General features: G+C 38.3%; 2 protein-coding genes across 3 annotated transcripts; both read right to left on the bottom strand.

Moving 5' to 3' along the window:
• Positions 1-56,335: 56,335 nt before the first annotated feature.
• On the bottom strand, positions 56,336-67,165 carry FAM124B (family with sequence similarity 124 member B). 2 transcript variants are annotated; one of them, XM_063306687.1, is made up of 3 exons: positions 66,988-67,165; positions 59,099-59,841; positions 56,336-57,845 (listed from the first exon to the last, which is right to left on the bottom strand). In XM_063306687.1, exons 1-3 carry the CDS (start codon positions 67,067-67,069, stop codon positions 57,177-57,179), a joined length of 1,494 nt encoding a protein of 497 aa, XP_063162757.1. In that variant the 5' UTR covers positions 67,070-67,165; the 3' UTR covers positions 56,336-57,176. The 2 variants fall into 2 exon arrangements, with proteins under 2 accessions (XP_063162757.1, XP_063162758.1); XM_063306688.1 differs by lacking the exon at positions 66,988-67,165 and adding an exon at positions 61,002-61,158.
• A 9,763-nt stretch (positions 67,166-76,928) lies between these two features.
• On the bottom strand, positions 76,929-140,689 carry CUL3 (cullin 3). The gene is made up of 16 exons (XM_063306685.1): positions 140,303-140,689; positions 115,550-115,747; positions 113,409-113,522; positions 111,389-111,549; positions 110,143-110,257; positions 109,542-109,770; positions 104,529-104,674; positions 102,259-102,435; positions 100,397-100,567; positions 98,737-98,844; positions 85,461-85,585; positions 84,853-84,949; positions 81,908-82,042; positions 80,405-80,591; positions 79,422-79,567; positions 76,929-78,149 (listed from the first exon to the last, which is right to left on the bottom strand). The coding sequence occupies exons 1-16, from the start codon at positions 140,366-140,368 to the stop codon at positions 78,018-78,020; spliced, it is 2,307 nt and encodes a 768-aa protein (XP_063162755.1). The 5' UTR covers positions 140,369-140,689; the 3' UTR covers positions 76,929-78,017.
• Between the last annotated feature and the right edge of the window lie 3,490 nt (positions 140,690-144,179).

Here is a 144,179-nt window from a genome sequence, read left to right as displayed (position 1 = left end):
ATCTGCCTGAGCCTTTTTTGGAAGACAGCCAGCTGTTTCGAGTCTTTTACCAGGTTCCTGCTAAGTTCACTGAAACTATAATTGATTACTTGCTCAAAAGTAGATCAATCTTTGGGTTCAAAATGTGGTCTCAGCACTGAAAGCTGCTCTAACTCAAGAGAACCCAAAAAAGGAAAACAGCCCACAGTCTGTGGGCTTTTCGTTTTGATTAAAAAACAGATAAACAGTAGTCTTTTTTCCCCCCCTATTGCTTCTAAAAGTTGCTAATAGTAGACAGAACTATACAGACTGATCCTTGCTTTGGTATTGTTATTGTAGTTTACCCCTTTGGCATCACAAAAACAGTGCTCAAAAGGGCATGCTAATATACATATGCTAATTTTTAAAAATTAAAATATAACTTATTGCTGTCCAGAGGCTGATTGTTGATGGGCAACTTTAGCACTCATATTTCTCTTCTTTTAGTTCTTTATCTTTAAGGCAGAACTGAACTAGACAGCTCTTCAAACAGATGATGCCTTCAAGCAGCAAGGTTATGATGCCTTCAAGCAACAAGGTCTGCTAATCCTTGAAAGAAAGTGCTCTGACAACTCTTTAAAAATACTATTGTGCTCTATAAAGTTGATTGCATTTCACTCCTTAGAAACAGCCACATTCAGCACAGAAGTAGGGAGGGAAATGGCAAATTCTGAAATGTAGTCAGGGGGATAAAAAGGATCACTAAGGGTTCCAGCAGCCTACCTGGTGTTGGAAAGATGATGAGATGATGATGATGATGATGATGATGATGATGCATGGTGCAGTACAATTGCATTTTTGTTCATGGACAGTGAAGTCATTGGTGGTTTACTATACAATGCACTCTGGAGAGAAAACCTACCATTGTGACTGCTTAGAAATGTCTAAATTCCTTCTAAAGTTACCTGAGTTTTTAGTAGTATATATATTTCTTAGTAGTAAACTTGTGGAATACATGTTGCTGGAAGCATGTGAAAGACAAATCTCTTTGCATAACCACATCAACGAATATAATAGAACAAAATAGGACAATAATTTTTAAAAGCAAGAGAACAGCACCTTTTCTTGCATACTCCTAACATATGTACTCAACATTGAGTCAATCTTACTTCTTTGTAATGTTGTGTAGGTGTGCAGGCTGAAGTATCTGACAGAAACTTTTAGGCTGCTGAAGCTCACTCACTTTCCTATTGATACTCGGTTAAAAGATATCTTTGGCATATTGCCACCCAGGACAACAGACAGACATTTCATTTATATTGGCCAGAATCATTTCTGTCCAAACCAGTTAAGAAAATACAACTAGAAACCTGAACTAGAACATTATTGGTTAGCTTCCCATGTCACATTAATCCTGAATTTAATTTCCTGGGACTTCCGGGAAAGAAATTGCAGATTGCAGATGGTTCCGTGAAAAGCAGAGCTGATGACTGTGGCGGAATAAAGAGCCAGTGAGTAGAGTGGCTCTTCAGTAACTCTCTGGACAAGGAGATGACTTGAGATCGCCCACAAGTGCTCCAGACAGTTGCTCCTCAGATTTAAAAATGACAGGCTAAAGAATGGCATGGGAAAAGATGTTACACTGGACATACAAAAAAAAAAACAACAACCCACCAGCAGATGTCTTAATAATTAAAAGGGATATACAAATAACAGACCAAGAGGGTGTCCTGGATAATTTTCCTATATTGGATTTACAAAAGAGGCTTGTTAAAGCTTTGAAGAATTTTGTAAGAAGGGACAAAGAAAAAATGAAATCAAGTTCTAGGACATTATTTGAAGATCAAGATTGTTAAAAGTAAAAGGAAGGAGTATAAAGTTGGTTTATTTGATCAAGGTTAAAATAGATATGTTATTTCTGGTAACCCTTAATGGACTTTTGCTGACATCAGGACTGAAACGATAGAGGCTTTAAGGATTTCTTTATAGATAAGAGATGGGGTATGGGAAGAAGAGGTCATTTGCTGTATTTTAAAAGAAGGTGATAAGTTACTAAAATTGTTTATACTTGTGGTGATGAAGGGGGAAGTCATTTCTTTATATATTTCTTTTTCTTTATTATTTTCTTATTTTTCTTTCTTTTCTTTTTTCTTTTTTCCTTTTCTGCACCTTCTATTTTTCTTTTTATTCTTTTATTCATTTAGTTTGTATTAGTTTGTATTGTTTTAATTTTTAATGAAATTACTAGAAAAAAAGAGGTTAGGATAAATAGTCCTTGGTCAGCTTCCTTTGCCACCTTGTGGGAGATGCCGTCTGATGCCATCTGGGTTTGGCACAGTCTTTTCTCCCGATCCGTGTTGCCAGAAGTGGACAGGATTCACACTTTTATTTTAAAACCATAGTTCTGCTTTAAGGCTAGAGGGGGACATGATGGAAGCCCAGGGATATAATCAAAAGGTAAGGTTCTTTTTTTATTATTATTATTTTATAATGTTGTGAAATATACATAATACATTATATTATTTCAATACAGTGGTATTTGTACAGTATTGATTAAAGATTATTAATACTCTAATGTTTACATCACTTAGACCATTGAAGATTTAAAAAAGAGAAGTGTTATATTAGTATTAACTATGATTTAAAATGTCAGTGTCAATAGGTATAAGATTATTTAGCTTTTTCATCCATAACTGAATATAACATTTAAAAAAATTATCCTGAATTTAATTTCCTAAATGAATTTGAATTTTCAGTTGCTACTTCCCTGCTCTGGAACAGCATTTCTCCTGAGATCTGTTCAGCTCCAACCTTGTTAGTTATTAGGAAGGCTGTGAAAATTCAGCTATTTCAATAGGCCTCACAGATGGATAGCTGTACTTACTTGCAGTAGGGTTGTATTTGTTAATATAATTGTTTATTTTATTTATTAATCAAATTTATATGGCCACCTATCTCATGAAAGAGATTCTGGGCAGCATACAACAATTCAGTAAAACAGTAAATATATAAATGATCATTACCTAAAAACCATTCTGTAATAATAATAATTAAAAAACATTAAAAACTAGAAAAGCAAAACTAAAACTGAAAAGGAAAATTATAGGTGAAGGGATGTTAATAATTGAGCCACCTCACTCTTTCGCCTGTCTCCTTGGGTCTGCAGGCCTTCTGGCATAATCAGGTCTTAAGGGACCTTCGAAAGCTCAGGAGTGATGAGGCCAGCCTCATCTCTGGGGGCAGAAGATTCCACAGGTGGGCACCACAGCAGAGAAGGTCCACTTCCTAGGGCCTGCCAAATGAAACTCTCTAGATGATGGAGCCCATAACATACTCACTCTGCTGGATCTGGTGGGAAGGGCAGATGAAATTGGGGAGAGGCAGTCCCTCAAATAACCCAGTCCCATGCCACGAAGGGCTCTAAAGGTCAACACCAGCATCTTGAATTGAACCTGGAAACAGCCTGGTAATCAATGCAGCTTGTGAAGCAGAGGTGTAACGTGTGTTCTCAAACATATTGTTTTGATCCTATGTATGAAAAGCTTGTGTAAGCTGCTCAGAGTCAATAAAGACTGAAGTAGCATATAAGACCTGGTTCTGCTGTCTCGCCTGGGGCGGGAAAGTGAATAACCATTCTTGGGGGTGGCTTGCACCCTAGAGTCCCTCCCACCAGCCTGGATTTTATACCTTTCTTGGATTCTATTTATTTACTGTATTTTATTATAACTGTTTTATGAGATTTTAATGTTTATATTTTGCGCTTGATTTTGTTGTAAACCGCCCAGAGTCCCTCTTTTGGGGGAGATGGGCAGTAGCTAAATTTGATCAATCAATCAATCAATCAATCAATCAATCAATCAATCAATATAAACAATCACTAACTAAAAGCCATTATATAATAATAACTATGTATTATAATTATTGTATGTATAAATATGTGTATGTGTGTGTATATATATGTGTATGTGTACACAAACATACAACACAAACACATAAGAGTGAAGTAAAGAATGATGCCAGGACCACAGCACCCTTCCCTAACTAGCACCCTTTTATATGTTGCTTCAATTCAACAGCATGTTTATGTTACGATGTCTGAGGATTTTTGGAGTCCAATATACATAACAACAGAACCAGGTACAGGAAACTGGCTGACAGTCCATCCAGAATCTTTTGTTTTTCAAGATATGTTACATACCACACAGACAGGGAAATCAAAAGGGATGGGCTGGTAGACATAAATGAATTTACATATCATCATATTTACTGTAGGAAGATAATGCTGCATTCATCCATGAATTCCCTGCCCTTTAATCATTGCTGCTTTATTTCCTGTCCACTGAATTTGTGGCAGCTGTAATTGTCAAATAATTATGCCCATCCACGGGTAAATTGAGAGAAAGCAAAAGCTGCTTGTGAGGAGAAAGCCTCGTCTTGTTCATGTTTGAATCAGTTTGCAAGTGAGAAGAGCTCATTTGTCACACTGTTCAGTAAAGCCTAGAACCCAAGACCAAAGTAACTATAGCTATATCATCTTCTCAGTGTGAATCTATAACTGAAATTATAAAATGGAAAAGCCATAAACCCACAGAACAAGAACTCTAATTTGAAATCAGAAAATTTATGTACAAATTCAGGAGTTTTGATTATTGTACAGTCTGATGCCACTATGTGTCATAAAGGCACAATATTACATGGTGTGTATTATACCCAATCCTCTGAACCAGGTTCTTTACACATAGTACATGACAGAAAATGTATATATTTAGAAGGTTGAAGGTTGATCTACCAAAAGACAAGGAAGGCTGGAGGGTAGAGAAATCTCTGATAGATACAGTAAAAATGGAGGCAATGACAGCCTTTATCCATTTAATGTTTATCTTTAGTTTTGTTTTGTTTGGAAATGGGAACTGGAGCAGAGACAAAAGTAGACACTGATTAAGGGGCTTCCTAGCCATGAGAAAGAGGGACAGGGTGTATAACTTTTTCAGCAGAGAGCGACACTTCATCTTTGACCATCATGTTGGGAGGCACATTCCAAAAAATGGGTAGGATCAGTACAAAAACAATATTTGATTTAATTATCTGTTAATTAATTAATTGTGCTTTATATGATTATGTTCCTTGTTTTAAACCATTCCCACCTTCTCTCATTTGAAGAAAAAAAAAAGCAGTTTAGGGACAACTTGTAGAAGAAAAAGTATGGGTGTTAGGAATTGCACCCATACTTTTTTATCCCAGGCTCCACAGACTGTTTCCCTCTGATTAGGAAAAGTTACAACTGAACTTGCCTAAGCTTGCTGTTTCCGGTCATGCTGGACAAGGACAAATACACAGGTGTTGATCTTACACATTTTCAACCTGATCCTCAGGCTGGCAAATCAATACATCAATCAGAAATACACATATTTTTGTTTCTGTGGAGTCCTTGGTGGTCTCTGAGCCTTGTTGTTTCCTTGCAGATGTTTCATTGCCAGACTAGGCAACATCTTCAGTGCAAAGAGGGAGTGGGCCTTGCTCTCAGTTTATATACTGTGGCTTGCCCTGCTTGTGTTGGTGGGGGTGTTGTTCTCTCCTTGGGAGTTCTTTGATTGGGCTGTTGTTTGCTGCTTGGTTGCTTGACTGAGTTAACAGTTCCTTGATTAGGGTGTATTTTGCTGTTTGATTGTTCATCTGGTGTTAATCCTAGTGTTAATCTTTGCATATCTGGGTGTTGATTGCTGGCGAGGACATGTTCTGGTCTTTTGGCTTTTCTATTGTCTCTTTTGAATGGTATGTAGATGTTGTTTACCTCTATGTGTCTGTTGATGGCTGCTTTGTCTGAGTGCCAGGCTTCCAGGAATTCTCTGGCGTTTTTGGACTTGGCTTGGTTTACGATGCTCACAGTTTCCCAGTTGAAAGTATGGTTAAGTCTGTCCATGTGTTGTGAGATTAAGGAGTTTTCATCGATTTTTGTTTCTTCTTTAATTAGAAATAATAAAGAAAAAAATGGTTGTATTCTTGGTATATTAGCAAGTTCTAAAACGCTAATTAAACTACTTAGTTACAACCACCTTTGCTCTCTGCTCTCTACCTTGAAGGTCCACAAGGCAAAAACTGTACCAGTGCTAACAAATGGTGCCAAACTGTGGGGCCTATCAAAGGCCTCCTTACTCGAACAAAATCAAGCACGTTTTTTAAGGACCATTCTGGGGACCAACAGGAATACACCTGCAGCAGCAGTAAGAGCTGAAACAGGCACCCATTCCATTTACAGTCTATCAGTAATCAACATCTTTAACTATTGGTGGAGGATTCACCCAATGGAACATGATAGACCACCAAAAATGAGCCTTGAACAACAGATGGGCACACCTCAACCCAACACATGGATCAATCAACTCCTCCAAACTATCGCATTCCTCGGCTTTTCATCACAATATTTACTTTCTGCCAGATAACAGGCCAAGGCAATATTCAAACAAAGAGTCTTGGATGTTATTGCCCAAACAGTCATTGAGTCACTTGCACACAATAGTCAAACGTCAAAATGGCTGGCCAAGAATAAACTGTCCTTTCAATTAGGAAAAATATCTGACAATGGGCCTGACTCAATACCATAGGATAGCTCTTACTAGAGCAAGATTTGAGCAGCTAGATTCTATGGTCAAATACGGACGATTCCACCAAGTGCCTTATCTTGAGAGGACATGTGTTTGTGGAGCATCCAAAGTAGAAGACATTGCACATGTCCTATTTAACTGCCACCTATATGCCCCAGCAAGAGCTCAGTACCTTCAGACATTAATTGATAGAACCACATACTGGGACCGTAACAAAAGACTATGTTACTTCCTCCAGGGCACAAATATATATGTGGTCAATAGAACTGTTAAGTTTATAGTTAGGCTGTCCAACTAAGAGCACAATTTATAGAACGCATTGGGGTGGCGTGTAAAGGTGATGAATTCATTTAAACTCACATTGTTTCTGTATTTTATTACTCATTTTATTATATCTTGCATTTTTATCTTACAATTTTATCTCTATTTTATCCTACTGTATTTTATCATATTTTATCTTACCATAATATATTTTATCTTACTGTACTGTATTTTATCTGTTTTATGGTATCATATCGTATATTTTATATCTTATAGTGACTGATGCCCAACTTCTTGATATGGTTGTTTGACTAATCAATAAAGTTATTCACTACTGGTATATCCATTATAGAGTGGAGCATAACCCTCTATTGAGTATAGAACAATTAATCTCTTGAATGGAACAGACCATCTTTCCCATTCTAATACCCCTAACAAGTGTAAGTTCTGGCTAAGTTAGTTTGGCAGCCTAGTACAACTTGAACTATGGTAACTTTTAAGTTGCTTGAATGGGCAGTTGAGACAAAAATACTACAAGGACAAGACAGAAAGAATGAATAGAACCAGTCTGGTCTAGTGGTTAAGGCATTGGGCTAGAAACCAGGAGACTGAGAGTTCTAGTCCTGCCTTAGGCATGAAAGCCGGCTGGGTGACCTTGGGCAGTCAGTCTCTCTCAGCCCAACTCACCTCACAGGGTTGTTGTTGTGGGGAAAATAGGAGAAGGAAGGAGTATTTGGTATGTTCGCCACCTTGAATTTTTTATATAAAACAATAATAATAAAGGTGGGATAGAAAATAAATAAAAAAAATAAATTTGCCATGATGGGAACTTTAATGATTAATACATGGAAACAGACTTACATCATCTGGATAGTCTAAGCTGTTAGAAATATTTCATTGAAACTTGCTCATTTCCCAGAGCCTACTTATGTTTAATAGCATAATGATGTGTATTCTGAACTGAAGTCACTTTGGATCAGTGGCTTCATTTCCAAATGAGCCAGAGAGCAGAAATCTTAGTAACAGGGGAAAAAAAAAAACTGAACTCATGTCTTTGAAAATATTAAGTGAAGCAATCCTGGAAGTGGAAATACAGGCAATTTTTTCCATTCTGACCTTTTTGACGTTTCTATGAGAACTTTTCTTTCTGAAGCACTCCTTGTTAACAAAACATTTCAACCACAGTGAGAACATTTTCCTTTGCTGAGTTTTGTTTAGGAGATTGTGTCATCTTGTTTATTTTTAAAAAATGGATGTAGTGTTAAAGGATATAGTGACCTTTATGGAGAACCCACCAAACTAAAAAAGGTCCCTTTTGCTGGGAAGTATATGGTAACAAGCAGAGTTACAATTAACACAGGCAAGTCTTCCTTTCACCACTTGGCACAGGCATTGCTAATTTTTGTGGAGCTTTTTGGCTGTTGCTTTTTAAACAGGAAATTTTCTCCCACTCTCATTTCTCTGGTATAGAGAGACACATTCAGCTAGCAGAGGTACAGCTGCAGAAAATGTACAGTTAGATCCCAATCAAACTATATGTGAACATGGAACAGGATTTTACCTACAACAATGCTATGCACCATTCAAGTATACTAGACAACAAGTCCCATCATCTTATGTTGGCTGGAGTTGATGGGAATAATACATTGGGGATTGAGTATAATGTATTCTACATTTTCTTCTTGCTGCATAATTCACTCTGCTTTCTCCATGTCATTCTGTTCTACAGTATGTCAGGAACAATTGAGTTTGATAATATGAAACAGATGCCATGCTCATACACTCTTTCTCTCTTCCAACATCTTGTTGTTTAGAATATTTAATTCTCCCAGGATCATTCCTTGGTTTCAGGATAGGCAACCTGTGGCCCTCCTGCTGAACATCAACTCCCAACAGGCCTAGATAGCATGGCCAATAGTGAGAAAAAATGAAGACTGGAGTTAGAAATGTTTGGAGGATTTTGGTTCTGTACTCTTGAATTGAACTGGTTTCATTTACATATCTTTCCCTCTGAGTCTTCTTCACTTATATATCTTGCCTTATTTAAATCCCCAAGTGTTGCTTGATCACAAGGCTGAAACTTTATTGGAATGACAAGAAATGAATCTTCAACCGATTTCATTTTCAGCTTTCATAAGAACATATTCACATAAGAATTCAACAAAACAGAAACATACTCTCACCTCCTGAGCTGGGCAGGCAATTTATATATTATTGGCCCTTAGTCAGTGCAGCTAACTTATTCATTTCAACTTATTTTATTCATTTCTCATATGTACAATGCCCTAGTCATTTAAGATATTCAAGAATTTGTTGCTTTATCAATTAATCTCTGTGTGTATTTTGTAGATATTTAAATAAGTTTTCTTTCCCTACTTACACAGTTTTCTTTATTAGTGTTAGCGGCTGAAGTGATTGTGAGACCACAACACTGCAATTAACAAAGGAAGCCACTTTTACTTTTAAGTAGCCATCTGCAAATAACAAATGTTATTGGTGAGATCATTAGAAAAATCATTGTTCTTATGCTTTCTACTGAAGATAATGTTTTTGCCAGGCTTGCAACTGTTTCTAAGGAGAAATCTGTTCATGCTGGTGCCTCCAAACACAATCTTAAGTAAGCATATGCTTGCACCTTCTCTCATCTTGTTTTGTCCTGTTTATTTCTATTATTTCATTTTATTTTGTCAACGGTGTAAAAAGCCACTGAGAGAGTCAAAAGGACCAAGTGGGGTGCACTATCCCCATCTAGGTCCCAACAAGATAATCCATTAGAGCAACCAACACTATCTCTGCTCCATCCCCAGGCCTGAACCAAGACTGAAAATGGTCCAGATAGTCTGGTACTCTGCACTTGGATTTCCACCAAGTACTCCCCAACCTTCTTTTGAAAGAGAGGTTTGGACACCAGGTGATAGTTGTCAAATACTGCTGACATACAGGCATATATACATAAAACGGACATTTGCCAATCAATTGTTTAGCAAGACTAGAAATAACAAGCAAGTCAAATGCAATTGATCAGGAGCACTTGTGCATTTAAAATTCTTTTTTTTTTTAATGTAAACACTGTGTCAGTGTTAAAGAATCCTCCTTTCAGAGAAGCAGCCTGATAAATATGCAGCAGGTCGGGGACAGTGACTGACTTTTACTAGCTAAATTTAAATATCTTGTGGTTTCAAGAAGATGCTAAAAGGCTCTAGCCATATAATCCACATCTTTCTAAATACAGGGAAGTAATTCTGTCCTTCATCCTAGATGGTTGGTCCTAAATGGTTGCTTTTGGAAACTACCCTGTATTTTTCTTCTCCTTGAATTTAACACATTTCCTCAACACACTGCAGGGTGACCTTTTTAGCAGAGAAGGGATTTAGTTATGGAAACATTCAAACATCTTTGACTGAAGCCTAATGTAGTTAAGGAAAGAAGGCAACCTCTTAAGTTCAGCTGCTAGAAGGATGCAGCAATGAAACAGGCAAAGTGAAGATGAAATCCCATCAGATTATTTAGTTAAAAAAAAACATTTTTACTTTCTCAGTAATGCTGAAACTGCTTCCATTTAGGGGGGGGAATGAAATGATGGTGAGAAATGTCATTAGCATTTTTCAAATTAAATTTGTTTAGGCTACTTTTAGAAAAATGTAGATACCTATAATACAACAGAAGATATTTTTTCCAACTCATTAGGTATCCCTGTTAATAACCTCAGCCTAGATGTTAGACTGGGGAAGGCAGTGGCAAACCACTCCGCTATAATCTGCCAAGAAAACACTGCGAAAGTGGCGTCCCCCCGAAGGGTCAGATATGACTCGGTGCTTGCACAGGGGACCTTCAGTTTTCACAGATGTTAGCTACCATTTTTGTTGATAGTATTACTCAGTTCATTCTCTCTTTTCTTTTGTCTGCTTTTTATCTCTTCCACTGTAGGTATAAAAATGGTAAGTCACTTGAGATAGAAACCTCATTTTTGTTCCTGAAGTACAATACATACTGTATGTACAATATATGCTGATGTTTTCATATTGCTTAGTATTTAGATTATTTCTATACTGTCTGTCATGTGATACAATGTTGGCAGCACACAAAACTGAAATTATATTTACATTCAGAATAAAATGATATAAAAATACATAAAATATAATAGTAAAACTATAATTTGACAGCACTAATATAGGCTTTCAAATGACAAATTAACTAAATTTTTAGTTTTTAGACTAAATTTAGACAAATTTTTCAGCATAAGTGATGAATGGCAATCTTATTATTTCCACTGTATGTGCAGATGCTAACCATCTTACGTGTACATTCACAATAGCAACAGCTATTTCAAAATGCAGTACTATAGAAGAACAACCATAGTTTGTTATGCAAAAATATAATGGTAGCTTAGTTTTCTGGAATTATATTGATGGTTCCACATTTGTTTCTGTGTTTTTAGTCAATAGATTTAATCCCTTTTAAAGGGATTTTGTGATAAGTTAAGAAATAGATCATTTAAAAAGTAGCAAGTAACACTGCAAATATATCATCCATGTGTGTAAGATATTCCAAGGATTGCATTGAAAATGAATGTTCAGTCACTTTTCTGCGTAATAGAGCTCTCCATCAAATGTTTTGAGCTGTATGTATTTCAAGACTATATGACACAGTTCAACTTTCTGGATACTTGATGTGATACATCCAGGCTGGATGTGAGCCTGAATTTGGCTGCAATGTCTGTCATCCCATTGATTGTGAGGGTTAATTCGGCTGATCTGGCAATATCAGAATATAAATATGAGCCCAGTTGCATCAATATTTCTTAGTACAGCATTTCTAAGAACAACCATTGTCACCAAAATGGACAAATCATTTTTCAGAAACATTAAATGCTGAGTACATACTGGAACAAAACAAAAACAACCAAAGACATATACACCCCCACAAACACATACTCACATCTTCATCATCAACTTATGTTAGCATGGCATTTTGAAAAAGGCATTACCATGGTTTCAAAATGAAAAGCTTTCTCAAGGCAGATGTTTGAACAAGTTACTTTTCTATGTTTCTATAATTTCTCCAGCTAATACCTAAGAACAATATGTATATACTATATTTCAAGTATTCCAAGCATGTTACTTATTTCAATAATAATTTACAGCATGAATTACGTAGGCTAGCATTAATTGAAAATGTGTGCTTACTGGCTGAATCTTAGAGAGCAGTGACTTGTTTACTGAATTTCTAAATGAGCTCAGTCTATTTGCCACTATATGACATTGCTTTCAACAGTCATTTTCTTTCCCTTCCTTGCCAGAAAAAGAGGAGGGGTTTTAATTACTGGGATAAGCATTCCAGCACATTAATTATAATTACATAAAGAGAGAGACCTCACTGCTTTTCTTAGACCTCAGTTAATGAGTCCTGAAATAGTTGGTAAATCCGAATTGCCCTCCACAATGGTTAGACCACCTTCTTGTCCTGCAAACTGCATATTTTGCAACATATGGAGGATTTCAGTTCAAGTCTTTAATATTTGTTTGTTTGTTTAATTTATATTACTGCCCAACTGACATGTGACTTGGGGTGGCATACACAAATAAAAGCAACACAAAATAACCAGAAAACATTAACAACAATAATAAAACATGTTGTACCCAAGGCAACTTCATCAACCAAAACCAATCCAAATCTCCTGACCCAGAGCCTGGGGTAAAAGCCAGGTCTTAAGAGCCTTCCAGAAGGCAGACAGGGTCAGGGTCATCCAAATCTTGGGGGCAGTGCTGCTCCATAGGACAGGCATGGCAACAGAAAGGACACTTCTCCTGGACCCCACTAGATAAAACTACTTGAGTGCCAGGTTGCAAAGCATTCCCCTCCACACCACTGGCAGATTTTATTGAATGAGCAGAAGTAATTGGAGATAGGCAATTCCCCCAATAATGAGGCCATGTGCCATGTAGGACAAACAGAACCTGGAAGCATCCTGGTAACTGGTACAATTTACAAAGTAGAAGTATTAAATGGTGCATTGAGGTGTGTCCATCATTACTCATGCCCCTGCTTTCTGGACCAGCTGAAGCTTGTGAGTGGTATTCAGGGGCAGTTCATGTATAGCACATTGCCATAATCCAGATCAGAAGTGAGTAAGGTATGAATGACTGTGAGTAGGCCTCCTGGTCCACAAACAGGAGCAGCTGGCATGCAAAATGGATTACTGCCAAGGCCATTTGAGCCAGGATTGTCCCCTGGTCTTCAAGCAGGACCCATGAGTCCAGGGTCTGCCTGGGGTAGTGCCGCCCCATTTAGAACCAAAGATGGAAATTCCCTGGATCTAGGTGGCCTCAAAATACTCCAGCTATGATAGTGATATGTATGATTTCATATACTTAAAAGAAGCTTAAGCCAACCCTTTTGTGTTCTGATCCTGTCACTCATTTTGCTGTTACAGTTCTCCCAAAATCTAGCCCAGACAGCACATCTAAGGAAGGCATCAGTTAAAGAATAGATATTAGTTCTCTTCTACAGGTGAATAATGCCTCGTTTTTAAATAAATTCATGCAATGCTTTCATGTCGTAAAGAAGGCTAAGGCTTACTTTATAACATTATTAACAAAGACTCGGTCAAAATAAGGTATATAATAAATCCACAAACGTATATTACGTTTTCAGCACTTTGCAAATGGCTTAGCCACAACACTTAAAATGAGTACTTTATGTATGGCCAGAGGCCAAAAAACCCTTTAGCACAGCATCTGCAGGGTGGAGTGGGGGGGGGGTGTCAGATTGACAAAAGCAATGTTGTAGCAGTGCAAAACAAACCTCACTCCTTTTCTATATACATCATGGTATTGCACACAAAAAAGGCCGAGCTTGTGGTGCATCAACCCAGCAATGCTTTTGTTATTCTCATGTCAGCAACAAGATCCTTTGGATGCCACTGACAACTACTGTATGTCAAGCAGAATGGTGAATCTAAATTCATTTCAAACCAGCTAGAGGGTAACATTGAGGCAACCTTGGTTGATCTTGAAAAACTAAGCAAGGTTGAACCAGGTTAATATTTGGAAGGGAGACCATCAGGAAACACCATGGAAGCTGGTTAGACTGAGAAGTTAAAAAAAACAATCCTTGAAAAAAGATACTGAAAACTCATGTCTATATTGTTGCTAAAAACCCTACATGAACATGTCTAAAAAGACACCAGAAATCAAGTTCAACTTGCAAGTTTTACTTTTAAAAAATCATCTGAAGCTGTCATTCGAAGTGTCACATTACAATTAATAGTCTTAATGAGAACTATAAAACTGGATGAAGGTTTGGACCTGTATGATCTAGTTCAACTCTGTGCTTAGGGCAGGAAATTGGGAGACATCCTCAGTAGCCTCATCTTGAAGATTAGGCTGCTACTCTAGTAAGAGGTTCCATTGCCAAATTGCTCTTGCTCTTTTTTCTACATTCAAACATAATTTTCTCCCTTGTATCTTAAATCCATGATAAATCCTGCACCTACATTTGAACTGATTTAGTTCTGGGGTTTCGGTGTGGCACCTGGAACATCTCCCTTGATGTCTATCAGTTCCCCTAACCTAGCTTACTTTTACATTTTTTACAAAATGTAGAAAGCTCCAAAACAAAATGTCAGGCTCCAAATATCTTCTCTATTTCCAAGAATGCCTTTGGACCAAGAATGCCATCTTATATTTTCTTAGAAAACAAAAACAATTGGCAGCTGCCCATCTGCCAAGGAAAAGAACACATGGAAACAGGAATAGTAAGGAATGCTGTGCAGAGGTGTAGAGCTAGAATGGTATCAGGCTGAATGGAGGCAAATTGGTTCTTTGAAATAAAGCTGATCTCATCTGCAGCCATTTGTGGGAGCACCAACAACATATTCTCAAAATTCCAAATGTGCACACCAGCACCCAAAGTTTGGGACCTCCTGGCCCATTTCCCCCCCTGCCTTTTCTCTATGATTTATGTTTGACCTTCAGTCTTTTCTTCTTTAGGAGATAGATAGATAGATAGATAGATAGATAGATAGATAGATAGATAGATAGATAGATCCTCAAAGACTTGTTTCCATACTCAAAATCATCTTTGCTGCTGACCTTCAAATCCTTTCCAGTTTGTCTGTTTAAATGCAATCTCCAGAACTGTCAGTATGCAGGAACAGGACATACAGTAATCTTGATGTTTCAAAGAGTAACACTCCCCCTCATTCCAATCTGTTATTATTCATTAGTAAAGCCTTGTAAAAGGGGCTCGTTGCAGTGGCTCCAAACGTTCTCACCATAGCTGTGATGGAGCATAAGCAGCAACTTACCTAATATAGTGCCAATTTCATCAGCATCTGTTATGGATGTGTATGTCATTGACATCAACTGCCATGACACCCAGTAGGATTGTGGCAGCTACTATGGTTCCTTTCCCCACCTTCTGCCATTGCAAGCTCTCTATACTTATGGATAGGACACAACTAGTATATCTCATGAATTAAATGGTTGCCTTCAGAATGAACCTGGATTCACTCATTGCACTAAAACATAAATATAGTTTGTTTAGTTTTGGCTTAGCATGTTATATGAACCCAGCCAACTGTAGCTTATTCAGTAAACGATGGTGTAAATCTAGCCTTAGTCATGATTAGAAGAGAGCCATGACTAACTTAAATCCTATTAATTTCATCAAGTTTACTCTAAGTATGACTAACCCAGTGACTGTTTATATCCACTCAAATAACTGGCTCTTCCTACCATTTTATTCACAAACGCAGAATATTCTTGAGAAAACTCATCAACATAAATAGACATTTATTCCCTGTGATGCACTTTCATTTTAAATCAAAAGCACTTTCACAGGAGGGCACCTTTATCAAATTCATGGAAATGTTTTCTGAGAAAGTTTGTTTCAGAAATATCGCTCTCATGATTTTTGCCCAAATTTTGCTGGCTGCAGAAATGCATGCTTACAGAGTACAATGAGAATTCAATTGCAACAAACGTAACGTGTCTGTTTTTACTGCTGTGGCTTGGAGTGAGGATTGCTTGACTATTTTTTTTTTTTGATGGGGGGAGTCAAAGAAGAAACCATGAGGTTCTAATTACAGCCAATAAATAATACATTACAGCACGTGTTGCTCTCTTTTCCTGGAACAAGACCTCAAAGGGAGGATATGACAAGTACAGATAGCAGTACTGAACTGAGTTAACTTACACAATTAGTTCTGGCATTCATTAAAAGAAACAACTAGATTTGAGAATAGTGAAAGCATTCATTGTAGCATGAAGGAATTCCTTGTCTTACAGGCCACAGAATGGCTCTTTGAGAATCCTTAGAAATCTCATCATAAAGCCACAGTAATGATTCTATAGTTAGGCATTCTTTAGCAAAACCATTTAAATTCTATTCCTTACAAAAATTGGTTGATTTGGGCTGCCAAAACAAAAATAGCATAGCTTCAGTGGGAAGCACAAGCTCTCACCATTTCAGGAAGGTCACATGAAAAACCACTGAACTGTGTAAAGTATGAAAAATTCTTTTAAAATTGCTTATTGGATGGGAAAGAGGAATATAGAGACCAAATGTTTCCTTAAAGCTGATATTTCTTCCATGGGAGTTAGAGATTTCCCAAACTGGTGTTCTCCAGGTATCTGGTGACAGGAACTCAGCTATGTTGTCTGGGGAGTTCTGGGAGTTGCCATCCCAGCCCATGTGGGGGAGTGGGATGCCAGATTAAAGTTTGCATTGGACATATAATTTTTACATGGATATAGCTGTAAGTCATTATCTTAATAAACTGTTGAACACCAGCACCCCAGACCTGCTCTGATCCCAGCTCCATTGAAATAATTCCCCTCCTTTCCATCAACTCTCTCATGCCTCATACATACCTGGGAACTACAGGAATATGTTGGCGAGAAAAGATCTGAGCAGATCCCGGTCAAGGTGCTTCAATTACCTTTTGTGTGTTGCCTTTCCCACCAGTTGCATGGAGAGGGAAAACACTGAATAAGGTAGGTTTAGTGAAGTAAATCTTGACATGTGGCAGCCAATGAGAAGAGGATGTAGTCTTTCAAGTATAATTTGTTAGGGATTATAAACCAATGGTAAAACAGCTGAAACAATGGTGGCTGGGCCAAAACCAAAACTGGATAAGGTAACCGTTATTTTTTTTAAAATCTCTCCCTTCCTCCCTCTCTCATTGTTTCCGTCTCTGCTTGCTGAACTGATTGTTCTGCTTGTAGAAGTAAGGTCACCAAAACTACATCAAGAATACTACATTTTTATGTTTTAAAAATTATACAAACTAATTTTAAAAGTACATATGCATAAAACAGCATTTAAAGATCACAGTCTCAGAATTGCTAAGTAAGGCAATAAACATAGGGGAAAAAATCTTGAACTTATGATATAAACACAACAAGACTGTTGACCATATTGCTTCTTCCTCAGCCTTTTCTCAAACAAGGAAGGGTAACCCTGTTTCTTTTCAAACCCTTCCCCATCAGTGCCACTGGGAAGCACGGGATAGGCTGCAAATGCTTTGCTCTAGGTCACATGATTGGGAAGGAGGGAGGCTTAGAATGGAACTGTCACCAACACACTCTTCAACTGCATAGCTGCCTCTCCTATATGGAAGTATTGGGGAAATTTTTCATACAGGCCATTTTCAAACTTGTTCTTTCTTTTGCCAGCTTCTCCCACAGCACCAAATTTGGACCCATTCTGTTCAGTTTTGAAAGTTATCCTACTGTACAAAGTCCTCAGCTCCTTTACATTTATTGATTTATTTGATTTTTATCCCTTTATTATTTTTATAAATAACTCAAGGCGCTGAACATACCTGATAGTTCTCCCTCCTCCTATTTTCCCCACAACAGAAACCCTGTGAGGTGAGTTGGGCTGAGAGAGAGTGACTGGTCCAAGGTCACCCAGCCGGCTTTCAAGCCTAGGCAGGACTAGAACTCACAGACTGCTGGTTTCTAGCCCACTAGACCAAACTGGCTCTCTACATATTACATATTTCCCCCCCCCCCAGCATTTTGTTGGGTTGGAAAGAATCAAAAGATAAAGCCAGTGTAGACAAGAACTATATATCAGCAATCCTCTGCTGCAAATCAGATTTATATGTCTTTTTCCAGTATTGTATACAAATTCTTTTATCTAATACTAATGTCTGCAAAATCCACAATTACTAATATTTTAATGGATTCCAAATATTGGGGCTGTAGCCATCCTCAACATGCAGTGATTGATCCAGAATCATAGCACAGTAATAATAGTTTAAAGCAACTCTCCATTGATTTATCAGAAAAGACATTCAGACAGGTTTTTCCCCCAAAATGTCATGTAAACGCCTAATATCAGTTTCAAACTCCTATAAAAAAGGATTGCTGTGTCAGGAGCTACAAGGCAGAAACTACGGTACATGAATGATTGTTTATATGGGAACAACTACAGGGAAAGGGGACTCACTGGTTCTTTGGTAAGAAAAGGAAATATAAAGTCCTGAGAAAGAAAGGAACTATCCATTTTCAATGATTTCTGCAAATATTTGCAGATATCCCATCAGGGAATTTATATTTATATTTATATTGGAGTGATGCAGATTATGAATCCACAAAATAACGGTACCCTTTACTGTCAATAGGTTTGCAGATCTAGAGTTTACCTGGATAGAGTTTTGACCAAATTTAACATTCCTTTCCTTAACTTTGACTGATTATGTACCGTCAAATTGGTGTCAACTCTTAGTGACCTCATTCAACTATTAATTCAGAGTCATAATAACAATCTTGCTGATGTTAGCCTAAAACTGGAGTTGTGCAAAATATTCTATGTGCAAACCTTTCCATGCAGGAACAGCTAGCTTCTGCTGTTCCATGTCCAAACTGAAAGACATGTTCGTCTGTGTTGAGACTGAAATATTTATGTTTCAATCTGGATATAGATCAAACAGTGTATGTTTCAGGCAGAAAGTGTTTTGGCTGGGGTGAGTGGGCTTAATTTTTCCAAAGGTCATGTAAATAATATCAATTCCATCAGTTTCCTTCAACTTCCTATAAAGAAAGTTTATTTATTTAAATGTAGAGGCTGCCCAATTCCAGATGACTTTGGGTGGCTTACTGTACTTTATAAAATAAAAGACAACAAAAACATAAAGAAAAATTATGGAAAAAAATCCTGAATCTCTGGAAGGACAAACACAACACCCCCAAAACACTCCAAAGAAAAAACAAGAGGGGCTCAACAACCCCCCTACCCATAGGTTACTGTCTTAGAAGCCACGGATCAGAAACTACATGCATGAGCTGGTATATGGAGGAAATATATATTCCCCTTCAGGGAAAGGAGATTTTATGGAACTTTGATAAGAAAAAGACCAATCATTTGCGTTGTCATATCATTTCAGAATAATGCCAGTGGAGGTATCATACCGGCTGCATACAGCTTTTTCTTTAAACATAAGAGGAAAAGAATTAGGCCACCACAGGAAGGAAAAGGCTAATCTAGTCCCTGAACCCCACAAGTGTCATATTTTCAAAGAAGTTGTATTCATTGCATTGCTTAAAATACAAGGGGACTAAGATTGTTTAGAGGAGCTTTTCTTCCAGTGTTTTGGTGTGCTAAATAAGGGTTACAGATGATAGAGATGTTTTAAAGAATTTTCAGTCAAACCTCCACAATCTCTGGCTTCCCACACATCAATTACATCCTAAGGAATGATATAATGAGGTAACATCATACATTTTTCCCCAGTGGTGCACCTACTGGTACAGCTAAGAGAGAACCTGATCTGAGGTTGAAGAATTTCTTCTTTCCCTGGAAAAATTTAGAATAATCATCTACCTAAATTTTCTGCCTCGTTGGGAACAGAATTTTGAAATACAGTTTATGCCTAGTTCTAACTGCATTCCACATCTACTTAACTCATAACTAGTATGTAGTGCCGTACAGTATCTTACTGCTTATATCCATATACTCCAGTCTTATGCCTCAAGAAATGTTGGACTACAACTCTTGAGATTCTCCTAGAAATTTTGAAAATTGTAGTCCAACCCATCTAGATCTAAACATGTTAAGTTGGGGAAGGTTAGCTTATATGTCGATTAAAGTGATAGCCATGGCTTGTGGCTTTTATTAAAAAACCCACCACCACCTTGGATTTACATTTCAGTTGAGAAGCCTAAATTAGCCTTAGCTACCCTGGCTTGGCTTGGCTGTACAAAACTGAAACCCCCTGTGGAAAGCCTAAAGCCTGGGTTTATGTCAGGAATCTCATGAAGAACTACTGCATAGCAGCAGCTCCTTCTGGGTGGTAGAATCACAGGAAAGCAGGGAGGATAAATAAACAGGCTGGGGATAAGAGCACAGCCATGAGAATAAAGATTGTGCAACTGGACTCTCCAACCAAAGGGTCATAATAGAAAGACAAACAGGCTTGTGGCTAAAAGTTCAGGAAGGAGAAGGTCAAAAGTGCCTTTTAAAATTTGTTGTGGATTCTCTTCTCTGCCATAGGGCAGTTCATTGTGACCCCTTCCTTACATGCGGTTGAATCAGCAACAGAACTGCTGGGCATCCTTAGGACTCCCCTTGATAATATAGTGCTGGCCTTAACTTTAAATAACTTTATGCTGAACCTTCCTGTTCCTGAAAGCAGCTTTTTCTTTTCCCCTTAAGCAGACAGGATGCTCTTCATAGAAAGGGGTGAAAAAAACATAGTGCTTCATAACCCCTTTGAAGGAATGAAAAGTCAGGCAATTTGTTGCAGGACATGAGTATGTCTGAGCATGTGGGAAGGTATGCCCATGTTGCGTAGTGGTTAAGGAGTAGGACTAGGCATAGGGACAACCAGGTTGTAGTTCAACCTCAGCTTCTGTAGTTCAACAGAAGCTCACCATGTGAGTTTGGGTCAGTCACAGCCCAACCTACCTTGCAGGGTTGTTGTGGGGAAAATTGGAAGTGCTATGTAGGATGTTCTGAGCTCCCAAGCAAAAGGTGGGATATAAATTTAATAAACAAATAAATGTTCTTAAGTGAGTAGCTGATAGGCTATATCATGGTGGAGGTGCCATTTGTCCTGGTTCTCCTTGATCTCTCAGTGGCTTTCATTACTATTAAATGTGATATCCCTCCAGATTGCTTATAGGGATTGGGGAAATGTTCTACAGTAGCTCTCCTCCTTTCTTTGTGGGTGGTTCCAGTCAGTGTTAGTTGTGGAGATGCGGGAAGAGAAATCAAGGCTGAGGCCTAACCTATGGGATGCTTTAAGGCTCAATGCTCTCATCTGTTGTACTTAACATCTACAGTACATGGGTGAGGTCATGCATTGGTTTGAAGTCCAGTATTATAAGTATGCTGATGACATTCAGCTGTATAACTTGACTGGACTGCCCAGGTGATGCTGTCAAAGCGTTGTCCCAATGTCTGGAAGCAGTGAGGGCCTGGGGGCGAGGAATAAGGCTCAACCCCCAAAAGACTGAGTGATTCTGGTTATTGGACCCCTCCCATCTCAGAAATTTTCCATCTTTGGTCCTGGATGGGGTAGCAGTTCCCCATTTGAGATTGGTGCAAAACTTGTAGATTTTCCTGGATTTATAACTCATGCCTGAAGAACAGGTAGCAGTTGTAGCCAGGAGGACCTTTGCACAGATTCATCTGGTATGCCACTTATGCCTATTCTTGGACCAGGAGGCCATCCAGACAGTCACTCACACCCTAGTCATCTCATGTGTTGACTATTGCAATGTGTATCTATTTGTGGCTGTCCTTGAAGATCATTTGGAAGCTGCAGCTGGTCCAGAATGTAGCAAAATGGACATCACTGCCCCATGAGCTGCATTGGCTGCCAGCTAGCTTATGGGTGCAATTCAAAGTGATGTTCACCTATAAAGCCCTTCAGGACATAGGCCCTGCTTGGCCTGGGCAATTAGACAGAATGGATGCTTTTCCAGGTCCCATCAATTAAACAATGTCAGCTGATGGTATCCAGCAAGCACGCCTTCTCTGTCATGGCACCTCTAGAATAGCATCCCCCCAGAGATCCGTATGGCCCCCACCCTATTTTGAAAGCTTGTTAGTTGAATGTTTTCTTCTGTGATGTACATTGTTCTTTTCTGATTATTTTAGTTTCTGTTGTTTTTCATATTGTACATTGTACGAAGTCTTCTGGAGTTCAGCAGCCCTCCCCATTCTTTATTTATTCTCTTAATCATATGTATATGCCACCACAATCAAAAACTCTTGTTTGCAAGATATGAATTTATCTCTAGTGTTCTGTATCTATATGAGTTTATGTTCCTTACCTCATTGTTCACCTTAATAACTAATAAATCTTCATAGGTATATCTCTTAAAAAAGCAGTTAAAAACGTGAAGAAATATTCATTTTTCAATTTATTTTGTTATTTATATAGATGATCCTTATTGAATTGGAGCAACTGGAGAACTGAAAAGAGAAAAAGGAGATAAATGACAATGGTGGACAATAAATTACAATGGTTATTTTTCCTCCCTGTTTTTTTTCCCATATGATGTGGCTTTTAATATACATTATGTATATTATGTAAGTGATGCCATCAGATGAACAAATTGTCCCCATTCAGTAATCTGCCTGGAATAACAATGCCTAAGAACTGAATGTTGCTAGGGAAGATTAAAGATCTTTTTCTAGGGAAAGAGATCTTTAAACCACACATAAAGGCTTCAAAGAGCTGTACGTCCATCCGTATCTGTATCTGTATCTGTATCTATCTATCATCTATGGTTTAAATTCTGATCCCTGAAGACACCTTGTGTGTGCCTTTGTGTCTGTGCTGTACTTTAGATGGAATCTTTGCCTTTGGGGATTGTAGAGGCTGTCAAAACAAACAACATGTTTAAACTGCTGCAGCTTCCTAATTGCAGATGTCAAGGAATCAGTTTCAGAGAAGACTGAAAGTGATGTTTGGACAGCCTGGAACTCTATTTTGTGAAGCAGCTGTAAAAAGCATAGATGCCAACAGGCATGGACTAAAGTCTTGCATCACTTCAAAAAGGATAGAAACTTCAACTGGAAAGCAACAAATGTCTACCCTGCATGCCCATGTTAAAAACAATAACAACAACAACAGCACTCTTACTGGGAGAGATTTCTCATACTTGCACAATCTTAAAGCTGTGATTTATTAAAATGTCAGTAAGTCTATTAGTTATTATAATAGAAGGGATTTGTGCAAAGAGGAATTGTACATTTCTTCTTACAGGGAAGTGCTGTGTAAATGCCTGCAGAATTCCTATCACAAATTGATTTAGGTAACGGCGTTCTGTGACTGTCATGCTGGCCACGTGACCACGGAAGTGTCTACGGACAAACGCCGGCTCTTCGGCTTTGAAACGGAGATGAGCATCGCCCCCTAGAGTCAGACACGACTGGACTTCATGTCAAGGGAAACCTTTACCTTTACCTTTACCTTTACTAGGGCAAGGAATGAAGATCAGATCACTATCATAGCAATATTCTAAAGAGTAACGGTTTATTCTTTTCCTAGAACAGGCACTAGTGCCACATTTGGCCGTGCTGGGCAATGCTTAAAAAAAAGTGCAGAGTGGGATACAACATTGGCTTTCTAAATATGTAGATGAGGGGAAATATTGGACTGATATGTACATGGCATGTTGAAAGAAGGCACACAAGGTACCTGCATCATCATCTTCGTCATCCCGAAGGTGATGCGTTTGTCTTGACATCTGAATAAGCTACCATTTTTTTTTCCTATCTTTGAAGTCTGACTGACTGTGAAGAAACTCAAGAAGCTCAGGTATGAAAGACATTTAAAATTAAAGTTTTCTTTAGAGGACATTCCTAACAGCCGCCCAACCATTTTAATTTTCAAGAGGGAAAAATTGATTTTCATTTTTGAATACAACAAATGATCATACAGCAAATGCTTTTAGTGTGCCTCAATCTACTCTACTTAAGAGAACAATGGAGATACATGTGTGTGTTCAGAAAGGACTCTGAAGCTTAACAAATTAATTAGCTAACCATAAATATGTCATGATGAAGAAATTAACTGCAGTCGTGTTTCTGCAGGATATATTCAAGAACCTAAAGTTCTATGATTGTGTAAAAATATATATAATTCCAAATCTACCAGGAAGGAAGTTGATCACTACCAAACTTCATTTACAAACTGGAAATCTTCTAAACTGGCCATTTTTTTGTGGCCAATGGCCACACTGCTTTTCAATCCCTCCTACTCCCCACTGGCCAAATATGCAGCCTCTGTATGGCTCTCTGTTGTTTTTTGGGGGGGGGTTGTCTCCCACATCCAAGGAAAAAAGAAAAAAAAAGGAAAAGGAAAATATTGACCATCACCATTGTAAAGCAATTGAGCTCAACTTTAGAGGGTGATTATTAATCTTATTTTATTGTATTGTATTATTTTATTTTATTTTCAGGACTTATATGGCCACCTATCTCATACAATGACTCATAACAATCCATAAAACATAGTTAAAAACATACCCTTTCCTCCAGACACCAGACCAAACATCCTTACAGCTCAACACCCCATCCTATCCCAATGCTTGGGGGAAGAGCCATAAATGTTGTTTGGTGGTTATTCTCACAAATTAGCAGGAAAGAGCTTCTGCTCAGTAGTAGAGTACAGCAATACATGCAAAAATGTGCTGTGGTAGGGGTTTTAATATGTTTCAATGGTGTGGTTTTTAAATGAATGAATGAATGAATGAATGAATGAATGAATGAATGAATGAATGAATGAATGAATGAAAATGTCCTGGGTCCTACCCCCTGGCACTTTAGGTAAAGCTGGAAAGGACTCTTATTTGAATCTCAGCTATGCCTTTGTGGGTTACTACAGGGTATGCTGTGGTAGATGAATTTATAGCAACTAAAGGCAGCCCCCAATATTCTTAAGTGTCTGATTGCCCAATACTAAGTGTCATGTTCACATTCTAATGTCTGGTTAACATTGTAACGTTTCACATGTCATTCTCTGTTCCGTATCCCTTCACCCGGGGTTTTTCCATTCTGTTGCCCTCCCTTGTTTTGAGGGCTTGGAATGCATGTTTGGGTTTGCGCTCCTGTTCAAGGTTACTTTCCCAGGCGCATCTAACGGCATTCAGCACCTGGGAGGGGGAGCGTCCTGACGGGCGATCGGGCGGGACCTGCCCACAAGCAAGGCTTTTAAGTTTGTATTTGGCGCGCTTTTGCTCATTCTCAGCTTTCTCTGTATTTGCATACTATTCCTTTAATAAATCAGTTATCTTTAAGCCCGAGCTTGTGAGACTGAGTATTTGGGTTTAGGCAATCGTTACATAAAGCTGAGAATCATTTTTTCCATTTTCCGCTGGCCCCATCCAATCCTTGGATAAGAGGGAACGCTAGCGATGACAGAACCTCAACTTCGCGTAAGTGAGGGAGGCGAAGAAGAGCGGGAGGTGGTCAAAAGCCGACCAGCGCTAACCTCGAGAGCGCAAAGAGCAGCACGTCGGGAGTTGCGAGATACCCAATTGGACGAGCTGTTGACATCCATACAGGAGAGTCTCAGGAGTGAACAGAGATCTGTTATGGAAAGAACCACGGGGAGGGGGTCTCCCCAATTGGCCTGGGAGCACGAAGTCCCTCTGTCACCGAAGGTGGTGATAACCAACCAACCCCCGGAGGAGCCGGTCACTCCGGCCCGTATGAGGGCATTGGAAGATAAAATGGATTTAATAGTAACGATCCTCAAGGATCTACCCAGAGAGGATCAGCCCAGAGAGGCAGAGCCCACCCCGGAGGATTGGGAGGAAGAGCCGTCACAGTACCCCAGGCACAGCACCCTGTCGACCCGGGGGAGAAGTAAGACTCGATCAGCCCATCAAAGGGGAGAGCGAGAGGCAAGACCTCCTAGGGATCGACCACTTGTGGGGGCTCGGCGTACGCTGTCATTCGCGGCACCGCCACAGCCAGCTGAGCCGGCAAGAACCTTCCCACCATTTGGAGTGAAGTTTGATGGGGATCCCGCAACGCTCTCCTTCACCTCCCCTCATGATCGACAACCAGCAACACTTCGAGGTGGCATCTATTCTCGATTCCAGACGCCAGCGCTCTACTCTACAATACCTCGTCCGCTGGAAACATTTCCCTCATCCTGAATGGGTTGCTGCTCCAGACGTGCATTCTCCTCGTCTCGTAGCCCAATTTCACTCTGCCTATCCTGACAAACCGGCTCCCTAATGTCTTTTGGGGGGGCAATATGTCATGTTCACATTCTAATGTCTGGTTAACATTGTAACGTTTCACATGTCATTCTCTGTTCCGTATCCCTTCACCCGGGGTTTTTCCATTCTGTTGCCCTCCCTTGTTTTGAGGGCTTGGAATGCATGTTTGGGTTTGCGCTCCTGTTCAAGGTTACTTTCCCAGGCGCATCTAACGGCATTCAGCACCTGGGAGGGGGAGCGTCCTGACGGGCGATCGGGCGGGACCTGCCCACAAGCAAGGCTTTTAAGTTTGTATTTGGCGCGCTTTTGCTCATTCTCAGCTTTCTCTGTATTTGCATACTATTCCTTTAATAAATCAGTTATCTTTAAGCCCGAGCTTGTGAGACTGAGTATTTGGGTTTAGGCAATCGTTACACTAAGTCAGTTTAGGAGGTACAGCACTTTTCTGAGTTCTTCTCAGAATACTTGGTAACTTTGCTTCACTCTCATTTGGCTCCTTCCTTCCTTCCTTCCTTCCTTCCTTCCTTCCTTCCTTCCTTCCTTCCTTCCTTCCTTCCTTCCTTCCTTCCTTCCTTCCCCACAACTATCTTTTTTCCCCTCATTTGCTTTCTTATAGCATATGGGAATAATTTTATAATGAAGCAAAAACAAAAATCCACTCTCTGGAGATGTTGAATGCAAATGAACGAATATGCCAGAGGATACAATAGGTACTGCATTTAACTACGATCTTATCTATCATTGTGAAATTTAAATTCCAACAGCTTCCCATGCAAACACAAATCATTTTAACTGGATAGGGATATGCCATAAAAAACTGTAGGCACATGAAATACTTCTGGTATTTTCTGAAGCATAAGTCTGGCTGCAAAGGGTGAATGGCTCCTCCGTTGCAAGTAATTTTAAGCAAGCAAGAAATATAAATTATTTTCAAGACAAATCCAGGGATGATATAATACCTCAGCCTCTTCATTCATGTTAGGTGACCTGACCAACTAAAAACTCATCAAGTTTGATAGATGAGATAGGACACTTTTCCTATTGTCTCTCACTTTTATACCCTACAGCATCCATTAAGATCTAAATTCTGAATTTTATTGGTAAAGATCAGCATTCTCAAGCAAGTCAGAGGGCTACATGCAACAAAAAGGCTTATATTATAATGCACATTATAATATAACAGTCTTGCAAAAATATCTGCATAATAGCTGGTATTTTATTGGCTGGAAATAGCTGCTAGTTGTTCCTTGAGAATACTGAATGCAGTCTACTAGAAGTATGTAAACTAATCTCAGTGTTATCTCTGGCATATGATACAATTTTCATAAGATTTATTTCAAAGATTTATGGACTTTTGAGATGATGAGGCAAAAGAAACTTACATGCTACACTCGTGTTGGAATCTGGCTTTTGTATATCAATGACAAAAGGAAGCTTTGAACACATGTTCACCAATTGCAACTTCTGAGGAAGGCCTAATTCATGCTTCAATAAGGGAAAAATATCCAAATGGCGAATAATTTTTTTTATCATTTTATGATTTTTTTTCCTACAGTGTATGTCACATTTTGCTTCTCTCAAACCATTTTCTGGTTCCCACTTGAGCATGACAGGAGAAAAGCCATTGTTCTTAAAAAGCCATCAGTACTTCTGACAGTTGAAAAGGCGAATAAAGGCATCATTCTGTCCTGGAGCTGGATATCCTATCAGATAGGATAGATAAATAAATGCTATCAGATTTAACTGAGTGATGGGGCTGCATGAAAAAACAACTGTGAATAAATACCTCTGTCAACTGGTCTGTTCTCTTGTTGGCTGCTTATTAGAAATGTGAACACTGAAGATATGAAAATTAAACCTCCTCTTATATCAGTGTTATCTGGCCAACCCAGATCTCCTGTGGCTAATCCTAAAGCAACTGGCATCATTTCTGAATACAGGTCATTCAATCAAATCCCTTTCAGATACCATTAACACTACATGGAGATACTGAGTTGAAAAACATTCCTTTACATCTAGTCTCTGTAAACCTTCTAGTACTGTGGCTCATGAATTAAGGGGCAACTACATTGCCAAAAGAATACAACAGACTTGAAACAGGAAGTAGCAGGCTTGCAGAGCAGAGGTTAATCTGGAGGGAAACCAAGTATTATTGCTCTCCCACCCTTTCAATAAGCAGCTGATCATTTTCATTGTCAACGGTAGTCAGGCTCTGATGCATTTTTAAAATCATAATCCTATTTCAGTCTTTCTTGCTATGGCTTCAGGTTTACTTCATAAAAATCTTTTTATAAAGTTTTGCTTCCATTTGCTTCTTTGCCTATATTTCCACAGGAATACTGGAGGTAACACACAATTGTTTCAGCAGAGAGATGCAAGATCAGATAGCCTCTTAGATAAGCAACTTAGCCAGTGGTACAGTAGGCGCATCCAAGTAAAAAAGCAGTGAATGCCTATATTTTAAACCAAATTCCATTCTTGGACTGCGACTGAGAAATATTGTGAGCATTTCCCATCCCTCAATAAAGACTTTAAGGAGTCACAGTCAAGCAAAAGAGTAACTATTTTTATATATCTGGGGTACTCAGCATGGCACCCAAATGCCTACAGAAATCCTTGGCATTGGCACTGACAGTACTTCCTCTCTCACCCTACTTTTCAATTTTTTTTTAAAAAGTATCAGTTTTAAACCCATTTAAAAATGGAAATGATAATCAACGACCTCCATCATCTTTATTTCCAAGGATGCCCTTGGATTCACATTATCCCTTAAGTATTCCTATAAATAGTATGTGGCTCTAGCTCAGAACTTTGTAAATGTGACTACTTATCACAAAAAAGAAAATGAAGCTAAACTGGGGCTTGAGATTATGAATAACATGAGAAGCTAAAGAGGGTGACAGGGAGCAACCTCATCAGTTTCCTTTGAATATATTGATGTTTTATGCCTGGCACCATCATTCTGGAAGCCATTTAGTGAATGAGCAAGTTCCCATGGCAGCTATTTTTTTTAATGTGTCCACTGATCTCAAGTAATTGGGTTTTTACATACATCAACAGTTAACCCTAACTAACCCTATTGAGGAGGAACAGAGCACTTGTTATTAACATGTTTGGGGACATCTATTAGTGTTGACATTATGGGAGGAGAGCAGTGTTAGTCTCTGGTGGAAAAAAAAAATCAGAATGCAGGTAGCACCTTTTTCCGACTAACAAATTTTATTAAAACATACAAGCTTTCATGAGCTGTAGCTAACTTCATCAGATGCATAGAGTGGCTAGACTGGTGTAGGATTTAAATTGGGATGAGGTGGGTGGGTGGGAATTGAGAAAGAAAGGGGAGGGGCAGAAAGGTTGGTTACGCAGATGCAGGTGACATGCAAGGCAGATTACGTCTGTTGGGTAAGGCTGATGAAAACTGTGATATAAAACCAGGGCCAGAAGGGACTGGAATGAGCATTTATCTTTCATTCTTCTTCCTTGTGCAATGAGACATTGGGAAAAGTGCATGTTGCTATTAACCAGAAGTCTGAACTGATGATTTGCAGAGTATGTAAAAAATTATGCATATATTCCTAAAACTGAAGATTGCTAACTCATATCGTTGTTGCTTTTGTTGTTAGATTCACAGCGGTGTACAATTTTTCTTGGCAAAGAGCTACATTTAGCCTTTGATTGACATCTCAAAAGTATGGCAAGACCAAAACAAGGATTAGATTTCAATTTTAGAGTACAGTAATTAAAACTGAATTAATGGAATATAATTAATAATGACAACCCATCCAATATGTTTAACAATTTACCCCTTCTAGTACTGTAAAAATTAAAGAAGTGGTAACTTTTGAAGTGTCTCTGCAGGCTGCACAGAAGACTTTTATATGCTATCTATAAGTCTGGGACTGCAGATTCTGTCCCCTTGACATGGACCATTAAAAAATAAGCATAGAATCAATGGACAAATAAAGTAATATTTAAATTTCATTTTTACATTTTAAGCTACAGAGAGATAATTCTTTACCTATTTGTTAGGAAATCTTCATGATAGTTCATTTCTTTCCTTTCTGTTTATAACAAAAATGCAATGGGTTTTGTTTTAAAGTGTAAATAAATATGTAGATGTTTAACTAATGGTTATCCAGTTTTGGGGCCTCCCAAAGTGGCAATTGTGCTTTCAAAACACAGCAGTTTTGATGGAACAACCTTGGAATCCTCCATAAACTGCAAAATAAGAGTGAGAGGTCACATGTAGCCTGCAGAGTGCCCACCCCTATCCTACAGTGTTGATTGTATGCCCCAAGGGTATTCCTTTTCCTACACCTGGATTGCAAAGCCCAAAAAATAAGACTAGAGATTGCCATTCACCAATGTTGATGCCTTAAATGCTCAAAAAGTTTGTGCATTGGTTTAAATTCCAAAGTACGCTATTGATAGACCCTGCTATTTAATTAAAATGCTGCTCAGTTCCAATCTTCCATCCCCCTCAAATAGTCAGTGAGAGAATGTAAAATAACTCCACCTCCAAGTACCAGTCAGGTTAGGGCAAAAGATTACTACTTGCTCTACAGTGATAAGTTCACTTTCACTGGTGCCACAGGGCAAGTGCTAAGTGAGAGAAGGAAAGAAAACTGGCACTTCACAATTGCCCTGTCCATACATTGACTATGTCAGGAATACTGAGCATTCAGACAACAGGAACCAGGCCCACCTCCTTCCAGAACTGTCTGCAAAAGTGTCGGTTATGGCCTGTTACTTTAGGTCCCAAATGAAAGGGTTGGGCTCTACAATTTTAGGGTAGAATGAAAAAAAATACCACTGAATGTGAAACAATGGACTGCTTCTCTATTGAAATCATTAATGTCTTCCTTATGTTCTTTAGGGCTACTAATGTGAGCCACCCATAGTTCTTAGGTCCCTGAAACTATTCATTTGTGAAGAAAACATCTTAATTGGTTAAAATGTTTGAAATGTTTGAATGTTTGAAATATTTAATGCATGTGCAGTAAAACAACAGGGATGGAAAAAAATATTTTCACTTCATGAACTGGCTGAAAGAACATGAGAAATTTCAGCCCAAAGGGATGTTTTCCCAAAAAGCTGGAAGCTTTCAAATGAAAATATCCTAAGTTAGCTATTGCTACTCTGGTTCAAGGTGTGGGTGTATAGGCTAACAGCTTCTATAATTTCCTAAAAAATTGTAGCCTCTGGCATAATATTATGCAACACTAGAAGATCAGATGTTCTGTCTTTAAATGTTATAACATGCGCAATTGATGTTAGAGAGCAATACGTTTCTCACGCACAATTTACCCATATAGATAATCCCACATATTGTTGCTTTGATTAAAGAGACAGGTAGGATTATCTAAAGAACAAGATGAAAAGACCTGAATTGAACTACACTTCCACTAGTGATTCTTCTAGGGTCATCCAACCGTTGTTGTGCCAATATCATGATAGCTGATTATAGGCTTTATCTTTATATCAGCTCAACAGTGGGCACTTGATGCTATAAGTCTGTGATGGAGAAATGGCTGTTAACTTGCTTTTCAAAAGAAAGGCTCAGAACACAATGGCTAAGATGAATTGACCAGGAATGATATCTTTATGATCAAGCTATAAAAGCCTTTCTATTTTAAACCTTTCTTGTACAGAAGAACAACTGCTATGCTCTTTCAACTTGTATATAAGACTGATGATAGGATAGTCATCACAAAAGATGCTCACGTGGTGGAAATTGGACCCTTCTTTGGCCCATCACCAACCCTTCCATCTTTCAGTCATTATATTGGCATGTGTCATGAGTAAGGATGGCGAGCAGGGGGCCCCCATCCAGACTGTCAAGCGCATGCGTAGCACTGAGGAATTGTTCAGCCATTCAAAGAGACACAGATCGGGACTGCCTTAACCCTTGGGGGTTATATGTCTGGGTTTTCCCCACGCTTCTTCAGTTTGTTAGGATTCCTGTTAAGTACTAGCAATAAATATTAGAGACCAGTTCATTGTCTCAGTGTGTTTCCTGGTTGTTAGGACAGCATGACATTTGCTGTCCTAATTGCAGATCCCTATTCTTCCCTGTTTTGGGAATGATAGCTATACAAACCTCATTAAAAGAAGTGGGAAACTTTTACTAAAGAAACCCCATCATTATAAACCTCCAATATAAGTCATATACACTTTAAGGCTGCCCTTGGACAGTGTCAAAATAAGTGGAGAATTCTTATATCAATCCTGGTATAGCTAAGGTTAGCTAGGCTTGTCTTGCTCACAGTTTGGGATGAGATGAAGGCAAGGGGACAAGACAGAAAAAAGGCACTGGGCTAGAAACCAGGAGTCTGTGAGTTCTAGTCTGGCCTTAGGCATGAAAGCCACCTGGGTGACCTTGAGCCAGTCACTCTCTCTCGACCCAACCCACCGCACAGAGTTGTTGTTGTGGGGAAAAATGGGAGGAGGAAGGAGTATTAGGGATGTTTGCTACCTTGAGTTATTTATAAAAATAATAAAGGCAGGATAAAAAATCTAAAAAGAAATGGATTTTGAGGGATTGGGAGGAGGAAGCAGATAAGGGTGAAAGCAGAAACACTAAGCATCTCTAAGTCCAAATACAAAAATGTCTTTAAACCCCAAAATGTGAAAAAATGTTCAACCCTCCCCATCCAGGCACATCACTGGACTTGCCCCTCTCAGCATTTATCAAAACACTTTCCCCAACCTTAAAAAAATTATGCTCAGGCAAAAAATTCTCTGACTCCCATATCTATGTGTTTGTCTGACTGTCCATCCATCCATTTCAGGGGTTAACAATATTTTCCTTGGTTCCTGTGAATGGTTGTTCATTGTTTATGAATCTGAATTTATCAGCCATAAATTTCTCGGTTCAATGAGTCTGAAATTGCATATGTCAGGGATGTCTCTCCATACTGTGGATCTCTCCCATTTCAGTGATTTGCCAAAAGACCTATGCTTTTTAGGAAAGTAGAATGCCTACTCTTCAACAACTCCATCTCATACTGCCATAAAAAACTAATTTAAATGGCTCTCCACATAGTGGAAGACCTAGAAGATGAGTTTGCTGTAGCGTATATCCTGCTGCTGAGAGTCTGCATAGAATTGTGGCAGGATGTTAATGTGATCTATAAAATAAATAAGCTACACATACAGTACATATAAGATTATAAACCACAAGGAGGGAGGGAGGCAGGCTTGAAATGGAGTGATGAAAGAAAATGGTTACTACACCAGCAAATTTTGGCCATTTGTAGTTTGCAGAGCAAGATACTTGGTATTTACATGATTGAAACTAATCAGAAGAATGCAACATATTATTCATACCCCATCCAAACCCATGTGGTCCTTGACCTGAAAAAGGGGAAAAGTAGGGATCATCACAGCATTAGTCTTGTCTAGACAACCAAAGCTGTGGCTTCAACATGATACCATCCCAATGGAATTGTTCAGCCCTGCATATGTGACTCACTGAGATCCTGGCACTAAACTTAGTTGTTTCTACCCTGAAATTTGATCACATCATAAATTGTTAATTGTTCACATTTACCATATGCTGTCACTTAGTATGAAAGTTCACTGACTAATGATGTTTATAATTTAATTGTATTTCAAAAATCAGTTCAGAGAAGCTGCCAGTTTGCTGACAGATTAAAGTAGAACAAAGAGCTGCTATTAGCACCAGCACAAAATGGAGGTTTAAAAATCAAATTCCCTTTGAGTTTGGAATGCATTCAAAAGAGAATTTGGTTTTTAAGTCTGCCTCCTGAATTCAATTTCACACAAGTATGGGCAACTGAACAGATTAAAACTATATACTGAAGCTGGTTACAGATTCCCTTCTAGACTAGTCCACCAGAATTGTGGGCAAAGAAATTGGGTGGACTATTTCTCTGAATTTCTTCTTAGGAAAGAGAAATTGTTGGAGAATTACTTCCCTCATGATTATTTCTTCCCCTGGAATTTCACTGAAGCACAGGACACCAGGAAGGCTATAGGCTGAGGGAGAGAAGATTATTTGGTGAAAGACAGGGCATTCACACAGACCCTTTGGCCACCTCATAACTCAATAAGGATAGCAACAAGATACTCCAGTTAAGAGAAATTCTCATAAATTATTTTTCATCCCATTTAATGAACATGCTTATTCTACAGCAGTGCTCCTAATACAGGCTTCAGACAAAGTTTTATCTAGATGAAGAGAATCTGTAGTACAAATTGTCATAAAGGGGGTTTTACATAGTTAATTCATTGAGTTTGAATACAACACCATTATTAATGGTGAATTATTATTAATCTATAATTCAATAAATCTTTAAAAAATCTCTTAAGGCAAACCAAAACCATACACAGATGAGAATATTTTGGCTAGTATTAGGAATCAGCAAATGTAATGGCAAGCTAGGACTTTACCAGCTGACTTCAACACTTGGAAACCACTTATGAAGAAATAAATTATATGAAAGAGGCTGAGATGTTATGGGCAAATCAAATGCAGTAAAGGTTGTGGAAGCTTTTTAGGAGGTTAGGCCAATATCACCACATCCCCAGCAAAATCCAACCTGAGTGGGATTTAAAGTCAGGACAGGCTAGGAGGACTAGTGGCACATTTGAATGTGATAGGTAGGAAATGGAAAAAATGTGTTTCCTGTTCTTCCCCCCTCCAGTGTTTGGCAAGCTGTTTGTAACACAGAAGCAGAACGAAAAAAGGTGAAATAAAATAGATATTGCTCCAATCCCCTATTATCTCAGGGGTAAGACTTAAGGAAAGGACTTCTAAGAAACAGCCTGTTTCCTTGCATTTAGGCAAGCATTGCAATCTTGCTAAATGCAGTTATGGAATCTGAACTCAGACGAGTTTGCTATCATCACTTATGTGGAGCAGAAGATTCCTGGTTCAAACTCTCTTAATACAATTGATGCATATTGGACAAACTTACAAAGCTATACTACCAGCAAAAATGCAGCCCAGATATCTGCCACTTCATTCCATGGCTCAGTTCACACATTTTGCTAAGCTAAAACATGGTATGTTTGATACATGGATGAACACAGCCATTTAGTAATGGTAATTAAAAAACCATATTCCATATTATTTTGATGAAATGAAACTCTAGCAAAATAGTCATAGAAATACAATTCTGGGGAAACTATCTTGTGCATAAACATATTAATTGTGAATAAATTGCTGTGTTGTTCTGAATATTTGTTCAACCATTCTGACTCAATTTGATGGAAAAAGAATTGGTGGAAAGGGTAGGAAGACTTAATTGGAAAACTCCTCCCAGGTGGCTTTTTCAGATCAGTTAGCACAGCCAGCTAGGAAGGCTGCAGAATGATGGAAAGATGTGATTCAGAAATGAAAAAGGCTGTGTTCTCCAAATTATTTTACCCCCGCCCCCCAAAAAAATTCTAAAGCACACTTTCTTTACTTTGGGGAATGGGGCAAGATTAAAACTTTGAAGGGCTGTCTGTGAAAAGAACTCCATAGCTGTGTTATGAAACTGTTGATCTGCTTCACGTTTTATAGCATCTTGATATTTTCCCCAAAGTTTAAAGAAAAAAATACATTCTTTGGAGGAGAATCTGTGTCACTTCTCATAACTACAATATTACAGCAAGGAAGGCAGCTTCTGCCACTACATGCTCTCCAGGTGGATTCGATTACATTTTCTATCCTCCCCAGCTAGCAGGCAGTGTGCTGGAAAAGCTGAAAAGTACACAATGTATTTGCTGGATCTCAAATTTGGATTAAACTTTCAGGGGGAAAAAGTTACAGAGAAAAAGATACTTTCTGTTTACCAACAGATTTTCCCATGAAGTAGAATAATAGCAAAACACAAATAGCTATCTCATTTTTAAACTTAAAAAAAAAATCAGATGCTTGAATCTCCTTCCTTCAATGTCCAAAGTGCAAAACAGAATCCCACCATGAAAGAACCCCAGTTCTTGGAAGAATAGAAGAGGGATAAGAGGGTTGAGGGAATGAGAAAGAGAGAGCAAGCGAGCAGGACAGGACATAGCTTGAATTAATTTATTTGGCAGGTTGTAAAGATGATAAAATGTTTCCAGGTCTTCTACTAGGCAAAAAGCCATTCTGTCTACTTAATTGTGATGCAGTTCAGCAGCAGTAGATTGAGCTGGATTGGTCTGTAACTGTGGTCAGACAGTTTCTCATTGTGAAATTATATGATGCAAGCTGCTGATTCAGAGCTATGTGTAACCACAGCCAACAAACTTTGCTCTTTTTTGCCTTGGTTGTCCTGGCAAGACCAAAGAGTAAATGACTTAAGAAACCGATCTCAAACAGACACAGGAAAGAGGAGGTGCTTTGTTATAATGAAGGAATAGCAATTGGGAGATGCATAAAAAGGAATGGAACAATTGAGTAAATCTTGGTATTCTCTTGACTGAGTATTGTGACAAAGCTGATCAGATCTCCTCTAGACAACATTGTAGCAGAGATACCATTTATACATTGGGGAAGACATGGTCACAGATATATTTAAAACAAAGGTGGGCCATCCCTGGGTCATCAGCCACAAGGAGCCCCCTGCAATCAGAATACCTCCAGAATATTTCAGCCAAACCCTTTGGCCTATTTTGCAGGGAATGGGATAAGTTTAAGGCACCGCATCATCCCCATCCAAGGGCCGATTTTTCCCATTCTGGTTTTTTTAAAAATAATTTTATTAAGAATTATAAATAAAAAGAATAAAAACCATATAGGCTACAAAAATACAAACAGAAAAATACAAAAGAAAAAAGTGTGAAAAAGAAAAAAAGAGGAAAATAGGAAAAGAAAAAGAAAAAGAAAAAGAAAAAACAAGTAACTGCCTCCTTCATCCCAGCAAGTAAAGACAATCATAATGGCTTATCACTACCTCTAAATACAACATAATCTCTCTTCAGCCCATATCTCAACTATGGAATAAAAAAACTCAAAATCCAAATGCTTCACCAGTTGTTCTTTGTCAGCAAAAGTCTAGTAAGGGCAACCAGCTATAACTATTTTTCTCCTTTGGCCCTGGTTGAATAAGCCAACCTTGCATTCCTTCCCTGAATTTTTTAAAAAATATCTTTTAACCCCTTCAAAAAGAGCCCCAGAGCTAGTCTTCTGTTCATGTGTGTTTCAAGCCAAAAATCTTTTAGGACTTTAGCAGATTTTTTCTGTCTATCCAATAAGTAAAATTTGTCCTTTTGTTTGTCACTTCTAATAAAGTCTTTCAAAACCTTAATGGAAGCATACTGTATATCCAGTAAATAAAAAATTATCCAAGTCAGTTTCCTGGTTCAATATTTGTACATCTCCTTTTGGGAATAAGTCATCCACCAGTTCCATTTGTATGCCCGTATCTATCTCCATATCTTTCTCATTACTTGTTACATTTGAGTCCAAGTAATTTCAAAATCATCCATTGTAACTTGTTCTTGTTCTGTAATTTCATTACAACATGCTCTGTCAATCTTGTCAAGACATTAATCTAATTTGTCAAAAAGCATGGCAGACAAATATTCCCAAGTTTGCATTATAGATTTCCACTCCATTTTCTTTAACCTCTTGCTCCCTATAGTGTCCAACCTTCAAGGTCCCCTTATCATGAAAAAACTCAAAACAATCGCCATTTTTTCCATGAGAAAATTCCTTCTAATTAATTCAAAGCTCTTGTGGGGTTTGAAAGTTATAATTCCAAGTCCATCTGAGCCCTTAATCTATTGTTAAATTTTCTAAAGTCCATATTCTAAGCACCCTTTTGCTGTTTAATCCAAAAAGCATTTAAAAATTCTTTCTCTAAGGAGAAGGCGACTCACCTGGCAAATACAGTATAACTTGCTGTTCTGAAAGGTCTTAATCCTTTTAAAGCAGCAGGAAAAAAACAAATCCAAATGATTAAGAAGTGAGGCTCAGTTGCGCTTATTGTCCTTTAAAAGGCTGCATTAACAACTGTGAGTGAAGATGGTTCCTTCCTTGACTCCCAGCCACTCAACCCATAGGCAAACTGCAAAACGACAGTTCCTGCAGTTTACTCACGAGAAGCAGCTGTGCAGAGTCATGTGGGCTATCTCAACAATCTCTCCTTAATCCAGAGAGCATTTTGGCGGCCAGGATCCTGCATGCCAATCTCCATTGTAACACTGTCCCGCTACAAAAGGGGATGATTAGCTCACCATGGCTTTCAACTGGAAGTGCCCAATTTTTCCCATTCTGGAGAAGCTGGACAATTCAGCCTTATAAGACCTGCAAAACCCTTTTCCCCCCTCATGACATTGTTAATCATGCCCCCAACAATTGATGGAGACTAATAAAATTATCCCTCTTTAAAAAAAAGAATGCATCCCCAGAGACAAAAATTTTGTCCAGCTCTGACATGTGATTTCCATTCATACAAATTGTGGCAAAGTGCTGGAAAGCATTTGGCCTGAAAGATCAGAAAAAACACACACCAGGCATTTCTATAAAAATAAATGTATTTACAGAAAGCACAAAAACATATTTACAAGCTTGTGCATTCACACATGCTCAGAGAGGACTGGGAGGAAGGCTGATAGAAAGGAAACTGAAACTAACAAGCCCAGGCAAGCTGCTCTCCAGGCAAATCAGGAGCTTTACCTTATATGGTCATGCCTTTTCACACCCCAAACTAAGGATACTTAAGTTTGACCTTCTCACTCTGCCAGAGTGATTTGTTACCATAGTAAATTAATGGCTTGCTCCTTGCAAAAAACAAGGAAATGCCAACACAAATCTCTTAGCATAAGATCCCAATAGATAAGACAAGGTCCATGTAGAGTAGCCTACCAGATGAATTAGGAAACTGATCAAACTAGGAAGCTGATCAACAGGATTGAAGGACAATAGGCATTTCCTACTTCTGTTCCTGAGAGTAACTGGAATTGGACTGGGGAGTCCTTCAGTTAGGGCAGAAATAGATCACCTACAACCTGTGTGATAACTCATGGCCTCTGAGCCTCTTTTCTGTATATACTGTATTGCTAAAAGGTGTCAGGCCCAGCTCAAAAATGACAGAGATTCAGTCCAGCCAAACTTCAATTCTTTATTTGCTAACACCATGTAATCTTGCCAGACTAAAGCAACTCTACCTAACCTAAATAAAATAATCTGGGAAAGCTCTAGGGTGGGGCTAATCTGAATCTCTTCATTTTCCCACATTCCAGTCCTGGACTGTGCCTCCTCTTATCTCCTCCACCTTCTTGGAATGTGTTCCCTCCTTCCTGAGAACCAGCAGCACTGCCAAAATCACCACAAAAAGTAACAGTGTGGTTTCCCACCTTTTTGAAGAAGGAAATATATAATAGTGATGATGTCAGACCTAAACTAGGTTTAACATGGCCCCTTAAATAAACATAACAAAGCAAAAACAATATTTTTCCAACATTCAGCCCTACCCATTTGTATGACACAAACTTTCCATCAGACTTAATATGGCTTCCTGAAAAAAATATTAAGTGCAGTTCCTGGCCACTAAAAGGATTCCTGGTGCTATGTAAACTAGAGGATGCCCTTGTGCTTTCTTGAGTTGATTAATTTGGAATCTTACTCTTTTGAAATAAGCAAGTTCAGAAAAGAAATGCCCTGGGTTTGCCCTGGACTCAGCTGAAGTTGAGTAGGTTAGAGCCACTTTCCTGTGCCTTGTTCTGATGCAGAGTTTGACAGTTTGCCAACTATGGTCCCAGAGGAGGCACCAGAGGTGAGGTCCCTGGGGCACGAGCCTCCTCATATTATGCATGGACCCCTTTTATACCACATCAGGAGAATCATTTTACATAAAATACATCTCTAAGTTGGACTTTGTCTACTGGGGACTGAAATTAATAGCCAAACACCCTTTACTGAACTTTACTGTACACTGGGGTTGGGATGTTAGCATAGGAGCTCTGGCAGGGGTGTGCTTCTAGTGGTGTTGTGTTTTTATTGAGCCTCGATGCAGTTTCAGTTGTTTCTTGTTTTGTTTTTAATGAAGTTATTTTTTTATTTTGCTCACTGCCCAGATTTTCTTGAATAGATGGGTGGTCACATAAATTATATTAATAAATAAATACATTTGTAATGGCAAATTAAGTGGATTCAGATGAAAGGAGAGATGTAATTTATAACAGAACAGTTGGACAGCTGAGAGAGAATACACGGAACACTTTCTTTTACTAAGCAGCTGGCAATCAATTTTTTATATTTTATTAAAACTTTGTACCAATTTATAATGAGGCATGATTTATCATTTTTGTGTATAACTTCCTTCATCTGCAGAGAAACTGTCATGTAATTTTCTTGGTAACAGTATAGGAGTGGTTTATCATTCCTTTCTTCAGCTCTGGGATTTCCCGTGCAAGTAATAACCAATCACCAACTGATTGACTGATTTTAAAAAACTGATTGCCTATAAAGCAATCCTCAAATGAATGCAATAGTTCTAAACAGACAAGGATTTATCAGGGATTAAACTATCTCTGAAATTCAGTAACTGAACTTTTGTTGCTACTTCCTTAAAACTCACCTGACACCAATACAACCTGCTAAGTAGTACCCAGAATATATGAAATAATAATTCTTCTATTATTTCCACAGACAGTCTTGACTTTTTACATCACTGGGAAGTAACACACTTCCAAAATCCCTTAAAAAAAAAGAGAGACCCTGAAGAGTTCAAGGCAGTATACATGCTGCTATCGCTCAGTTTTTGTTCTTAATACAATCTCCAAAGAAGCTCAGGTTAAAGCACTGTATCTGTTCTCTGGTCACTCTGCTTCATGACTGGGAATTTGAGCATTATCTTCAATGTAGCATCATGGACTACTTCTTAACCCCAGTTAGTCTTGGGTGAGGCATAAATGCATCTCATAATCTCAGACATATATGAACCTTTTTCAGATGGAGTCCAGTACTTGGTCTTTGAGATGAAGTTACAGAATTGCTGGCAACAACTTCTGGAATAACAATAGTGTTGAAAACATGAACATTTTCATACCAATTTGTGACCTCACATTGCCCTAATACAGGGTATTTCCCTAATACAGGTTATGGATTTTTTAGATAATTGGTTTAGATGTATTCAAATGTTACTGGTACATCAACTCACTTCCTCAAAATAAAACAAACCGGTTTTATATGATGTGCCACATGAAGAGACACTGAGAATTCTTAATTATGCATTAGGAGATGAGTAAGTAAAGGGCATACCTTAGTGGTGGAATACATCCATTGCAAGCAGAGGGCTCCAGATGAAATCCTCTGTATCTCTTGGTAGGACAGAAAATATCTTGTCTACAATCTAGGAGAGTCACTGCTAGATAGCAACTGAATTCAAACATTCAACAAACTGCTCCTGAAGTAACCAGAACTTAACATTATTCCATAGATTTATCAAATTATTAATTTGGAAGGAGCGATTTAAGCTACTGAGTCCAATCCCCTGCTCACTGCAGGAATCCAAATTAAAGTATCATAGACAGATGGCTGTCTAGCCTCCTCTTAATAAAGGGGAACCCATCCACTCTCTGGTCAATTGATTTCACCGTTGAACTGCTCTTACTGTTACAAAGTATTTTCTAACATTCAGTCAGAATCTGCCTCCCTGAATCTTAAATTAGATCTTGAAACATCCTTTCAGGTATTTGAAGAGAGCTATCACATCTTCCCTCAAGCACCTTTCACAAGGGTCTTCCTATACCCAGCTCCTGCAATGTCTCTTCAAGGAATTTAATTTTCCAATTATCTTTGTTGCTTTTCACTGAACCTTGTTTCAGCTGACAGTGTGAGAAGCTGAGCCTTGCAATAGCTCCTTTGAGAGAGAGAGAAAAACCCTCCAATTTTTTACTTCTGGCCAAATTTATGCTAAAGGAAGTGATTAAAGGCTATTTTAGTAAGAAGGAAGTTAAGGGAGTTGACTTAACTCCAACCTTAGAACTCCATCATCACTGCAATAAATATTCAGGTACTGTCAGAAAATGGACGATGTCGATAAAGACTAAAAAGCTTCTGAGAATAATGGCTGTAGGGCTGTAAATTTCTCAGCCAGTTGGCCTGTTCTTGGAATCTGTTAGAATCTCTCCATTGGCATCCTTTAGCATACAGATTTAAAGTTAGAACCTCCTTCTGAGTTCAGAGATATTTTGGAATACTTTCCTTGTTTTTCCTTGTCAGTTTCCATGTCCAGTGTCTTTACAGATGTCATTGTAATTGTTTGTTGTCTCTTTTAACAGTCCCCTGAAATTCTTTGTAAGGTTCCTTCCTGAGAGCTTTGTGTTTCTTGGATTTTGCTTCTCTTTTCTTCTTCACAATTTCTATAGTTTGCTTTGACACCTAGTTTATTTCCTTCTGTTTCTTGATCTTTGGCAGTCTTTTTTCACATTCATCCTTAACTCTGACCTCACAACTCCATTGTCACTGCAATAAACATTCAGGTAATCTCAGAAAATGTCTATGAAAGACTAATAAGCTTCTGAGAATAATGGCTGTAGGGCTGTAAAAGCTTCTTTAATTTTGTTCCACAGTTCCTCTTTGAAAGTGGTGGGTATGTGCTTAAGATCATATTGTAGAAATTGGCTTTCTTCTTCCATGTTCGCTTGACTTGGAAGTTGCACAGGAATAGTTCATAACCTGTTCCTCAGTCAGCCCTGGCCACTGTGCTTTTCTGTTATTACTGAGCTCTTCCACCTCCTTGTACAAATAATATAGGTAATTTGATTTTTCATCTGGCAATGTCCATGTATACAGGCAATGTTTTGGTTGGTTGAAGACTGTGTTAGCAGTGAAAAGATAATTGGACTGACAGAAACTAATAGGTTGTTCTCCTGCTTCATTTTGGTTTCCTGGACCATACAGTCCAATTATGCTTTCCTCAATATTTTTAGCTTTGGCATTCCAGCCTCCACCCACAAGCAGCACATTCTCTTTGTACATGTGGTTGATTTAAAATTTAACTGGACCATACAAGTCACCAACATCCTCTTCTGCATCAGTAGTTGGAGCATAAACTTGGATAATTGTCATATTAAAGAGTTATTTGCAAAGTCTAACTGATATTATCCAATTATTGATTGCACTGTAGCCAAGTACTGTTCCTACTACAGTATATCCTTCCTGACTATGAAAGCAACACTAGTCCTTCTTTATTTTTTTGTATCCTGGGTAGTAAACAGTAGGATCTTCTAACTGAACATGTCCAGTTCAAATTCATTCCAGTGTGTTGATGCCTAAGATGTTACTGTGCAGTCAATTCATTTCAACTTTCACTTTGTTGAGCTTTCCCATATTCATGCTTCTTAATAGTCCATATTTCTACTGTAATTCTGTTTTTGCAGCTTCAGATTTTCTTTTCCTGCATGGCAACATCAGCAAGTAGACATCCTGAAGGCTTTAATCTAGCCCTGTCATTAACACCTTTAGTATTCTGAAAGATCCTTGGCAGTATGTTGAGTGCCATTTGACCTGCAGGGCCCAGCATCTGGCACTATATCATTAATCACTTTATATTGTCTATCCATACAGTGTTCTTGGTAAAATACAGGAGTGGTTTACCATTGCCTTCTTCTGAGCAATATGAAATTATGACCTTTTCATTGTCACTAAAATGATCATCTACCTCAAGCATCTTCCTATATCTCCACTGTCCAGTTTAGGTGCTTGTTTGCATTAGCTGGGCAGCTGGGATGACTTTCACACCTTGGGTGTTGCTGCTGGGAGTACTGTATATTCTCACTTACAGTTCAAGAACAGCTCCACCATTACGATGAGGCAGCACAGGAGGACTTGGGATGTGAGCAATTGATACTTATTTTTTATGGTTTTATGAGTTTATTTTAGCTCTACCATGGTTGTTGTAATAAGGATTCCCCTTACCTGATGCTCTTAATTACTATAAACAATGTAGAGTCAGATTCATTATGGTAGGCATTCATTTCATAGATAGATAGATAGATAAAGCTTTATCCAAATAATTAATAAAAATAGCTAAGAGTTGAGAAGCCAGAACTGATCCTTGTGGCACCCTACTTGATACATCTATCCAATTTGATGGAGAACTATTGAATATGATTTTTGAGCTAGCTATATACCTACTTATTTGTCATGGCACACAGTCCTCATTGAACTAGGTTGCTAATCAACATGTCATGGATTACATTGTCAAATGTTTTGCTCAAGTCATGGTATGTTATGTCTACACTATTCTTACAATCTATTAAAGAGGTTATACAATCTAAAAATGTGGTCAGATTAGTCTAACAAGATTTGTTCTTGACATACTCATGTTGACTTCCAGTTCCAAAATGCTATGATCTGCTCTAAAATAATCCCAAATATTGATGTCAGATGGAGTAGTTTGTGGTTTCCTGGATTTCCTTTTCCTAGTATTTGAAAATGCAGACATTTACTCTCCCCCATTCATCTGGCACTTTACCAATTCCCTGGCATTTCTGAAAGATAATACACAAGGGGTTCAGCCAGACCACCAGATACTATAGTTCCTTCAGGACACTAGGATAGGATTAATCGATAATGGAGATTTAAATTTATTGAAAGTAAACAAGTTTTCCCTGGCATGTTTCTATGAGTCTCAAGCTTCAGTCCTACACTTTCATTCTGCCCTTCACAATTTCTTAATGGAACACATAGTTTCAGGAGTGGAGGAGCTCTGTCGGTTTTTTAACCTTCCTCATGAAACAGCTGGTATACTGATTCTTTTATTTTACTTTTAGTTTCAGCATATTGAGAGTAAACTATTTTTGTTATTCTTAGCATCCTTTGCTAACCTCAGTTCATCCCAAGAGTTTGTATTCCTGACACCAGCTTACAGATCTCGGTTATCTTCCTTTATGACCTGGCACTCCTTCCATTTCCCGTATGGTCTTTTTTTGTTTTCAGATCTTCCCAGAGGATTTTATATAGCTGTTCTGGCCTCCATTGCCATCTCCAATATTTTTATTCCTCACTGGAATTATTTGCAGTTATGTTTTAAAATGTCCTTGTTTAAGAACTCCCACGGATTTGGGAATCCAGCCAGTGTCAACATATATTGGTCTAGAAGGATCAGCACTGTGACTCAATATGAGGTTACTTTCTATATTCTGATTAATGGAAAGTTACAAGGAAGTACACATACCACTTAGGCTAATTGAGTTTATATGCACACCTTAGTGAATAATGTCTATTAAATAAAACATTGTAAAATATTACCACGTAGGTCAAACATCATTAAAGATTAAAGATTATGAGCTATAAAACAAATGCTCAGAAGTTAATCTGAAGCTTTTAGGATGATCAATCTATTATTCAGGTTCAAAAGTTTACTTAAAGTTTTGCTTATCCCTCAATAGCCAATAATAAATTGTGTTAAAGGATATAACACATTAAAGAAATTTACTCATGTTACAATTGGAAGACTAAGTTTTGAGTTAGTTTGTGTTACAAATACTTTAAGGTAGATTATTTAGTGTAAATGAAAAACAGCTATCAGCTGGCGTATGCACAGTCTTGGAAATACTTATTAACCATGTGAGTTTTTGACTGTAAGTTTAACTGTCAGGCTTCAGACTGGACAAACCTATAAATCTTGGCTGTCCAGATACTTTACCTCTTATTCAAGAATTAACTTACTTAGCAGAAGGCCCACAGGCATGATTAGGCAAGGTTTATCTTTTTATTGTGGACATAGAGCAACACACACACAATTGTCTAACTGCAGAATACAGATCAAAGCTCATATATTGGTCCATGTATGACTCTGTTCCAGAGTTCAAATTCCAGGCTTCTTCCTCCTGACTTTCCAAGACAGTTGTACTTGGTTGTTCTCTTGAAGGGCTTGTAAAACACTTGATAGACTGATTGAACAGTTCTCTATAGCCTGGGAATGCTGGTTCTTAGCATACTCAGGTTGATTCAAGGATTAGCAACATTTCTGGGCAACCCATCATTTTTAACAAAAATTAATCACAATTTCACAATTAAAAATCTTGTCAGATTTTTGCTCTTATGCAGGATCCCAACATTCTTAACTGAAATTTCCTAAGATTTCACATAAGAAAACCCAAATCTCATCAGATTTGCAGATCTTGCAAGATTTATGTCATTTTTATATTTAACAAATATATTTTAATTGAGATATACAGTATATATGTATATGTATATACTGTATATACTATATATACTGTATACACAGTATATAACCAGACACTGATGAGTGTCAAAGCTGCTGTCCCACAGCATCCAGGAGTACATCAGTAAGATGGCACCTAAAGATACACTGTTGAGAGAATGCCTGAGGCAGCAGCAGACATGGAAGGATGATCAAACAGAGGAAGTGCCATGGCAAGACAAGACCCTGCATGGGATGTACCATCGACAGACAGCTGAGGTGGCTGACCTTGGGAAATCCTACCAGTGGCTGGAAAGGGCTGGACCAAAAGACAGCACTGAGGCACTGATCATAGCACCACAAGAACATGCACTAAGCACCAGACCCACAGAAGCAGGTGTCTACCACACTAGGCAGGACCCAAGGTGCAGACTGTGCAGAGAGGCCTCAGAGACAGTCCAACACATAGTGGCAGGGTGTAAGATGCATGCAGGAACAGCATACACTGAACGGCACAACCAAGTAGCTGACATTGTGTACAGGAACATCTGCACAGTGTATGGGCTAGACCCTTCCAAGTCCAGATGGGAGATTCCACAGAAGGTTGAGGAGAATGACAGGGCTAAGATCCTGTGGGACTTCCGGATCCACACAGGCAGGTACTGGCCAATCAACTGGACATCATGGTAGTAGACAAGGACCAGAAGACAGCGGTGGTGATAGATGTAGCATTGCCAAGTGACAGCAACATCAGGAAGAAGGAGTAAGAGAAGCTGGAGAAGTACCAGGGCCTGAAGGAGGAATTAGAGAGGATCTGGAAAGTGAAGGCCAAAGTGGTCCCAGTGGTGGTAGGGGCACTTGGGGCTGTGACTCCCAAGCTGTGAGAGAGGCTTCAACAGATCCCAGGAACAACATCAGAGCTCTCTGTCCAGAAGAGTGCAGTGCAGTGCTAGGAACAGCTAAGATACTGCGCAGAACCCTCAAACTCCCAGGCCTCTGTTATAGGGCCCGAGGTTGAGGAAGACACATACCACCCATAGGGGTGAGAAGGGAATTTATATAAAACTGGGGATCTATGGATAACCTGGTGACCATGGTCACTGTGTTGCTAACCCCTAGTATAATTGGTAGGTTAGATTATATAGGAGATTGTTATAAATTGAAATAATCTCAGCTGGATATTGAATTTTGGTGAATTTTATGCTTGACATTAGAATTTTTACAGTACATAAAAATCCAGCACCAGTTGTATGTTGTATGTTTCTTAGCTCTTTAGCCAAGACAGAAACTAACAGGCTTATTTGGTTGGTAGTGAAAGAAGCAGACAGGATATGATGATGAATGAATTATAGTTATTATTTTTATAAGGAAAGGCAGAAAGCAGAAAAGTAAAGATTTCAAGCAGTTTTTAATTCTGGGGCTAAGAGCTGGTGGGAGGTGAACGGTTCAGGAATGCCTGTAACATAAAAAAGAACAGACCTGTCTTTCTAAGGCCTTTCTTTTCTATTGAGTTAAAGCGCTTTCCATTGCCTTTGACCCAATACAATACAGTGCTGACATAAAATCTGCCATCTCCATTGTCAATTCCTATACTGGGTCTATTGCCTCTGTTCCGAGTCACTGCTGAAGGGTGTCTTGATTTACAAGTGTGCGATTTGTTTAAGGTGAGGAGATTAATCTTCTTATCACATATTTGTTTCCATCTAGGCTTTTGATTGAGATGGCTTGTTTATCCCTACTAGACAGCAATAGTAAAGTAAAATGTTCAGTTTGAATTTATTATGACCAAAGATCATCCAAATAGAATAAACCCTTGATTTAATGGACCTTGGTTTAGAGGATTTCAGATTTAACATTCCAAATCTGTTTGTTCACTCTACGCTTTGCACATGCATAAAATACCCATTAACCATTTTACACACATGTAAAATTCCATTTGCATTTAACACACATTCCACTTTAACAGATAGCCCTTCCTTATATTAATCCAAGCATTTACTACACATGAACTGCTGGTATTACAAAAGATGTTGTTTCATGTTGCAATAATATTGCCAGTGGGGGCAGAGTTGGCATCTGGTCTGACTCAGTATTCGAGGGGTTGACCTGTCTTTGCTCAGAGGAAGCCACCCAGCCTAGTTACCCACTCATAAGCAGCAGCAGGTCACATCAGAGATCTACAGAAACACAGGCCCAAAACTCCGCAGATGTTACTCTATATGCAAAATATTTTGAGAAGAGATACTTTTGTACTTCGGGACGTAGAAAGTGCTAGATAAATTTTGAGCAACTGTTCCAAATAACAGGTATGTGAAATAATCATAGGAATATTATAAGATATTCTTTATAAATTAACAAACATCTTCAAGAAAACTTGCCATTTTTGGCCACAAGATGGAGATGCAGTATATTCCAGTAAATATGAATAACCTCACTGGAAAAAGAAAACATTTAACTTCAATTATAAACAGACTGCACCTTCTCTTCTTTCCAGATAAATTTAATAAACAACCTTCTCATCATGGCATTTTATGCGCATAGATACTGTATACTCTTACAACTTGATTCACCTTTCTCACATAATTCCATTTCATGAGCTGATTATTGTTTATTTCTTTAAAACGTTTCTATCTCCTGTAAGGTTCTACCTATATTATCAAGCATTCTTTCCCACCACACTCTGCTAATACAACTGTATATATTTTTCATGAAAAATTACTCATGTTTTCGTTTGTTAATCTGATCTCATGTTTGGTTTATTTTACTGCTCGTGTAATAGATGTTAAAACAGTAGTGATTCCAACATTTCAATTTTGCTGTTAGAATAATCATGGAAAGAATACCAATTCTAGAATTTGCACTTTGGAGACACACAGGCCACAAATACTTCTGGGAAATTTGGCTAAATATTTATGCATTATCTTTTCTCCTATATGAACATATCAACAATTTTGTAATCAGATTTTCCTATTTGCACTATTCATAAGCAATTAAAATAATTATCTTTGTTTTAGAAAAGTAATAACCCAATGTGAATAATTTCATGATATGTATTGATATTTAAAATATCCTGTTAATACTTTCTCAAGTTTCTGTATTAAAATCTGTATTAAAATGTCAGAGATAAGTTTAGGAAGGAACCAATGAAACTGGTGGAATTCCAGTGGATTAGTAGCCAATACCAATATACTTTTTAGGATTGTGTAAAGTATTTAAATGAAGCACTTTTAAAGAATGCATTAGCATGAAAGAAACACCGTTCTTCAAACTGCCAAAGTAGCACTGGCTTTTCAAAGGTTCCTGCAGCTGTTCTGAATGTTCTCCCCATTTGCTGCAGATTCATCTGAAGCACACAGAACACTTCTTCTGGGATGCAGGGAAGTTAAGAGGCTGTACCTGCCCATGAATGGAGAGACAGTTGGACTGGAAAAGCTGAGGCTACTTCATTCATGCCAATGTATTTTTGAAACTCCCTTTTCAAACATTTTGTAAGCTGTAATATTTCTTGATGTTCTAACAAAGTAGCAGCTGTCACTTTTCTTTATCTGGATTTCTCAAGTTCCACAAAACCTCATGAAGTATAAATTGCTTATCAAGCAATAAGCTTCTTAGGAGATAGCAGGCATCAAAACATCAAATAAATTACTTCTATTTTTTTCTGCTCTAGGGATTGATTATTCTGGCTGACCCTTTCCCAGCATATTTCAAGCTCTATATTGCATGACTGAACCACTGCAGTTGGTAAAGACTCTGGAATACTAGAACTTTACATTCATATGAAAGATCTGAATTTAACCCAAAACACTCATATCAGGACTAAATGCCTAACTCAATATGACTCAATGCCATATTGAGATAAGATGCTAAACCACAATTTATCATGAACTGAGTCTGCACATTGCATCCCAAATGCAGCTACAAGTTCCAAATGTTCCTTTTTCATGTTCAAGTCTTAAGTGGAGATTTATGTTAACATTACTTTATTTCAACATGCAAACTCTACCCAGTTTGAATTAGCATTTTAAGAAAGCTGTAGTCTTAGGTTTATTTATGGAAGGTGGGGGAGGAAGGCACGCCAATCTGGGATTCCTTCTGATTCAATCTTAGTACTCTAAATTCTGGTTTCTCATGGCATAAATATAAAGCCATTACTTAAGAGTACCTTATAAGTGAAACAAATTCACTTGTAAGTGAAACAAGTTCCCTGAAGAAAAACATTTCCTTGGTTCAGGGATAGTGTTTTATTTCAGCAGGTACATCCCTGACAGTGAACAAGATTTTTTTTTTTAAAATTTGGAGTTTATTGCTTATAATTTTAAATATAATTTTTTTAGTGGTCTGCTGTTCAATTAATTTTAAATCATTGAACAGTGTCAGTTAAGGATGCTATTTTAAACATATTAGATGATCAAATGCAAGGCCTTGTTACAAAGAGTTGAAGCACCCAGTTGGCATAGAGGAAAATCGGCCACTAGGGCAAAATAATATTTGGATGTCCATTCCACCAGCAGAAACTCTGAAAACTGTACCCACACTATCCCTACTATCAGTCATCTAAGGGAAAGCCAGGCATCCTGTTGAAGAAAGATGTTGAAGGAAGTGTGGACCTACCAGTTTCCAAATCCTCTCATTCCCTTGGGATGCACGTAGAAACCAACAAACACTAGGTTGGCATAATTTCCTCCCATAGTTGGCAATGGGAGGGAAGAAGAAAAATCTGCCCTCACTTCTTGTCTTGGCCAGCAGCAATCTTCCACCTCTTTCCACATAGTGTTGCAGTTTTAGTTCCTATCTCTGGCTGATTGTTATTTTATGTATGTTTAATTTAAGTCATTTATAAGCAACTTGTCATTTTATATATGGCACATATAGCCTCAGGCAGCTTACAGTGCATAATAAATATGTATTTTGAAGACAGGTTGTAATTAATTGCTCTTTCCACATTAAGCATCATATATTCACTTAGTCCAAAATCTTACACTCAGATCAGGGCATACTAGGCAAAAGTCCAAAAGACTTCTGCTTTGCCTCCAAGATGCTATGGGACACTGTTTCAGTTTCTTGGCAACAAACTGATTGAAGGTTGGTTTTTTCTTTTTTCTTTCTTTCTTTTTTTTTTTAGGAAATTGTGCTGCTAGTTTCAAGCAAGACAAAAGATGTCATTGTACCCTGAGGCAGCTGAGCCTGTAACTCTGGAGCATCTTTTCTTACATCATCTCCAAATGTCCCTTTTGCCTCCCCGTCCTTGTGAACCGACTAAATGGCACCCATGCTGTTAAAGTGCAGTACAATTGTGAGCTCATTTAAATTGCTGCAGCATTTTGCATTGATGCTGGTAAATATTTTTTTATTACTCCTCTTTCATAGAGTCTTTGGAGCTAGACCCAGCATGGTTCAGAAATGAAGACTGAGTACTGAAAATTACAATTGCAAATAAAAATGAGAACAGCACTTTTGAGACATTCCTTAAATTATCTTCTTATTGGTAGCAGGAAAGTGGGAGGCACACTGCATACTAATTGGCTACAATGGAGGAAAAAAACACAGTTCACTTAGATTAATTTCTAAAATTACTCTAAGCATTTTCCTTTCTATCTTGTTATTTCCTCTGGGATAGGCAAACTGAAATCTCATCAGCACAACTTCTGTGCAAAAATTCATACAAAACCAGGTCATTCCATCTGTAGATATGCTGTTGGCTTAGAATGATTTTTTGGTGACAAATGTATTATTAACACAGCTATTTAACAATCTGTCAATATTTTGCTAAACTGCTAGAGATGCTTAAGGCTGATACTCAGAAAGCTAGGATCCTTCAGAACTATAGACCCCACTCATCAGGAGTGTATTAGTATATCTCGTATAGACAATAGATTGGTAAACCTAGGCCTGAGTTGGTACAAAATGGCAGTTGGTATAAGATGGCTTTCCATGCTCCTTCTTCATATTTAAACAGGCAAGCATGGTGCTTCTATTTGGGGGCAGTATGAATTGATTGAGGTAATAAACACTTCATTATTTATAGGTCACAGTTCATACTAAGAGCAATGTGAGTAGGACTATGACACGTAGACCAAATCTGGGAGTATGACACATAGTAAGACTTACTGAAGACAAGAGTGGAAGTCCAAAACATAGAGAGGGCACAGGGTTGCCTATCCTAACATATGTCTCCCTTTCTCTAGTCTAATATCTCATCTGTTGGTGACTCGTAGCTGAACATCAGAATTTTGAAACTAGTAGGAATTTATATAATAAGTGATGACACAAAATATGTTTCCATGATTTGGCTAGGATGAATTTTTCATCTATGCAGGCCATCACAAACCTATACATCTTTCTCTTTTATCTGGTTATTGCCAAGTCTGGGGAATAAGAAATTATCTGTGCAGGTTTACCTGTAATTAAAGCAAATACAACACCACTCTGGAAGAACTGAGATGGACTAGATTTTCTGGAAAGCAGATTTAGTTGGCAATATTTCGGGGAAGTCACTTTAGTGCTCAGGACAAATTCACACAATCAAAACAGTGATTGATTTCTCTATGGAATTCCTACTATCTATATGTATGGAGACACTTCAGCATAGACTGGGTTCAAAAATAATGAATGCAATGAAAATTCTAATAATTCCATATAAGGTGGTTCAGCTTTAAAATATGAATGCTGGTTGAATATTCACTAACCGTCTCTGATATTTTTGGTTTTTAAAATATTTTTTGAACTGCTTCAGAGTAGTGATGCAGGTGCCACTGGCTTATTAGGAGCTTTTTTTTTTTTTGGTATTATCTGTGATGCCATTTCTTCCTCACCCACAATTAGGAAGCTCTTAATTATGGCCAGTGCTAACTTAGCTGACCTCCATTATATTTGGACGCCTTCGCTTTTGAACCTGTACCAAAGTAAAGTTTAGGCAGATACCTTTCACTCCTGGTTCAGCCCTGGATACTTTTCAAAGCAGCACAATTTTAAAAAGCAACTAAGCCGCATTATTAGTTTTGTTCAGCTAAAATAAAAATAAAAAATCAGCTTGTGAGAACAGTTAAGAACCTACTTCTTATGCAACCTGCAGAAATGATTGGGTTGCTGTTTAAGATGTCTTCCTTGGTGAAGGCCTCCCTCCCTCACATTGATGAGGTTTGTGTGCTCATTTCATGGTGACAACTTCGTTAGGTAGCTTGTACTGAGAGAGAATGAATGGCCAAAGCCAGTGAGTTTCATGACAAAGTGGAAATTTGAACCTGGATCTTTCCAGGCCCAGTTCAGCATCTTAAACATTACACTGGCTTCAATTTATGACATCAGTTTGACTTTGAGAAAGGATGGCTATGAGCCAATAGGATGATTGCATGTTAGAAGGCCAAACAGGTCAGCTCTTTTTATAGGAATGAGAAATTTAAGATGTGGAAAAGTGAAGAAAGAGACATGTTAATATTAATGCACTCCTTCAAGCATCCAAGCCAACTACTTATTAGAGTTTAAGCAGACAACCTGAGGCTCAGGGATATCCCTTCACATTTCCTTTCTGGGATAGTGCCTGGGATTCCTTCCACCACATGGAATAGGGTGGTGTTGCTGGTTCCAGTATAGCTAGTTTCAGATGATCCATGCCCCAACCAAAACAGCAGTGTTTTGGTTCATATCTGGAACAAATTGGGATTGTATTATTCCAGGTGTGACCTGAAATATAGTTCTTCTACAAGCAGAAGTGGTTAGCAGGGTGTTTGTGTATCAAGAAGAAATAGTGAAGAAAATCTGTAGTGATGTCTGAGAGGAGGGAGGGAAGAGCAGGTTGGCCAGAAATGCCTTGTTGGGAGACCACTGCAATAAGAGACAGGTGCATAAGCCAATCTGGTGGCAGTGACTGAGGGGAGGGAATGGAAGACTGGGAATAAGGAGGTCCACTGGGATATGCCATGCTGGAATATCAGCAATAGCTGAAGGGAAGCGGGGTGGGGGGAGGAAGAACCTGCAAGGATTATGAGCAATGGGCTATGCTGAATTGGGAACTTCAGAAGGGGGGGGGGCAACACATACTAGCTTTGCCCTACTTACCCTACAAAATCACTCTGGGATCCCTGTTTTGTCCAAATCCCTGAACCCAGTCCATGGCTAATCCAAAAGGGCTTGGCAGAACTTCTGTAACATGATGATTTGTCCCAGGTTTGAAACAAAAGAAGTTATGTGTTTTGTTCACATTATTTGGAAGTATAGCTGTCATTGGTGAAACACTATATATTGAGCAATTGTTTGATCTGAGAAAGGAAGGCCAGGAAAATATTTTTTAGGAATTATTTGTGTAATTGGACAGATGACTATACATTCCCTTGGATCTGCTCCAAGATATTGTTCCATATAGCTCAACGCTGCCTTCTCTGACTGGTTGCAGCTCTTATAGCCCTCAGTAAGGTACTTTCTCTGGTCCTACTACTCAGAGTTTGCTAAGAAAGTACAACTGTCACCAAAACACTTTGTGTGCAACCAGTGTGTAAGGCCCAGACCTAAAACAATATTGATTTCATTTCCTTTATGCTCTAAATTTAATTAAAATACTTATCATGCTTAGTCTCTAGTGACATATTTATTTACCTTCTGTCACACAATAGGTATAACAACCAGCCTTGGAATTGACAGTGAAGATTTCGAAGTGGTGGATAGCTTCTGCCTTTTATAGGATCAACCTTCAACAATAAAGGAACAAGCAATCAAGAAATATGGCACAGACTAGCACTTGGTAGAGTAGCCACAAAGGCTGTGGAAAACGTATTCAGATGCTGTGATGTGTTTAGACCAGGCCTGCACAATGTGTAGAGGGGGAAGGGCCACATTGATAAATTAAAAATCATTGTGGGCTGCAAAGCAATACCTGGCATTCCAATTAGATGTTTGGTAGCTAGAGAGCAGCGGCAGTGCTGGAGCTGGCGGTGGTGAGGCTTGGAGGCGTTTGACAGTGACAGTGCATTTATTGCTCTTTTAAAATGCTGGCAGGCCGCACAAGGCTGCTTGGAGGGCTGCATGTATCCTGCGGGCAGTATGTTGTGCAGGCCTGGTCTATAGTTACAAAGATCAGAATTGTGCAAGTCATGGTATTCCCTGTGACACTCTATCGAAGCAAATGTTGGACTTTGAAGAAGCAGGATAGGAAGAATATTGATGCTTTTGAAATGTGGTGTTGGAGAAGACTCCTGGGAACACCATGGACAGCTAAGAAAACAAGCCAATGGATCATTGAACAAATCAACCCAGGGTTCTCACTCGAGGCACAGATGACCAGGTTCAAATTATCCTACTTCGGACATATTATGCAAAGACCCAGCTCTCTGGAAAAGGCTCTAATGCTGGGAAAGGTGGAAGGAAAGAGAAGACGAGGACAACCAGTAGCAAGGAGGATGGGCTTAGTTATAGTGGTGATGTGTGTACTGTTGGAAGACCTGAAAGACCAGGTTAGGGGACAGATCATCATGGAGAAAATCTATCTGTGTGGCTGCTAAGAGTTCACAGTGACTTGATGGCATATAATTAATCAATTGCGTTTTGTCACATTAACATTTTAAATTTGGTAATATCTTCAGAGATCTCTGGAGGGCACCCAAGGCTTTTGGGTGTCACATGTGATCTGGGGGTCTTAGACTGTCCACCTCTGCTTTAAGCAGTGGGAAAAATTGTTTCTAATGATGGTCAATATATTGATAGCACTATCTTACTTTACTAATATAGATGGCAATTCTTTATTGCCAAGCTTAACTTATCTGTTCAAGCAAGTGAATAGAGTCACACCCATATATGCTATTGTTCATATAAATACACTTACAAATTATCCTGAACATAGCTCAGCCTTCTGATTATATATCTGTCTAAGTCCTCTGGGACATATGATGAGAAAGGGATATGGCATGTTACTTAACAAGAAGCCCAGTGCACATTTGCCATTCTCTAGGACTCATTATCGAGAATCATCAGCTAGACAGAAATAACTCCATAGCTCAGGTAGCATTAATATGGTAGTCAGAACAGTAGCACTACATTTTCTATCAAGGTGTATAAGCTGAGCTCCTGGACTAAATGAGCTTTGATACATTCTGCAGAGCAGTGTGCAAAACTTGCTACCAAGTTTTAATATGAATGTAAAGAAAATAGATGGGCAGTGGAATAATCAGTTTATCTTAAATAAATTGATTTACATTTAAAGAAACGTAGCTTTTATCCTGGCCTCAGACATATTGTCTTAACCCTGCCCATTCTAAGAAGCATAGCTTTTGGCCTGCTATTCAGAGACCAGATTTATGAGTATCCCTCTGCTTTATAAATTGCATTTTTAGCATTTAGTAGTGGAAAGACATCAGAAGATATACCTTCCAAAGACTTGCAGTTGCATTTTCATACTTCTGACATCAAGATATAGCAAAGGAAGCATGGGGAAAATGAAGAGAGGTTTAGCATAGCAATGATGGCAAAATGAAAATAGCTATATTGTTTTCAATACTTTTAAACTCAGTTCTATGGTATGGTAAAAGTTAAGCTTGAGCCTTGGTGATTTTGTGAACATGTCCAAGTGTTTTCTTGGTGGCAGTATGGAAATGTTTTGCCACTGCCTTCTTTTGGGATATTTCCTGGAGGTCCTACCCAAGAACTAATCAGGTCAGATTCTAATTAGCTTCTCAGCTGAGTCAAGATTAACCAAAGCACTATTTTCATCATCCCAACCTGGTGCCCTCCAGATTTCTCCTAGATTTTTCTAGATTTGGGTTTTTTTCCTAGATTTTCTAGTGAATTATAGTAAGTTCATGGTGCATTGAAATAAATGGCTTCTTCCAATCTATTGCACAATATCCTCCAGTACATGAAATTTCTACTGCGGACTTCTTCCTCTTCTTTTCTCCAAGTTCTAACTTTAATGCATAAATATTTTTCTCTCTTGACAACTACTTTTACAAACCTCTCTTTGTAGCACTAATATTAAAAGGTAGTATAGACTGTCGGATTATTTACACAAAAACATAGCATATAATTGTTCTTTCTGATATTCCAAAAAATAAGGCACTAAAAGTCCATATGGAAGTTTCACATCATATAAAGAACTCTTCCTCATCCTTCTCATTCCTATGACTTGCTCCTGATTTCCCCACCTGAAAATGACTTAGTCCTGATGTTTTATTAATTTCAGCAATATGCAATGACAAGAGAGAGTTCCTGGCCTCGGAACCCAAACCTGCTTCCATGAATGAATTGTTCGGTGCCTGGGATTGAAGAAGTCCTTTTTGTAAGTCCTTTGAAAATCTATTTAGGGGAGAGTTAGCACATTTAAAAGGTACTACTCTCTTGCCTGTGTCAACATTAGTCTCCTCCTCCTCCTCCTCCTCTGCTTTGTTCTGGCATAGCCAGAGCTCGTGACTGGAATGCCTCAATTTAGTGCCCAGGTTCATTGGGCAAGGGCCTAGATCTTGCAAAGAAGAATGTGCTAGATTATACAAATTGGAGGAAGAACTAATGCTGTTTTGTGAAGAGCTGAAAAGACTTGCTGGAATTTGCACCATCCTCCTTGTGGATTTGTTTTTATTCTTCATGGCTCTGAGCGTCCGGTTTTTCTGCTGAACATCAGTTCTCCTGGGAGCCATTGAAGGTACACTGGAGCATAGATCACAGTGGTAATGGGGAGGCCCTTTTTCATCAGTGCTGTTGCACCAATTAGGAGGTAGAGACTTATTCCCATTGTGCTTTGAGCCTATCCTCTGAACCTGTGGATGAGAAAATAAATTAACTGCATCTTGACAACAGTAATAAAGTCAAAGCTACACCTGATCCTGTAAAAGTATCAACAGCAAATCAGTAATTAGAGAGTTCTGCTAAGGACACAGGTAAGGAAAAAACACACCTTACTCTGAGTTTCATTATTAAACTTATTTGAATCTGTCAACACAATCCTCACATTTTAGTGCATATTCTGCCCATACATCCTTCAAATATGCTTTGCCAACTGCTCAAAATACCTGAGTACTCTTCAATAAAAACTAAGGAATATTTCATTTCTTTTAGATTTAAGATGAGATGGCATGAAGGGCACAAATAGGCAGCTGCTGAGAGCCCAAGCCCAGCAGGAGACTAAAAGGTCCTTTGAATCTGCTGCTCCTTTTCCTCCCCTGCAACCTGCTTGGAACAGACTGTAGTGAGGTCTGAAGGAAGAACAGTAGAAGATACTGCCTTTTTTGTGACAAATAGCAAGAAATAGCAATGGGGGTGGGAGGAGAGGAAGAACAACAGCAGTGGGAATAATTAAGCAAACGAACACTGAAAAGATATATCATCCCTTGCACCAAATCAAAGGATTGACTAGTACTCTAAAATGTTTTATTGAACAAGCCTATTTTTTATTAGTCTACCTATTCACACATGCTGATGATAACTTTGAAAAGGCCTATAATTCCAGGCACAGGCATTTTACATGTTACTGGATCAGTGGCTAGCCACAAGCCTGTTGAAGTCCAGGTGTTTTCTGAAGGATTTTGTTTGTCTTTTAATAACTGCAAACTAAGGGAGAATTAAAAAAAAGTTTAGTTCATATTTAATTGCAAAGAACATTAATATTTTATCATTGCAAATCAGCTGCATCCCCCAGAAGGTTTGGCTTTGAAGGCTTTCCAAACTCATAACCACTTGCAATTTAAATGAAAGTACTGTCTGTACCTCTGAAAGTTTACAGAGAAGTCACACCAGGTTTTTTGGAGGACATTTTTGCCTTGATGCTTCAAATATGCTTAATCAATCAATAATCAATCAATCAATCAGGAGAGGTGTTTTCTTATGCCAATGAGCAAAATGCCTCTATAATCACTTTGCACTTGCCATATTAAATATCAATTAAATATATATCTGAAAAACAAAATTATCTGTGAAAACAGCAGCATCACCTATTGCTTAGTATCCATGCTAAGGACAATACAAAAGTTCTACCATATTGTCTTTCAGTATCTATTGCAGTGACAAGAAGTACCTGCAGCAGGATCTTATTTCCTTCATAGTCTTCAGTTTGCCACCTAGTATTGCTTATTGGGACACAGGGATTGGGCAAAAGTGGGACCAGCTCTCCAATTTCATACACTTTGAACTGTAACACTGAAGATTGCTTCAGGTCAACATTCATCCCCAAAGGCAGCTGCTTCAAGCAGAGCTGAACCACAAGGCTCTGTGTTGTGTACAGTAGAAAGGTACAGAAGCTGCTTTTCTGGACAGATGCTTCTTTCTGCAGGATTGTCTCATAAAGCCTTACTGCATCCTCATAATTATCAAAGCTACAATAAAGAGTGACACGCAGGATTTCCATGCCATAGTGAACTTGCCTCAGGCCCCATACTGGCATATGCTCATCCAGTCCATAAAAGTCCTGATGATCAAGGACATGGGGAGATAGCTTCCTGCTGGGACACTCAAAATGGAAAGGCTGCCAAGGTGGATGTTGGAAGAAGTCATGGACCTGGAAAAACCGCTCTTCTCCGAAGTCCTCATGCAAAAAAAGGAGAACAGATGTACTAGGAAACCTGGAGCTCTTTTGGCGGTATGTCTCATAATACTTAATTGGAGAAGGGCATTCTGAGACAAGGAAGAGGCGAATGTCCAGGCAGATCCATTCTTGAAGCTGATCAAGAGCTTGTTGCAAGTGTAATGCATGTCCAGTGTTGGCAAGCAGGTGCACAGTCATCCTCATGGAATCTCCCCTCACATCCATTGCACAGTGACCTTGAAATACAAGTAGTAACATAATTAGTGCTTTAGTGTCTATTGATTATGGGATCACACTTGCACAATAGCCACATTAAAAAGATTAAAACTTGCTCTTCCCAGCTAATTCTCACTGAAGCATTTCTGTAAGCTTTACAAATGTCTGTACAATGCAGACCCACAGTTTTATCTTGATTTTATGATCTACACATTAGATCTAAATTGCAAATAGTGGAAAGAAAGGATATAAGGTCTCCTATCTCCTAAATCAAGCAAGAGCTCAATTTACTGTACCATTTCATGTTTTCAAATGCCTTGCATCCTTCTTCAAATACTTTCTGGGCTATATATTTACATATGGCAAAAAGTTGGGATAAACTATCAAAGAATTTTAGGGAAGATAAAAAGAGATCTTTGTCCATATCATATAAACAACGATCAACTGAAATCTTGAAGTAATCAACTTGCCTGGGTCCTGCCATTGCCTCATGTAAATACAAGGTGATGTTTGCATTTTAAAGGCTCAGATTTTTTCCTATCTGTGTGTGCCTGCCCACTTTACAAAGCCAGCAATCTTCCTGTGACAACTCCCTTCCTGGGCTGTGCTGATAAACCATTGTTTTAAAAGAAGAAAGGAAATTGGACAATTGCAGAGAGTCAAAGTGAATACCAAAGATAACAGAAAGTATGTCAGGAAAGAAAAGACTTGAAGGAAACAGATTCTACATGCCAGTTTGACTAACTGCTGCTCCTTACAATGTCATTTGGCTCTGTTCCAGTTATTCCAGAGGCCTCATTTCCTCATGCTAAGGAGTTGAACATATGTGCCTCCTAAAGATGTTTGAGTCCTAGTTACCAGTTCATGGATTGAAAATGCCAAACACTCTGATATGATCTTTCAGAACATAAAGACACATGAAAGCTGCTTCTCAACAGCTGAAGCAAAACCTGACAACAGAATAGGTACTTGGGGGTTCCAATTCATGGGAATGGTCATCAGCCATATGAGCAAGGGTCAGTTTAAAGGATTCCTTAGAACATGAACACACTCATAGAAAAAATAGCTTGTCCACAGTAAAGTTCAAATAAGAGTTCAACATGTTATCATTAAAACTGGGATCCATAACCTTGACACTGTTTTAGAGCTGTTTATCTCATAACAGTCTTCTCTCACTCACAATTTCTCCCCTGTTCTTGTCCTGCTAAACCATAGTTTCATTACTGATATCACAAAGTCATTTGCAGTTCTTATTATTCTTAAGTGATCAAATGCTTGCCTTGCATTGTATTCTTAGAATCACCTGGGAAAAAAAATAAACATGAAACATGGACAGAAAATCCAGCAGCACTGTAACTGGCCAGATCTTCCTTTTAAAATGAAAATTTTCTGGATATTACAGCCAGTCTGAATGAAGATTTAAAGCAAATAACATAGGCATATGATCCAGGGCAGTATTCAGCTACATAATCTACAGTTGGTCCTTACCCAAGATGGGATAGAGCAGAAGGTTTATCACAATAGTCCCAAAGGACCTTTCCATGACACCACCCAATTCTAGAGCCATATGACCAATAGGTTTTTACAGTCGCCAGGAGATCTCAGTGGCACATAAATAACTAAAGGTGGCTTAAGTATCTGTTAAATTAACAATGGGCAAACTTTCTGAGTAATCTGAAGGGTCCTATGTTAACATGGTTGGAGCTTAAGCAAACAGTGGACAAGTTCTGTCTCTGTCTTTCTCCATCTCTTCTCCTCTATGCTGCAAGGTAAACAAGTTGCTCTTGTCAGAGATGGAAACTGTTTCCTTGTAGAGGGCTTCAGAAATTAAGCTGAGGGCAACACACAGCCATTTAACACTCTCTGTGTTAAATGAATGAATTAACAATAATAATAATGGCTAAGAAGGTTGGGATCTATCAGAAAATCTGGACGCCTGCAGTGATTTCACAGTGGCTATTCTCTCAAAAGATTATATTCCCTACTCGTAAATTAGATAAAGCAATGGAGATGTACTTCAACACCCCTTTTCTCAAAATTAGAAATGTAATTTTATATATTGTATTTTGTTTTACTACCACTCAAGAACCATAGATGGCATAGATTCAATCTTTGGAGTTTCTTAGAAGCAGCTAAAGTGGGTATTAGCAAATCCCCTTTCTAAATTGCAAAGAACATACAAAGGATTGTTTTCCTCATAATTCTGCTTTGATAACATATTTTACCATGTACAGTATTTTCCAGTCTGGAGAGCTTTGAAAGGGAGAAAGAAGTAGGCTGAGAAAGATCATGCTATATGACAATTATTCTATTACCCTTAATTATCACCTCCTTTCTGTTTTCCTGAGCAACTTTCTCATGTGGGTGTATGCTAATGCCCTATTTAACTGAAAACTCTAATTTTCCCATGAACGTATATTGCATGCAGTTGCTTTATATTTTCCTAGCAATTAATCAGGTGGGTTCATTAATGTTTTGTCAAAGGTTTATTCTCCCAATGTGTTCATGCTCCATAGACCCACATGAAACTTTTGGCTGGGAATGATGAAAATCGTAGTCTAGTTTGTTTGTTTTTGAAAAAGGATTCCCCCAGGGCAGGAGAGGCTGCTGTGACTTTCAGTCAAGTGCATTTTTTTCACTTGTCACACATTTCTATTGCCGGAGTGCTCTTAAAAGGTTAAAATATCCTTGGTGTGTTTTTTACTGGGCACACTATTCAATTCTATAAAGAGGAAGGTATATACACAAAAGAGTATAAATTACTTTGATTTCTTACATTACTTACACTTGTTCTCTTTGCCATCAGATTTCTCAGCTAGTTGGTTAGAAAAGTACCTTGCTTAAAGTACTGCGGTATACTAACAGATAACACTCTTTAAGAAGTGAGATGCAAGAAGACACCAAAAGAGATACATTTATTTTTTCTACTAAATCAGATTTTAAAATATTTTAAAAAGAAGTACCTTTTGAGCAGTACTATTTAAGTTCAGTTTATAGATTTATCTTGTGTTCATATTTTATGTCTTATTCATGGTCTTATTTGTGCAGAAACTGAAATAGTTTCTTCCCTTTTTCTTTCACTCATCACACAATCACATTGCTGCAATCTAGTAGTTTATGCAAAATAGTTTAATTGGATGTTTTGAAAACTTGCATTTGAAAGTAGAATTAAGTGTTTCATTAAAATTCATCTTGGTTCAAATCCTACAACATTCTCAGCATTCAATAAGAACATCAGTCTAGGAAGATACGTGCACAGTACCAATTCCACTAAAACTCAAAATATGATTGGTAGTCAGGCAACTGTTAAAAATCACAGCTGTATCAACATACAACTTTTGTATTTCAAAGTCAGCAAGGAAACTGTGAAAGTGTCAGGATTAGATTTCCCAAAGATTAAAAAAAGTACCTAACCTCTATAGTATTGTTTTCAAAGCATTATTTCATAAAATTATATGCCACAGAACCAAGCCATTTAGGCCATTAAGTTCAACACAAACTCTGCACAAATACAAATTCAGAGGAAGAAATATCAATAATCTATGCTGTGCTGATGACACTATGCTGAGAACTAAAAATGCAAATTTTCTACAATCTCTGGTCATGAAAGTCAAGGAGCACAGTGAAAAGATTAAATAATAACAGGTACCACAACTAGCCTCAGAATTGATAATGAAGACATTAAAGTGGTGGATATCTTTTAGGATTAACCATTAACAGTAAAGGATCTAGCAGTTAAGAACTACTGTACTAGCAGATTAGTTCTTGGCAAGGTAGCAATGAAGGCCTTGGAAAAAAATATTCAGAATCCAAAATTGTCTCTACTTACAAAGATCAGAATTGTTCAGATGATGGTTTTTCTTGTGACACTCTATACAGGTAGTCCTTGCTTAACAACCATTCATTTAGTGGTGGTTCGGACTTACAACGGTGCTGAAAAAAACAATTTATGACCAGTCCTCACACAACCATCACAGCATCCCTGTGGTCACATGATCATGATTTGGGCACTTGGCAACTGTTCACATTTATGATGTTGGCAGCATCCTGTGGTCACGTGATTGCCATTTTTGATCTTCCCGACCAGTTTCTGGCAAGCAAAATCAATGGGGAACTGCATGATTCACTTAACTACCATGTGGTTCACTTAACACCCATGGTGATTCACTTAATGGCCACTGCAAAAAAGGTCGTAAAATTGGGTCGTATTCACTTAATGAACACTTCACTTAGCAACCATAATTCCAGTCCCAATTGTAGTCATTAAGTAAGGAATACCTGTATATGCAAAAGTTTGATTTACAGAAGCAGGACAGAACAAGTATCAACACCTTTGAACTTTGCTATTGTGGAAGACTTTTAGGGATACCACAGGTAGCCAGGAAAACTATCAAATAAGACCACAGGACAAACAATGCAGAATTTTCAGCTGAGGCACAAATGACTGGACTCAAAATATCACATGTTTATACATTATTTGAAGACACTTGAAGTCTCTAATCTGGGGAAAGTTGAAGGAAAGAGAAAAGGATAACCAGCACCAAGGGGAATGGACTCTGTAATAACAGCAATGAATGTTGTAGAGGAAGCTCATCCTGGAGAGAATCTATCTCTGTGGTTACTAAGAGGTGATACCAACCTGATGACCCATAATCCTTGTTCTATTTGAACACATCCACTGGAGAAGAAGCTCATTACTTCTCTTGCTCCACTGCCATATTGCTAAGTTTTTCCTAATTTTCAATTGGCCCCTGCCTTCTCACTGAAATACCATTTTTTCTCAAAGTTAAAAATGCCCAGTTACCTCCATCTGTCCATGTAAGATTTAGTTTCTAGTCCCCAGATCATCCTCACTGTGCTTCTCTGCATTTGCTCTATTTTCTCAGAATTTTTCTTAAAATGTGATACCCAGATGGGGGTTTGTGTGACCAATGCAGAATAGAGTGGAACTATTACTACTGCAGTGTAAAATTGCATTATTAATTTGACAGCCCCTTCCCAACCTGTTTAAAATATTACTTCTATTTTCCCACTCAATTTTGCATCATCTGCAGATTTGATAAGCATTCACTCATCCAAGTCATTAATAAAAATATTCAGGAGTAAAGGACTCAGGAGTTACATTTGTGGCAAGGATACAAATTGTGGAAATAACAATTTGATGAGGAGCTATTGATACTCATTATTATTATTATTATTATTATTATTATATTTTTATCCTACCTTTTTTAATATATATATTTGGTCAAATCAAGGTGGTGAACATACTTAATGCTCCTGCCTCCTATTTCAGCACAACAACAACCCCGTGAGGTGAGTTGGGCTGAGAGAGAGTGACTGACTCAAAGTCACCCAGCCATCTTTCATGCTTAAGGGAGGCGCAGAATTCACAGTTTCCTGATTTCTAGGCCAGCACCTTAACCACAACACCAAACTGGCTCTCTATGAAATATGATTTCAAGCCAGCTATATATCTATGTAATTCTCATGCCATCCAGTCCATACTTATCTAGATTGCATGTGATTCTTTGTCAAGTGTTTTGGTCAAGTCAAGGCATATTAGGTCCACAGAAGTCCCACAACCTACTAAGGATATTGCATGATCGGAAAGTGAAATAAAATTAATCTGACAAGAGCTATTCTTGAAAAACCCATGCTGATCCCTGCACTGCTTTAAAGTGGGATTCCCCCACTCCCTTTTCTGTGTTCTTGAGGGAGTAGCTGCAGAGACATTTGATAGGCAGAAGGTGGACTATCATTCATAGTGGAATACTCGCCAGTTTTTGATGGATCAATTGTTTCCAAGTAGTCATAAGCCACATTGCTACCACCTTCTATTGCTTTTTTCCCCTGGCTCAAAGCATGTCTTCCACAAAACTTTTGGTGTAATTCCTTAATCCTTTATCTAAACTCAAACAAAGTTTAATAACACAATCTTACAGATGTCAATTCTGAAAGCCCACTGTGTTTAATGAGTCTTACTTTCAGCTAAATGTGACTATAAGAACACAACCACATTAAATAATACATTTGTCTACGGCTCTCTAACTTGTGGCAGAGATTGATTTACATTTTTTGAGAACTTTTGTGTAAGCGAATGGCACTGCATTCCAAATTCATTCTCTCTTCCTCCCCTTCCTTATTTCCACAGGTGCTCAAAACTATTTACATAACAGTTCTCAATAAATTGTGAACACGGAAACAAACCAAACCAAACATAAATGCAAGACATTTCTCAACTAGCAATAGATAAGATAAACATAAACATGGTATCCCCTTCATGTTTATTTTCAGCAAAGAAGTTAGCAATTACAATAGGTTCCTTACAATAAACTTTACATATTTCTCATTCTGTATTCCTTTTAAAATTGTAAGCTGCCCAGAGTTGTCAGGGGTAGAATGGCCCCTAAATTATCAATTATTACTGAAAGCCAACTTTATCTCAAATGCAAGCCATGATTGGTTTTCTCTCCAGCAAACACACATCCATAAGCTGGAAAAGAGAAAAAAGGGAGCATTTATAAATTGATGAAAAGAAAACAGATATACAGTAAATGGTTTTTCCAGGACAGGATGATGGACTAGACAAGCTTTTGATCTAGACATGCAATATTGCTTTGAAGACTGATCACAGCAATTTAAAGTACTGTCCTTACTACTTTCAAACTTCATTTAAAACTTATCAATTAGTTTATATTACTTTTCTTCAACCTGATATTCTACAAGAGTGTTGGACTCCAACTCCCATCACACCAAACCAACATAGCTGTCGGGTGCGGCTGACCGGGAATTGTGGGATTTGTAGTCCGAGTCGTCGGGAAGGCCGCAGGTCAGAGGAAAGCCGACTTGCATCGGGCTTCGCACCTGAAAGGCTCCCGAATGTTGTTGGGGGGACGGGGGAGCAGAAAGGAAACGACTGGCAAGCTTTGGGAGACAAAGGAAGCGCCCCCAAACTGCGCGGCTGCCAGGCTAATGCCTCTCGCACACACCTCGTCTCCTCGGTCCCGCTCCCGCTCCCGCCGGCTCTGCCCTGCGGCAAAGGAAGGGCAGCGTTACGTGCCGGACGGCGACGGGGAGACCAAAAGAAAGAAAGAAAGGAAGACAGCAGAGCTGCTAGCGCTGCCTAGGCTACCAGACAACAGACGCGCCCGCAAACAGTGTCCTACCTTCGCCAGCAGCGCCTCGCCCACCTGGCAGAGCCGGCCCTTGACTCCAGGCAGCCTCTCCGGAGAAAGCATCTCGGGGCATCTTTCAGGGCTCGCTCGACGCCTCAGCCAACAAGTAAGGGGAGAAGCTGCCCTCGCGTGCCCTCCCGGCTCTGCGGGCCCGCCTCTCTTGCGCGTCACGCAGGGGTGGTCCGCGCTCGAGGCTTTTTCCCTCGAGGGCTGCTGCGGCCGCTGCTCGGGTAGCGTCTGAGGGAGGAAAGGCGAGGACGGGCGCTGGGCACGGAAGGCGCCAGGAGAGGTTCAGGCCTTGGCATCTTGAGGTGAAGTTGGGAAAGGCAGTTGCTCGGGGCTTGGCGTTGCTTTAGCCCGTTCGGCGAAGCCGGCCGTTGGAACTGGTGGTGTTAGCATGGTGAAGGCAGCCAGCCGATTGTGTTTTATTCCGCGGTGAAGCACAACGTGGGAACGGAGTCATCCTGTGTTATGAAGTCACTTCTGGTGATCCAGTACCAAGCAGTGGGCTGAAATTAGACTTTGATAAACAGCCTTTTCTGTTTCCTTTGTCCTCGGCTTGGCTTTCAGATCAAAGAGGGTGCGGACTGGAAAAAAGAATCGGTTTTATTTGTAGCTCTCCAGGTGAAGTTCTCGGAACAAGCATATGAACTCTATAAAACAGTGGACTCTCATTGTAGGGTAATGTAAAATGCCTGAATACAAATGATTTCTGTAGACCTGCAGTCTCTAAAAGGCCCTAGGTAATTAACCTGGGAGGAAGATGAAAGGTAAAGATGGTGTGAGTAAAGTCAAGTCTGCCACGGGAGGAAATCTTGAGGATGAAAGATTCTGACAATGCAGCACCTTTGGCCCTGTCCTCACCTGCCTTCCTGCAGGAGGCAGAGACTCTGGGAGTAGCATAGCATAGCATCCCATAGCAAAACTGAAGATGGAAATCCCTGCTTCAGTCTTCTGTTTGCCTCTGAGCAGGGTCTAGATCACGTCTGCACGACATGCGGCCCCCAAGCAGCCTTGTGCTGCCTGCCAGCATTTTTTAAAAAGCTAATAAATTCACTGCTGCTGCTGCTGCCGTGTCCAGGCTTCCCTTTCCCTAACCACCAAACAGCTGATTGGTGCACCAGGGATTCCTTTGAGCTCACAATGATTTTTAATTTATCAACGTGGCTCTTTCCCCTGTACAAGTTGTGCAGGCCTGGTCTAAACCTTCCAAGCCTAGGGCTGCATTTAGCTTTTGAGGGGGATGCAAGTAGTCCAGTTGGTGGATCAGCCAACACATTTCATTTAGGTCTAATACTTGGGGAGGTCTCTCACACCCTACCCAAGACTTTCAGGGGCTGTATATGATCTGAAGACCTCAGATTATGCCCTGTGCCATAGAACAATCCACTTTACGACTAAGCTTCCTCATTTGCAAGAGCTGTATTGTAATTGTCATCTATTGTATACTGCAGAATTCTTGCCTTTCCTTCTCACATTTGATTGTTCACTTACCGTTTCTCATCCATACATCATTTCCACCAATGTGTTTGAAATATGTTTTTATAAAATTTTTGTCAGTAGTAGGTATTTCAGATATGGCAACCGACTGATATTATCAAAGCCCTGAGTGATGACCATGCATGTGTAAACTTGTCCAAAAAGAATTTGCCAGTTTTAGTAGAGAGCGAAAGAGAGAACAGTTTTGTAATAAGACCTACCATATGTTTCTACTTTCAGTTTTTGTTTTAGTTTACATTAAGTTATAAAAAAGGGTATAACCATCAGCAATGCAATAAAATATGTTGAACTACAGTTAAGAAAACATTCATATTCATGTGCAAAGTGCAGGCACTTAAAAAAAAGCAATAACATGCGTGACAAATTGCTGAATACATGCAAAATTATATATTATCTCATACTGAGCAGTATGTAGCATAAACTGTATAAGCAAATGACTTCGTGATTTGTTTAAATGGCCAAGTTTAGCATTTGGGGGATGGAGTTACCATCAGGTGCAGAACTGTGGGATATTTTTTTTTCTTCCATCCCATAGGCCCATGACAATTCATAGTACTAAAATGACAGTATCACATTTCATATAATATGATTCAACTTTATAATAATGTTGGATTATGTGGAAATTCAAGGGCCAAAGCCTCCTAAAATCTCTGAGGTTTTAGATGGTATACAAAGATACATCTGAGAAGTAACAGCCTTGTACCTTGTTTCTAGAATTTCTGGAATCATTTATCTGGCCCTGGCTACATTCACATCATATGCTTACTTATGATTAAATAATGAGGTTTACAGAAGTACCCCACTTTTCTGCATACAAGTCATCCATAACTTAATCAAACTGGCTGGGTTCATATAACATGCTAGGCTAAAATTTGGTTAGCTAGCTGTGGTTTTCTGTGGTGTTGTAAGAGATAGGATGTTGGGTTAGCTAAAATAGTGGTTTTCATTCTTTCATATCCTAAATTACACCAGACTGTGAATCTGCATTCAACCAGTATAAACAAAACAAAAATAAAACAACAATAAACCTTTTCTGAGAATACATACATATTCTCAGATTATTTCTATTAACAGTTATAGTCAGTTTAAAGAATATAAACAATGCAATAATACGTTGATTTTATGATTATAGCTTAAAATGAAAGCTAGTTAGAACTGAACCACTCTTTGCCACTGTGGGAGCAATTTTCCTTTAAACGCAAATAATCTCTCTCTCTCTCTCTCTCACACACACACACACAAACACAAACACAACAAGAACCAAGTCTTTTAAAATGTTTTATTTTGCCTCCTGAATCCAAAACTTTCCAAGATTACTCTAGTCCTGGACTACAGAAAATTCAGTACTCAGACACTCAGTTTCTTTACTCTCAAAACATCCTAAATTTGACTGCTTTGCCCTCTTCTAAGATCTTCAGGAGGAATCACATTCCACCTAGATTACTTCTGCAAACTAACAGTGGTATACGTACTATTGGTTGAGAAGCACTGAGGTAGAACAGACTTTTTATACTGACTCACTCTTTTTACAGTGCTATTGACTAAAAACGATTTGCACATACTTTGGCTTTTCATGAATGGATCTCCTTGATTTTATGGATAAAATATTAGAGGAAGTTGCGAGAGAGCACATTTTTGCCAATTTGTCCTCCTGAATACATGCCGTCAGGTTGTTGTTGACTCCTGGATGGATGGATGGATGGATGGTTGTCCTCTATGATGATCTGTCCCTAACCTGGTCTTTCAGGTCTTCCAATGGTGTGCTCATTGCCACTGTAACTAAGTCCATCCACCTTGCTGCTGGTCACCCTCTTCTCTTTCCACCTTTGCTAGCATTAGAGCCTTCCCCAGAGAACTAGGTCTTCGCATAATGTGTCCAAAGTAGGATAATTTGAGCCTCGTCATTTGTGCCTCGAGTGAGAACTCTGGGTTGATTTGTTTGATGATCCATTTGTTTGTTTTCTTAGCTGCCCATGGTATTCTCAGGAGTCTTCTCCAACATCAAAGTTCAAAAGCGACAATGCTCTTCCTATCCTGCTTCTTCAAAGTCCAATTTTGTTGTTCTGGTTGATCCATTCTTCCCCAGAACTATTCCCTAAAATTAGGGACCCCTAGAATATGACATGTATATGTGGCATTGGAAGATGTAAATCAGAAGTAATAAAACCCTCCACTTCAGTTTTCTTCTGGAGTCAATGCAGATTCCCTTAATTAATGGAAGGAAGCCTTCATTTTCACAAAGTACCATGTCTACTATAGATCCAGGGCAAGGGTTTTCAGTTAGTTGTCTATTAACAAGCAGTACATGAATTATATAATTATTTCTCAAAGAATAGTTGGTTTCTCACATTCATAATTATGTGGTAAGTACTTTTCAAAACAATATTAAAAATAAAGTTAAGTCAAAAAAGGAAGTATTGGAAGCAATTTGATCTGTTCCACAAGCTGTTTTCCTGTCTTCCATGAAAATAGACTTGCTTGATGGAAAAATATTTTACTTTCAGCTGTAAAAAATTAATATATTTACTCTCCAGGTATACCATTGGAAGATGAGACTCCCAGGTCGGAAGATGGTCAAAATGCTACTGGGGAGGAACGGAGGATGAGTTCAACTAGCCCCATATGTGATGACGCAGCTAGCTCAAACCCGGAAGGACGGCTAGCGGCCAATGGTGCTGGTGGTGAACAGCGAATCCGATGTTCTAAGGATCAACACACCATTGGAACCTGGAATGTCAGATCTATGAACCAGGGCAAATTGGATGTGGTTATTGGTGAGATGTCAAGATTAAAGATAGACATTTTGGGCGTCAGTGAACTGAAATGGACTGGAATGGGCCACTTCACATCAAATGACCACCAGATCTACTACTGTGGACAAGAGGACCACAGAAGAAATGGAGTAGCCTTCATAATTAATAGTAAAGTGGCTAAAGCAGTGCTTGGATACAATCCAAAAAACAATAGAATGATCTCAATTCGAATTCAGGGCAAGCCATCTAACATCACAGTGATCCAAATAGACACCCCAACCACAAATACTGAAGAAGCTGAAGTAGAGCGGTTCTATGAGGATCTGCAGCACCTACTGGACCACACGCCTAAAAGAGATGTTATTTTCATCACAGGAGACTGGAATGCTAAGGTGGGCAGTCAAATGACACCTGGAATTACAGGTAAGCATGGCCTGGGAGAAGAAAACGAAGCAGGGCATAGGCTGATAGAATTTTGCCAAGACAACTCACTCTGCATAACAAACACTCTCTTCCAACAACCTAAGAGACGGCTTTATACATGGACTTCACCAGATGGACAACACCGAATGAGATTGACTACATCCTTTGCAGCCAAAGGTGGCGGACATCTATACAGTCGGTAAAAACAAGACCCGGAGCTGACTGTAGTTCTGATCACGAACTTCTTATTGCACAATTAGGATCAGACTAAAGAGATTACGGAAGACCCACAGATCAACTAGATATGAGCTCACTAATATTCCTAAGGAATATGAAGTGGAGGTGAAGAATAGATTTAAGGGACTGGACTTAGTAGATAGGGTCCCGAAAGAACTCTGGACAGAAGTTCGCAACATTGTTCAGGAGGCGGCAACAAAATACATCCCAAAGAAAGAGAAAACCAAGAAGGCAAAATGGCTGTCTGCTGAGACACTAGAAGTAGTCCAAGAAAGAAGGAAAGCAAAAGGCAACAGTGATAGGGGGAGATATGCCCAATTAAATGCAAAATTCCAGAGGCTAGCCAGAAGAGATAAGGAATTATTTTTAAACAAGCAATGCGCGGAAGTGGAAGAAGACAATAGAATAGGAAGGACAAGAGACCTCTTCCAGAAAATTAGAAACATTGGAGGTAAATTCCAGGCGAAAATGGGTATGATCAAAAACAAAGATGGCAAGGACCTAACAGAAGAAGAAGAGATCAAGAAAAGGTGGCAAGAATATATGGAAGACCTGTATAGGAAGGATAACAATATCGGGGATAGCTTTGACGGTGTGGTCAGTGAGCTAGAGTCAGACATCCTGAAGAGTGAGGTTGAATGGGCCTTAAGAAGCATTGCTAATAACAAGGCAGCAGGAGATGATGGTATCCCAGCTGAATTGTTCAAGATCTTGTGAGATGATGCTGCCAAGGTAATGCATGCTATATGCCAGCAAATTTGGAAAACACAAGAATGGCCATCAGATTGGAAAAAATCAACTTATACCCCATACCAAACAAGGGAAACACTAAAGAATGTTCAAACTATCAAACAGTGGCACTCATTTCACATGCCAGTAAGGTAATGCTCAAGATCCTGCAAGGTAGACTTCAGCAATTCATGGAGTGAGAATTGCCAGATCTACAAGCTGGGTTTAGAAAAGGCAGAGGAACTAGGGACCAAATTGCCAATATCCGCTGGATAATGGAAAAAGCCAGGGTTTCAGAAACACATCTATTTCTGTTTTATTGACTATTCTAAAGCCTTTGGCTGTGTGGACCATAACAAATTGTGGCAAGTTCTTAGTGGTATGGGGATACCAAGTCATCTTGTATGCCTCCTGAAGAATCTGTATAACGACCAAGTAGCAACAGTAAGAACAGACCATGGAACAATGGACTGGTTTAAGATTGGGAAAGGAGTACGGCAGGGCTGTATACTCTCACCCTACCTATTCAACTTGTATGCAGAACACATCATGCGACGTGCTGTGCTTGAGGAATCCAAGGCTGGAGTTAAAATTGCTGGAAGAAACATTAACAATCTCAGATATGCAGATGATACCACTTTGATGGCTGAAAGTGAAGAGGAACTGAGGAGCCTTATGATGAAGGTGAAAGAAGAAAGTGCAAAAGCTGGCTTGCAGCTAAACCTCAAAAAAACCAAGATTATGGCAACCAGCTTGATTGATAACTGGCAAATAGAGGGAGAAAACGTAGAGGCAGTGAAAGAGTTTGTATTTCTAGGTGCGAAGTTTACTGCAGACACTGACTGCAGCCAGGAAATCAGAAGACGCTTAATCCTTGGGAGAAGAGCAATGACAAATCTCAATTAAATAGTGAAGAGCAGAGACATCACACTGACAACAAAGGTCCGCATAGTTAAAGCAATGGTGTTCCCTGTAGTAACATATGGCTGCGAGAGCTGGACCATAAGGAAGGCTGAGCGAAGGAAGATCGATGCTTTGGAACTGTGCTGTTGGGGGAAAATTCTGAGAGCGCCTTGGACTGCAAGAAGATCAAACCAGTCCATCCTCCAGGAAATAAAGCCAGACTGCTCACTTAAGGGAATGATATTAAAGGCCAAACTGAAATACTTTGGCCACATAATGAGAAGCCAGGACACCCTGGAGAAGATGCTGATGCTAGGGAGAGTGGAAGGCAAAAGGAAGAGGGGCCAACCAAGGGCAAGATGGATAGATGATATTCTAGAGGTGACAGATTCATCCCTGGGAGAGCTGGGGGTGTTGACCGACAGGAAGCTCTGGCGTGGGCTTGTCCATGAAGTGATGAAGAGTCGAAAGCGGCTGAACGAATAAACAACAAAAACTCTCCAGGCAAAGCTGGGATCCTTCAGGGGTGTGAGATGTCAAAGTGTAATATTCTGGGCGTTGTAGTACCAAGAGATGTCAATGCTAACAGTTGTCAAAGGGTAGACTTGAGAATAGGACTTTGCACTCTTTGAAAATGGTTTGGAAAATAGGTTTTGTGCATGACACCTCTGTTTGTTAAAACATCTCTCCCCCCCCCCCTTTTGAGTGAATTGATGAATCAATTTGTTAAAGCAGCAAAATCTTTTTCAGGTTTAGAAACTTGGGGGGAAAAAAAACTAAAAATCCCACCACCTGCTTTATGAGTAGCAGAAAAGTAGCAGCATTCACACAAAGTCCAAAGCACTTCCTCCAAATTGTTTTCAAAACATAGAGGGCCCTTAGACAGTAAATCTTGAAATCTTATGTCCACTTCTTTAGGAATGTATTTTACTAATGCATTAGAACTTACCTTTGTATAGAGCTGCACTGTTTAAACAGTTGATTAAATTCCAGGTTAGATTAAAACATGGAAGTTTCAGTATATTTAGAAAAACTATAGGAAAGTAATATTTTTTTAGTGTTATTTCAGCTCTTGTTGAAAAAGTAGACTCGTAAGGGGATGTCTGTCAATTACTTGGTTTAATTTCCCCCTTCAGAACTTTTATTTTTATACAAGTGTGTGTGTGTCAAAATTAACAGGCCAATTATATTTAATCAAGTCACTTGGAGAGTTCAGGTTGGGAAAGGTTGTTTAATGCAGAGTTAGGAAGTCTGAGGAATTCTGCCTACTATGTTAAAAATCTCATCATTTCTGACCATTTATCCTTATTAATAACTAGCAAACACAGTTGTTTTCTAGCAGTGCCTAATTCAAAAACTATTAAATTACAAGAATCCTGATTAGCAATTCATGTCAGTTTTAACCTTGTAAAGCAACAGGATTTATATTAGAATAGATTCTGTTTTCCATCTAGCAACCTTGGCTGCTGTAAAAAGAAAGCTAGGTAGGATCAGGTCTGGTTAATGTTTGGATGGGTGACCACTAGAAGCCCCAGGCCTGAAGTGGGAAGCAAAATTGGATATCCATCTAGGAAGAAGGGAATGGATAACCACTTTTATATCGTTGCCTAGAAAATTACATGGGTGTGTCCACATGGTCACCAGATTTGAGGAAGTCTTTACTTTTATATTTAAAATATCCAGGATATCAAATTCTAAAACTGCCTTATATAGTTTATTCTTATTGTGCAGACCGTGAGGCAATTGTAAGAGTCCAAACACCTTCTAAGAGTTCACATCTTTGCTTGATCATTCTTGTCTATACTGTATATGAACTCTCTCAGAAAGGGGGAAGTCTCCATTGTATTATATAATAAAGTTGTGTTGAATGAACACTATAATGTTAAATGCCTTGCGTTATTTATCCAATAAATCAGTTTCCATCATCAAGTTACAGAGGCATTTTGTCACAATACTGTAACAAGACAAATTATTCTATGTTTTATGTGGCCTTTATTGTGTGTCAAGCAGCCTTATATAGAAATTGCATTGTGCAGATGCCTGGTGTTAATTGCTACCTAACAGGTGGTTGGATGTGACTTCCACAGAGGAAGATAATCTTTATGCAAATGGTGAATTTCAGTTAAAGACTGAGACATAATTCACATACTGAAGAGTTAAAAAATAAATATGCCTCCTAGTTATATCTTTGCATTAAAATATATACAGGTAGTCCTCAGTTAATAATGGTAATTGGGACTGGGAACTCTGTTGCTAAGCGATGTGGTCGTAAAGTGCGGTATCACATGATCACAATGACTTATGACGACAGTTCTGGTGGTTCCAGTTGTGGTCATTAAGCTTGATGTCACATGATCACCATTTGTGACTCCTATCAGCTTCCCCATTGACTTTGTAGGCGGCCAGCGGTGAAGGCTGCAAATGGCAATCACGTGACCGTGGGACACTGCGATCATAGTAATTGCAAGCCAGTTGCCAAGTACCCGAATTACAATCACATGACAGTGGGGACACTGAGTTGGCCACAACTTTGAGGATCGGCCATAGGTCTCCTTGTTCAGTGCCATCATAACATTGAACATTTGCTGAATGAATGGTCATTAACTGAGGATTACTTGTACATTTTTAAAAAAAATAAAATAATATTCTGAATGGAAACAATGATACAATATCACAAAAAGGAATTAAGTGCATGTTGTAATTAATGTTATTAACATTAGCAGCCCCAACCGCAAGACCACTGTCTATATTTCTGTTACAGTATTTCATATTGTAGACAAGAACTCAAAAAGGCTGAATGATCCCCATACAGGGGAAAAGAAAACAAAAACAGAAACCCTCTAGACAGTGAAATGTTGGGGAAAAGCATTCATTACTAATCTTAACCCTACAATGCAGAATGAGGCTTACAACCTTAATCTGCCTAAGCAGGCTATAAGTATTCATTACTCGATGAAAAAAGGATCTGTTATATACATGTACAAATAAACTTCGGCAACAACATATGAAAAGCTCAATCAAAACTTCAACTTTACAGGTTGAAATATAATTCCCCCTGCAGTTTCCCTTGCCTGTGCCTGCTATACATTTTTAAAAAAAAATATCTTATTGTTACACCCAAATACTATTTATGAACTTAAGCTGAAATTAAATTGATCAGCAGCACTTCACAATTTGAGCACAAAAGACAGAACCTTTGTGAATTCATTGTTGTAAAAATAGGTTATACAGTATAGGAACTATATAAAATTTCATTTGGTGTCAGATTACACCATAAAAGGATATTGCAATTTTTTAAAAAATCAAGTCTTAAAAGCATTAGGAGCAGTCAAACTTCATCTTTACCCACCTTGAGAAGGAGAAAGTACTTGTTGCAAAAACTGGAGATTTAATAAGATCAAAGTAACAATATTTATTGCATTTTAAGATTGCATTTTAAAACAGTAAATTAATAGTGCACAATGGCTTCACTTGAACCTTCTGAAAAGTGAGAAATCAAAAAGCCATAAAATCCCCTTCTACCTCATGAATAGGTTAATGTGCTTCTCCAAGGGGCAGTATTTAGTTTAATAAATTGCCATCCCTGTGCTCTAATACATTTGAATTAGTGCTCTGTGTACACTAAATCCATTTATTTTAAATTTGTTTTGTCTACATTGAGTGAAATAAAAACATCGCTCTGTACAATCCACTATGAGCAGTGAATACAACAGCAAAAAATATCATACAGTTTATACACACTGTTTTCCCATTTCTCCTATAAAGGAACCAGAACAAACCTAATTAGAATGCAACTTAATTTGGAAGATCTCAAATGACAAAAGGGAAGGCCAAATATTACAGCCCATAACTGTGCCGAAAACAAGGTTCTTGCTCATATTAACTGGAACATGAATGAGTGCAGGTGAAGAGGAAAACCATGCTAAAATTGTATTATCAGGTTTTTATAAATTTACCAAATAGTAAATTAAACATGGTTCTTGAAAGAAATGTCCAAAGCAGAGTAGTAGTTTTGGAAATTCAATCTTACCATCTGTGTTTTTCTTGTAACCCAACTTATACAATGCACAAAGTGCTAAGCAACACTACAGAAAACACATTTACATCAACACTGAAGATTCGGGGAAATGAATTCCAACAATTTTTTTTTTTTTAATGAGCTGTATTTTCTAAATTTGTTTTTATTATTTCCTGTTTTCATACAGTATTGAAAACAAAAACGCAGCACATTCACATTTTCCCGAGGAAACTGTAAGGATGATCTCTACAGGGATAAATGCTGAGAAGCTTGAAGCTCAATCATTTTGATGTTGAAAAACTTTCTGAAGGCGTAAAGGCTTGATCTGACTGGTCTAGAACATGTATTGTAATTTAATAGAAGATATGGTCGTCTTAATATTTAATGATTTTTAAAAGAACTTCCCAGTTCATGCGAAGAATATAGTCCAAGAATAAATCATAGTTGTGGAACACATTTTATGCTACGTAAGTGTATACTTTGCGGTCCTCAGGTGTTCGTGCCAAATATTCTCGCTCAATAAGTCCTTCAATACGCTTTTTAATAACAACTGGACTTGGTAGGAATCGTGCCTTCAGTTGTTGAGTTACCTGAAACAGAAGATAAAGTATTTTAATATTATTTATACTAGCAAGGACGGGGCGTGGTGGCGCTGCGGGTTAAACTGCTGAGCTGCCGATCGGAAGGTCGGCGGTTCGAAACCGCGCGGCGGGGTGAGCTCCCGTTGCTAGTTCCAGCTCCTGCTCACCTGGCAGTTCGAAAACATGCAAATGTGAGTAGATCAATAGGTACCGCTTTGGCGGGAAGGTAACGGCGTTCCGTGTCATGCTGGCCACATGACCCGGAAGTGTCTACGGACAACGCCGGCTCTAAGGCTTAGAAACGGAGATGAGCACCGCCCCCTAGAGTCGGACACGACTGGACTTTACGTCAAGGGAAACCTTTACCTTTACTTATACTAGCAAGGAAGGAGGCCTGGATAATGGCTGTGTGTGAAAAGCAAGAAATGTAGGATGCCTTCTCGATTACTGATGTCTTCACAAATTTCATAAACTGAAAATCTAATTCTGTATCTTGGGGGTCCTTTGGTAAACATCACTGACTATAAACACATAAATGACATCTGGAGCGAAGAGTATCTCTAAGCAGCTGGGAGCACTGAGCTTGGAAGCTAATCAGGAATGGACATGGCTAGTGCTTGAATACCAGGGCAGTACATTAAAGTCAGAAACATCCCAAAATATGGGGATGGCAAAGAACCTCAGCACTGTTGTCAAAAAAAAATCGCATGACTGCATCCATACAGTGAAGCTTACTTGAGATATATTTACTTTTTTCCCTCTCCATGTCAGCTGCAACTCTATCTAGGAAAAGCAAGCCTGCTTTCCTTTATATATGCTATGTTACATCAAGACTAGACCAACTATAATACACTGTATGGAAGCTAGTGTTTCCACGGCCAATTCAAGGTGCTGGTCTTGAGACTGAAGTGGTTTGGGTCTAGTTAACTTCCTTCCAGAGAAAAAGTGGCATATTAAATATAAGTTTTTTAAAACAAGGATCACTAGCTTTGGTGGTATGAACTACTTTTAAGGTTATTACTAAGATTATAAGCTTGGCTAGTACTAGAGAATATCGTAGAGAAAGAATCATCCAATTCTACAGAAGTCCTTCTTGAGAGGTATGTGCCTAATTCCATTGGTGAGTACTTTTAAAGGACTGTAAAAACATAATTGGCTTTTAATTGGAAAGTTTTCATGCTTCTTGCTACTGTCAAATTTTAATTTCACATTGTTTAAACTTTAGGAACTTTAAAAAAATTGATACTTTAATTTTAATGTTCCATTAATTAATTTAATTACCTCTGCTACTAGCACATTATGTTGCATCTTCTTTCTAGATTTCATTATCCGCACTATAGCAGCCTCTATCTCGTGCTTTCTGTCATCATCTACTTTCTGTCTTGTTTCTTTTCTTTCTGGGTCCGATTCTCCTTGTTTGGCAGCAACTGAAAGAATAGACCTCCACAGTTAAAATAAAAGTTATTTTATTTTAAAAAACAGTAATCCTTGAAAATACAGCCAAGTCAATGAAATCCAGTACTGTAATAATGAAACCTGTTTAATGTTCATTCCTTAAACAAGGATGAGGATCTTGTGCCCCTTCCAGCTATAACTCCCAGCATCTTTAACTGATTATGCATCCAGATGTTGGGAGTTGTCATTTGGTAACATCTGGAAGAAAAGAGGTACCTTGCTCCTCCTTTAAAACAAGACCAATGCTTCTCATGAAGTTGTAATATAAAATATAGCCAAATATTTTAGTGAGAGATATTTTGCCCAGGTCTCCCAGGGGCAATGTGTTAACAGAAAAAAATAGATAAAAGATTGAATCCTGAGGGAAACCCTCAGACAGAGAAAGATTGAAGGAGAGTTTGAAAGAACAATTAGAGAATTATCCGAGTACAGAATCACGGACAGCTAACTGATAAATAACAAAGTGAGTCAAACAGGACTGGATCCAGAAATATGAGAACGAAAACCTTTAGATTTGGCAATTTTAGTGGAATATACAGGAGAGACTGGGTATAAAAAGAATATTAAGGTAAATCACTGGCAATAAGCAGCGCACTCCAAACGTCTGGAAGCAAATTCTAGAAAGGAGACTGGTGGTAAATTAGAATGGGAAATAAACTAAGAGATTTTCTCCTTGTTTTGAATGGACAGTGAAATATTTGAAGTCAGTGGAGAAGAAGCCAGAGGAGAGGAGCTGTGGTAAAGGGAGTGAGAGATCACAATCAGGAATCAATAGTGACACTGATAGCTAAGAGTGAAAATGAACATACCTGTTTGAATCTTGACTCTGTGCAGTTTGGACGTGAACTGATCATTCACTGTAAATATATGTCCATTTTCTATTTCTTTTGATTTTGGCTCCTTTGTGAGAACCCGTTGTGTTGGTTTTCCACATGCAAGTGACTGCAGCGCTCGTACAAGCTCTCTTTCAGGAATATCTGTCTCTTGTTGTATCTCCTGTATCAAATGGAACAAAAGATTTTATACATAGCAAGGCGAATTTAAAAAAAAAAGAGCCCTTGGGGACCTTAGCTCAGTCTCCTGACCTTCTGGAGGCCACAGAAGAGAATCTGATTGTGTGATGTCGCTAAAAGAGCATTACTGAAATTTTTCAGCCTGCTTTGGCATTTTTAAGGGGCTTAGTAGTGGGAATGAGAGAAAGCCAGGAGTGAAAATTGCAAATTGACATAGTTTGCTCTTCAGAGGTTTCTCATTCCCATTCCCACTGTTGTTATTGAAAAACATAGACTACCCCACTCAATATTGGACACTTAGTGGCTGAATTTATGTGATATGATCTTGAGATACTGGAACGAAAATATAAGATGTTGGGGAGTTATATGCAGCCTGCAGGTTGCCCATCCTGTTCAATAGCACAGTATACTCTGTAACGCAGAGAATAACATGGTCAATAACTCTGCCTCATTCTGTTGCCCTTTAACCACTGAAGAAAGTAGGCTGCTAGAAACAACCCCAGATGTCCATTATTTCTCAAAGTAAAGCTTTTTTAAAACAAAAATATGGAAATGTATTCAAAAACACAATTCTGAATTTCAAGTTCAAAATATCTAAGTGCAGGAAAAGCTCTTTACTTGCTGAATAATTAGCAATTATTCGTAGCAAGATTTTTCATAAAATACTTTAAATATTAAACTAGAACAATATAATTAAATATTTACAGGACAAAATCAACTTTGATTTAAAATATATTTTTTAAAAGTTGTAACTAAATCGCCAATCCACTAAGTATTCACTTCTAATATTACTTTTTCTTTAATTTTACACTGCATTTCAATACCACACGAGGTGACATTGAAATGCAATAATCTAAATGTTACTATCATGCCACCCACATTTCACCCCTCATTACATGGCAAACAAAAGTGAACATTATGGACAAAATGTGCAGCATGAAAATGATAATGCTACCACTAAATACTTTAAATAAATGTAACTGGGGGGGGGGGGTTCAGCACATCAATTTCATCTACAATGGTGTAATATAATTACAAGATTGCTTTCTAAACACAAGAATGTAAAGCATAACAAATGTGGCATACTCAGACTTTAATTAACAAGTGAAGTTATTCCTGAATGAGGGTTAGTAAGATAAATCAGTATTCTAAGTATTAACATAGTATATCACATATCGGAATTTCCTATGCAATTGCTCAAAGATATGAATAATCCCCTTTTCCCATATGATTTAGGAAAATAAAAGCATATTCAAAAGACAGTTGAAAGTGTACAGTTAACAAAGGCTTAGCTCATACCTCAAAAGTGTATTTTTCTCTGTTGTTAAAAAGCATGAGTATTGTCATCTGGAAAGTGGAGACTTGCAATATGTGCTTCCGTGTGTTAGAGCCAGTTACTTGGGCACCTCCTACACCAACTTCTGAACCATCTTCCTGTTTTAATTGTAAAAAATCAAAAGTCATTCTAGGAACATTTTCATTTACTTAGTGATTAAGTATTTAGTGTACTTACTAAAAAACATAAGTTGTTACATACTTTTTTTAGGGTTAGGGTATTTAGGGTATTATCTTTTTTGTCCTTGTCACAGGATTTAAATTATTTTGCATTTAATGGTTGGCCTATTTTTTTTTAAACAAGCTACTGGAAGATCCAAGTTACAATTGTATCTTTTCAAAAAACTTTCAAACTGTAGCTGAAAGCATGACATGCAAAAACATCTGTAAATTAAGCCAAACCATACTTTGTTAAACAAAGAATGTAATCTGGAACAAGCAAAGCAAAAAACTCTTATTTTTTGTCTTAGCTATTGATGTCCTGCATGTTTCTGGATTGTTTAGAGAGAAAAGCAGAGAAAAAGAAACCACAAAGAAGCCAGAAAGCCACAAATGAACCATATGCACATCACTGTGTTGCAATCAGTAAGTTCCCAACAGGTCATAATTTCAGACTATGGCTTATTACACTAAAGCAAACTAGAAGTATATAATTTACAGCTGTGACCTGCATGTGGCCTCTGAAATGCTATTTGTGGATCCTGGAACGCTGTGAAATCACACTATGAAGATTATGTGGCCAATGATAAAAATGATTTAAAAATAAAATCAAACTAGATGGGCATGTCAAGCCTGGGAAAAATAACACATCTAAGACCACAAAACTACCTTATAAACTGATGGCCACAAGCACCCAAAATAATAAACAAACAGTCCAGTCCCTGGCCAGTGAAAGACTGTCCTATGCCAAGAAACAAAACACACCATGGCTTATTACAATGTCTGAATTAAAAAGCTCTAAACAGAAGAATTCCCTAATGTGGCACCTTCCAGCTATGCTGTATTAGAACTTCCAGAATACCTTGCAATATGGCTGGCAATTCCAACACATCTGGAGAGATATAGCTTGGGGAAGGCTGCTATCCCCATAAAGGCACCATGATGGGAAACAATACAGGTAGTCCTCGTTTAACAACCACAATAGTGACCAGCAACTCAATCACTAAGCAATTAGGTCATTAAGTGAGACACCACATGACTGTAATAAACCTACATCACTTCCTATTCAGTTGTTAAGTGAGTCACCATGCATCGTTAAGTGAGACATCACGTGACCGCAACCTGCGATTTCACTGATGACTTCTCCATTGACTCTGCTTGTTGGAAGCCAGTTGTGAAGCCCACAAATGGTGATCACATGACTGCAGGATGCTGCAACAGTAGCAAACACCTGCTGATTGCAAAGCACACAAATCTTGATCACATGACCTCAGGGACGCTGTGACAGTCCTAAGTGCGAGGACCGGACATAAAGTTACTTTTTCAGTGTTGTAACTTCAAACAGTTGCTAACCAGGGCAGTCATTAAGCAAGGACTACCTGTACTGTGGAGAGAAATTGGAAGTTTACATGGTCCTGAGTCTCAGAGAATATCTGGTAGAAAAACTGAGATGCTGCTATTACATCACTCCGTAATTTCATCTGTACATTCACAATACTACTTTATATACAGGTAGTCCTCGACTTACGATGGCAATTGGGACTGGAATTTCTGTCACTAAGCAATGCGATTGTAAAGCACAACTGCATCACATATTGATGGCAATCCCTACAGTCCCAGTTGCCATCGTTAAATGACTCCCACAGCGTTAGGCAAGGCAACTTCCTGCTGGCTTCCTACAACCAAAGTCAGTGGGAAAGCTGGCAGGAAGTTGCAAGTTCCAGGCCCGCAGGCAGGTAAGTGGCTGCTGCTGGGTGTGGAAGGGAGTGAGAGGGTGGGCAGGAGTGTGGGGGAGGGTCGAAGAGGACGCACAAGAGGTGTGGTGTTGGTTGGGTGTGGGTCAAGGAGGGTGTGTGAGAGTACATAAGAAGTGTTGCATGGGGACAGTGTGTGAGGGGGTGTGCAAGAGATGCTGCACAGGTTGGGGAGGGTGCATGAGAGGTGAGGCACGGGTTAAGGAGGGTGCACGAGTGGTCAGAGTAGGAAGGTTTGACTTTTTGGGGAAGCTGGCATGGAAGGTTGCAAATGACGGTCATGTGATAACAAGGCACTTGGCATCTGGTTGTAAGTGTGAATGGGTTGCCAAGCACCCAGATCGTGATCATGTGACCACGGGGGTGCTGGGGTGGCTGGAACTTCAAGGGCCAGTCATAACCACCATTCATTCAGTGCTGATGTAACTTTGAATGATCATTGAACAAATGGTCATAAGTCGAGGACTACCTGTAGTTAATCTCCCAAAATACCATTTTGTGCATAGTAAGATTAACAATAGGAGGTGCTGGTATGAATTAAACACCTAATTTCTTTATAAGTTTCACATTTTTCCAATTAAGTGTGATTTACTATACTTCTGTATCATTTCTTAATTTTGATTTAAACAGAATACATTAAAAAAGCTTTCCATTTATGCATATTTTGTATGCATGTATTCCTAATATACGTTTTAAAATACATTTCTTTCACATATGTACTTTTATTAATTTAATGACTATATTCATTTTTACATCCATTATTTCTTAATAATGCACTTTTGTATACATTTTTTGCTTAAAGCATATGTAAAATTTGTAAGCCGACCAGAGCTACCGTGAGCGAGTTGGACGGCCATATAAATTTCATAAATAAATAAAGTGGCCATTCTAAATTATAACTGAATGCCAAATTAAACATTTCTTGGAAAGTGCAAATTCAGTACACTGTCATTAAAATATGAATCAGACCACACTATTATAAGCAAGGGCACTTACTTTCTTTACAGGACCATAGAAGGTGGCATTAAGATCTGCAGAACCCATGTGATGTTGGAGTGTTAGCTGCCGTCCACTATGTTTGGCTAAATAAAATCTACAAAATTCAAGATTAACAGACATTTGCCTAACTGTATTGTAGATTCCCCACAAAAAAAGCTTTTTAGAATGCTTATAAAAATGTTTAATTTATTAGCAAGCATCAGCTATTTTAGAAAGCAGATATAAGCAAAATTCCTTCTAAAACTATGGTTGAAAAGTTTGTTATCTTAAATGTTTCATACTAATTATGATCCTATAATTGTGAACCACCCAGAGTCACATATGTAAGATGGGTAGTTACACAAATCTAATAAATAAATAAGAACTATTAAAACAACTGCATGGAATCCAAAGAATGTTTCTAAGTCTCCACTGTGTACATGTTTTTTTTTAAAAATCTCGAGCTACCAGAATACTGTTGAAAGAGGAACTTTCAGAACACCTAGTATGGATGCAGAATAATTTAGCATACAAACACACACAAAGACCTGGCCATTAACTATGTTTTAAAACAAACCCACAAATTCTACCAGCAAGCAAGAAAAATATCTTAACCAATTTCTTACCTCCTAAATATTTCAAAAGCATGCCTGGGGGCTGGGGGAATGTTGCACTTTGGGGTGGCCGACTGAGTGGGCCAGTAACCTGTTGTGAGTACCCGCACTGTCAGATCAACACCACCTAATGAGACCTATAAAAATAAAGGCAAAAATGCATTGTATCCATTTATTTATTTATTTACAAATTTGTGCTACTGCCCATCTCCCCCCAAAGAGGGATTCTGACTCCTATAATGCCACCCTTTTCAATATTCCATATATTTTATATCTTTATATATAGGAATTTGTATTCCTAGTTTTTGTTATGCTTGCACAGAATGTAAAATCTGAAGTGATGCTGAAAGAAACATATTCTGTTGAAGATAGGGAACTGAAAAATCAATTAGAACAGATTAATATACCCCAAACATTGGGACTGAATAACTATAAATGAAGGTAAATGTTTCAATATATCTAAGATCACACTGAAGCATTCAGAACTGAGTAGTCATTTTTGACAATTTCCCATATATTGTTAATCTTCCATGCAATTCTGCTCCAGAGTTTACCACCAATATTAACAACTGACCATTAGCTAAATCCCAGCTATTCATAGTGCTGAGGATAGCCATTAGATATGAAAACTAGACTTTCCAAGTTCACAAATACTGTATCTGCTTTAATACTTGATAGAAGCAACAGAGGAGACTGAATATAGGGATGTACAAAATATTATGCGTATGATCTATTTTGTGAAGGAAGAACTGGTTTTGAGTGGTCCATATCCAAAGTGAAACATGTACATTTTGGGTATTTTGTCCATGCATGGAACAAAACAGAGCTTTCTGTCCCCGAAGTAGGGACAGAAGGAATAGGGAGAAATGCAAGAAAGTAGGCGACTGAAGGGAAGGAGGGAAAGTGCAGGGAAACGGTGAGAAAACACATGGGCGGTGGGAAATGACACACTGATAACTGCTGAACAGAGAAAGGGAGCAATACACACTAACCCTGCCCTCTTCATCTTGCCCAGACTCTGTTTCATCCCAAACTCAGAACAACCAATGTTCTGGAATTTGGTTTTGCTAAACCACTGCTGGCCCAAAGTGGTTTGACAGACTCTCCAGAATGTGATGATTTTATTCTAGGTTAAAAAAAAAAAAAGGAATTTTCCCATTTTGTGCACACCCTGAGCTGAATGCTTTTATATCCGATCTGTAGATCTCTACAAGAAGAAACAGAATGTTATATCATATGAGTGCTTGATCTGATTCAACAAGACTCTTAATATAATAAACTTAAGAATGTAATACAATATTAAATTATATCTGTATATCCTGGCTTAACATTTATTTACCATAGCAATTACAAAATTAAACACACCATGGGCCCCTTTAGAGTGAAAGAAAATAATAAAGACAACAATATTGGTGGCTGTCCTGGGGAAGATGGGGAGGTCCTGATACCTCAGTTAGGTAACTTTCAAGTTATGTAATCTACAGGTCCTATCCAAAAAATCAGTTTGACAAACAAAGTAAGACGTTCAGAGCCCTAAAAAGCAATTATCATGAGCAAGAGATTTTATTTTTTTAAAAATGCATGAATTACAAAAAGCTTTAAATGCAGCACAATGCTGCCCTTAGTACCATCAGACTCTGAATTATTTAATTAGTTTTCATTACAAAAATCAGTATCTGCCATCTGCTGGTGAAGTACCTGTTAGATTTTGAAATATATCTAAACCAAGTTTAACGTGTAATGCATGGATTGACTGAGCAATTATATGCAAAAGAATGCATACTAATTATCTATGTGTACAACACCCTGTCCCTAACTCCCTCAGAACCACAGTGAACATTTCTTTTGTAGAATCCAGAAAGCAAGAAGTGATTTTTAGAGAGAAGCATCTACAATTAGCACTGGGCTAACACTGAAGTTGTTTCTCTTGCTGGAATTATGTACTGCTTTCTTTCAGCTGTAGAATTACAGGATTTAGCATTACAGGAGAGAGGACTCTTTTGTACCTTGTGTTTTAATTTATTTTGACTTTACAAAATAGCAAGCCTTGGGATGTTGATACATAGTGATACAGTGGAAATCAAAATATAACCTTCAGTCTCACAATCTTATTTCTGGAGAATCTTATCTCCCTGTCTGTCCAGTTCTGATTTAATATTAGTCAGCTTTTGGAGGCTGGTTCTAGCTTCATGACCTGCCCTTCCACTCTTCATTTTACCCTGGTTTGCTGACTGCCTCTTTTTCTCTGTTTTATCTGAAACTACTGCTCCTGCACCCAGAAAGCAACTACCTTTGCTTACCTTTTTCCTCCCCAAGCCCCACAATTAGTTGCCCTTACACAATTTTGGGGCCCCTGCCTGACAGTGGCAGTTCTACTGCACACATCTTTTGCCGAACACATTCTGCCTGAAGGGCTACAGGGGCAGTGCTGGCATTTCCCTTTCAAATGCTTGCACAACTGCAAACTTTGTCCACCCATTAACTTCCCTAGCCTCTCTGGGCCTTCATTGCTTTGCTCTACTTTTGTCTCACCCAATTTTCTCTCTACCCGATTAACTAAGCATTCAACATTGCTAAAAAGAAGTAAGATTCTTTGCTTTATTCTTAGAGATGATTTCATTAAGTTTCATTTTCAGCCCTTTTAAATTCTAACTTTGTGCACTTTTCCTGGCTGGCCTCATAAAATCTATCTTTCAGAACAATTTATATGAAGCTTACTGCTGGCTCTACATTTAATCTTAGACACTGCCATTTCCAATTTTAGTATGTCCAAAACAAAATTTCTTATCTTTCTTCCCTATCTTTCTTCCCTATATGATACAGCTGCAAACACTGTATTTAAAATCGCATTCTTTGCTTTGCATAAACGATATGCTGTTCAATCATGGATTTTTCTTTATAATATTTCCCTCTGCCCTTGGTAATCAAGCAAGAACATGATCAAGTTTATTACGGCTAAATGAAACTTCTAGATTATGGTATTCTACACTGTGACTCTCCAATTTCCTAAACCAACTTTATTGTCTGTTTTTGTTAGAATATATAGGGTGATGAAACAATTTCCAGAGATGTAGTAGTTATATGTTGTTATATGTAATTTTGTTTAAATAATAAAAGCTAACATATTAGCTAATATGCTTACATACTGTACTGTGAACAGAGTAAGAACTACAAGAGAAATAATTTCCTTTATAGTTCATTACCTACCCTTTTCCCTTCTAGATGCAAAACAATAAAAACTTAAAAAATAAACCATGCACATTGTTCAATAATTTTGCTTATGCTGGCTTCATAATCCAAATTGGTTGGAAACAGAATGCAACAACTTTCTTAGTCCAAAGAGTACCATTTTTAATATATGTATGCAGTTACAATATTGATCATCACACTTCTTTGTCTTGAAAAGCAAATGGCAGCAACATTCAATTCTAAATATTAGAGAAAGAATGTAAAGGAAAAATATAAGGGTCCCAAATCACAAGCACTGAGGGAGAGAGAGGAATAGCTGAGGGTACATTAAAGAAGCAACATAGCAAATATAAGGTCACTCCAAGCTATGATTAATCACAGTAAGCTGAGGTATATGCTTCTAAATGGTAACCGAAAAAGTCAAAATAAAACCGGTTCAAGTATTTCCACTGGTCTGTTCAAAATGGGATCATCAGTATACCATGATTTCAACATGCTGAATAAATGTATAGGTTTGGCATCAAACATATGAATCACTGTTCCACCTGAATCTTTCTTAAGGGATTTAAATCATATTCCAATTACAGGGTGTATTCCAATTAAAGGAGAAGTGTATAGTTATTTTAAATTGGCATCTAGTCTTCAACTGTATTTTTGGAGCTTGTTTCAGTGACTGTCAAAGACGGTCTAATTCGATAAAGAAAACCTCCTCAGAAAAGTAGCAGATGCACTAAATGAGACACTCTCAAATCAGAGAAGTAAAGATGGAGTAGTAACAATAATACGGGATTAGTTTAATGGCAATAATTGAAACATAAGGATTTAAACAAAGAATTCATTTACCGGAATGATTTGTGTTTCTTATTAATAAAATAAGTCTTTTTGTTATTAACTTTTTAAACTCTATTAATAGAGTGTATTTTCCTGTTATCTTCTATAAGAAGCAGGTGTATGGACATCAGGGATTAATTTCCTATGCAGAAACATAGCAGTAGAAACAGATCTGAGTGTTGTGACAATTTATGCAGTTTTTCTTTAGATGTGTGAGACCACCTGGAATATGACCATAATAAAGATTAAACTAATACACTATTGAATCAAGTTCTATCATTTATGTACTGTTTGAAAATGTTAGCTTGTTCAGAGCATTGAAGGAAGGCTACTAGAAGAATATTACTTTTGCAAATTAATTCTTGGAGAACTAAGTTTTTCCCTGGCATACAATTCAAAGTGCTATTTTTATTCTTTAAACCTTTAATACAATTTTGAAGGATCACATATTACTCTCTGAATCAAGCCAGCTTCTGGGATTTTCATCCAAATCCTTTTTTAAGTTATCATTCCTGTGGAAATTAGGTAAGCATCACAACAGGGAAAAGATACTTGGTTTTATTGTCCTCCAATTTTAGAATTTAATTCTCAAGGTGTACTTCTTAGTACTTTTATTATATTTTAAGGTCATACTCATATTTTGTTTTTCAGGGCCAGAATACGGTTGTTTTAGGATCAAAGGTTTGATTAAGAAGTTGATTTCCTGGTGAAAGAACTGCTGTTGCCTTCTATGTTTTAAGCTGTACAGCTGCATTCAAAAGTTTAGGAGCCCCTGGTGTATGTTTCAACTTAATAGAAGCTGCCATAACCTCTACATAGTACGAAGTTAAACAAAGTATCTTTCTGCAATTTTGAAAATACCATTATTTATCTGCAGTTGTTTAAAGATACAAAATAAGAAGACCGTATGTCAGGTGTTTATGACAAATTACTAAATCTGAACTATAAAAACATCAAAGATATGCAAACAGGACATCAAGAATTATCCTCAGAACAGAGTACTTAAAGGTCATATGGATGCTAGACTACCAAAAGCAGGAACAGAACTGCATAGAAATAACTTAAAGTTCATGGGAATACCTGAAGGTTTTGGAAGAGAAGATTTAGAAAGAGAAACAGAACATTTACTTAATCAGCATATATTACTACAAATTCAAGAAATCTACAGAATAAACTCATGGACTGCACAAAGAAGTTCCCCCAGATATACTAAGAAAAGAGTTAAGAGATTTTGACAACTACTTTGCAAGAAAGAAAGATCAAATACAGGTGGGCTACACCACTTTATCTGGAGGTCTTCATAAATGGCAGCAAAGCCTTTGTATATTCAATAGAAGGTGCCAATAGAATATTTGAGTCAATAACAGTAACGGTACATGCCAAAAAAAGAGAAACAGAAGAACAAAAACTGGATCGAGCAGCAGATCTTTCTTCATACATTAAACTGAAAACTGACATCATGGATTCCACTGAATAGTCCATTTCAAAGGAAAAATAAAAAGATTTTGAGAATAGAAGCGAAATGCAAATCTATGGCTCCAAGAAATGCATATTAAAAAGTGAAACATTAATTTTGTTAGAATGTAAATGGTTAGGTCAAAAATTTATGGCCTTGGGCAAATGGGAAAAAATGGGCTAATCTATATTAGTAATTTATCACAGACTATGAAAAAACAAATTCAAAATGAGGAGATTTTTACTATTAAAAGTTCAAACTGAACATGGGAAAGTAACAATTGCTTCAATTTATGCTCCAAATGATAATAAAACAAAATTGTATGATTTTTTTTTCCCAATCACTTTTTGGAATTGGAGAGGTGTTTGATTCTTAGAGATATGAAACTTCCCCATATCTTGACAAATCTGGTTCACACAAACTCAAAAATGTTTCAGAATACATATTACTTTTTTTTTCAGACGTAAGGAGAGATAAATACCCTCTAAAGAAAGAATATACTTATTGTTCCTCTGTTCAAAAAACTTATTTAAGAATAGACATGTATTAGATGTCCAGTTCATTATTAGCCAAACTTAGTTTCTTATGCAGGTTGTACCCCAAAATTATACGAATGCACAGAAAGAACATGTTTAATGGTCCATGATATGAGATTCTAGCAAAGACTTTACAGGAGGGGTGTTTATTTCTTTGGCTATTTCTTTATTATTTATTCTATTTATCTAAAACAAAGAAAATCATACAAAAACCAAAGGATATATTAATGAATAAATGAATTGAAGCAGTTAAAATCAAGACATAAGCAGAACCAATCTTGGATTTAGAGAAAAGATTAAAGTGATTCTTAATTAACTGGAATTAATGAAAGTAAATGAAACTTACAAGAAGTCAAATTTTGCTAAAGAAATACTTTGAGAAATGTGATAAACCAGACATAGTGTAGGCTTATCTACTGTGAAACAAACAAGAAAAAACAATTATTGCTTCCATTTGGATGGCAGGGTTATGTGTCAACCTCAGAGATGGGGAAACAATTTGTTAATGTGTTAAATATTCTTGATTACCAAGCCATTGACCCAGGTAATGAGTGAGATACAACAATGTCAAGTAATTCCTTCTCCATGGGAAAAGGGGAACGATCCAATTCATCCAGAATTATATAGGCTTATCTCTCTACTGAATATAGATTACAAGTGTTTTACAATATTTGAAAATAGATTAAATGGACTTTTAACTATCCTGATCACACTGGATTTGTTCCAAAAATATACGTAAGGGTTAATATGAGATTTGAATATTATTGACAATATAAATCCAAAAGAGGAAAGTGTCCATTATTGTTCTTGATACAGGGAAAGCCTTCAATAATTTGGAATGGCTTTTCGTATTCCCAACTCTTAAGATGAACCACAGTTCCAAATTTCTCACACGAATACAGAGCATTTATAAAGAACAAGAAACCAAGGTAATAGCAAGTGGACTTTTATCATAAAAATGAATTATAAGGAAGGAGACAATACAAAGTTCCCTCCCTCTTCTGTTTTTTATTTCCACTCCTATTCAAACCATTGGCAAGGAAGATATGACAAGCAAATAAAATTTAAATAGACAAATTGTTGTTTATTCGTTTAGTCGCTTCCGACTCTTCGTGACTTCATGGACCAGCCCACGCCAGAGCTTCCTGTCGGTCGTCAACACCCCCAGCTCCCCCAGGGACGAATCCATCACCTCTAGAATATCTTCTATCCATCTTGCCCTTGGTCAGCCCCTCTTCCTTTTGCCTTCCACTCTCCCTAGCATCAGCATCTTCTCCAGGGTGTCCTGGCTTCTCATTATGTGGCCAACGTATTTCAGTTTTGCCTTTAATATCATTCCCTCAAGTGAGCAGTCTGGCTTTATTTCCTGGAGGATGGACTGGTTTGATCTTCTTGCAGTCCAAGGCACTCTCAGAATTTTCCCCCAACACCACAGTTCAAAAGCATCTATCTTCCTTCTCTCAGCCTTCCCTATGGTCCAGCTCTCGCAGCCATATGTTACTACAGGGAACACCATTGCTGTAACTATGCGGACCTTTGTTGTCAGTGTGATGTCTCTGCTCTTAACTATTTTATCGAGATTTGTCATTGCTCTTCTCCCAAGGATTAAACGTCTTCTGATTTCCTGACTGCAGTCAGCTCCTGCAGTAATCTTCGCACCTAGAAATACAAAGTCTTTCACTGCTTCTACATTTTCTCCCTCTATTTGCCAGTTATCAATCAAGCTGGTTGCCATAATCTTGGTTTTTTTGACGTTTAGCTGCAAGCCAACTTTTTGGCTTTCTTCTTTCACCTTCATCATAAGGCTCCTCAGTTCCTCTTCGCTTTCAGCCATCAAAGTGGTATCATCTGCATATCTGAGATTGTTAATGTTTCTTCCAGCAATTTTAACTCCAGCCTTGGATTCCTCAAGCACAGCACGTCGCATGATGTGTTCTGCATACAAGTTGAATAGGTAGGGTGAGAGTACACAAACCTGCCATACTCTTTTCCCAGTCTTAAATCAGTCCGTTCCGTGGTCTGTTCTTACTGTTGCTACTTGGCCGTTATACAGATTCCTCAGGAGGCATACAAGATGACTTGGTATCCCCATACCACTAAGAACTTGCCACAACTTGTTATGGTCCACACAGTCAAAGGCTTTAGAATAGTCAATAAAACAGAAATAGATGTTTTTCTGAAACTCCCTGGCCTTTTCCATTATCCAGCAGATATTGGCAATTTGGTCTCTAGTTCCTCTGCCTTTTCTAAACTCAGGTTGTGCATCTGGCAATTCTCGCTCCATGAATTGCTGAAGTCTACCTTGCAGGATCTTGAGCATTACCTTACTGGCATGTGAAATGAGTGCCACTGTTCGATAGTTTGAACATTCTTTAGTGTTTCCTTTTGGTATGGGGATATAAGTTGATTTTTTCCAATCTGATGGCCATTCTTGTGTTTTCCAAATTTGCTGGCATATAGCATGCATTACCCTGACAGCATCATCTTGCAAGATTTTGAACAGTTCAGCTGGGATGCCATCGTCTCCTGCTGCCTTGTAATTAGCAATGCTTCTTAAGGCCCATTCAACCTCACTCTTCAGGATGTCTGGCTCTAGCTCACTGACCACACTGTCAAAGCTATCCCCGATATTGTTATCCTTCCTATACAGCTCTTCCGTATATTCTTGCCACCTTTTCTTGATCTCTTCTTCTTCTGTTAGGTCCTTGCCATCTTTGTTTTTGACCATACCCATTTTTGCCTGGAATTTACCTCCAATGTTTCTAATTTTCTGGAAGAGGTCTCTTGTCCTTCCTATTCTATTGTCTTCTTCCACTTCCGCACATTGCTTGTTTAAAAATAATTCCTTATCTCTTCTGGCTAACCTCTGGAATTTTGCATTTAATTGGGCATATCTCCCCCTATCACTGTTGCCTTTTGCTTTCCTTCTTTCTTGGGCTACTTCTAGTGTCTCAGCAGACAGCCATTTTGCCTTCTTGGTTTTCTCTTTCTTTGGGATGTATTTTGTTGCCGCCACTGAACAATGTTGCGAACTTCTGTCCAGAGTTCTTCCGGGACCCTATCTACTAAGTCCAGTCCCTTAAATCTATTCTTCACCTCCACTGCATATTCCTTAGGAATATTAGTGAGCTCATATCTAGCTGATCTGTGGGTCTTCCCTAATCTCTTTAGTCTGATCCTAAATTGTGCAATAAGAAGTTCGTGATCTGAACTACAGTCAGCTCCGGGTCTTGTTTTTACCGACTGTATAGATGTCTGCCACCTTTGGCTGCAAAGGATGTAGTCAATCTGATTTCGGTGTTGTCCATCTGGGGAAGTCCGTGTATAAAGCCGTCTCTTAGGTTGTTGGAAGAGAGTGTTTGTTATGCAGAGTGAGTTGTCTTGGCAAAATTCTATCAGCCTATGTCCTGCTTCGTTTTCTTCTCCCAGGCCATGCTTACCTGTAATTCCAGGTGTCATTTGACTGCCCACCTTAGCATTCCAGTCTCCTGTGATGAAAATAACATCTCTTTTAGGCGTGTTGTCCAGTAGGTGCTGCAGATCCTCACAGAACTGCTATATAATATATAATATATATAATAAGCAAATGAAGAAGATAAATTAAAAATATATGCTGATGATGCTCCACTTAAGAGTTACCCATCCAAGAAATTCCCTAGAATCAATAATGGAACATATATAGCAATATGGTGGAGTATCAGGATGTTAGATTAATAAGAACAAGTCTCAAATGATGTCATGGAATTTATTTGAAGGAAAAAAGCAATTATCTGCACAAATAAGTATCACTGCTAAAATGATCAGGAACTTGCAAACTTGCTTAACAAAAAGCAATACAGATTTATAATTACTTACAGAATTGGAAGAAAATAATGGCAGATATTTCAAGATGAAGAAAGTTAGATTTGTCCTGGTTAGGAAGAGTATCAGCAGTAAAAATGCGTATTTTATCAAAGTGTAATTTTATATTTCAAATGATTCTAATTAGAATTGAAGATATTGTATTATAGAGAGTCAGTGAAATGACCTTGAGGGAGATAGGCAAGAACTATTATATATGCAAAGAGGGCTGAAACATTCCTTTATTCCTGGGAAGCAAGACAGTATTTGGAAGAGATTCAGGTAGGCTCCTCCCTGATTTAATAGGGTACAAGAAAGGGGGGAGGTAAAGCACAATCAGGTTTTCAAGATTCTGTTACTGTGGCATATCCCAATAAAGTATAGCTATAATCTTCCCGTGGAGTTAGCTTCCTGACATGAACTTCCTTGTAAGACTTGATCTGTATTAACTGAGTGGCAGAGGCAAATAACTGATTTTATATGCTCATATAATCAAGATTTTATAAGATGTGAAAGAATGGGATGGATTGGCAATACCAAATTTTAACTATATTATCAAGGCAGCTGTCTAAGCTGGACTGCAGAATTGATTATATCATCTTATGGTTGGGTTACTTCTCCTGACAGAGCAGAACTCCTACATGATTTGCAAACATATCTTTGGCTGGATACAAACAGACATGCAAAGAATATTCAAACATAATCAAAGTATTAATTTTTTTTTTATTTATCTGTCAAATTTATATAGCCACCCATCTCACAAAACAAGTGACTCTGGGCAGCTATGGAATAAACACAGAAAAAGAATTAGCCCAGATTTACTGCCCCTCACTTCAATATTATTTATTTTCACAAAGATGAAAGTACAAAAAATATGATGACATATGTGTGTGTGTGATAGATTGCAATACTTATTCTTAATAAAATAAAAATGAAATCTTTCAAGAGTGTTTCTTTAGAGTGATTAGTTACCTCCCTGGTTTCAATATCTTGAAAAAAGCAGTATGGTCCAAAAGAAATTATAAAAACAAGGCAGAATAACTAGAGACTTGAGTGCATTAAAAAGAAACCTCATAATGCAAAACTCAAAACATCTCTCAAAACTTACATACAAGTTGTTATTAAATTATGATTCAGAAACTTAACAAGTTAAATGACTATATGATTAAATGGATGCAGAATCTAAACAGGAAAACTGATTTGCAACAAGGGAATATGAATGGAAGACAAATATAAAATTTATTGCGAATATCAGAGAGAAAATGGGTACAAGATGTTCTACTGTTGGAAACTTATTCCAGTGCTGATAGCCCAAACAGATGTAATTCATTTTCTAGAAACTGCTGGAAATTCAATAATCAGGTGAGATAATATTTCCTACCGATGGCATTGTTATTAAGTTCAACAATCCTGGAAGATGATTTATTATAAGATGAAATAAATCTTAAAGGTGGAATTGTCTTTTCTGTCAGCTGTGGGAGTAGGCATCAATGAAAAAATGAAAATGAAAAAAAGTAAGTTTGTACTTGAAAAATAAGTCTGATATAGAATTTAATTCAACTTGGAAACCATTCATGAATTGTAAGTCTACATATGGACTACATATGGAGCCAGTTTGATCTAGTGGTTAAGGCTCCAGGCTAGAAACCAGGAGAGTGTGAGTTTTAGTCCTGCCTTAGGCATGAAAGCTGGCTGGGTGACTTTGGGCCAGTCACTCTCTCTCAGCCCACAACATCAGGCTCGGGTGACAAGCTAGTTGGTCAATTCTTTGTTGTAACCAATGGATCAACATTTGGTTGATCTGAAAAAGAGGACCCTGCACCTACAGGAAAAATGCTAAGAAAAGAAATATGGACTTGTACCACATCTGAAGCATCTGAAGTCTGGGCTTCTCTTAAGATTTTAATACATTAATTCTTATATATAAGGATAGAACTTTTTAGATGAGATAGAAACTCTGGCTAATTGTTTATTCTGACTTATAATTCTACTACCTACTTTTTATTAATTATTATTTTAATGATGATTGTGTTTTCTTTTATATGCAGCACTAGCCTAATATTACTCTGAGTTATTTACTGTTTCACATAGCTTATAATTTATTTTCCTTTTGTCTTATTTCTTTTTTCTTTTCTTTTTGGTCTGGATTGTGTTTTTAAATATCTATTTTTTTAAAAAAAAGTATATGGCAGGTGCAAAAGTTCTGGCACCTTTTGAGCCAGTACTTTGTAATACTTCTTTTTGTAAAAATAACAGCTTTCCAAAAGATTCCTGTTGCCAGCAAAGAGTCTTTCTACCCTTAGTTTTTGGAATGGGCTTCAAAGTTGAAAAAGTTGTGGAAAATTTTATACTGAAAATCTGTGGGGAAATATTAAACATACAGTCCATGTGAGAAGACCACAGAATACTTTTGAGCTAGAAGAGTTCTGCAAGAGAGGAAAAAAATTCCAAACGCCTGTACCTGCCATATTCAGTTCTTTTTATTTTGAATCTGTAAATAACTGCAGAGAAATGTATATTAGTTTTTTATTTTTCCACTGTTGACATTCTATGAAGTTGCAAAATTACATTCTATGTTTTCTTCCTATGTATTTTTATTAAGCTGCTAATTTGCAAAAAGGTGAAAGTTGTATAAGTAATAAGAACAATATTTTATTCAGAACTAAGAGAATCCCACAGGATAACCAAATAAAGATATAAATAAAATTTAAGAAATCAATGTCTAGATACAGAAAAAGACTAAGCCCCTGAGTTCCCACATGATGCCTGAGGGGGATAATATGCCTAAGAATACAAAAGGAGGAAGGAACTAGCTTGCCAACAAAGTAATAGCATCTGGAATTACCCCCCCCACCACCACCACCAAATGATGCCTCTGAATCCGAAATAAATGGCCACAGCTCAGAGCTTAGTTCTGAAGCATGGCTACCTGCTCAAAAGATAAGCAGGAATGAGAGAAAGTACCATATATGTAGAATGGTAGGTAGCATCCTGGTAATCTGGTGCTTTGAAACATTTTTTTTTCTCCAGTAGCCATTCTGCAACATGGTTGTTAAGAGACAGTTCTCATACAGTCAGAGGAAAATGACTTGGTATCAAATCTGTCCATTCCCCAAAACAAGAGAGATGGAACTCCAGCCTCGTGCCCCAAAGAGAGGGCTCTCCAGCCTATTGCGTAGCCCAGGCAAAAGGAATAGGCACAGAAATAAAAACTTTGATTTCACTGTAAGAATCACTCACTTCTGATACATAGTGGTTGCTGGAATTCTTTCATAATGCTTCTTTGGTTTGTTTTTTTTACAATAAATTACTTGCTTAGCTTTGGCAGGGTGATATCTGACAAAGGCTCACAAACCCTGTTCTCAAAATTCCAAATGTGTCCACCAGATCAAAAAGTCTGTGAATCCCTGGAGTAAGCCAAAAATTTGCATCTTACCCCTGTTGCCTGTAGATGTTGCCTAAATTCATCCATTGTTGTGTTTGAGATGCTCATGTCCCTGAACATTCCTTCCAATTTTGATGTGAACTGACATCCACATTCAGTCTGCAAAAGGAAGAGTTATTTATAGCATGATTTAAACAGAAAGACAGCATCTTCTAGCGATTTAGAATTACATGGCAACTGGATTTCTTCCTTTTTGGTTGAGACGTTTCACTGCTTGTCCAAGCAGCTTCTTCAGTCTGGGCAAAGGTTGGTAAGGGGACCCCATATATGTCTTCCAGGGTGGTTGCATTGTCCTTACACCTGAATGACTTGTTAATTGTGCCATGGAGGTGTGGATTGTTTTTGGGATGTCTTACTCTTAAATCCCTCCTCATCCCCAAGTGGATCATTAAGAGTGGCCTTCCTGGTGAACTTGTGAAGTGGTCAATCTTCCTGGGGACTAATGAAAAAGCAGCATGAAAATGTGTCTGAGGCCTCTGCCTCTATTGAGGGAAGGATTTTCCACTTTGGCATGAATGGATTCCTTAACCCCTCTCTCAAACTACCTACAGACAATTCCACCTGGATGACTGAGAATCTTCATCAACATATTTAGAATTACAGTACAAATATTTAAGTACTTTTCCTCTAAATAAGAAAGTTATGAAACAATAACACATTCTATTTGGTTCCAAGCACTAATTAATCAGCAGTAAACATCAACAGGCAATGATGCTAATTTATACCTTGATTGCCAGAGATCTAATTACTCTAATAAAGTTTACTGAAAATAAGAATTTACTGTCCCAATCTTTTAAAATTCAACATGGAATAGAGAATGGCAATATTCCCATTAAATCTCTCTAAATTAATGTAGTGAATATTCTCTCAGACCTCTCAAAGCTTATTATCATCCTTAAAGTATCATTGCAGGTTCATATTAATTCAAGCACGTGCTAAAAGCAGGAATGTAAAACTTTATGGTTTGGGGGATGAGATGGGAATTTTGCCTTCCAGGAAGATTATTTTTAGGAACCATTAACCTACAGAACCACACCAATCCATCTGCTTCTTCCAAGCAAGGGGAGAAAAAAAAGCATGTTCTGTGGATAAGGTGGATGCTTGCAGCTTGAAGAAAAATACCTTCCCTATCCACTAGGACTTCCTCAGTAGTCTACAATGACAACTACCGCATCATTTCCCAGTTTTCCAGCATAAATGCATACTCAAAGTTCATAGGAAGCCAATATCTTAATTATTCCAGCTTCAGATTTTAAAAACAGCATTGATGTTTGATTTATATTTGCATTTCTACTGGAGCTGAAGTTGGCTTATGTAAAGATAACCCAAAACAACAGTCCTGTGTGGTAAGTTGAGCTGAAAGACTGTGACTGGCACAACATCACACTGAGATTCCATGACTGAAAATGGATTTGAACTTGAGTCCTCAGTCTTAGTCCAACTTCTTAACCACTATACCACACTGGCTTAATAATTCTTTCCTGATAAAAACAAAATGCTTGAATCAAATATAGCTGCTTAACATTGTATAAATTTAGAATTAACTGAAATGACTGATTACACTACAATTTATCCCATCGAATAAATGTTGGCATAAAACTAAAGCTAAGTGGAAAAGTCACTGACAAATAGTTATAGATATTGATCTTACCTTTAGCTTAGATATCATATTTTTCTCTGAGTCATCTGAAACACTTTTGTTTGTCAGAAGCCTCCTTGCTAAGTGCTGCTTATAGTATCGTTCAAATACATCTTTTTCTTGCATAAATCTAAACAAAACCATTGCCTTGTCCAATATAGTCTCTACCTCTTGCTCAGTTAGCTATAAAGAGAAAAACATTAGTTAATTACTTAATTGTTAAAATAGTAAAAACTATGACTTTTATAGAAAACATTTCTCAAAAATACATTATCTTTTTGTTAATTTAGACAGGGATTGAAAAACTAGGAATATTTTATCTGATCAATTCTTGATCTGAACAAAACAAAACAAAAATCAAACCCCTTTAAATATTTGTGTGCAACATTTGTAACAAAAAAGTTCACTTTAATGAAATAGTTACTTAATGTTTTAGTCTTGAATTTTAAAAATTTTACAGCTTAAACAACCATACTGCCACATCTAGTCTGGTGTCGTTCCATGAAGGACTTTATAGGCAAGAACCAGCACCTTGAATTGTACCTAGAAGCAAACTAGTAACCAGTGCAGCTCACAAAGTAGAAGTGCATAGTGAGGTATGCCAATAACTACTCATGCCACTGCATTGTGGAACAGTTGTAGCTTCCAAGTAATCACCAAGGGCACTGCATTCATCCAATCATGACATGATTATGGCAGGAGCGATTGTGGACAGGGCCTCCCAATTCAGGCATGGGCATAACTGGTACATAAGGTAAAGCTGTAGAAAGATCCAACAGCTGTCACCTGCTCTTCAAGCAGGAGCCATTATTCTAGAAGGATCCACAAATTGTGCACTGGATCTGTTTGCAGCAGTGCTACCCCATCTAGGACCAAAGATAAAAAATCTCTAGACCCTCGGGGTCCCATAATCCATAGCCGCTTATTCTTACAAGGGATGAGTCTGAGCCTCTTCTCCCCATCTAGACCCCTACAGCTCCCAAATGCTAAGACAAAACCTCATTGGCATCACCTGGAGGGTCTGGATTTAAGTTGTACAACTCAGTATCATCAGCATATTGATATCTAACTCTGTGCCAATGGATGACCTCACCCAGCAGTCTCACAAGTGTTAAACAAGAGCAGGGAGAGAACCAAACCCGGAGGCACTTTGCAAAGAAATGGCTAGACCTCTGCCCCCCATGAACGGTAACCTGAACTGCCCCTGGAGGAAGGAGGAGAACCACCATGCCTCCCATTCCTAACCCCTGGGACAAGCATGATCAATACCCTCTTTGTACTGTGCTCAGATCTGAAAGCTGACTGAAAGGGATCTAGATAATGAAATTCCTTCAAAATGGGTGATAGCAAAGAGAAAGACATACAGGATGGACTAACTGAAGGGCAAATGAGTTACACTTTCCTTCAAACTGCACTGTTGGTGCTAATACTACCCACAATTGGCTAAGAACTCATAACTGACCTCTCTCATGTAGGGAAAATGTTCTCCATGCCTAGCTCAGTATCCATATATGGTTTTGGTATGAGCATATTTTATTAGTAGTTTTCTATGTACATACCTAATTCTAGCAAAGGAATATGTATATGGAAGCCTATAGTCACTGTTTAAAGATGGTTTAACAATATACACATATGTACAGTCTTTTGCAGAGGTTTACATCCCTAAAAAGAATTTATTCAGTCTTTACTTTTAAAAAAATCCACATCCTTATTGTTTACAAAGTTGTAATTCTTTTTTTCATATTCACAGAACTTGCACATTCATCTGCAGTGTTTATTATTACACTATATAAATAAATCAGCACACAGAAATACATGTTTCTGCAGCTGTTTTGTCAGAAAAACTGCATAGTTGTAATAGAAAATATACTTACTCCCTTGACTCCTTTTTTTAGCTTGTCATCAATAAATAATGAGAGATACTCTGGAGATCTAGAGTTGAGGTTAAGGAAATACTCAAAATCACCCGCAATAGTTTGTTTGAAGAGCCTGTCATTATTAAAAGATTCTTGAAGGAAGCGGTCAAACCTACTCTTCAAATCCAGTAAGCCCTTAGAACAACAAAGCATATTATTTTTTAGATTTCTACTATATTTATATGAAAATCAGTCACTATTATTTTTGTAAGTTATAGGACTGGTAACTTTTATTGTCATCAAGAATCCCTTAACTTGGATGCTGAAGTTTCCCTGCCTGTTATGCTGCCACCATCTCATACACCCATAGATATGTTGCCTTGCAGTACTATAATAAAACAGAGTAAGGCTGGATGAGTACCTTTAAGAAAATTTATGCTCTTCTCAGACTCTTCTGGGGATAATGGCTTGGAGTTCATTCTCATGAACTGAGCCTCGACTCTGGTATCGAAAATCACAAATATTCAGCTGGGTTCTTAGATGGGAATCCCTTTATCCCTCCAATAAAACCATTATTTGACTAATACCAGATAAAGGTGCATTATATGACTATTTTTGCAGAAAACAATGCGGGATCTTGTCTGGAAGGTCCAGCATTGTTTGACATGTTTCTGAAGATCAGAACAACTGTCCCTAAAAATCTGGAAAAATTTCAAGGAATGCCGTCTTAGGGGGGAAAAAAATCCCAGAGCCAATGATTCAAACTTTGGAAATCATAAAAGCCACCCCATGTTGAATATCAGGAGATACTGATGTTATACTACACTTCTGGATGGTATATGCTAGATTGCTGGGCTCCTGTTACTATCTGAATATTAAGGAATGGTTGTTGATTAAGGCTGTTTTTTCATATTCCTAGCCTTTTTCTTGTTCTTCATTCTCTTACTATTATACTTAAGGATATCCCCAAAATTGTATCTTCTGGAGAATATGATGTGAATCAAATTTACTTTTGATTTAGCATTTACCCAAAAGGCAGCCATGGTGATGCCTACAATATTGGAAGATAAAAACCTAGCCTGAAGGTAAGAAAGTATTTTCAAGTGAAAACTGTAAAGGAGATGTATTATAAAGTGCTGCTGGTTTAAATCAGCTCCTTTAACAAAGAAGGCTGCATTGTCCCCTTGTATTCTGCATATACTGTAATGAAGATTGAAATATTAATTGCAATAGCTTCCCAAGTGATACCTTAAGTGAAAATGAGGAAATGGCAATTCCTAATACTGCACACCCCAAGGCAACAGATGCCAATGCTTATTGCTATAGGTGCAGCAACCTGCTTCTCTTCCTGTGAAGAGAGGTCTCTATAAAGGCTTGTTTGTTTCTCAAGAAAAAAAAAGCATTTCACTGAAACAGACAGTGGTCAAAAGGAGCTTGACAAGTTGGGTAGCAATTCAGGCTAGGAAAGCAGTTAAATTCCTCATACCTCTAACTACCCCTGGAGAGACAGAGACTTACTGTGGACCTGTACCTATTTACCAAGTATAATAAATGTGGAATCTTCATTCACTATCAGTTCAGAAAATCTGGTCACTTACATTCTTCAGAGTGACTTTCACAAACTAACTAAAAGAAAGGTTTCAGAGGGAGGAAAATGGCAGCTATGTAGAGATACTTTTGACTGCGGCATCTGTGCACCTATGCACAACAGCATGAGCCACGTTAAGACTGCCAAAGAAACTGAAGGAAAACTGGCACTTTAAGGGAATTATTTTTTTGCTTTCAAATGAGCCACTCTACGCACCAGATGGGATGACCTATGAAGGAAACATCTCTCTATACTACTTATTCTAATGAAGGTGAAAATATTTTTATTTTGCTTTGTCAATACTTTTTTTGAAATGCTAGGCTCTTGTAAGTTGAAAGTTTATTCAATGTTCCTGCTTGGGAATAAAACAGCAAGCTTTCTAGGATTTGAGGAGGGAGAACTCACCTTTTTGAGAAATCTGTTTCTAGTTATGAAAAAGCCTACCTTATCTCATATGAAAAAATTTAGCTACTTTCAGAAGTTAATGAAGAGTATTAAAATGTTAATACATTTTTAAATTTCAGGGGAAAAATTTATTCTCAATACTTTTTCTTCCCTTATCTCTACAGTGAAACATTGTTAGAGCAGGATTTGAATTATATAAGTATACTTCTAGTACATTTTTTATGTAAGTACACTTTTGCTAAAGGAAACATTTTCATCGTAAGAAAAAAATGAGTAGTTTAAAGACTTTGGCTACCTGAATATAGTCCACTGGGTTCTTTCCTTCACCTTCTTCAGATACAAGCGCTTTCCCTTGCTCTCTCAAGTAGGTACTCATACATTCGCACATTGTCTTTAGACCATTTGGGACACGACTAAATAATTTGTACATGCAAGCAAGATCTGCAATAGAAATATACATGAAAATTTATACTGCTAATGTATTTCTAGCATTACAGTTTGTACTGTAAGGCAATGGCTAGATACCAGGAGACTGAGAGTTCTAGTCCCACCTTAGGCATGAAAGCCAGCTGGGTGACTTTGGGCCAGTCACTCTCTCTCTCAGCCCAACCCACCTTACAGGGTTGTTGTTGTGTGGAAAATAGGAGGAGGAAGAAGTATTTGGTATGTTCGCTGCCTTGAGTTATTTATAAAAATAATAAAGGCAGGATAGAAAATTAATTAATTAATTAGTTACACAGCAGATAAGCAAAGTAAGATATTTTTGAAGTTCCATTAAATTCTCCAATTTTGTTAAATTCATCTCATGCAAGAGGCCTTCATCCTGTCTTGGAATACAGACATGCTATCTCAACTCTGAATATCATAGTAGTTTTTGACTTCTTCTAAATCAAACAATATTTTGGTTTTCATCCAACTGAAAACTGAAACACACAGCTACAATCTCACTGAATACTACTAACAATATTGAGTACAGCATAATTTTCTTGGAGGAAAGCAAACCAAATTGAAATTCTATTTAACTAAGGTACTATGCAGATTAATTCCTAAACAAACATTTACATGGAATATGAGCTGCTGCAATATAGCCTGCAGGTTGCAAAGGAAGAAGAAGATATTACTGAATTAAAACAAGATAGGATTGTTCTTCATTCCAGGAACTGGACTTCAGGATTTAGGAAATATACCTGTTCTGGATAGGATGCATTGTTATATTTTATCAGTTTTGGCAGATAAAACAGGTGTATCTCTACCTATAGAAGAGACAGCTGGCTTCAGTGACTTACATGCTGGTGACCATAACCTCAAGGTTGGAATCTTGCACAGTGCTCTTCATGGAATGGCCCATGAATACCCTCTAGAAATTGAGCTGCCTCAAAAGTGGCAACACAGGTGATATTGCCTGTTTTAGGACATTACCTCCCCAACAACTTCAGTGGTTTCAAATCATCTTCTAAGTTCAATTCAAGGTGTATACAGCCTTACGGGTTGTAGTACTATGCTAGTTACAGGACCATTCAGTACTGTTTTGTCCTCCTTACATTCTAAGGTCATTAAAGTTTTGCCACAAGTATGTTAGACATCAAAGGTCAATTATGCTTTCCCCATGGCAGGGTCCATATTATCCAGAGTACTACTACTGAGTTCATTGAAACCCCCCCTTTATTACAGTTTAGGAGGGGCTCAAAGCATATTTATTTACCTAGGTTTTTTTTTTAATGTTCTTGCTTTAAATTTATCATTCTTTCAATTTGGGATGTGCCAAATCTACCATTTCAGGAACAAAAGGTTCCAGAAAACTCCAGAATATTCTATTTTCCCTCTGAACCACAGTGATGCATGGACAAATTGCTTACTATTCTGAGGATTTACTTGCAGAAAACCATACCTGGAACAGATGGATTGGAATGATCTAATGAAAAACAGAATGTTCCACTGCTGTTCTCTGAAATCTCCCTTTGCTGGAATGGTAGATTTTACACACAGTTACTTTTATCATTATGGATGTTTTTAGAATATGTTTGTGAGACAGAGCTATTGATTACAAGCCATCAAGTCGTTGTCAACTCTCAGTTACCACATAGATAGATCTTCTCCATCATAATCTGTCCCTAACCAGTTCTTTCAAGTCACCCAATGGTGCACTCATTACCACTGTAACTGAGTCCATCCACCTTGCTGCTGGTTGTCCTCTTCTTCTCTTTCCCAACATTAGAGCCTTTTCCAGAAAGCTAGATCTTCACACAACGTGTCCCAAGTAGGGTAATTTGAGCCTTGTTATTTGTGCCTTGAGTGAGAACTCTGGGTTGGTTGGTTCAATGCTCCATTTGTTTTCTTGGCTGACCATGGTATTCTCAGGAGTCTTCTCCAACACCAAAGTTCAAAAGTGTCAACACTTTTCCTATCCTGTTTCTTCGAAGTCCAACTTTTGCTTTCACAGAGTGCCACAGGGAATACCATAGCTTGCACTATTCTGATATTTGTAGGTATAGTCACATCATAACATTTGAGTATCTTTTCTAAGACCTTCTTGGCTGCCCTACCAAATGCTAGTCTGAGGCATATTTCTTGACTGCTTGTTCCTTTACTGTTGATGGCTGATCCTAAAAAGCAGAAGGTATGCACCTCTTTGATATCTTTGTTGTCAATTCTAAGGCTGGTTGTTCTACCTGTTGTCATCAGTTTGGTCTTTTTCATATTTAATTTTAGTCCCATTTTTTCACTGTCCTCTTTGACTTTTACTACTATGGCTTGCAAATCCTTTGCATTTTTGGCTATCAAGGAAGTGTCATCAGCATAGTGCAGGTTATTGATGTTTCTTCTCCAATGTTAAAACCACACTCATCTTCTTCCAATTCACCTCCCCTTCATATATATTCAACATATAAGTTGAATTTATTAAGGGGAGAGTATACAGCCTTGTCACAATCCTTTGCCAAACATTGGAGTTGGGCAGCTAATAAATTTGAATAAATAGAAATTAAAAAACTGGAGTCAGTCTGTTTTGCCATGTTGTCTGTACCATGGCTTCCTGACCTATATATATGTTTCTTATGAGAACAATGAGATGTTTTGGGATTCCCATTTTCTGAGCACATTCCACAGTTTGTTGTGATTAACACAATCAAAGGCTTTTCTACAATAAATGAAGCACATTGTGACTTCTTTTTAGTATTCTCTGGCTTTCTCAATTATCCAGCATGCATCAGCAATTATGTCTCATGTTCCTCGGCCTCCCCTAAAGCCACCTTGAACATCTGGCATTGCTTTTTTCATGTAGGGCTCTAGTCTGCATTGAATGATCCTAAGCATGATTTTGCTAACATGTGAAATTAAGGATATTGTACTATCGTTTGCACACTCTGTTAAGTCTCTTTTTTTTGGTATTGGAATGTAGACTGACCTCTTGCAATTGTTGGCCACTGTGTCATTCTTCAGATTTGCTGGCACAGATTGGTTAAACCTTGACTGATTCTTCTTCTGTTGCTTGCCATATTTCACTATTCCATCAGTTTCTGTAACCTTCCGACTTGGTAATGACCAGAATGCAGATCTAACTTCATCTTCTAGGACTAGAGGTTCTTGTAAGTAAGGAATATTTTCTAAGCTATCTTGGATGTTGATGTCTCTACTGTATAATGTTTCAGTATACTCCTTCCATATTCTTTTGAATTAGTTACTATCTGTCCACTGGCATCCTTTAGCATACCATATTGAGGCTGAAACCTCCTCCTGATTTCAGAGATCTTTTGAAAGACTTTCCTTGTTTAATCCATGTCTGTCTCCATCCTCAATGGCTTTACAGACGCTGTTGTAATACTGCTTCTTGTCTCTTGAAACAGCTCTCTGAAACTCTTTATTAAGTTCCTTTCTAAGATGTTTGCCTTTCTTGGCTTTGACTTCTCTTCTCTTCTTGGCAATTTCCAGTTTGTTTTGACATTCAGTTTGTTTTCTTCTGTCTCTTCATCTCTGGCAGTCTCTTTTCTCATTCATCCTGAACAACCATTCCTCTGGTTCTCTATTAATGATGTTCAGGACTTCAAAGCAATTCTTGATGTTCTCCTTGAAAATGGTGGGTATATGTTCAATATCATATTGTGGAAACTGACTGCTTTCTTCTTCCTTTTTAGCTTAACTTGAAACTTGCACATGAGCAGTTCACAATCTGTTCCACGGTCAGCACCTGGCCATGTCTCTTATGCTATAAGTGAGTTCTTCCACCTCCTTCTCTACTGCACCGGGTGCAGCCTTTGGTAAATACTAACTCTAACTCTCATTACTACCCATTTGGACTACTGTATTGGCTGTACATGGGTCTGCCTTTAAAGGACACTCAGAAGTTACAGTTAGTCCAGAACACAATGGCTCAGGTGATATTTGGCACCCATCATTGGGAGATTAGTACTTCAGGACTTGCAATTTCCAGCTGGAATTTAATGTGCTTGTTTTGATCTAAAAAACCCTTTATGGCTGAGTTCCTGTTTGTGCAGAAGCCCTTTGATTCTAGGACAGCACTGACTTTAGCTCTAAACACTCTAAACACTACATCTGAAAAAGCAAATACACAATATGGGTGCTATTCTGGACTCACAGCTCCTCCTGGAGAAGCAGGTGGAAGCTGTGGTCAGGAAAACATTGATTTAACTTCAGCTAGTGTGCCAGTTACAAACTTTCCTGGACCCAGAAACTTTGCAACAGTAACTTATGCTTTTTTCAACTTGTGGTTGGATTATTGCAATTCACTCAATATGGAACTGCCCTTGAAAACAATGCAGAGGTTACAAGTGGTGCAGAATATAATCGTATGTGTACTGACTGCTAGAAGCCAGTACAGCAGGATAATACCAATCTTGCATTAGCTGCACTGGCTACTAGTAGGCTTCCAGGTTGAATTCAAACTGCTAGTTATTATCTATAAAGACCTTTATGGCTTGAGTTATCTATATTATCTATATATATAATATACAGTATGTATGTGTGTATAGTGTGTGTGTGTGTGTGTGTGTGTAATATAAATAATAGATATAGATATATACTGTAGATATATATATAGATATTGAGATACCTATAGAATAACTTGCTCCAAGTAGAATATGCAGGACAAAAAAGGTATGCTGCAGTTCTCTCCTCCACCTGATATATTAAAGGAACAGGAGCCTGGAAGCAGACTTTCTTGATCATAGCCCTCTAACTCTGGATCAGCTTGCCTTGCTCCTTCTTCGTTACCATTTTGAAATCACCTTGAATTTCTCAATTAGAGTCCATATGAGGCTTCACTATTGTTGCAGATGGCATTGCACAGACTTACCTTCTGTTTTTCCATTTTTCAACATGTGAACTAGACCAGAATTTTCCATTTCCACTATGGTCTTCATATGCTTGGAAATAAGCTCCCTCTCAACAACTTTGACAATTGGCTCTTCGGTCGATTTATCAAGGCAGTGCATCACACGTTCTATTTCTTCATTAATTCTAGCTTCTACTTTCTTTATATAAACTGAAGCACTATTTTCTGCTAAAAATTTCTGACTTTCCATCTGCAATAAAATAAAACAGAGGCAAATGGAACACTACAGAAGCTATGAAACACTACAGAAAATGAACCAGAACCATTCTCTTCCTCTTAGCAGTAACTGATCAAGTGACTAAATCATCACCATACCTACTGTGTTAACTCTTACATTTGCTATGTATTAATATCTACGTATGTCAGCTGAGACCAAGGATGAATAAGCATATCCTCATGTTCAGAACAAAGGGAAAATCTGAAGGAGGAACCATCCTACATTAGGTGCCAATAACAATTCTCCAGGCATTTATTAATCTGGAAATCAATAACAGGAATTTGTAAACTTCTGGGGGGGATCCATCTTATTACCATTCGTAAATTCTGAAAAGCAATATTATACCTGAAAGAATTCTGCTGACATCTCTAGAAATGGAGCTTCAAAGTCTTCTTCATAGACTGATCTTCCTTCAAGTCCTAGAATCATTAACATCTGGCAAGCATTTCTTATTGCTCCTCTGTCAAAACAGTAAGATTTGCAGGTTAGGTTAATTTTAGTTAAAATAATATTTGCAAACTATTCAGTAAGAGTTATGTGTATTATTTCCATCCCTATTCCATGTCTGAGTTTAACACAAAAATACAGTAAGTGTTACATTTATCACAGCTTTCAATAAATGAAAGAGCTAAAACAGCACTGAGAAAAGGCGCTTTTTTAAAATCATCCTAAGGTAATAGTATACAATCCTTACCAAAGTGGGGGGGGGGGGGAGAAGCATTAGTGTCAGTTTTCAGAAAACCATTTACCTCCAACTTCTATAGGTATGCATTTTGGAAATCAATTCATTTTACTCCTGAATGATAAATGGACATAAGGTGCAATTCATGGCGACAGTCACCATCTTTAAAGCCCCACAAGGCATCGGCCAGGTTACTTGCAGGACTGCCTGTCCCCAATGGTTTCCGCCTATCCCATCAGATTTGGCAAAGTGGGCGTGCTCTGGGTCACCTCAATGAAGCAGTGTCATCTTGGAAGCATGCCTTCTATGTCATGGCACCTGCCTTACAGAATAGCCCCTGACCTGTTGGCTTTTTGGAAGCCATGAAGCCCTGGCTCTTCCTCCAGACACTGAGGCCAGGCTAGAGGGTTAATTTATTGAAACTCTGGGGTGGGTGCATGTGCATTGTTTGAAAGGAGATTTCTATGGGGACCTTAAGTTGTTTTTTTCTTTAACAGATTGGATATGTTTTTATACTTTTGCTGCCCAGAGTTCTACTGATGGATAGCCATATAGGATGGATGGATGCTACTAAATCTGAATCCAATGGTATTATGCTTTTTAGCTACCACAATTTAAAGAGCTGTGATTATATATTCAACTGTGAATTAGGAAATCCTCAAATCAATTGCTGTAGGTACTATGAACTCTCCAGATGCCAGGTCGACAATCTAGTCCCTGAACATATTTTGATAGCCCTTAGACCTCCCTCATAATGGCCAGAACAACTGAAATGCCAGAGATGAAAAATGTAAAATGAAATATGAGATTGAACAAAATGCCAATAAAACCTAATAGTAAGAAAATGATTCAGAAGTTAAAAAAATTATCCAAAACAATGTCAAATGTAATTCATTTGTGGAGACATACCTATCTACCACTTCTCCTTTCCGTTCCCTTGCAATCATGTCCAACAAGGTCTGTCGGAGATGGTCTCTAATGCAACCGTACCGTACAACTTGATCTCGAAAGATTATTAATCCCAAATTGTAGACATTTTCCACATTGTTTTGTTGTACATACACACGGTCCTAAAATCAAAATACAAATACAAATACAGAGTTTCCATTCAACATATATATATATATAACAGAAGTGTATCTATAGTGGAATATACTTAAACCTGCTTCAGCACACTTCTATAATCTGCTTTTATCCAGTTTCTTACCAAAAGACCCTTCAATATTATCAAAATTACTATTACATTTATAGCAAAATGTAAACTGTGTAAACATTATTAATCATTAATGGGTTGGATCCAAACCTAATCATACTTGGAGTAGGCCTACTGAAATCAACTGGATTTAAATTAGTAATGAGTTCACTGATTTCAAACATATAATCTAGATTAAAATGGGCTCCAACCCATTCTTTACAAGGCATATAAACTTAACATATAACATATCATAATTTAAGTTCTTTCAAATAGAACATAATATATACATGATTTTACATGTATGAAACTATAACATCACTGATTAAAGGGCAATAAAAAGTGTAAAATTGTGTTTTATATGCTGCAAATAGAACTACAAAAAGAGTGACTTGGAATCTTTCAAAGAGTGACCATTTGGAGTCCTTTGGAGCAATGCTAGCATTAAAATACAATCCCTTTAGGCACTTTGTGGACTAAACAAAAGGAACTATGTACAAAACATCAGTATAAAATAATGCTACAGGCTACTTACATTCACATTTAATAATCTAATTTATTAGAAAATTAAAAATGATAAAATAGTTTGAATAAATTAGTGCTGTATAGTTTCAAAGCCATGAATAATTAAACTGGATGGTGCATGTGTGCCTGTAAGGTAAGGTAAGTGACAAATACTTCTATAGAATGGTAATTATGTTAGTTACTAGGGTTGTGCGATGACCTGGATTTGAAAAGATGTTCTAGACTACGCATAACTGCAAAGATCATTATCTAACAGTACATCCTTAAGTCAAAGACATCTTTTTCTTGGGGTGAATACAAGCCAAGAAAAAGATGCAGCTTCTTAAAAAATTGTTGACAAGTACAACATGGGTGCTCCTACACCCTCCAAATAACTATTTCCCTTTCAAATCTGTATTACTGCAGAGCCTTACTAGTTGTAATTCCAACCTCAATATTACACTTAAAGGAAAAAAAAAGATACTCCCTTGCATTTCATTATATGTGGAACTACTACAGCAATACAAATGAGGAATGCTCATCCAATCAATACATTCAAATCTTCCAGGCTAGGAATAATAAAAGCTTAACACTGAATTTATAAACCAGGTTTTGCAAAATTCCTTGTTTCTGCAATCTGTTAATCCTTAGAGCAGTATTCTTTTAAATTAAAACTAAACAGAGAAACAAGACATAACCTGGGATGATTAAAACAGAACAGATATCTGATTAAGTGAACCAACTCCACATGTAATTTATGAATAATAATTTCAGATGGTGGAATCCACACCCAAGGAGGTATGGTTAGCTCCAATTTTCTCAGTAGTTAGGAAAAAAGCATATCTTTCATTGATCCTTCAGGAAAAAGGCAAAGATGTATTTCTTTCATTGAGCCTTTAATTTTTAATTATTTCACTGATATTAATTTTAACTTCGGAGGTTTTTTTTGTTATATGCTGTTTTTAGTGTTGGCATACACAAAAATAGGTAAGATATAAATTCAGAAAAATCAAACAATATGCAATAACAAGGAAGTATGAAAAAGCACATGCCAAATAATAAAAATATAATAAAAATAATAAAAGCCATATAAATGACAGAAACAAGTTTTTTTACCCTCTGTGTATCAGTTAATTATGTCAATTTGTATAACTTTTCCCAACAGTAAGAATGTGGGACGATTTTGTTTTTTAATTGACCATTTTTGTAACAAGAATTTCAGATTTTACTTACCATATACATCAGAATATCTCTAATCATCACCATTGCTGTCTGGTGATCATTCCATGCTTGGTTTAATGTTTGAAGAAAATTGTTATTTAATGAGTTTAACACATCTTCTCGCACCTGCAACAAAATGTTTAATGGAATAAAGTGTTCAATATAGAATTATACACTGCATTATCTAGAATGGGTGAGGCCAAACATTGTGGATTTTTAGGAAGGGGGGGGTTGGTTTTGAGAAGCAAAATGCCAGAATAGGAAATATTTTTCCTATTCTGAATTTATTAATTAGATAGTTGCACGAAGAGAGCAAATGACAGACTCCTTGGTATCTGAAGCAGGAAAACTCTCCTCTAATGACCTGAAGGACTTTGCTTTTCTGACAAATAGACAAATGAATACAGTTCACAACTACTGTAGGACTATTGCTCCATCAGCCATTTCATTTTTCCTATTACTGTCCTTCTGAACACGAAGGGATTTGAGGAATTTCAAACTCCTCTCACATGTGACCATTCTGTGAGAATACCATATCAAAATTACACACGTGCCAACCATCTGAAAAGGACTGGGAACTCTCCATTACAGGTCTTCAGTGCCAGAAACAATTTATAGTACAACCTATATTCCATCACGTGGTGCCATTATTATCTGTGAAAGATGCTGGAATGTAATTTGGATTTTTTCTTTTCATTCTATTCTGTTGTAGCATCAAATTCTGACTCATGGCACGAACATGTACTTGCCTTACAAAATTCTCACAATCAGGTTAAACATCTGATATGCCCTCAGCTGAGCAACCTATTACTTTTGACCTCACAGATATTACAAAATTTAACTCAAAATTTCACTTGCAACTGAAACACTCTAAACATATTCCATAGTTACCAATAAATATTAGTACAGTTTAATTCTTTGCCTGAATCCCTTATTACTTCTCTTGGTGTTTAATAGTATCAAGCTCTTATATTTTACCTACTTATTTGAGCTTTATGCTTTCCAGACAATTACCAATATCATATGCTTCGAATCCCATCAATGTTTTGGTTAACAAGCACAAAAAGATGTAAACTCTTTGACTTTTTCCATAGTCATCCACACATGAGACACAATTACAAGCTTTAATTTTTGTTTTACAGCAGACCATTTTCTATTTTATACAAACTTGACAAACCATACTTTTCTAGATACGAATAATTTTAAAAAATGGTTTGCTGCAAACCGAAACTAGAAACTTCAAACCTCTGTATGAACAAAGGAAAAAAAAATTGCAGACATGACACTAGACCACTTCTGCTTGTAAAGCAAATTATTATTTTGGCTTTTTTCCCGCTCAACATAACCAACATCTCAGGTTATATTAAGCTGTACAACCAGATGACTTACATAGATAATAATTATGTAAATTATGTAAAGTTGTAAAACTCTCTGGAACTTAAATATGATTTATAGTTTATGCTAATAATAGTTACATTATATATGAAGAAGATCCTAGAAAGTATTGCTATTTTTTCTCTTTCAGCAAACATGACAGAAAGCTGTCATCACCAACTACAGTCAGGACCAGAAATATTAGAATAAGGATAACCATTCTGGCATTTGGCCTCTGTACACCACCACACTGCAGTAAAGGCCTGGAAAAGCATCTCGAGGGAGGAAACTCAGCATTTGGTCATGTCTGGCTGTACTTCCTGAATGGTTAGTGTCCCACTTTTGTGGAAGGAAGGAAGGAAGGAAGGAAGGAAGGAAGGAAGGAAGGAAGGAAGGAAGCAAGCAAGCAAGCAAGCAAGCAAGCAAGCAACCAACCAACCAACCAACCAAGGAAGGAAGGAAGGAAGGAAGGAAGGAAGGAAGGAAGGAAGGAAGGAAGGAAGGAAGGAAGGAACCAACCAACCAACCAACCAACCAACCAACCAACCAACCAACCAACCAACCAACCAACCAACCAAGAACAGATCCCAAAAATTTCAGACCCTTCATCCATCAACATGACTGTGATCAGTCGTACTCTGCTTTCTCCAGGCAGGCAAGAAAGTAGAAGGCACCCCAGGCCAAAGTATACTCATCTCTGTTCTAAAGACAGCCAAATGTTCAAATTAGATATTGCTTTCTATCTATGTTTTCAGTAAATTATTATTGTATTTGGATACCTTATTTATAAGATGCTCAGTAACCACTTCTCGTAATCCAGTGTATAATTTCTCTCCGTGTTTATGTAATACCATAGTATATGCGTTCCTATACAGTTCCTCAAAGCTGAGACCACTGTTGTTCTTACGCTGAATTTCTTGGATTGCATTTTTCAGTAGATCCCAAATGCTGTTAACGTATTTTTCATCCATGGTCATCTGTATGCAGAAATAAAAAAGTACAATTAAGCGTTTATTAGTATCAGGTTTTCAGAACATATCCTTTCTAAAACAGATTAAGGACCAAATTTACCTAAAAGGTAGGGTTAAAAGAAAGATTGAAGAAAAAAAGAACAGGATCAGGACAAAATTTTAATATAAATTGAATTAATATCTGTTGTATAAAATTGTCTGTAAAATAACTGATCCCTTTTTCATATCCAGACAAAGCATTCTCTCAACATGTAACTATGCATTCTTACATAGAAAAAATATTGCAAAAATATGGATTTAGCTAGCATGAACCCAGAAATGTTTTGTGTATCATAAATTCCAATGGGTTCAATTATTCTTTCTCTGTAATACATATGCATAGACGCTGCTGTGCTGGAGATTGATCTCCTTAACCGGGATTGATTTTAGCAAATGATAGCACTGGATAAACCTATCTGGACTCAGAAGCTAATAAGGTCAGGCCTGGCTAGTACTTGGATTATCAGAGCTGTTGGCTAGACAGATAATTTGAAAAACCATCCTAGAAGACAACAACGATAAACTATTTCCATGCTGATGCATAGACAAGTATGTGATATATTCATGAAAGCCCCAGGAATCAAGCTTGACTTGAAGACTATCTTCTCAAACTGAGGAAGAAACCAGTCAAGACATTATTGAAGTATTGAGTCACTTTTTTTCCTTCTTCTGGCAACAGAGGAATGGGTTGAGTGGAATTCCTCTGAAGGCCATTTGTTGGGAGACAAGTGGGTTTCCTTGTACAGTTGTTTGTACAAGGGGTCCAATCCAGCATGGCACTGCTGCTTATGTTCTTATGCTTACACTCTCAGATTCTTATGAGATACGAACACTAGGAAACCTATGAATATTTGTTCTGCATTAGATTCCACTGAATTCAAAGGTTTTTACAGTCCTCACTTAAAGACCATTCGTCCAGTGACTGTTTGAAGTTACAACAGTGCTGAATGAATATTTATGACTGGTAGTTATGGCCATTGCAGCACCCCCAGAGTCACATTATCAAAATTCGGGCACTTGGCAGCCCGCCCACATTTATAACCACAGGGTGCGCTTCAACCCCACCCACTCGCCTATCTCTGCTCTTTTGGCCGCCCTGCCCTCTGCCATTCTTCATCGTCTTCTTCTTCCTGCTGATGCCGAGGTGTGCCTGGCCGAGGCAGCTGCTGGCCATGTGACACCTCTGTGTGGCCTTGCACAGCCTCCCTGAGGCCTTAGGAAGGCCACATGCAGCCAGCAACTGCCTCACAAAGGGCCAGGCCAGGCATGCCTTGTCAGCAGCAGGAGGAAGAAGATGGTGAAGGTCACTGGGGGGGGGGTGAAGGACAGGGCGGCAGGAGTGGGGGAATACAGGGTGGCCTAAAGGCCAGAGATGGCAGGAGAGATAGGTGGGTGGGGGGAGTTGAAGTGAAGGTGAGCGAGGCAGGGCAGGAGAAGTTTGAGGTCCTGGCCTAACGACCACATCTGGGACTACTAGAACTGCCACTGCTAAGCAGTGAGGTCACATGATGTTTTGCCGAAGGACTGCTTTGCTTAGTGATGAAAGTCTGGTCCCAATTAGGGTTGTTAAGTGAGGACTACATGTACTCTCCAAGTAAGTATGGTTAGAACGGTTAACTCTCTTCCACGGGATTTTGCTGTGATCCCAGAGTTAGCAAATAGATATCCAAATTAGCCAGTCATCCCCGATCTTCCAAGAATTTGTTCTCTGCTCTTTTAAAATCATTTAAATCAATGTCCATTACAATATTTCATACCAGTAAATCCCAGTTTAAATATACATTGTATAAAAGAAATACTTCCTTTTACTGGCCATGAATCTCACTTAGTTTTAATGGATGATCCCTAGTTACAACACTGAGAGAAAAAAAAAAACCTCTGTACCTACATTATCCATTTTATGCTTTTATATACAGTACCTCTACAATATAACTCTACCTTCTTCACTGAGAAACAGCTGTTCTAGCCTCTTAATTACTCTAGTTGCCTCCCTCCTTTTGCATTTTTTCTCACTCTACAAAACCTTTTCTGAAATGTGATTTCAACACCTATCCATAGTATTCCAAATAGAGTGTCATTATAATACCTAAATGAATATACTGGCTGTTTTATTTTTAGTTCCCTATCCAATGATCTCAAAAGTATAATCTGCTTTTTATACACTTTTTACTAAGATCAGTCAGATATAGTCCATGTATGGATACAATAATTTTTTTTGCTTCTTCTACAAGCACACAAACTCTTCACTTCAGCTTTTTTGTAAACTGAGATTAAACGAAGAATTCTGTACATTGCCCATAGTTCAGTTTCAACTGAATCAGGAAAGTCTGGTTCCCAACTTTAAAACCGAAGAGAATCTAGTCAGCTTTTGAAATGGGGTGAAACTTGTTTTGAAACTGACAAATAAATATTTCCAGTTAAACTGAAATGGCAACTATGTGTTCATTATAGATTTATTCACTGAATTTAACAATAGCACAAAGAGAAACAAAGGGGCTATATGTACAAAAAAAGGGGTTTATTCACATTAAGAAGAGATGAAATCACTCAAGCCATGCTATAAAATCAATGTGGAATAAATTGATGTTAAGGGTATATTTATTCTTTCTAAATCCCCTACTATTCAATTAGGTTAACACTTCAAAATAAAACTGTAAAGGCAAATAGAAATCCTATGCTGAATATAGAAACCCACAGCAGCACACTATGCTGGCACTGAAAGGCTACTGGAATAACTTCCTAAAACTATAGTGAAGAGAATGTGGTTGTTTTAATTATTATGCCTTCAGAAGAGGTTTTACAGTACTATATAAGTATTTAATTTCTGGATGAGTCAAGAAGTAGCAGGCTGTTAATGGCTGAAGTCAACAGGCACACAAACTCACTATTTCTTCACTGCCATGTTGATAGCAACTTCACAGCCTATTTTCTTAAAAGACATGGAACATAATACTGCAACCCCAACTAGAAGAGAATTCAAAATCATATTGATCTTGTCCAGGTCAACTGATTTTCTATAGTAAAATCTCAAACATTAAGTATTTCAGCAAAAGATATCTGTTTGAAATCAGATATTATGATAGAAAGGTGGGAAATGCTTGCTTTAATTCAGACTGAATCTTTGTGACTACTTGTGTTTAAAACTATCTAGAATTATTTTTTCAGGAATTTTGTAAAAGATATTTTACAAAGCCAATATTCTTTTAAACTGAAGAATGTAAGAAGTAGAATGCACAGCGTACTTCAGAAGACAGGATTTCAAAGATAGGCCCAAACCCCTCTGCTTATATTAAGATACATGAATTACAGATGAAGAGAGTGAAATCAGAGTTCAGTTTTGATATCTACCCTTGTGTAAAATGGCTTAAAGAAAACCAGGACTATTTTTACCATGCTTTTCTGAAAAAGCCATAGTAGTTGATTCGTCCATTACACTAAATAATAATGAGCAGTTCAAACACCAGAGTAAACTAAAATAAACAAAGAACATGATGACCACAACTAATTTCATACACACACACACAAACACACATTTTATTATTTGTATATATCTAAATGTCAAAAGAAAAATACAACGTATTTCATACATATTCTATTAATGTACAAACATCAATGACAGTAGTAATCAAGGAATCAAATGCAATGCAAACAAAGTATTCATTTTTAAAGTCAGATACATAAAGAATAGCTAAGTGGTGATGCAATGCTAAATTATAGTTTAGAATCAGTTGCTAGTGTGTTTCCCTCCCCTAGCACAGCCATAGGGTATCAAAAACATTTGCTCCTTTTTTTACTCAAACTTACTTTAATATTTATAACCAAATTGGGACAAAATGGTGTATAATGTGTTTCTGAAAATGAAAATTTCAACCAGGGTTTATAACCCTGGTGTGGTTATATAATTAAATTAAAGCTAAGTGCAGTTTCTTTTTTCAGACATTATGTTGCTCTGTGATTAGTTGAAAATGGAAGAAAATACAAGTGTTATTCTCTTTATGGTCATCCCAGAAGAAGAAATGGATGGAGGATCAGGATCAAGAAAGTTATAGTAAACCATGATTTACAGTTCCCTTTCAAATAGTCCAATGATTTACTGAAGAGAAATGTTACTAATCAGTTTCAAGCTGATATAGTTCTTCAGAGAGAAAGATTATATAAAACAGCTGACATTACAGCATGGAGCAATCTTAGCAAACATATTATTAAACCATAGATTAGCATGAATCAAGCTACATGATGTCTATGTATGTTTTAGAATTGTACTACCTAGGAAATACTTCTGGAAGAGACTACACACAATTTGCTGTATACACATGAAACAGCTTCTCTTTTAGCAACTGGACTTAACAATAACATTACAAAATAAACATTTCATGCATTATTCTTTTTTCTAGGGAATTTCTCACAATCTGAATCAATTGCATATCTAACAGATGAATAGAGGTGTTCAGAACTAAATCCAAGATTCTGTTCTAACTGAAAATATGCACACTTTCTCTGCAAGTTAGGAAACCAGGTGTCTTAATATAGTTTTATATACTCAATTGTCTGGTAATTATAAATACTGATATGACTGTTATTTGTGCCAGTGAGGTTTATTACAATAGTTTTCTGAAATAGTTCAAATATTATACATCAAGGATTTACTGATGTTTAGGTACATCAACACAGCATAAACAGAAACTTTCTCAGCAAGTTAACAGTCTAATTGGTTACCAAAGTTCTAGTACAGATGAACGTAAGTTCAATTCTGTCCATAATAATGAATTACCTTTAAGAACCTAGCAGTTACATACAGAATGACCTATCACCATTGCTAAGAGATAACTCAAGGGGATGGGTGAAACAAGTCAACCACAAAACTGAAGTTCAAAGACCACTGAATCAACTGGACTCCAACGCAGTAAGCTTATGAATACAAGCAACTGCAAAGTTAAGGCCCAGCAATTAAAGTAACTAAGCATCATGCCAATTAATGGACTATCTAAGATCAGAAAGTTTCTAGGAAATATGCATACTGAGTAGATATTTCCTTCCCAAATCAAGCATCTGCAATAATGTATTACCTCTGAAATGTTTTCTTTACAATTATTTTCTAGGAATCCTTTAAAAGGATTATTTTCAAGTATTTCAGATAGTTTCATAAAAACTGTCTTCATTAAACATGTGTACACCATTCATACAGAAACTCAAAGTTCTAATTTGGTTACTAAGAGGCACAAGACAGTCTGTGACGTCATTAGAATGTTGAGGTAGCTCTTAATGAAATGGAGAGAGTATAAGTGGCTGCTTGTCACAGTAACACTGGAGCAAAAGACTTTGTTAAACTGAATGTTTCAGTGTAAGATGAAGAAAGTTTCAGATATATTTGGAATAACCAGGTATGTCAACTTAGCCATCTGAAGAAATAAAGCCATCTTAAAGATAAATAAGCTCAGGGTATGGATACCTCCATGACTACCTTCTCTGAGCTGTCTCTACCCATCTAGTAAGATCTGGGAGAGAGGGTTTGCTGAAAGTCATGCTACCAGGGGAACAGCATGTTCAGGGACCCTGGACTCAAGCCTTCTCAGTGATGACTCCCTCCTATGGAACAGCTTCCCACAGATATCTGGACCACCCTATCTACTGCATTCTCAGAGAGCTGTACAATCATAGCTTTTTAAAAAGGCATTTGGGTGTAAGTAAGATTATGCTACTCTGACTGACTGAAATTGCTGAACTATTTAAAGTTCAGAACTCTTCAGTTCATATTTCTCTTTACATCACACACATAGACGCAGGCCAATACCATAGAACAGACAAAGAAAGCTGTCCCACCCATGTACCTTCATAGTGACCAAAAAGATTAAAAAATGTGGATACTTTTTCTTCCCTAGATCTTTATTGTTGTCTCAATGATTTACATTTTTTAAAAGAAAGAAGTCCTTAAAGCTTCTAGGCCACTGATGAAGTTCAAAATGTTACTTCAGAGTCTTTTTTTAATCTGTCACAAAATGATTATTTTGAGAAAAATAAAGCATATAAGGTAATCCTTTACTTTATTTATAGATGCAATGTTTTACTTCCCCAATTAAACCTCTAGGTAGTTAACAGCAAAACATACAACAATCCACAGAAAAGCTCATAACCAATATAAAGAGGTAGAAATGATGGCTGAATTACCATCAGCTCAGATCAAATGCTCACTTAGGACACTTTCCAGAAAGCCCAAAGCAAAGGGACTAGCTTCATTTCTGGTTGCAGTGTGTGTTAATATGCTTTCTACTACAGATTAAATATTCTAGACGTGACGGACTCGTCCCTGGGGGAGCTGGGGGTGTTGACGACCGACAGGAAGCTCTGGCGTGGGCTGGTCCATGAAGTCACGAAGAGTCGGAAGCGACTAAACAAATAAACAACAACTACAGATTAAAGTTACTATGGTAACTAATCATTTTGGCCAGGTGAAGAGGTTAAATTTAATTGTCCCCTTTTCACATGTTAATGGTTGCATTGCCCAAGGGAGGAACTTGCCTGAACTTGTTTTAGTTTCAGTTTCCCTTCTGTGTAGGCTTGCAGAGAATATGCATCTGAGAGAAATCTTGTCCTAACAGCCAGGAACCACGCTGAGACAAGGAATAGGTCTCTAGTGTTTTATTACTGCTACATAACAGAAAATCCTAACAAACTGAAGAAGCGTGGGAAAAACCCAGACACATAAACCCCAAAGGCTAAGGCGGGCCTGATCTGTGTCTCTTTGAATGGATACCTAATTCCTCAGTACTATGCATGCGCTTTACAACCTGGATGGGAGCCCCCTGCTCGCCATCCTTACTCATGACATCACCCTCCCCTCCAGATTCACATTCCATTTCAGCCCCCTCCCTTCCAGAGGCTTGATAAGATTCGACGTCTCCTTCTAAGGTCCCATGGGAACTGGGCAACGATGGAAAGTCTTCAAAGGAAAACTCCTCCAAGGACGAATCAGTGCTGCTCTCCAGGTCTGATAACGCTTCTGGCCCAGGTGGCCGCTGCTGGAAAATAGCTAGATAATTAGAAGAGTCGTCCCCCCTGCCCCCTGGGAAATGCACGCCTGAGGTGGAGGGCTGCGCCCCCCCTCCTCTGTAACTGGAGTCAAGGCTTCAGGCGGGGGTGGAAGGTGCAAACTTACAAATTCCTCTGCCTGCTCATCCAAGTGAGGAATCTCTGGTAGAGTGCGAGGCTTGGGTTTGTGAGGGAAAAGCTGATGGAATCGATGAACCAGTGCTGGAGCATGCACATCTCTGGCATTTTCCCACGTGCACTCTTCCTCAGGGTACCCTTTCCAGTGTATGAAATATTGGATGCCCCTTCCCCTCCACCTAGAGTCCAGAATTTCCTCAACTTCGTATTCCTCCTCCCCCTCCACAATTACTGGAGGGGGGGGCAGTTGCGATCGTAAGGCACTTGGGGGAGGGTCTTTGGCTAGCAATGATCTGTGAAACACTGGATGGACTTTCATGGATGCTGGTAGCTGAAAAAGACAAGCCACTGGATTTATCTGCTGTACCACAGTGAAAGGGCCCACAAACTTAAGAGTCCAATTTCTTGGAGGGTCTGGTAGAGTTCAAAAACTTGGTAGAGAGCCACACTCTGTCTCCTACTGCAATCGCTGGCCCCTCTTGTCTGTGAGCATCTGCAGCTCTCTTGTAAGCACTCTTTGCCCTGTTCAGCTGCTCCTTTAACAACTCCTGTGCGGCTTGTTGCTCTTTAAGAAAATCAGCTGCGGCTGGAACAGTTCCCTGCTGGGAGGAGGTGGGCAACACCTGAGGGTTAACCCCGTAGAGTGCTTGGAAAGGAGACATCTTGGTAGAGGCCTGCACAGAATTATTATAAGTAAATTCTGCCATGGGGAGTAGGGCTGGACAATTGTCTTGCTGATAAGTGGTGTAACACCTGAGATACTGCTGTAACCATTGGTTAATTTTCTCGGCTTGCCCGTTACTAGCAGGATGATGCGATGATGACAGGTGGATCTGGACCCCTAATGACTGGAAAAGGGCCCTCCAGAACCTGGAAGTGAACTGTGGGCCTCTGTCACTCACCAAGTGATTCACCATGCCTCTATACCTAAAAACATGGTCCATGAACAACTGCGCTGTGGCTTGTGCAGATGGGAGGCCCTTGCAAGGAATAAAATGCGCCATTTTTGTGAAAAGGTCCAGCACCACTAGTATGGAAGTCAGCCCCTGGACCGGGGGTAAATCAGTGATGAAATCCATGGAGATTGTATCCCAAGGCCTACTGGGGGTGGGTAGGGGTTGCAAGAGTCCTGTGGGCTTCCCTGGGAGAGGCTTGGCTTATCTGCAGGTGTGACAAGAAGCAACATAACCCTTTATGTCTGCAGTCATCTTAGGCCACCAGTAGTCTCTCAGAGCTCTATGGAGAGTTTTGAAAACACCTCCGTGGCCTGCCGTTTGATCGTCATGGCAAAGTCTCAGCACTTCTTCCCTCAATGAAGGGGGAATATATAATCGCCCACTATGCCAGAGGATTCCTGCCTCCACATTGAATGGGTGGGCAGTGTCTTGCGGGCCACTCTGGAGGTCATCCATCCTGGCCCTGGCATACGGGTCCTGTTGCTGCTGAGCTCTGACTCTTGTAAATAGGTCCTCTGCTTGTCTGCCTGCTGCTAAAATCTCTGTTTGGTTCCCCCTTATAGACTGATCAAATTTGTGAGGTTGTAATATAGTAGCCTGTACCTCCTGGTGAGTGGCGGGGGTTGCCTGAAAGGATCGAGACAGGGCGTCTGCCAAGCAGTTTGGTGCCCCGGGCACATAAGAAACAACAAAATTGAAACGGGAGAAAAACTGGCTCCATCTGATTTGGGGTGGGGTGAGGGATCTGGTGTTTTGTAGAAGCTGTAAATTCTTGTGATCAGTGCAAACTTTCACAGGAAAGGCTGCACCTTCTAGCCAGTGCCTCCACTCTTGGAATGCTGCTTTAATTGCCAGCAACTCCTTGTTAAAAACATCATAGTTTCTCTCTGCTGGTGAAAGCATGCATGAAAAAAAGGCACACGGAAGCAATGTATTCTGGGTTTTGTTTGTATATTGCAATAACACTGCCCCAATGGCAATATCGGAAGTATCTGAATGCATTATGAATTGCTTCGTGGGATCAGGGTGTCTTAACAGCGGCTGGGATGCAAAGCGTTGCTTAAATTTTTGGAAGGCTGCTTGTTCTCCCTCCCCCCAAATGAATTTTGATCCTTTCTTCAAAAGCTGTGTGAGGGGTCTAGCCCTGTCACTAAAGTTTTTTATGAACCGCCTGTAGAAATTGCAAAATCCTAGATATCTTTGTACTTCTTTAACATTTCGGGGGGGTGGCCAAGAGAGAATTGCCTGGACCTTAGAAGGATCCATGGATATGCCTTCTGTTGATACCTTATAGCCCAGGAAATGTAATTCAGTTAAATCAAAGGCACACTTCTCTAGCTTGGCGAACAGCTTGTTCTCTCTCAGTCTTTGTAAGACATTGCGTACATGGGTTACATGAGTTGTAGTATCCTCAGAGAAAATTAATATGTCATCTAGATAAATGACCAGATACTTATCTAGTAAATCAGAGACAATTTGATTCATAAATCAGGAAAATATGGCTCCTGCATTAGACAAGCCAAAGAGCAAAACAAGGTACTCAAATTTACCAAACCTGGTGTCGAAGGCAGTTAGATATTCGTGCCCCTCTTTCATCCGGATCAGATTGTACGCATTCCTGAGATCCAACCTGGTAAAAATGCGTGCTTTCTGTAAGCGATCCAGCAGACCAGAGATTAGAGGCAACAGGTAAGTTTCTTTTTTTGTTAGTTTATTTAAAAAACTGAAATCGTGGACCACTCTCATGGGTGTCTCCTGGTTTGCAGGTGCCAACGGGTCAGGCTTCTTTGGTACGAAGAAGGTAGGAGCAGACGCTGGGGAAGTAGATGGTCGGATGAACCCCTTTTGGAGATTAGAGTCCAAGTAATCCTTTAAGGTGGCTAGTTCCTTGGGAGACATGGGATATTCCTTCCTTGCTGGAATCCTGGCTCCTGGTATCAACTCAATGGTGCAATCACAGTCCCTATGGGGGGGTAGTGCTGTGGCCTCTTGTTCGCTGAAAACGTCTGCGAAATCTGCATACTTGGCTGGCAACTGGACCCCCCCTGCTTCCGTGACTGCGTTGGTTGCTGGAGAGCGGAGAGCGGCTTGAATCTTGTGGTGCTGGCATTCCTTAGCTGGGAAGGAGTTTGCTCCCGTAGTCCAGTTCAGCAATGGGTTGTGGATCCTCAGCCAAGGCGTGCCTAGGATTACAGGCACATTAAGCGATGCAGTAACATAAAGCTGGATCCACTCAGTGTGGTCTCCCGTTGTCAGTTGCACCGGTTCTGTGAACCTTCTAATCGGCCCTGCCTTGAGGGGCTGGCCATCAATGGTCTCCACTTCTATGGGACATGGCAATTCTATGGTCGGGATGTTGAAGTCTTGTACGGTCTGCACATCAATAAAATTGGTTGAAGCTCTGGAATCCACGACGGCCTCTAGCTTGACCTGGTGCTCTGGGTTGACGTGCATTATGACTGGTAAGTAGTAAAAGGATTGCCTGGAATCCTCGGAATGAGCCCTCCTTAATTGATTGATGGTCTCCATGCTGAGCTCTGTGGAGGGAGACCGACGGAGTTTCCCTGGTTGGAAGCAGAGGCGGAGATGGCTCTTGTTTCAGCTGCTTGCCCTGGGGGTCTTACTGAAGTTGCTTGGCTTCTTGCTGGGCAAGCTCTCACCATGTGCCCCTGGGCTCCGCAGTAAAAACAGAGGGCTCTCTCTCTCCTTCTCTGCCTCTCAGCCTCAGAAATAAGCCTCCTGCTCACCCTGATCTGCATCGGCTCCTCTGGTCCTGAGTGAGTAGATGCTACGGAGAGAGCTGTAAATCCTGGAAGCGCTCTGAGGGCCCTGTTTCTCCCCGGCTGCATCTGTCGGAGCTCTTCTAGCCTGGCATCTATGACCACAGACAACTGATATAAGGCTTCTAGGTTAGCTGGTGTTCCCTGGCGCACTAATTCATTCTTAATTTCTTCATCCAGCCCCTGTTTGAATTGGTCTTCTAATGCACTCTCATTCCAGTCCAGATCTCCTGCTAACAACTTGAAATCAGCAATGTAGATTCCCACCCTCTTGTTACCTTGCTTGAGCTTCCGAATTTCCCAGCTGGTAGTGACCTCTCTGATCGGGTCGTCAAAGTGTGCTCGGAACCCTGCCAAAAAGTTCTGGTAGTCGTTGAGAATCGGGTCGTTGTTCTCCACCATGGGAATAGCCCATTTGGCTGCTGGTCCCTTTAGCAGACTTAGGATGAAGGTGACTCTGGTTAAGTCTGTGGGAAACTCTGCCGGTCTGCTGTCGAAAAACATTGTGCACTGTGTGAGAAAGGTTCTCAACTGTCCTGCTTCTCCTCCAAACTTCTCTGGTAGACTGCCCTGGGATCTCAAGACTACTGGTGGAGCTGCTGTTGCTGCTGCTGGCGCCGGTTGTGGGTTAATCGGAGCTGGTTGTTGTAACTGCTGTAGCATGGCAGCTTGTAATGTGTTGACCTGTAGATCTACCTGTTGTTGGTGTTGTTGCAGGGCTGCTACCAATTGTTGGATGGCGAGCCGAATTTCTTGGTTTTCTGAAGACATTTCCAAATGTCTCCCCTTTAAATTCTTTGTTCCTCCCTCTTTCGATGGGAGTAGGGGTTTGTTAGGATTGATGTCCTAACAGCCAGGAACCACATTGAGACAAGGAATAGGTCTCTAGTGTTTTATTACTGCTACATAACAGAAAATCCTAACAAACTGAAGAAGCGTGGGAAAAACCCAGACATATAAACCCCAAAGGCTAAGGCGGGCCCGATCTGTGTCTCTTTGAATGGATACCTAATTCCTCAGTACTACGCATGCGCTTTACAGCCTGGATGGGAGCCCCCTGCTCGCCATCCTTACTCATGACAAATCTCTTCTCTCAGCAAACAGCCTTTAAATATGTTTGTTTTCTGTAAATAACAATTATTTTTATAGAAATGCCTGGTGTGTGACTTTTCTGATCTCTCCTGGGCCAAATGCTTTCTAGCACTCTGCCAAAAATGTGTTCCACAATGTTAGGGCAGCAACAGAGAAGGACTGCCTTCTGGTAGATATATTTTTACCTCTTGGAATGACAGGACTTTAAGCAAGTTCTCTTTGCAAGGCAGTCCCTAATGAAACCCAGTGCTGCACCATATAGGACTTTATATGCAAAAATCAACACTCTTAATTGGGTTAATAACAATGACAATCTGCTGCTTGACCAGAAAATGATCTACATGTGACAAAGGACAGATGTCAGTTTTATAATTCAGATCGTAACTCATCTGCTCCAAAATAAAGATCAGATCTAGTTTGTGCCCATCTATGTACGTGGACGCTGAGATTTCCTGGGACAAAATCATGGTCATTATGGAGGCCATAAATACCCAAGCCATTCAAGACCCTCAAAGATTGAAGTCCTGCGGCACCAAAAGCCTGGGAGATTCCAACACCAACCCCAGAATATAGTCCAGAAATCGCAGGAGGGCTGTTCCTAAGCAGCAAGACAACTGAACAGCTATAGAAACCCTATCTTGTCCTGACAGCCCATCTTCATGTATACCTATTCTTAGTCATTCATCTCTGGAACAATGCTACTGGTCACTGCCAAGGTGCTGATCCTATTTCCCCTTCCTATCCTTGGTACTGCAGCTGCTGCTATAGAACCTGAGCCCCCAAGAAAACCTATCTGCCATTCAACAGGGCAACATCACCATCATTGCACAACCAAGTCTCAGTAATACATGTCAGGTCTAGATCTTCCTCCACCACTACACTGTGGATAGATGTGATCGGGTTTCATACAGACTTGGCCTTTACCAAGGGAGCCTAAGGTATCCAATGATTCAATCACCCTGGTGGAACTACTAAGTTAGAAGGGCCCTGTACCACTCTGTGGGACCCTCTTCTGTAATGGCCACTCAGTGTTCCTCACCATATTCTCCTGTGCCTGTCACTGTCTCACTGCCTTTACTCCCAACACAAGTACTCACACCTTTGCTTTTCAGCAATCCATTCATTTCTGACACAACTCTATGTATTCTCAGCTCGAGGCTGCAAAGTGCAAGGCCACTTTGTATAGGAGAAATCAAGCACATCACCCACTCAAGTGAAAGCCCATTTACTCCAACCATCCCACTCCAACTAATAGGTATATAATAACAATACATACTCATATTCAACTAATCCCCACTCCTCCTAAACCTATAGTCTGAAAACCACTCAGCAGCCCCAGGGATCTTTGCACACGTAATTCTCTTCCTCCTCCAGTTTTGACACTACTGAGAAGCTTCAGGGTATATTACATAAACACAGTAAAACATTTATATTACTCTTCTCCACTATCCCACCCTTGGCATCCTTCACTCTCTTGACCTTATTCTAACTACAGTCCAAGGAAAGAAATAACTTGCCCCTCTATCTCACTGTCCTTGCCCCTCCCTATACACTTTTCTTCCAAGCCTGGCTTTGACCCAGGATGCAAGCACTGTCCTCTATTCTATGGCAGATCATCTTCATTCTAATTCAATACTGAATCAAACCCACAACAGTAGATGCTATCTCACACCTGCTGCTTGCCTCCAATTTGACTCTGAAGAGCTATCTACATTCACCTCTCTTTTCACCATACTCTCTTCCTCCTCCTCGTTCTAGCTTTCTGGCATCTCTAAATCAGCAGATCAGCCAATGTCCAACAGCAGCCTAACTCTCCATAGTTCATCTCTTCATAGCTGCAGCAATCCTGAAGCCCATAAAATTTGTTCCTGACCAGCTGCCCCTGGCATGAACCACCCAGCATTTCTTCAGCCATCTGCTCTGACAATATTAGCAATCTTCCTTGGCCTCGAAAACTACTTTTGTACTGCTTTTCCATGCTGACATCTTCCCAGAGATAAGGATGGGGCCCTCTCTCCTAGGGTTCCGAAAAGCTCTGAAAACCTGGCTTTGGTCCCAGGCCTAAGGTTGATGTTAATTATTTAATGGCCCTGTTTTGTTTTGTTGATTTTGTTGTTTATTAGAGCATTTTAGTCTGGGCTGTCTAATGTTTTTAGCTGTTTTATGTTTTTTCTAGTCTCATATGTTGCCCAGAGTCCACTGATGTTGGGTGACCAATAAATCTAAATAAATAAATAATTTCTTTTCCTCCTCCCTTCTCAACATCAGGCATCCAATTCCATCCATCCTTCCTATCACTGATGTCCAACAATGCCTCACTTTTTCACTTCCACACCCTCATTTTTATGATCTTATAAATTCCAACTACCTTAGTATTCTCCATAGAGGTTGAAAACTTACTGCTGTAGTTGTACCTATAAAACTCTCTTAAACATTTCTACAAAAACACCACATTTGCACTATGCATTACAGGAAACCTCCAATCATGGGGTTTTGTTTTGGTTTTTAGTTCACTATATAGCAGTAAAGAAAGTAAGAAAGTTGCCACACATAAAGAAAATAACTAATTTCACATCTCTGGATAGCTTAATATTTTCCATGGAGCTTTTGATTTACTCTTTAATTCTAACTGTTCAGACAGTTTGCCAAGCAGGACCAATTATTTGGATTTTTAAACTGGTTATATGCCAACACACTGTTTTACAACATGAGAGTATAACTTGCTCTGGTTATACGAACTTGTTGCAAAAAAGGTATGAAAGCTTTACTTATGTAGCATAGTAAGAATGATTCAAGGAGTTGGATACAGAATTGAATGTGGTCACAACAAAACTAAAAGATTAGATATGGCCTTGGCATGATAGGACAGAAGCTATACAGTCTCACATTGGGAAGGTTTGTATCATCTTATAATCTATAAGCATTTTATATATTTATAAGAATATTAAATTGACATTAGAAATGAAAGTGTATTTTAGGTTACAAATTTTTGCTTCTCATTAGTCATTGCTGGAATCCTCAAATGCTAATTTCTGTTCTTCCCTGTTCCTGTCCTATCTCCCATCCATCTTACAGCACCCCGTTTCTCAACCAGCTTGGTGTGAATGGTTTGGGCACAATCCCCATGAATTCTTTGGTGTACATAAAGAGGCACATTTCTGCTTCCCCTTGGCTTGCCTCCAGCCTGGGGGGAAAAAAATCTTTTTTTTTTTCTTCCTGTCATTAGATTGTCCCCTCTTTCCTCACCTTCAAATTTAATGGACATTTTGCTTTAACAAACATCCTGTCCACCAAATAAGCTGTTAAATCAAGGTTTGTCTGTAATGCTATTACATATTCCTTTTCTTCAAAGTTTTTTCCCATTTGACCATTGCCAGTATTTCCATGCATATAATCACATACTTTACCATGGGTTTTAGTACTGTAAGGCTAACACATAATCAGTTCATACTGTAATCCCATGACAGTTTGCCAGACAGATGGCCAGTTTAGTCTAGTGGTTAAGGTTCTGGGCTAAAAACCAGGAGTCTGTGAGTTCTAGTCCTGCGTTAGGCATGAAAGCCGACTGGGTGACCTTGGGCCAGTCACTTTCTCTCAGCCCAACTAGGTGCAATGTAGACTAGCCTCCTCATGGTGCACCCCGGGCAACGTGACTTGTCACGGCTAAATAGTCCACACATCTGGCTGCTGGACCTCACAAGGATTTCCCAGCAAGAAAAAAAAAAAGCAGCATGAACACCGAACTGCTATGCCATACGATTAAAAAAAAACACCTTGCCAGATTACATGCAATCATTTCTTCCCTATTTGATGTACACAGTTGAATTTATGTCTCAGATATGATTATACAAGCTCAAGGATTCAAGAGCCACCTTGCAGCTGGCAATATCGAAAGGATGAAAACATCTAGAAATACGGACTTCAACTTTCAGGAATTCTTCAACAAGCATAGCCAACAGCTAAGCTGGCTGGTCTAGATGAATTCTTACATTAATTATTGAAGTATGGTCATCAAAGTATTTCATTTTACATATAGTGCCTTGCATTCATTCAGATACTATTTGGCACTGACTCTTAATATATTTTATTCTGTTAACATATATGTCCAACTCATCTCTAAGTGGACATAATTTTGAATTTTTTTATCCTCTGAACTACTTATATTGTCCTGCATTTTTTTTAATTATACAAAAGATTTCACACTATTTATACAAAATGAAGAATCAATCCCTATGTGATAGAATGTTGGTTGACTCAGAGGAGGAAGAGGAGAATGCCAAGCTGTTGGAGGAAAGATATGTGAGTCCTGGGAAAATAGAAAACACGAGAAACCTAACTCTGCCATGACTGGGATAAGTATAAATTGAAGTAGAGAGGGTTTCTGTCAGGTTTTCAAGATTCTGTTCCTAACCACTTTAAAGTACATTCCAAAACTTTTAGTGACTCCCATTTCCTGACTTTTCCCATCACAAAGGCCTGACACTCTGCTCTTTATAATCTGATGTTGGCATATTTTACTAAGTTTTTTCAATACATTGTGTGTATAATAATTTGAAAAATACAAAAAATATATTCACATGCAAAACTCTATGATTGTTATTATTTCTCTATTACACCAATCAAATCAGTTGATTGTTTCTTTATAAATAAAGCTATCCTGATTTCTAGCCGTAATTCAGTTTCCATCTGGAAATATATTCATTGTTTGGAGTATTTTGCTCTAATATTTTTCTAAACATAGACAAGTTTATAAGTCTTCCTTTTTGCATTTGCATTTCACTATTTCATGACTCAGAAATACAGTATTTAATGAATGGTTGACATTCAATGTTGTCAGATAGTATTAGGTTTAATGTTTTTACACTGTCCAAATATTCTCATACACTACTTTCTCTTGATCTGGAACTGTTTCCTTCTTTATCAGCAGTAGGCAACCTACATCAATTCAGCAGCATGGTTTCCCTGTCAATTTGAAGCAGCATATTTACATATACAGTTCTACACTTCAGGAAACACAGAATTATCAACAATGATAATTTCAGATCAAGCCTAAATTCTTTTACTGTTTTCCAAACTGTCATGTACAAACTAATTTTAAAAAACAGCAAAAGAAATAGTTCCAGGAAGCAAAGTCCATGTTTTGGTTTTACAAGTCTATTTTAAAAAAAAAAAGTACAAAGAGAAAAGTACGAACTCTTTCCTTTTCTCATATAAAAAGCACTTAGTCAAACAAATGTCACCAAATTAAGTCAGGAATAAAAATGTAAAATAACTATACTTTCATACAAGAAGTTAGGAAAAAGTGTTTGGATAACCTGTGTATATGCAACTTTCATATTACGCTTCATAAGCCTGTTAACAACCCCCTCCATCCCAAAAACACAGCTGGTTTTGCTAATCCTTGCATTTTTTTTAAACTATACCAATAATGGAATACTAATGGTAAAAACAAACTGTATTTGGGAAAAAAGTTTTATATAGGTGCTGTTTTATCGGATTGTTGTATGCCACCCAGAGTCACTTTTGGTGAGATGGGCGGCCATACAAATTTGATTGATTGATTGATTGATTAAATAAATAAATAAATCTCTGCTCATCTAATCCAATGAGAATAACAAGCCCCAACAATCCTTCTAACCCTGTATCAGGGAGAAATTAGCAGGCTATGGTTTTACCAGTTGTAAGAAATAATTGCAAAAGCTGGATCATAAGAGGGGCTAAAAAACTGATGCCTTTGAATGCTGGAGAAAATTGTTCAGAATATCTTGGACCACCAGAATAAATTATTCAATATTAGTTCAAGTAAACAATCGGGAACACTAGTAAAAAAGTTAAAGCCTTAATATTTTAGACACGCAATGCAAAAGCAAGAATCACTAGAGAAGACCAGATTTTTGGAAAAATTGAAGGCGACTGAAAAAGAGACTAACAGAAGACAAGGTATCTACATATTATCACCAATGTCATAACCATGAGCTTACAAGAAGCCATAGTAGTAGTTACTGACAGACAATCCAGGAAAACTAATGTCTATCAGATCATAAGTCTGAAGTGAATGAATGACAAATACAGGGAGTCCTTGTTTAGCAAGCACAATTGGGACTGGCAATTTGGTCATTAAGCAAAGCAGTTGCTAAGTGAAACCACGACTGTGCTTACGACCTTACTTCAGCTTTGCTTTACAGACTTGTGAAGGTTGTAAATGTGGGCATTGGTCACAAAGTTACTTTTTCAACACCATCGTAATTGCAAACGGTTGCTGTCTGAGGCAGTCGCTAAACAAGGACTACTTGTACTATACTTGCATTTTATTTCTCAGGAGTACCATAAGCCATCAAACACAATGTAGAGCGCAACCTCAGTCTTTTCTCGAGTTTGTCGTTCATCTCAGTAGTTGTCTATACTTTAATAGTTCTTAATTCACTTCCTGAATAAAAACTGAAAAGCAGGATAAGAGTTTGGATAGATGTTGTGCTTTCAACAAATCACCAATGGGATTTTTTTCATTGTAATACTTTCCAGGAGAAAACTAACTGTATTGATCTTTTGCAAGAAATACACAAAAATCTGATGGCCCTTTGAGTCAAACTTTAATACATAATAAACCAATTAGTTTTCAGGTGCTATAAGACTCTTTGTCTTATATGTGAGAATGACTGTTTTCACCCTAGGTCAAACATGAGCAGTGGCATCCATGGGGCAAGGGACGGGGGGGTGACAGAACCAGCAAAATGTCAATCATAGTAGTGCCATCAAAGCCCAACCATTTTGTATGTGCACTGACATCATATACATGTCCAAACAGGTTGGGCTTTGATCATACTGCTGCAACCACCACCATGCCTGTTTTGACACCCCCCATGCAGATATCACTGAATATGAGATTAGCAGAGTGAATCAGAATTTATGGGGCCATGCTAAAGGCTGGATACAACAAGATAATCATGCTTTCTTCACAACTGCTCCAATTACTTTGAATCAGTGATAAGTTATATAAGTGATAATTATATCAAAAACAGATGAAAGATTAAACTATCCCTTCTCTTCTATTTTGTCTTGTATATTTTTATTTATTTATCAAACTTTATCACTACCCATCTCCCTCCCAAGGAGGGACTCTGGGTGGTTTACAATAAAAACAATATATAATTATTTCAGGTGCTTTTTCACAAACCTGCAACCAATACCAAAGGCAAAATACTTTGAAGTGGAAATGTATAGAAGTCCTTATCACTCACATCTCCCTTTTTGGGGGTTGCATTTAAACAATGAAGTATGTCTGGTTGGATACTGGAAACTTATTTTATAGTCTCCGTCCAAAGAAACAGAAAGCAGGTTAAGAACTTTAAAGATATACAAATGTGAACCTAAAGGGTAACTGTTTTTTGAAGTACTTCAACACAGATTAGTACAAATAATTCTATTAAACTTAATTTTGAATGTACTGTTCATATAGCATTATGTAGCTATTTTATATAACTTAATGAGTAAAATAGGGGTTGTCACCTTAAATTGTTTACACTTTAAAACTGCAGTAAAAGGGTAAAAAATGTGGAACAGAAAGGAAAAAATCCAAACCAATGCATTTACACTGTAGACCTAGCTCACTCATCACATTATGCCATACTTAACTTAATAAGCATCAACTGGTTACACTCATTCTAATGTGAGAATACTACTAGTTACTGCTTTAGTTAAGCCATAAACCATAGTTTGTAAACCGCAATAGATGGATACACAAAACATGCTAAATCAAAGCCAAGCAAGCTATATGGTGTCTTAATACAAAGTCCACAGCCTTTGTGAAGGCATGTATAGGCTTCATTTTGATTACAAAAAAATTGCACACCAAAAATATTTCTCTATAATTTTCTTTATAGAAATATGGTAATGATGACCCAGATTTTGTTTGGATACTACATTCCAAAAACTTAAAAAATTAGGCTAAGAATACTTTAGGCAAATCAATGAATGAAACAAAACAGCACAGAATCTTACGATATGATTAAAACTACTCTGTTTCTGCCTCCATCATTCTAAGGAAAAAATATACATAATTAATCTGGAATCCCATTTATATCTGATGTAACATCTTCTTGAAGTGTTAAAGCAGCCATGTTCTACTTGGTTGCTTCTTCCTCAACAGTATGCTCCTATGTGTTTACATATAAACAACACTTCCACTATGATTACCAGTGAAGCAGCTATGTATGTATACCAAATTTCCTGGAGGATGAAGATGCTTTAATGCTTAAACAGGTGCATTCTTTGGGCCAGCATGCTTTGTGAAGCTCCTTTATTGAATGCTTTGCACAGCATTATCTAGTTATCATACACAGAATTATTCAGCAAGCATTTATTGGAATTTTATTTAGGCATTGACAAGACTATCCCTGGCCTGATTTCCCCTGAGTGAGTCAAACTTAAAATCTCCCAATAAAATCCAAGATACTTGAGAACTCCTGGTTTACAAGGCAGAACACCACCAAAAATAAGCTAAATGTATTGATCACCGAGAATGGCAAAAATGCTACCTGAGTATAGTCCTTATCAACAATGGTTGTGTCGATCTACATGATTTTATGGTGCGAGTTACAAATTATTTAAGACAGAATGGTGCAATGGATGAAGTATCCTCACAAAGCATTTTGCGTATTTGAAACTTGAAGGTCCAAGCCAGAATAAAGCACACTTTTTCATAAATGCTTACCAATCATAAATGTGAATCTTTAAGGTATCACAAGAACCTCTGTAACCGTTTTGTGATACAATGTAATATCCAGACTGAAGTCACCGTGAATACTACAAAAAGTTTCTTGATCATCATCTTTTCTTCTATTATTCATAGTGTTATATTTCTAAAAGAGATTTTTTCTCCCCTAAGAGGGATAGAATAACTCAAATACATTAATTAATCTATCCATTTTGGTGTCTTGATCTACAACAAAGGTTGCTTACAATTTCTAAACCACAGAAATCCAAAGTAAGGCTTTCACATGCTTCCAAAAGATGCTACTAAGCTGTAATTTTTAATGTGATTTAAAGGCAAAACTATAAAATGAATGGTAAACTATAATATGATTGGATAATAATCATATTAATTATATTTAAATGTAAAAGAAATAATATTTTTTGTATTTTCAGTACTATTACCTTTTGCAGTGCTAAGACCATGAAACTCTCAGTCCTGAGAAAGTTTTACACCCTGATCTACATAAACAAAACTGACAATTACAGACTGACTCCATGTATTAAATATGAAGTAATTACAAAGTGAATAAAAGGCAAAGCTACAGAAATATGATTCCAAGAATGTTGAAAATATATCACTATATATGAGAGCAGATACTCAAAGAATATATATTATATATCTTTCAATGGCATGTAATTAAAGGCAATGTGACATTTCCATTTTTGTTCACAGTACATTTCTGAAATAAATGCCCACTGGTATTCACCCCAGAGTATTCAACATGGATGGAGAAGACATATCCTTCAACGCCTTGCCTGGTCTCTCACTGCAGAGAAGATATGTTCTTAAGAACTTATCACTGTTATTGAGGGTGGGAAGGAGATGGAAGAAAGCTCCCAGGCCACCAAGGCATTGCACAAAACATGCAACGTAAGCTCCTTCTGCAAGAACAGGAATAATAGATAGGAGACATGGACCAAGGTGTGTCTAACAGACTTCTAGCAGAGCAGCAGAAGGCTAATCTCATCAGAATAACATATTAAGAACCTCTTCTAATAATCGGCAATAAGATCATAACTTCATAAATATAACCTAATTATATGTTCACACTTGTAAGTGACCAATATAAATAATCTGCTATCAAGTCCTATGCACATGAACTCAGCATAAGATAGAGTTGTCACTTTGCATATGTAATTAAATAATTGATACTGACATTATAAACAAATTGTGCAATTTACAGTTACAGCATTGTTCTATACAAAGCCAGAAAATTTAAAACTATTTCAAAAATTGCCATGCTACTGTACAATAAATTCCATGTCTGTCCAGCTCAATTAATACATTAAACTTGAATCAATAGATTTTAAAATTAAGATGTCAAAACTTAATATGCATTCTACCAATGGGATGTTAATGATGAAGCCAGTTAAAATGCATATTGCATTGAACCATAATGGAGATTTAGTTTTAGCTTAACATAATGTGCAAGCCTATCTACAATTGTTTGTAGATATTTGTTTCTTTTGTGGGATGATCTGTGTATCAGCTAAGCAAAACATGCCATACTATTGTTCAGTGCAATGTATGTACCAGAAAAGAAGTTAATTAATTTTACTGTGGGTCTGAAAAATTCTGTTACCAGAAATACAAAATCTCACCCACATTTATTTATTTTTATCCCGCCTTTATTATTTTTATAAATAACTCAAGGCAGTGAACCTACCTAATACTCCTTCCTCCTATTTTCCCCACAACAACAACCCTGGGAGGCAAGTTCGGCTGAAAGAGAGTGACTGGCCCAAGGTCACCCAGCCGGCTTTCATGCCTAAGGCAGGACTAGAACTCTCAGTCTCCTGGTTTCTAGCCCAGCACCTTAACCACTAGGCCAAACTGGCTCTCAATACATTCAATACATTAATGACATTATCTGATAAATGTATCAATACTACACTACACATAATTAATATACCAACTGTGTAGCTCACTCCATATTTTTACAGTCCAACATTACTCCTCTTGATTTTCTAATATTGCTCTTTTGTTTGAACATACAGGATACTGATAGATAATCTTTGCTTTGCACACAGAATCAGTAAGTTTTATGGGAATTTCTATGTACTCTCCCTATGTCTACTGTAAAAATTCTAAGCCAGCTACTTTCAAACAAAATATAAAGGAAAAACTTTTAACGATCACTAATATGAAACAATTTCATGGGAGAAACAGTAATGCTCTGTTTTGTATGAAAACACTTTGTGAACATTCTTCACCCACCAACATTTTACAGGCTCATCTGTAAGAAAGAAAGCAGAATATTTATCCTGACTGCAAACTTTGTTTCTCTTGTTCAGTTTAACTCTTCTATACACTTAAGTATTTGCTGTATAGATCTCGTTTACCAAACTTATCAGACTACCAGAACATGCAATGAACATTTTCCTCACAATAGAATATTAAAATACTAAAGGTGTTTTTAGCATAGTTAGATATGTTTACTGCAGCAAAAATAACAAAACTTCCTTAAAAAGTAACACTTTATCCCTGAAAAAAATCCCAGTTTATGCAGTCAACACTTCAAGTCAGTCATTTCAAAATTAACTAAATTAACAGAAAAATACTACAGAATTTCATTGATTCCTAAGAAGCTGCTATTAGAAATACAGTTATAGAAATGCAAGAAGCTTTAAAGAGTATTTTGAGAGCAAATCTAGTGAAATAAGCAGAATGTAAATGTAGTAGTTTTTAAAAACCTGACTTGTTAAAATTGTGAATTACGTTAAGTCAGGAGAAAACTATATTGAATTTTACTAGGTTTCTGTGTAAGCTGGAATGGATACTAAGATTTTATTTTTAATCTAACTACTGCTTCAAAACATATTTTCAATAATGGAATTGTAGGCTGTTTGTACTGTTGTCAGTGACAGTTGCAAAATTATTTGTGTAAATGGGCATGATTTCTCTCTTTACAAAGGCCAACAATTATTTGCCACTACCTTCCTGAATCAATAATGAAACTTTTGCTTAGGTCAAAAAGAAAAGGTATTGCCTTTCAAATTTATACATACATGTACACAAACAGATTCAGTGAAAACAGATTCAAATATTGAAAATTCCCAAGCCTTCAGATTACAAAAAGCCTTAATGAAAGAATGTGTTTGTGTTTGTGTTTTCAACCTTCAGTTGAAGCAACTGTCAACTGAAATCATCACAAAGTCTGAAGCAATGTATGGAAGAAATCATTAAAAAAATCCTCCCAAATCACAACTATGCCCTACTTCAGAGCTAGGTTATTTTGCCTTCTGATTTCAAACTCTTTACTGTGTGCTGTTTCGTTTATCGATACTAGCGTCCAATAACAACTTTGCAAACATCCCAGGTGGGTCCGTTGACTGTCTGAGGTGCGACAGGTATGAGGCCGAATCCTGTGCGTTAATTTATTCTTCTCTGTAAAAAGGCTCGTACATTAATCAGCGTGATTAAAAAAACCAAAACAGCTAAGAGCAGATCGGCCCCCTTACAAAGGCCTAGGAGAAGCGTCCTTCCCTGGGGCAAATGACGGGCCCTCCAGCCTCCCTCTTCGTTTCCTGGTACGGAACTTGGGCTCTCATTGCTCGCCCAACCGCAGCACCCTGGCTTGCTGGATTCCCAAGCTGCAGGGCCGACTTCCTCCCCTCATCCCGGCCTCTAGAGTCGGTGACAGGCCGGGTCGAGGAAGCGAGAGAAAGAGTGCAGAGAGGCTCCCAGGCAAATTAGCCAGGCGAGGCCGGCGTCTCGTCCCTTCGCCAGGCCGAGCCAAGCCAGGCCCTGCGCAGCGACGCAGACTCAGTTCACTCACCGGGAATGCTCGGATCCGCATCTTGGTGTCCCTCCGGCTGCCCGTCCCCTTGCTCAGGTTCGACATTTTGGGGCTCGGAGAGAGCGGAGCCCCTGCCTGAGGACCAGGAGGAAGTGGAGAGGGAAAGGGATCGGGGAGAAGCTCCCTCCGGCAACAACAGAGGCGCCGGCGACCTTTACTCCGACAGTAGGCAGTAAATAGCCGAGCCGTGGCAGGCCCAGGCGGCCGTCTATTCTCACTCAGCAGCGGCGGTAGTAGCGGCGGCGGTGACTCCCTCAGCCTCCTGCGCCTCCTCCTCCTCCGCCGCGATGGCGGCCAAACATCGCTCAGTGCGCAGGGCCGAGCAGGCCCCCTCCCCTCTCCCCGAGACACAGACAGATCAGGCGGGGGCGGCGGCGCAAGAGAGAGGGGGGAGGGAGGAGGAAAGGGGAGGAGCGCAGCCGGCGGGGAGGAGGGATCAGGGGGAGTGGCGTGGAAACCCAGCGAGGAGGGAAAGATTCGGCAAGTCTCGCGAGAGCTCCAAACGGCTGCCGCGGTAAACGAAGAGTGGGGCGGGGAAGGAAGTATTGTCTTTCTCCACGACTGCCGCTGGGGGCGCGCGAGCGAACGGGACTGATGATTGGACGACGGCGGCGCGGTGGCGACAGGATTTCGTTGTCACGCGGTAGAAAGAGGAGGGCTGATTCGAACGTAGCGTTGCTGGACTGGTTTTTTTTTTGTCTCCCTTGCTTCATGTTTGTCTGACACGTTTATGAATACCTAGTTTCGGTCACACACTCATCTTTTGAGATCTATTTAGTTTCTTCGTGCGAGAGGCTAATGGTTTTGGATTGGCAAGAAACAAAAATGGCACAGTTTTTAATGAGTTAAAACTGTGGAGCTCCGTGGCTTTAACAAATCCAACAGGTCCAGTGAATCAAAAGCAAAGCATTAGCTGTTCTCACGCGCATATGTATTATATTGCAAAACCAGTTGTCTTGTTTAATATGTGTTATAATGAACCAATTCAGACTTCTGCTAATTAGTAAACTTACAGCCAATCAGAACCCAGATTGATTTTAGTCAGATGCATATATAAAAATGGTAAATAGTAGCTTTCATCAAAACCGTATGCGTTTTAATCACTAAAACTGAGTTACATATGCTAAGCCAAAATGTGCTTGTCAACTATCAGGCAGACTTTCTGCTTGAACACACATCTGAACTCAAGTCTCCAATTTAAGACCAGTGTTTTATCTATCATTGTGAAACCAAATTAGGATTTCAAGAATATGCACATATCTAAGTTCTCTGTCTACAGCTTAAGCCAATATCTGTTCATACCCTAAATATGCCCCAGAATGCTGTGTTCTCTGTCCTATAAGATAATAGACAAATCCTTAGTATTTTCAAAGCGAATACAAATTCAGAAAGAGGTATATTAAACAGCACGTACTATTATTTCTCAGAGTAGTATTATGTTTTTAAGGTCAGCTATAATGGAAGCTAATAAGCAGCTACAAATAAATATGTTTGGCAGGTGTGTAAGTATGCTGTGGTGTGACAGCTATATTTATTTATTTAATTTTATCCTGCCTTTATTATTTTTATAAATAACTCAAGGCGGCGAACATACCAAATACTCCTTCCTCCTCCTATTTGCCCCACAACAACAACCCTGTGAAGTGAGTTGGGATGAGAGAGAGTGACTGGCCCAAGGTGACCCAGCCAGCTTTCATGCCTAAAGTGGGACTAGAACTCACAAACTCCTGGTTTCTAGCCCAGCACCTTAACCACTAGACCAAACAATGTTTAGGTGAATTGAACACATTTCCTGGGTCAAAAGAACTATACAAAATCATAGCCAAAAATTAATTTTGTTTTTCGTTTACTTTTTTATGAACACAGATTAATACCATCATTTCTAACCAGTTTCCAAACTAGCAAATGGCATAATCATAAACTGTAATCCAATACCCATCTGTCTAAAGTGGGAAAAACTTTAGAGTAGAGATATATAAGATTGTTCTGCATATCTCACTTGGAATCTCAAGCTACTTTCAGGGTTTGTATTTTATCTTTTAAACTATTTACATACTTAAATGTTACTGGAATCAAAGCAATAAAACACAAAAATTACTTTCTTTGAAGAGAAGTACATTAAACACAAGTTGCTGATTCTGTTTTTAGCTTTAAGAAACACTGATATTCCAATGAGGTAAAAATAATAAATTATTTAACTATATCTAGGGAATAGTGTATGCTTGGGCAAACAAATAGGCTTGGATACTAGACTTAAATTGTTGGCTGGCTGGGTTCAGGCAACATAAAGAATTATAGTGTGTGTAACCATGATTTTTGTAACATGTTAAGGAGCCATGGTTTACAAACCACAGTGTGTGAGTTCATACAGATGCTAAGCCAGAGCCAAACCAACAACAATAAGGCTATCACTGTGAGTTACATTACATTACATTTTTAGTATAATAGATAGATACAACAAATAGGCTATCAAGATAGCCAGTGTGAGAGACAATAGTACAATGGGCTGTATACTTTCTTTACATTAAATAAACATTTTCAGAGTCCATTTAAGGGACATAAACAAGTGGGTATTTTGCTTCTTCAAAGATTCATGTAGCAAGTTTGAGGGATGTTTTTCTCTTGAAATTGTTTCAAATTGGCTAAAGAACATGCTGGAGAAATTAAAGTGCTGCTTATAGCAACTGCTTGACAGTAAAAAGCTAAATACAAGTCACACAAATAAGGCTATCATAACAATAAGGAAGGGCATTTTGTGAAAACAAAGTTTAGGAAGCATTGATAGGTGTGTCCATTCATTATGCAGGATTCTGATTAAAGGTTTAAAACTGAATGACACACCAGGAAATGAATTGTTTATGTCAGAATAGAACAACTGCATATGTTTCTTCTTACATTTTTTTACTTGTTATCAATATTCTTTTAATAGGAAGCAAAACATCTTTTACAAATCAGTAATGTTTGAATATGTTCAATTTAACAATTCCATTGTAAATATATTGGCATTTCTAGCCATAATCTGGATTAGACCACCAAGACTTTAGAAAGCAATTGTTTTCCTAGAGTTTATCAGATTTAATCAGAATTCTAAAAATTAATTGGTGGGTTAATTTTATAGGGCCATCAATGTAGGTATTATTTTTAAGAATGTAAAACAAGTAAACAAAGAAAATGATATCTTCACTGCCCTTTGAGACCTATATTTTTATTTCCTTGATAAAGTAGTGACAGCTATACCAAAAAAAATTACATGAATTAGTGTGTTTGAAATCTAAAGAATGGCATAATAGAAATGTGAGTCTGTCACTCTGTATGTCAGCTTTCTCATAAAATTGAATGCTATTCAAAATCCTTTCCTGGAGATGTCATCTCAAAAGTTAACAGAACTGGCTAGGCTTCAAATTCATGAGCTCATTCCTCCACCCATCTTCCTGCATGGAGAAATGAAGAACTGAATTAGAAAAACATTTGATTTGATTCTCTGGAATTTTCAATATACAGTATATCAGAAGAAATGCCCTATTTGCATTTACTTCTAGCTATGGTGAGTAAATAAAGGAGAGGAATACACAAGGATCAGATCAAATGCTGCTATCTGTAGGTGAATTCATAAGGCATCTACGTACCAACTTTGGGCTGTTTGTTGTTTGACAGATTCGTCACATAAACTTCGTAAATCAAGAATCACAGAACAAAAAGGGATGCTGAGATAATACAAAATCAGTTCTGTACCATTATACATGGCCCCAAAGTAAATACAGAATGCAAATACAAAAGTTAAACATTCTAGGAAATAGCAAATCCAGAAAGCTCCCAGTTAGCAGCTGAAAATCTGGGACAGGAAGTAGAAGCATAA

Source organism: Candoia aspera, chromosome 6, assembly GCF_035149785.1.
Source record: "Candoia aspera isolate rCanAsp1 chromosome 6, rCanAsp1.hap2, whole genome shotgun sequence".
Taxonomy (NCBI): Eukaryota; Metazoa; Chordata; class Lepidosauria; order Squamata; family Boidae; genus Candoia; species Candoia aspera.
This window is presented reverse-complemented; position numbering and strand designations above follow the sequence as displayed.

Coding starts and splice junctions, on each gene's coding strand:
- FAM124B (XM_063306687.1), bottom strand. CDS start 67,069: ATGCCCCGAGATGCTTTCTCCGGAGAGGCTGCCTGGAGTCAAGGGCCG. Junction 59,842..66,987: donor GCGAGGCGCTGCTGGCGAAG/GTAGGACACTGT, acceptor TTGTATTTCAAG/GTCACTGTGCAATGGATGTG. Junction 57,846..59,098: donor GAAATAAGATCCTGCTGCAG/GTACTTCTTGTC, acceptor TCTCATCCACAG/GTTCAGAGGATAGGCTCAAA.
- CUL3 (XM_063306685.1), bottom strand. CDS start 140,368: ATGTCGAACCTGAGCAAGGGGACGGGCAGCCGGAGGGACACCAAGATG. Junction 85,586..98,736: donor AACATCTACAGGCAACAGGG/GTAAGATGCAAA, acceptor TTATTTTTATAG/GTCTCATTAGGTGGTGTTGA. Junction 84,950..85,460: donor GCTTTTGAAATATTTAGGAG/GTAAGAAATTGG, acceptor TGAATTTTGTAG/ATTTTATTTAGCCAAACATA.